The 144,179-nt window shown below is 40.7% G+C and overlaps 9 protein-coding genes across 10 annotated transcripts; 2 read left to right on the top strand and 7 right to left on the bottom strand.

The window, feature by feature from the left end:
* Positions 1 to 1,174: 1,174 nt before the first annotated feature.
* LOC308364888 (desmoglein-2-like protein) lies at positions 1,175 to 9,502 on the top strand (the record flags this gene model as incomplete). Its single annotated transcript, XM_080838167.1, has 14 exons — positions 1,175 to 1,225; positions 1,995 to 2,120; positions 2,687 to 2,839; positions 2,932 to 3,073; positions 3,184 to 3,341; positions 3,567 to 3,701; positions 3,964 to 4,149; positions 4,672 to 4,943; positions 5,177 to 5,319; positions 5,492 to 5,710; positions 6,033 to 6,260; positions 6,681 to 6,808; positions 6,995 to 7,267; positions 8,095 to 9,502. 14 exons carry the CDS (start codon positions 1,175 to 1,177, stop codon positions 9,244 to 9,246), a joined length of 3,366 nt encoding a protein of 1,121 aa, XP_080694293.1. The 3' UTR covers positions 9,247 to 9,502.
* A 15,814-nt stretch (positions 9,503 to 25,316) lies between these two features.
* LOC308364493 (H-2 class II histocompatibility antigen, A-K beta chain-like) lies at positions 25,317 to 26,483 on the bottom strand (the record flags this gene model as incomplete). The annotated part of the gene is made up of 4 exons (XM_080837627.1): positions 25,317 to 25,379; positions 25,587 to 25,700; positions 26,095 to 26,376; positions 26,465 to 26,483. 4 exons carry the CDS (start codon positions 26,481 to 26,483, stop codon positions 25,339 to 25,341), a joined length of 456 nt encoding a protein of 151 aa, XP_080693753.1. The 3' UTR covers positions 25,317 to 25,338.
* A 12,383-nt stretch (positions 26,484 to 38,866) lies between these two features.
* Positions 38,867 to 42,372, bottom strand: LOC308364494 (glycosylated lysosomal membrane protein-like; the record flags this gene model as incomplete). Its single annotated transcript, XM_080837628.1, has 4 exons — positions 38,867 to 39,038; positions 39,539 to 39,794; positions 40,683 to 40,911; positions 42,352 to 42,372. 4 exons carry the CDS (start codon positions 42,370 to 42,372, stop codon positions 38,867 to 38,869), a joined length of 678 nt encoding a protein of 225 aa, XP_080693754.1.
* Positions 42,373 to 44,213: 1,841 nt separating this feature from the next.
* On the bottom strand, positions 44,214 to 62,968 carry LOC308364148 (class I histocompatibility antigen, F10 alpha chain-like). Of its 2 annotated transcripts, none has more exons than XM_080837164.1 (8): positions 62,851 to 62,968; positions 54,764 to 55,024; positions 49,503 to 49,781; positions 48,923 to 49,192; positions 47,543 to 47,638; positions 47,425 to 47,442; positions 47,060 to 47,094; positions 44,214 to 45,342 (listed from the first exon to the last, which is right to left on the bottom strand). In XM_080837164.1, the coding sequence occupies exons 1-8, from the start codon at positions 62,915 to 62,917 to the stop codon at positions 45,316 to 45,318; spliced, it is 1,053 nt and encodes a 350-aa protein (XP_080693290.1). In that variant the 5' UTR covers positions 62,918 to 62,968; the 3' UTR covers positions 44,214 to 45,315. The 2 variants fall into 2 exon arrangements, with proteins under 2 accessions (XP_080693290.1, XP_080693291.1); XM_080837165.1 differs by lacking the exon at positions 62,851 to 62,968 and adding an exon at positions 58,380 to 58,515.
* A 12,586-nt stretch (positions 62,969 to 75,554) lies between these two features.
* On the bottom strand, positions 75,555 to 77,924 carry LOC308364495 (boLa class II histocompatibility antigen, DQB*0101 beta chain-like; the record flags this gene model as incomplete). The annotated part of the gene is made up of 4 exons (XM_080837629.1): positions 75,555 to 75,595; positions 75,802 to 75,915; positions 76,307 to 76,588; positions 77,852 to 77,924. 4 exons carry the CDS (start codon positions 77,922 to 77,924, stop codon positions 75,555 to 75,557), a joined length of 510 nt encoding a protein of 169 aa, XP_080693755.1.
* An 8,632-nt stretch (positions 77,925 to 86,556) lies between these two features.
* Positions 86,557 to 90,050, bottom strand: LOC308364496 (glycosylated lysosomal membrane protein-like; the record flags this gene model as incomplete). The annotated part of the gene is made up of 4 exons (XM_080837630.1): positions 86,557 to 86,728; positions 87,228 to 87,483; positions 88,361 to 88,589; positions 90,030 to 90,050. The coding sequence occupies 4 exons, from the start codon at positions 90,048 to 90,050 to the stop codon at positions 86,557 to 86,559; spliced, it is 678 nt and encodes a 225-aa protein (XP_080693756.1).
* A 1,839-nt stretch (positions 90,051 to 91,889) lies between these two features.
* On the bottom strand, positions 91,890 to 107,643 carry LOC308364147 (class I histocompatibility antigen, F10 alpha chain-like). The gene is made up of 8 exons (XM_080837163.1): positions 107,506 to 107,643; positions 101,172 to 101,432; positions 97,179 to 97,457; positions 96,599 to 96,868; positions 95,219 to 95,314; positions 95,095 to 95,112; positions 94,729 to 94,763; positions 91,890 to 93,019 (listed from the first exon to the last, which is right to left on the bottom strand). The coding sequence occupies exons 1-8, from the start codon at positions 107,570 to 107,572 to the stop codon at positions 92,993 to 92,995; spliced, it is 1,053 nt and encodes a 350-aa protein (XP_080693289.1). The 5' UTR covers positions 107,573 to 107,643; the 3' UTR covers positions 91,890 to 92,992.
* Positions 107,644 to 122,206: 14,563 nt separating this feature from the next.
* Positions 122,207 to 126,021, bottom strand: LOC308363956 (rano class II histocompatibility antigen, A beta chain-like; the record flags this gene model as incomplete). The annotated part of the gene is made up of 5 exons (XM_080836879.1): positions 122,207 to 122,278; positions 122,485 to 122,598; positions 122,932 to 123,213; positions 125,326 to 125,598; positions 125,955 to 126,021. The coding sequence occupies 5 exons, from the start codon at positions 126,019 to 126,021 to the stop codon at positions 122,238 to 122,240; spliced, it is 777 nt and encodes a 258-aa protein (XP_080693005.1). The 3' UTR covers positions 122,207 to 122,237.
* Positions 126,022 to 126,435: 414 nt separating this feature from the next.
* On the top strand, positions 126,436 to 134,806 carry LOC308364497 (H-2 class II histocompatibility antigen, A-R alpha chain-like; the record flags this gene model as incomplete). The annotated part of the gene is made up of 5 exons (XM_080837631.1): positions 126,436 to 126,439; positions 127,528 to 127,788; positions 127,993 to 128,274; positions 128,638 to 128,757; positions 134,607 to 134,806. 5 exons carry the CDS (start codon positions 126,436 to 126,438, stop codon positions 134,804 to 134,806), a joined length of 867 nt encoding a protein of 288 aa, XP_080693757.1.
* Positions 134,807 to 144,179: the final 9,373 nt, after the last annotated feature.

The raw sequence follows: 144,179 nt of genomic DNA on the forward strand, positions 1-144,179 counted from the left end.
TAAGTTACTATCTCTATAGATATGTCATTCTGAGCGACATTTAAAAATGTGGTTGATACGGAACATAAGGTATGTGTCCTTAGGTGGGCGTGTCCATTCTCTCGTGCGCCCCCTGAAGTGGGGTAGGCTCAAAGCACTTTTTTGTCAATAGTCTGACAACCATATAGCCAAATCTTACTAAATGTGTATGGCAAGTTGGCCTCCAGGAGGCGCATGACCCTTGCTAACCATGGCTCATTTGTGGAGTAGTATTGCCAATTACAAAGAAGCTCATACTGTTCCTTATGTATGTGTAAATTTAACAAAATGCTCACTTTTAAATAGAATAGAATATATCTGTTATTAATTCACACTCATATCTCATATTCACCAAAGAGGTTGCAAAAAGTAACTCATAGGTACATCTCCATCAGTACACAATATCCACAAACTATAGTTCCTTAGGTCCTCACTCTTAATAACTTTTTTTTGTGAGGTTTTGGGGTCTTGGCTGTCCCCTGAATAGTTGGAAAACTTGCACACCCAAATAAAAAGCTCCAGTTTGAATGTGTATATACAGCCGCGGAAACATTTAGAGACCACTTTAAAATTATCGGTTTCTCTGGTATTACTATTTATTGGAATGTGTTAAAGTAAAATGAACATTTTTGTTTCATTCTATAACCTACTGACAACATTCCTACCAAATAAAACAAAATATTTATTGTCATTTAGAGCATTTATTTGCAGAAGAATGACAATTGGTAAAAACAGCAAAAAATAGGCAGTTTTTTCAGATCTTGAATAATGCAAATAAAACAAGTTCTTATTCATTTTTAAACAACGCTATACTAATGTTTTAAAGTTTTTTGTTTTAACCTAGGAAGAGTTCAGAAATCAATATTTGGTGGAATAACCTTGATTTACAATCACAGCTTTCATGTGTCTTGGCATGCCCTCCAACAGATTTTTTTTTTAATTCTCTCGCTTGGTGCCAAGTTATGTGGGATTTTTGTCATTGAAGAACTACCGGGGTGTGGCAAGGCTTACTTATCACTATCTTCCACAGAAACGGGCTGCGTCATACAAGCAGTGCAGCCCCTGTCTGTGTTGTATATTAAGGTATTCCACATACAACTTTGTCTGAGATCAGTGACATTAACGCCCATTGAAAGGATACTTTTCGACAACTCAAATGGCTCACGCAGCATCAGCTATCAAAATAATTGTGCCGATTCTAATACTGGTAAGTAAAGAACAATTTAGTTACTATAAAAATGTGTCTATACATTCAGGAACAGTGAATAACGGAATGTTGTGAGTGTAATCTTACACGTAGCCTTGAAATCCTTGAAAGACTTGTGGTGAAATGTCGACACCTTCTCAAGCGTAACTTATTCAAGTGATTACACAGTGGCCAGTCCAGTACAATTTGGACTTGGACTGGACTGAACGAAAGTTTCTCTGAGCGAGGGTATCGAGGCTATTTCACGAACTCTGTCTGTAACTTAGAGTGGGAGGTTTAAATGGGAAATATTTATTTTAAAAAGACATTGAAGAAATTTGAAATGTAACTATCAGCGATATCTTTTACGGCATCCCTACATCACAAGGTTAAAAAGTAACGCAAGACATTATGTTATTACTCTGTATTGGTTTTTATATAGCCATTGATGGAATGGTGCTCTACAAATAAAGATAATTATAATTATAGTATGACTATGTCAGTGTTCAACTGTGTACCTACAATAGAATGCCATTGTGTACTCTAATTAATAAAGTTGAGCAAAAATGGTAGGTAATATACCATCATGGTTACTGTTGTGTTGTGTTAATTGCTAATAAATATAGATCTGTTATGTAGGACAAGGTGTTAATATCCCTTTTTGCATGCTCGAGACTCTGCGGGTTGGTCGAATGATTGATGGCACCCTATGGGTTATCAAGTGGGCGCCCTCCTTTTTCGATGCATATACTGTATTCATATTGATTTTGATTGTTTGTCTCGTTTATAGATTATACAAGTCCAGGGATATGGCAGAGGACTACAGAAACTTCACAGGCAGAAGAGAAAAATGTTCCTTCCTCCCACAAAACTAATGGAAAATATAGACTACACTAAGGAGGATAAAATAACATATGTATGAATATTTTCATTATCAGACTTCATTCTTGGATGTAATTGATATAACCCAGGCAACTGACACATAACCACACGGATAACAAGGAATTGGGACTGCTCTCCTTTATTTCTCCATGTTTATTTTAAGTCTATTCAAATGTAAATTAGTTGCACTGACGCTCCTAATTTAATATGTAGCATATACTCATCAGACTCTCTTTTGTGGCCGCATTTCATTTTCCATTGACAGCTAAATCCATGTCAGTTTGCTAAACAGGATGCATTCGCAGCCATAAAAGTCTATGTATCTATTAAATAAGCTGTCATTGATTGTAACTGTCATACAATGGTTTAAAATGTACATAAATGTGGTGTATCATGTCTTCACTGTTTACATTCAGTGAAGACATGTTACACCACATTATGCTCATGCTTTATTGTAGATCAGATCTGATACTACAGTGGATCACCAACGTTCCTCTCCCTGTCCTTTGTTATGTTTGGAAGCACTAGATTGCATTATCACTGTCTACATAAGTAATTAGACAAGAAGGCGTCACCTGATCTTCATGTCTTTTCCAACAGATACTCAGTTCTGAAGAGAATGTAGGCCTAGAGTACTCTCTCAAGGGCAAAGGAGCATCTGAAGCGCCATTCAACCTTTTCACAGTGGATGAACAGACTGGCTATGTCAGGATCCATGGCATTCTTGACAGGGAGGAGACACCTGCTTACAACGTGAGTTTATTTTTCCCGCTGGCTGAGAAATGGACTTTTGCCACAAGGCTGAGGTTGTTAGTCAAGCTGATTGATTTTGTGTTTCTTCTCAGTTGAAGGGAGTGGCAAAGTTCCTAAATGAGAGCCGTGCAGAGTTCGACATTGACCTGGTGATAATAGTCGAAGACCAAAATGATTGTCCACCTGTGTTCTCTTTCGAAATGACTGGGGAAGTCAGTGAAGCAAGTGCAACAGGTATGCTTTTTACCTTTCAGATATCAGAAATGGTATCACAGTTTAATTACAATATCACTTTGCATCATAATTAATATGATTAAGATATTGATTACTTTGTCGTGTTTCAGGTACCTATGTGATGAAAGTCAATGCCACAGATGCAGACCAGGCCGGGACGTCTTACTCACAGATAGCCTACAGCATTGTTGCAGGGAGCAGTAGCATGTTCTACATCAACCGGGAAACAGGAGAGATCAATGTCAATCAGCAATCTCTGGACAGAGAGGTGAGTGTCTGACTATAGGGTGATGGTTGAGCAATTTTTTAACCACACTGAAAAGTAAAAACATGAGTAAGAATATGTTATGATGGTAAATGAGAATAAGGACATGCGCAATCCAAGGATCCCACCTTCATTTCATAACTTGCATAGCACAAATTGTATTAGTATGACTCTGGCATGTTGTATGTCTTTCTGATAAGTGTTTTCTCTGGTTTCTAATGTTTGCAGACCCTTGACAGCTACACTCTAACAATCAAAGGAACTGATATGGATGGAAGACCTGGAGGGCTCTCGGGAACTGGAAAATTTGTTGTCAAGATTCTGGATGTAAATGACAACATTCCGACCCTGGAAAATACCATTGTGAGAAATGAAGCCTTTTCACATTTCAGTGACTTAACAGTAGCTTTTAGATATTTCCCTTCATCATTATGAGTTGGTTGAGTTTAGTTACTTAAAAACTAACCAGTCCATGACAGAAACAGAAATGTTTTTGACATTACGTGACAGGAAATATTTGTTTAGGAACAAATGCTCAGGGATATTTTGCGCTTTCTATATTTACAGATGAATTAGTTCTCTAAATGCAAGTCAATTGCTGAGATCTGTATTATTTCATTCACAGTATGAGGTCAAAGTAATGGAGAACACATTCAACATGGAGGTGTTGAGGATCAAGGCACTGGACGCTGATTTAATCTACTCTGAAAACTGGCTGGCTGTCTTCACCATTGTGTCTGGAAATGAAGCAGGATACTTTAGCATCAGCACAGACAGCAAGACAAACGAGGGCATTCTGGTGCTGAACAAGGTGTGGCATTAAGACATTCTGGCATTTACCCCGAACCACACAGGCTGCAGGCGGATAAGCTTTTTTGTTTAGGAATGTTTCCAACTGAGTGAAATTGGCAGCCATGATAAGAGCTGGTTGAATTCTTTAAATGCTATGGAAATATCCTCCAATGCTTCCTTTCTAATCCCCCTGGCATAAGGGACACTGGACCATCATTTATGAATATGATAATGCTGTTCCTTAATTCCTCTTTTGATTCCCCCTCTACTGCTCCCTTCTCTTCCCAGCAAATCATCTGTGTTTCTGTGTTTGACTGACATTGTAGAAGCTCAGTTCCTTTTCTCGCCTTCCTCTTGGTTTTTGATTGGTCAAAGATGAAAGGTCAAAGGGTTGAAAGTGAAATGCTCACCATGTAACTGAGAGGGATAGAGAGGAATGTCAGCAATCCACGTCAGGCAAATATTTGGAGCACATTTCAGGGGAAAAAAACACATGAGTTATTGTATATACTAATCTAAGCATTTCTGATGTCCTTGGAAGGCCTTCGACTACGAGTTACTGAAAGAGCTCAACCTGCGGGTGGCTGTTTCCAACAAGGCAGAGTACCACTCCTCCATCATCACCTCCAGCACCAAGACCAAGACTTATCCCATCAGGATTCATGTCCAAAATGAACCAGAGGGCCCTCGCTTCCAGCCTCTAGTCAAAGTGGTGCGTGTCTCAGAGGATCACACCACCATTAACCTAAAACAGGTTATTACTACCTACACGGCCATTGATAGTGACACGCTGAAGATTGCCACCAATGTCATGTGAGAGCCCATTTTATTTTGTCTGTTTTTTGCATTTTATTCCAATGCTTCCATACATTGGCATTACTCTACACTTGATATATCATATGCATTCACTGTTATTTTATTGTGTTTGTCAATCATTCGTTTTTCGTAACGTATGCTGTTCAATCTTAAATCAATACTTTTGTCCTTGGCATTTCATCTTCATATTTGCTGTTGTGTTCATGTCTTTCCTTTTACCTCTTTTTCAGATATGCCAAAGGAGAAGATAAGCATAACTGGATAACGATAGATCAGAACACTGCTGAAATCAGACTGAATAAACTCCCAGACAGAGAATCCCTCCACTTGGTTAATGGGACCTACTATGCCAAAATAATTAGTATCACAACAGGTTTGTCCCTTTGGTCCCTTTTGCCATGTGTTGAAATTACATTGATATGTGTTAGAGCTGGATTACTGGTAGAAAGAGCATGTTGCAATGTATATGAGGATCATTCATTTAACAGTTTATGTTGATGGAAGATGTAAGGTATTTATTAACAATTCTCAATATTTAATCTTAGGTTTTCCAAGAAAAACAGCCACAGGAACCATCGCTATTCAAGTTGAGGACTTCAATGACAATTGCCCGACCCTTACCAGCACGGCCCAGACTGTGTGCTTTCAGGATAATGTGGTGTACGTCACAGCTGTGGATGGGGATGCCTATCCAAATGGGGCACCATTTGAATTTAAAGTTGTGTCCAACACAAAAGAAGAGTGGTCTGTAGAGCGCCTGAATGGTGAGTATTTGCAGAGAGTCACAGACAGATAATTTATTATCCTGGGAATGAACTCTCAAACATGTTTGAGAGAAAACAAACACTCCTCTGCCTTATTTGAAAGGCCTTTAAATTGACATATTTCTTAGCCTGGATGCCAGCCCGAACTTAGCCCCGAAGCCGAAGCGGATTTAGCCAATCAAATTGTCAGGGCGGGCTTTATACTATGATGGACAGATGGCTTGAGTTGAATTAGTAGTAGTTTCTGACAATGACACTGAAATTACTTCCATGTATTGCTGTGTGTGTTTATTACCCCTCTGACCTTTTTTTTTACTTTCAGACAGCACAGCCATCTTACGACCCATAGAGAGTCTGTGGCCAGGCTGGCACAAGGTTTCTATGGTGATCCAGGACCAGCAGGGAAAAGCCTGTGGTGACCAGGTGTTAAATTTGGAGGTGTGCAGTTGTACAACGGACAAGATATGTAAACGGTCGGATAAGGGACCTAGTGCCACCCTGGGACCTGCAGCCATCCTCCTGCTGCTCCTGGGATTCCTACTGCTTTTCTGTGAGTAAACTCACAGGATCACAAATGCACAGTGAATAAGTGTTTCATGGCAGTGGTACAGGAGGTAAAGAAGTCGTTTACTAATCACAAGGTTGCTAGTTTGATACCCTGTCGAAGTGTCCTTGAGCAAGACACTGAACCCCTAATTGCTCCGGATGTGCAGTGTGCCATCAGTGTATTTTTATGTAAAATTGTGTATACATCCTTGTAAGTCGCTTTGGATAAAAGCGTCTGCTAAATGACTAGATGTATATGTAAATGAGCTGCTTCGTTAATACAAAAATAAAAAACTGGTTAGACTAGCTCTACAGAATACAACTGTCAACAGCACACAGGGTAGATAAGGATTGTTGTGTCTATGCAAGGAATGCTAGTTTTTGATGATCCGATTAAACCTGTACATTTCACTTGTGCTTGCAGTGCTGCCTCTACTGCTGCTGTTCTGCCTGTGTGGTGGTGCTGAAGACTTGGTTAAATTTAAGCCCATGCCCGAGCAAGCCAAACAGCACTTGGTGGATTATAACTGTGAGGGCCAAGGGGAAGATAAGGTAATAATAATAATAATAATTAATTTTATTTTTAAAGCACTTTTCATTCAAAAGTATCAGTTGTGCGCAGTCTCACAGCCAGGCTACTGCTTTACTGTGTTTTTAATCATAGTATACTGCAGCCAGGCAGGATTCAATAAAACAAAGGAAATGAATCTCCTCAACTGAAACATTTTGACTTCACAGGACGTGCCCATGGTCTTCTTTCAAAAAAAAGTGGACGGTGGCTTAGTCACAATAGAGAAGGTGGACCTCACAGACGCTGCTGGTTCACATTTGACTCAAAGTAACATTAATAATGGACACTACCACTGGTCTAACCAATTTAACACGGATCATGGAACATGGAATGGGCAACATGGACAAGGATTTGGGGATCATCAAGGATCATCAGTCCAGAAGAATGCATTTGAAGGCATTGCTCTGTCTGGGGAGTTCCTTAGAAACTTTTATTTAAATGTGAGTGTTTGTTTATTTATTTGTTGTTATTGTATCACTTTCATAACTGAACGTTAGCAACTTACATGGTTCCAACCATGCAGTTGCGATGCAAGTCTTTCCCAAAACCATAGTTCGACCTACCGAACTAACTATGTTGGTAACTTACATCGTCTGAACCATCATTAAGCGCCACAGGGGTTCACAAAAACATAGTTTAACTGAAAGTTTGCAAGCACTGTCGTTAGGTTGTGTAGTGCAAACAACAGCTCTCAACCTAAAGAAGGAATACGGTGTATGCTTTACATAGAACTAGTAACAGAGGTTTAGAATGAAAATTATTCAGATTAAAGAACTCATTCAGCCTAGATGTGAATTCATTGCCTCCAAGGTGCAGCCTTTGGCTGTAGCCAACAGCAAATGCTGTGTTTATTTTGAAAAAACACAATAGAAGCCTATACAAGTAAACTGAATACAGACAGCAATTTTACAAAATAATCCTATATGTTCAAATTAATATCGTAGATGACCGAGGAATTTGGGGAAATATTATTCATAGGAAAAATTGAAGTACCCCAAGTGATTTGCCCCTCATTAAATATGCAGGTGTGCCAGTCCATGTGCTACACTGCGTCATTTACCAAATTAGTTGAAATACTAACTAACCAGGTTCAAACTGACATAGAACTATGTTGGTTTCCGAAAACTGTAACTTAGGTGTTAGTTAGTTTAACGACACATCGTACCATGTTAGATTAATGCTAACTGCCGCCATTGAACGGGATACACCCGTAATAGTTTTTTCCCAATGGCATGTCAGTAACTCTCAATTTTCTCCTTGACTTTAGAAAGCCAGCTGCGTGGAGGGGCTTCATTCTCCAGACGAAAGCCTGCTCATCTTTGAGTATGAGGGCCAGGAGTCTCCGGTGGGCTCTGTGGGCTGCTGCAGTCTCCTTGAGGAAGACCGCGACCTGGAGTTCCTCAATGATCTAGGGCCTACATTTAAGACTCTGGCCAGCATCTGTGGTGGTGCAGCCTTTGAATTTGAATCTAGTAAGGTGATGGTCACAGCTCCTCAGCCTTCTGCGTCACATGTGACAAACATTTGCTCCAGTGGGGAGATCTCACAGAGCCTCAGCGCTGCCAAAGCCGATGCCAGAAGCTTGGCCACTTCCTCCACCATGGTCCAGGAAAGCGTTTCCTCTACAACCTGCCATGCAGCCACCAACATGCATCTTCAAGAGAATATAGTGGTCCCAACCCAGACACTTCTTATGCAGCAGCCATCTCTCTACTATGCTGCTGCCCCACCTCTGTGTGGAGTGGACCCACATCCCCATTCCACCCTGCTTGTAGGTCCTCCAGTCAATATGGCTGAAAACTTGGTCATGGTAGAGAGACAGGCCACTACGGGTGGCTCTATCCAGCTACAGGGGATAAGGCAGGGTGTGGTTGGGCTGGAGAACCTCCAGGGAGCCCACAGCTTGGTTCTGGTGGAAGGGAGGGCATCTGCTGCTGGTGACACTCAGGTCATGGTAGAGAGACAGGCCACTACGGGTGGCTCTATCCAGCTACAGGGGATAAGGCAGGGTGTGGTTGGGCTGGAGAACCTCCAGGGAGCCCACAGCATGGTTCTGGTGGAAGGGAGGGCCTCTGCTGCTTGTGACCCTCACCAGATTATTGGCACGTTAGGTAAAAGGCAAGTGGTTGAGATGCAACAAGGAATGGGCAGCAGCTCTGTGAACCAAATGGGCTATGGTGTGACCTTTGGTAATATCTCACTGTCAGAGACAGCAGTAACCGCTGGAAGTGGAAGGCTACAGCATGAAGGCAGTGGCCGTTTCATTCAGGTTATCCCATCCCAAAGCCATATGAGTCAGAGTGTAGAAGTGAGAGGCCAAAGTGCGTCTTTGAATGTTCCTCTTGAGTCAAACAAAGTGTTAGTTCAGGAGAGGGTGTCGTTCACTGAGAGGAATATGCAATCCAGTAGTATAGCATAAAATGCTAACACTTAAACACACTTTTTTCGTTTAATGCATTAGGTAGCCTACTGTGGCTAAGAACTGAACCAAAAGATACATTTCTGGTGGTAACACTTGCTTTTATTGTTGACGTTGCCTGTATTCCTGGGTGGAAGGCATATCGAGATACAGTACATGTTTGTTTTATAGATGTGTTCTCCACTCTTGTTGAGGGACAATTTGAAAAACACTCCAGAGCAACTAGGGAGACGAGTACCTACTACCACAACCTACTTCTGATGAAAAGTGAAAGTCAAAGTATTTACAAAACACTGGTACAAAACCATGAATGTAAAATGAAGATATAGTGTTACTAGGATTTAGTGTTTATTTTATCAGCCGAAAAAGGTCGCCAAAAAGAAGTCTTTAGTTTTATTTTGGCTTCGGTAGAGGATTTGTATTTTAAGATGATGACACATTTTAAATTATCTATCATTATTTAATATAAAACTTTACTAAACTGTACCCAGCACTGTATTTTGTTTCTTTGCACGCCCCCTATATTGGAGATCATGAATTAAGTGTCATTTATTATAATAATGTAATGTTTTTATATTTTGGGGGGAATGCTTGTTTTTTTCAAACAAGTATTTTTTTATTTGTTTTTTAAACGTGGATAAACGGTACATAAACGGGGAATGGGAATGTGTTTGGCTTAGGTTTTCTCTGCCTATTATACACTGCTTATTATTACTTCTAGATGGTACTACTGTTCTTCATACAGTCTCCCACATCTTACTAGTGATATGCATTTATGTATAATTGTGTAATGTTACAAGCAAAGGAAAAAATCACTTGAACCACAGAATGATTTTTTTTAATGTGTTTTTTTCCCCTTGTGTTTGGCCTTGCTTTTTGTTACAGTTGGCTAGGGTACAGGAATGCAATGGCTATTGAATTATGTTTTATTGCCACATTTTAAGTAATTTTTTTTACACAGCTTGATCCAGCAGATGTATCGTATGCCTAAATGCACTGAAATAAATAGATTTCAAATTCAAACATTCTTGTTTTATTTTATTTTTCACATTGTTTTGGAAGTGAATCTTCACAATTTTCATTTACCTTAAATACAACACTGCTGCACATACTGTAAGTCGTCTGAAAGGATGCATCATACAAAAACCAATGTACATGTAGGGTTAGTGTTGAAGGAACTATTTGCATGGCAAATAGGCTTGTTATAGCTCATAAAACAATCCCCCAACATTGAGCAAGAAAGATATATGACAAAAACTCTGGTTAGTTTACCACAGTGCACTCAATTTATGTAAAGAAAATACTTGTCAATCAGTGTTGATGACCTATTTCTTTTCTTTTTTTATAAGTCTGTTTATTGAGCATCAGCGATACAAATTGAAGACATAAAAGAGATACTAATCAATGCTCACATTTTTCCCAATTTTACAATTTACAGTACCCCCCACCCCCCCTCCCACACACCCACCCACACCTCATACCCCTGTAGAGGTCCCACCCCTACCTGTCTCTAGGTGAAGTGAAAAAAAAATTGAAAAGAGAGGGAAAGAGAGAGAAAAAAAAGATATAATAAAACACAGATTGAGTAAACTAAAGAAAAAAATGAAGTTTCAGTGAAGAGCAGAACTCAGACATCAGACTCCTCAGGTGTTATGTCTAATGAGTCTATGATAAACAACAAGGGGTTCCAGATTTGATCAAATTTCCTCAGAGAGCCCTTGAGGGAAAACCTTAGTCTCTCCAATTTTAAGTTGTGCAGAACCTCTTTAACCCATCGAGTGTAGGATGGGGGCAAGTTGTGCTTCCAGTTCAACAAAATTAAGCGCCTAGCCAACAAAGTGCAAAAGGCCATAGAATGTCGTGCCTCAGCAGTCAGCATGTTGGTGTGTGGGATACCAAAGAGGGCAGGGAGGGGATGAGGGTCAGCCACAAAATGGTAAGCAGTTTGAAGGGTATCAAATATTTTGGACCAGAAGTCTGAAAGCTTTGGACATGACCAAAACATGTGTATGAGATCGGCGGGGGACTGGTTGCATCTATTGCAAGTGTCAGCTACATTGGGATAGAATTTAGACAGTCTATGATTGGTGTAGTAAGTCCTGTGTATAAGTTTACATCAGCCCATGTCGGGCACAGACAGAAGATTTGTGGACCAACTCAAGGATATTTTCCCACTGATCTTCTTCAAAATTGAGCCCTAGATCCTGTTCCCACAGATGTTTTGTGTGTTGTGGGAAAACTGAAGTGATGGCGTCTATTGCATTAAATATATGGGAGATATTCCCTTTCAGATTGGGGTTTATCCTGAGAAGGGTGTCTAACAGAGTCTGAGGGGGGGTGTTAGGGAAATCTGGGTAGTTTTTCTGGGCAAAATGTCTAATTTGAAAAAAACGGAAAAGATGAGATGAGGGGAGATTAAATGTAGACGATAGGTCACCGAAGGACATGAAAGTACCATTGTCGTAGAGGTCATTGATAGATGCTACACCTCTCTCCACCCACAACTGAAATGCAGAATCCATAATGGAAGGTTTAAAACTGTGATTATGGGAAACTGGGGCATAAATAGAGGAACTTTTCAAGCCAAAATGCTTCCTGAATTGCAACCATATTTTAAATTACTGCCTAACTACCGGGTTATCGCTGGCTTCAGTGGCTGACACAGGAAGAGGGGAACACAGCCATGACCGCAGTGAGACCTGGGATGATGACATCTCAATATGGACCCAGGCAGGCTGGTCGGTGGTAGGTTTGTCAGTCCAGTACAAAAGCTTGTGAATATTAGCTGCGCAATAGTAATATAAAAAAATGGGGAGAGCAAGGCCCACTGTGCTCTTAGGAAGCTGCAATAGCCTTTTCTGCATACGCACAGGTTTACCTGCCCAGAGAAATTTTGATATTGCCTTATCCAGTTTAGCAAAAAACTTTTTTGAAGTAAGTACAGGAATATGCTGGAAAAGGTAAAGGAATTTTGGTAGAACTGACATTTTGATGAGGTTCACCCTACCGGCCAATGATAGAGGCAAGGTGGCGGCTCGTCCATAAGGGCGATTGGGGCGACGCACTGCCTATGGGAAAAGGAAGAAAATAAAAAAATAAAAAATGATAATTCCTGATGTATAAATTCAATTGCACGACTACATGTAAATGTAAATTTCATATTTTTTTTCTGTCGGATTCTACCACTAGACCGTCTGATATGCCTCTGTATGTCTTTGTCGAATCAGGTAACAGTCATTCAGTCAGCCTAGAGTCGTGATTCAAATGGCCCCGCCCCTTCAGGGCGATCTTGGACGAAATGAAAATCGCCCCAGACCTCCAACCATAGATATCTATAATAAAGGCTAGATATCCTGCCTGCGTTTCTGGCCGACGGAGCCGAATGTCCGCACATTTCGGCCATTTTGAGGACAGTATAGCTCACTCCCCCTTAACATTGTGTTGGAAGTGGTACTTTTTAAGTAACCAGAACTTCCTTAATTTTCAACCGATTTTCAAACGGGTTGGTTTGTTATAAACGTAAGATATTTCTTATGGCACTACATACTTAAGAAGAATTATAAACATGGGTTTTCATATGAAAATAACATTGACAGGTCTCTGACAGGTCTCGTTTCAAGGGAGTGTTCAATAGAGCAGGTTGCACAAAATTCTGGCATCTTCATTGGCAATAAAGTCCGCAATTTCCTGTCGAAATCATAATGTAAGATGTTTAACAAACCAACCCGATTGGAAATCATGTGCAACTTCAGTTTTATTATGTGCAACTTAAGTTATATTGAAAAGAAAGAACAATTATGCCTCGCCAATTGATGTAAAATGACTGATACACAATAGCCGTGATACACAATTAAGCTGCACATTTCAACATGTTCAAGCATCCAGAATTATTACCAAGGTAATGACGATTGTAAATCAAGTCATTTGTAAATCCGTCAAAAATGTCCGCGAGATAAGAGTGTAAACGATTGTGAAGATCACTGACGTTACCTAACGTACCACTGATCCCTACCGGAAGTATACTGTCCTCAAAATGGCCTCCTGTGCGGACGTTCAAGAGACTGCCGTTGCACCCCCTTGGCTACAACCTCTCCCATGCCAAATGTGAGGACCCTGCCTGATGTGAGTCCGCCGCTGCCTGATGCGAGTCCGCATGCGCAAACACAAAGGGTTTACGGCAGAAGGCTCAGGAGCAAACTATCCAAGACGTGCATTCTCATACATGGTTTAATATCAACGTATCTGGCTTCTCTTAACGCATAATGTAGGTTTATTTAACGTAGTGTTTTATAATTTTGTCAACGGTTTACAGCATAAGGCTCAGTGTCAACATATGGGGCTATGTTGTATTACTGTTAGTAGGCTAATGAATGCACTGCTTAACTAATAATTCAATAAACATGAAGCTTAACATCATAAACCTTGGTGGATTTCAAACGTAAACAAATGCGCTTGTCATTCCACTTCATGCTGTAGCCTACACCAGCATTACCTGGCTCGTTGTACTACAATAGTGTCGCAAAGTTTGTGCATGCGGACTCACATCAGGCAGGTCCTCACATTTGGCAGCTACAACTCCCATGTTAAATGCGTTTTTTTCACAAAACAGAGCTCTCTATGGCTTCCGGGAGGGCTCGCCCCTCCAAGTCTAGTCATAAGTAAGCGACGCAAAAGCCTATGGTAAAATGCAATGAGGACGTCACACAGCTTCGACAAAGGCATGTCAAGATGGCACCTGTTCAGCACAACAACTCATCCGCTCTTTGACAGAAACTTCTTTTTAGTCAGCGTAATATTGAAGATAAATTGACCAAAAAACCCTAGACCAAAAGTATCCATTCAACAGTTTTCTACAAAGGGAGGGAAATTGGAACAAAAGAAAATCGCGGTCGTGAAGTGGCTAACGCGGTCTGTATACCACTGTCACTTTTCATAGGTTTCACAGTGTGAACTAACTTTAAATAATGTTTTATGTGATGACTTATTTTGCTTTTGTAAGCCAATACTTTCAAGATCAGTCAATAAATATCGTTGGTTTTGACGTAAGTTGCCCCCTTCTTTATGTTGTTAGTGGACATATCATGTGTCCTGTTCAGCTAGGTTACATCATACAACATTTGAGACGTGTGGGTAATGAAAAAGTGGGATCATTTAATGTGGAGCCACATCATGTTTGCTTATGAAGGCTCCTGAATGTAACCTTCTTCCATAGCGTTCCACTTGTATCTTGCTACTCTAGCTATGTAGAAAGAGGGGAGATATTACTGTTGGTTGCTGCCAATAGTGGACAAAAAGGTTTTGCTGTATGAGTAAATCGGATAACTTAATGTACCTACTGAATAGGTCGCCTTAATCATTATCAAAAAAATTGCCCCCCCCTGAGAATTTTTTCAGGAGCCGCCACTGAGGTAGACCATCTATGAAAGTCCTCCTCAACTCTGCCAAGCAAGGGGGCAAAATTTGTATTGAAAGTATCTGTTAGAGACTTGTTATCAGAATACCCAAATATTTAAAACAGTTATCTGCTCTTTTAAAAGGAACAATGTTTTCTGGCAAGTCACCAACTAAGTTATTAATTGCAAATAACTCACTCTTTCCGAAGTTGAGTTTGTAGCCAGAGAGTTGGCCAAATTGCTTTAGGACGTCCAGAACTATCGGGAGAGATGTGGATGGATTTGATACATAGAGAAGTAAATCATCTGCGTACAGTGATAACTTGTGTTCTGATCCTTGGCGGGAGATGCCTTCAAAACCACTCTCAGATCTCAGCCAGATGGCCAGGGGCTCAATGGCTATGGCAAATAATAAAGGGGATAGTGGACACCCTTGCCTTGTGCCGCGATGGAGCTCGAAGGGGGGTGACACTATATTGTTTGTTTGCACAGAAGCTACTGATGTGGAGTATGGCAATTTCACCCATGAAATAAAACCTGAACCCAGGCCAAACTTCTCCATCACCTCAAATAGAAAGTCCCACTCCACCCTCTCAAAAGCTTTTTCAGCATCCAAGGACACCACTACCTCTGGGATGCAAGAACTGGGCATGTTCAGTATGTAAAACAGTCTTCTCGTGTTGTGGAATGAGTGCCTCCACAGCATGAAGCCAGTTTGGTCTGTTGAGATGATCTGTGGAAGAACCCCCTGAAGACGGAGGGCTAAAATCTTAGCAAGAATTTTGTAATCTACATTTAACAGAGATATAGGTCTAAAACTACTACAAAGTAAGGGATCTTTATCTTTTTTTAAGAGAAGAGTAATTGTGGCATTAGTCAGAGTTGGAGGAAGCTGATGACCTATTTCTGAAAACAATCTATTTGATAGGCATTATTTTATAATTACTAAACAAGATGAGTAATGTCTTTAATTACAAGTGGTATGAGTTTGAGTTTGAATGTCAAACTCTGCATTTTCCTATTTACAGTTTTACCCCCCTATTTGGCTTACTTGTGTTGATACAACATAGAGTTCCACATAGAATGAGAGGAAACATGTAGGCTTACCATGGATCTTTCATGGCTTTGCTCAGCTAATGGACCTGGAAAACATCTACTGCTTAAAGAGAAAATCTCTTGACCATGTCACTGACTTTTTTAAATCTGTGTGCAAATCACAATGAGAGAATTTCCTGATTGCCATGTATGTCACTATGGAAATTGCTAATGTAAGGAGTCCCTTTCCAGACCAATGGTGGAACTGGGAGTGGGTGAATTTAATGACATATAATAGTTTATTAAAGGTCCCTATCTTGGTAAACCTCCCTTATTAACTGGTTTCTTTTAGGAATAGTGTCGTTCAGAATATTGCCACGGCCGTTTTCTAAATTCAGGCGTATGCCACGAAAAAACACAGATTGCTGTACTTCCACTTTTGTTAGGCCTAGCTGGTTTAGGGACTGAGTGCTCAGTATAACCATTTGGTCCAGTGCTGACGCTGGAAGGCAATCCACCACGGTGTAATACAATGTATTGAACAGCAGTTCTGCTACAGGGTGTCTAACCCAGGTGATAAGCTACCATGTGTTCTGGTAAGACTGTAAGTAATAGTCATTTCAGCAGGGGCAACAGTGGAGCAGAGCAGGTTATTTGTGGGTACAAGTCACTAATTCAGTTACACATTCATGGGATCACACAAGGAGGATTCATACATGGAGGACTCTAAGTTATTTATAAATAGGCTTTAATTGCAGCCTATAGGGATCAGAATTCCCATGTTTCTGCAGGACTGGGATCACTTTACCATTCAAACTGAGACCATTCAAGTGAAACCAGATATGAGCAAGAAAACATCTTGCAATGCCATACAACACTTAGTACCTTTCATTTTATTTCATGCCCTTAGTGTAACCCTTGTGTGGAGAAGCACAGGTAGATAAACAGAGACAGAGGGGAGAGATAGAGAGAGCATCAGGAGGTGTGAGAAAAGTCAATTTAGTGGAACAATGCAATCCTAGAATGTTCTTAGAGACATTTTCTGTAAACAACTGATTACTGCAGTGTAATTCGAACTAGTTTTAAGATCCCAATGTCATCGTCCCGCAACTTGCATACAGGGTGGGTCACCTCAAGCCGTGCACACTGCGTTTTAATTAAAATAATCATACAGACACCACAACGTGAAAAACAAACTGACTCAATTGGAACATTTTCAGCTTGCAGGTTTCTTGAGAATCGCCTCAAAACATTTTCACCCAACACACCTTAGAAGTGTATTTTCTCATAATGGCAACAAAACTACTACTTCTACCACTAGTACTAGTACTACTACTACTACCACTTCTACTTCTACTACTGATAATAATTTGGATATAAATAAAATTCAAATTACTTGTGACTGGTTTTTCACATGTGGCCTCCACCCCACTTATCAGGAAGCTGTGTCAGCACATCAGCTTGATGAACAACCCTTGCCCCACCTTTGACTGACACCTGGGTTTGGTTTCTTTGTTTTTACCTGGCATTGGCACAGGTCTGACAGATATCATCATCGTCATGATTTGATTGCAACACCAAAGGCATGTAGCCATTTCGAAGTAGCCAGGCATGTTCATGTCCTCCAAGTGTTTTTATGTTTCTTGTAGTATTTTAGACTTAGTCTTAGACTTAGTATTTTTAGACTACTTCATTTTAGACTTAGTATTCTTTAGGTTAAACTTTATTTCTTAATTTTAAGACTTGATTGAATGTACTGTACAGTATATGTAACTTGTGCGTGACACAATAAATGGTTCAATTCTTACCCACTGTGCCCTCTTAATTTAGAAATTCTTTACTAGAGAAGTATTCTTAGGTTCCGGTGTTTCCGCAGATGACTGGCTAGAGGTGGCTTCAGACCCACAGTGGCAACAAGCATAAACCTGTGAGGCAACTGGCTATCCTCAACTGGGCTAGACATGCTATAGTGAACTGTTAATTGTATTAGTGGTGGCTTGCCAACCAGCCTCTGCTCTGGATCGAATGGTTATACGGGATCGTACTACAGCCTGGCACCCGTCCCTGAACCAAGTCGACTTTCAAGCTGCAAGGTCCCGTAACAGCACTGTAAGACCTCTGAGTTAGACCCAGAATAGTTACAGCCTGTGTCATGGGTATCAGCTGTGGCATTATCCTAAGTGACACTATTCCAAGACAAAACCGGTTATTAAAAAGTAAGGGAGGATTTCATAATACAGACGATAGGTGTACAAAAGAATGAGTTGGAGATCAGCCTACAAAACCCGGTACTAATATGCAGTAAAGTGTGGAGCTAAGGCTGAGTTCCTCAGAGAGTGGAGTCAGACAAGAAAATGGAATCGGATTAAATATGATTGAGATAAGAATGGTGCTTTAATAACTGTCACGTTTTCAGCAAAGCGAGGAGTGAGACGCATCCACCCAAACCTTCCAAGACACCTATTCCTTTATTGGTATAGAAAATTACGTCTTTGCAATACCATTCAATGAAAAAACAAAACATGAATAACAAAAATAAAAAAACACAATTCAAGTACATCTTAATTATCATTGATAAATATTGTATGAGGGGCTGAAATGGAAGGCACCCAATGCATTCGCTATAATCAAGTCAAACTAGCATTCACTAGCATTAACTGATTATAAACAACAACATTATTTAGGGACTGATGTTATCTTTCTGAAATACTAGAGATATATTAATGCAAAAAATAGAGAGATGTCGATAGTTATTTCTTGTATTTCTAATTGGCCTTTTCACACTCTTGCTTACTGGAAACAGTTTCTAACGAAATAGCTAGCTAGCTTAGTGTTTACATAGCCCACTACAATATTACCTTTTATTTATCTCAAGTTAACCTAAATGTAAGCAAGTAACAATCGTTAACAACTACAGAGAGCCACATTCTGTTACCACTTGTACTTACTATTTCACTCCTTGCATCATTGCCGTTGAAGAGACGTTACCTGGCAGAGAGAGAAAGCTAGCGCAGCAGTGTCCGCAAGATCCCCGGGGTTAATTTTGTTAAGTATGATGATAGGCTAGTGGATTGTAATTTGAAGGAGCACAAAACATACAAACCAGAACGCACTCACATATGTAGCATGTTAGAGTTATAAATAACTTGTCCATGTGAGAAAGAATAGTTTAATTTAATGTTATCACCAAAATACTAATTATAAAAATGTAGGGGGGCTGAAGAACATATTAGGGGCCTAACGACACCCCTGCTCCGAGACCCACAATTTAACCTCATGGTGTAGGCAATAATGCATGAGACACATCTAAGCCTTAACTTCATATTGGGTACTGCAAAGTTAAGTATGGTTGTCAAAATAGTTTTATTAAAACAGACTGGTGGAGAATATAAGGTTTAATCTTGTGTTTGTGATATTATTTATTGATTGAATCCTGATAGTCTACAGTGTAGACTCTACATCAAACCAGCTGACGCAAACAAATCTTTTCTTTCTTCGTAGGACTGCCAAGAGAGTTAAAGACTGAGGCTGAACCAACATCAGAGTTGGAGGAGTGCACCACTGCCAAGATTGCACACTATAATCGAAGGAAATGAATGCAGGTTTTACAAACCCAACATAGAAAAGTGGTTCATGCTACGTGTGGACATACAACAAGTGGAAATGATGAAGCAGCCACACAGCCATAGCGCTTCAATCCCATCACCACAACCAAAAGCAGCTGAATGTATTGTGGTTCCCATCAGTGTTAAACCAGAGCCAGATTTAGATCCATATTTTCTCTCACTTGAGTTGCCCTATAGAGAATCTGAAATCAGTCGAGATGATCAGAAGATGAAGTTTGATCTTTTGAACCTCAAATTGGAGATGAAGTCTGAACCTGAGGAACCTATTTCTTTTGATGTTGCTGAGATGATTGTGGACCCGTTCAAAGACTGTTTGGTCAAACCTGAGAATGAGCAAGTACACAACCATGATATTCCAGACCACTCAGAAGAAAGTCTGGGTGCATTCTCAGAAGAAAGTCTGCTATATCCAACACCACAAGCAAAAGATGATCACAACATTTCTGAGGTGTTGGTGCTTAATGAGCCTGAAGGATTAAATCAGGAAGGCCGCGTTTGCCATCTTCTGAGTGCGGAAAGCCAAGTGCAAAAGAAACAACACAGTGAGAAAGAAACTTGTAAAGGCAGAAAAAATAAAACCAGTGAAGCAAAGACCAAAAAAAAAAGCTCGACCCCGCAGGCCTGCTTGCTTTGTGGTAATATCTACGCGAACTCCTACAGTTTGAAGGTTCACATGCGGATACACAACGGGGAGAAGCCGTACGTCTGCCCCACCTGTGGGAAAGCGTTTCCTCAGGCAGGCGGGCTAAAAGTCCACACAAGGGTCCACACTGGTCAAAAAACCGAGGCAGAAATGCAGACATTCCCCTGCTCGGTTTGTGGTAATATCTATGCTAACTCCTGCAGTTTGCGGATTCACAAGCTGAAACACACCGGGGTGAAGCCGTTTATCTGCCCCACCTGTGGGAAAGCGTTTTTTCTTTCCTACAAGCTAAAAGAGCACACAAGGATCCACACAGGTCAAAAAAAGCCGGCCAAAATGCAGACATTCCCCTGCAGCATTTGTGACAAGACCTTTTCAAACGCCAGTGGCCTTCGATGCCACATGCGCCGCCACACACAGGAAAGGCCGTATGCTTGCCCCCTGTGTGAGAAATGCTTCTTCACTATCCATGACATGAACAAACACATTCAGCTCCACTCTAACATCAAGCCTTTTGTTTGCACTGAGTGTGGAAACAGCTTCCACCGCCGGTGTACATTAGAGCAGCACCAGCGTATCCACACAGGCGAGCGGCCATACAACTGTCCAGAGTGTGGGAAGGCCTTACGGTATAGATACTCTTTAGCCATGCACATGAAGACCCATAGAAATTGATGAACTCTACACAGGGATGGAAGAAGAATGGACAGGAAGATATGATTTTCTTCGTCAATCATGTTTTTATTTCTTCACATCTGGACTACTGATGCTCTGTTTACTTGGTTAAATCAGCATTGCTTTGCTCAACCTTAGGTGGTGGAGAATACAGCAGCCAGGCTTTTAACAAGAACTCACAGGCATATTCATCCAATGCTAGTGTCTCTCAAAAAGCTTCTAGTATGTTTTTGCATGAATGTCAAGGTCTTGGGGGATTATGTTTTAAGCACTCTTTGGCGTGGCATCAAATTTTATATCAGAGCTTCTACTCCCCTATACTCCTGTGAGGGCAATCATCATGATCTGCAGGCTGTTCCAGAGTTCAGACTAAAAGCAACGGGTGATTTCTCCTTTGCCATTTTGGACCCTAAAATCTAGAACAGCCTTCCCTGTATTGTCAGATCTGCTTAAAACTATTTTCCAGATTCCCGTGTAACTGGTGTTTTATTGGTCATGGGGTTACATTAAGGGTATGTATTTTGTTATTTAATTCTAATGAAATAAAGATTTGTACTTGTGTATCCATTATATTTTCAGGTTTATCTGACCAAACTAATTTGTACTACTTATATCAGTGTGATCTGATAAGCTGAAAACATACTTCATGTATCTCTCTTTTGCACAGAGAACGAAGGTTATAAGAAAAATAATGGCATTAAACTCTCTAACATTGTCTGCATTTCTTAATAAGGTGTTTTCATTTATTGATCTGAATGATGGATGAGCTTGTGATCCTGACCTGAATATTTCATTATCAGATTTTAGAATCGTGATGTGTGTTATTGCATTCAATTAATTAATTAATTAATTAATTAATTAATGAATGATCACCTATCCAGGCTTATGACCTTAAGTCTACAGATGAAACGAAGAAGGATCTGGGTGTTTCAAGACTCATCAACACAATTACTGTTTAGCAGTTGTTTCTCACTCTTTCTCACTTCCTACAAGAGAAGGCAGATGTTTTGCTCCACCGTTCTGTATGTGCAAAACACAGAAGCAAAAAGGCAACTTAATAAAAATGGAGAGAAAGGAAGACATTTCTTGAAATGTTTATGGGTTGCATTGAAGTTAAGAAAAACATGCAAACAGCTAGCAAATGTCTGGATACAGCCACTCCACTGTTGAAGTCCAATTGCAAGCTTGTTACACACTCTGGCCACACAATGGAGCCAAAGGGCAAGGCAATGCTGAAGTGCTACCATAGGGACAAGGAATATCAGTTTGAATTCCATACCATAGGGACAAGGAATATCAGTTTGAATTCCATACCATAGGGACAAGGAATATCAGTTTGAATTCCATACCATAGGGACAAGGAATATCAGTTTGAATTCCATACCATAGGGACAAGGAATATCAGTTTGAATTCCATACCATAGGGACAAGGAATATCAGTTTGAATTCCAAGTTGGGGAGGGCCTCTCACCTGCAATAATACATTCATGCAACCGTAACCAAGAAAGTACCAGTTAAGTAATACAAGATTTGCCCCCTCTTTATCGTAGCACATCATTTAAAATATTTGCTTGTGATGCTGCAATAAACAGAGCTGAGGTATTTGAATACCTATTGTCTCTCACTGGAGGGGCAATCCATGTCCAAGTATCCAGGTATATTTTTCTGACTCAGGTTCTTTTATCAAAGTTAATGTGTCAAGGCATGGGCAAGGTTTGTCAATATAAAGATTAATCTCAATTTATTTATGAGTAATCCATAATACAACCATATGGATCTGATGGAATGTTCTGATTCCAAGTGATATTTAATACAGTAACATAAGTCCCATCACCTGTGCAATGTCATCCAAATTAGCCTCGCTATGAGAGTCTTACTGGTATGGTACTGCTCTGGTGTGGCCAAACAGTTGTCTGGGAATTCCCTGCCCCTTCACTGCATTCCATTTGTTCAGTTGGTCTGGCCAACTCTCAACGGCGCTCCACTTCAGCCACCTGATTGGACAGTCCTTTAACCAATCAGACCAACGATACTATACAACGATACAACGATCGGTAATAAAGCAAACACATATTTTTTCTGTATGAATTGTTCCAGGGCAAGTTTCTGTTCTGTTTTCAAAGAAAACTTGCCTTATCGAAGTTTTGCGGTGCTTCGACGGCCACCATGTCCAATGTTTAAAAACTCTCCGCGCAGTAGATTTTGTAACGTAGCCGTGGTAAGTTTAAATCCGCCAATGGCGCGCCAGGTAGCCAAAAGCCAGTTTGTGATTGGCTCCAAGGATTCTGGAAATCTTGAAATGAACGGCTATCCGAAGTTGACCAGACCCACTGCAGAGGCAAAATCAATTTGGCCGGAAGAAGTGGGGCGGGACTTCCCAGACTAATTCAATACAGTAACATAAGTCCCATCACCTGTGCAATGTCATCCAAATGAACCTCTCTATGAGAGTCTTACTGGTATGGTACTGCTCTGGTGTGGCCAAACAGGTGAATAATGATCAAATGAACACTACTAGTCCTTTTAACTTGAGGAGACTGAAGTGGATGTTTGATTTATGTGGACTTCATTGAAATGGTATACATTTCCAAATGATACGAATTGACGCACATACTTAAATTACTTTATATTAAACAAGGTTATTCATTCCAGACATCCACAGGGTCATGCCCTTAAGCTCATATGTTTGAACATGGTCAGCATCAAAACCGATGTGTGACTATCACAAGACATCTGGGTCATATATAGCATCTGACAAAATGAGACAGCATTTCTGGAGCAAGTTGGGTCAGGTTAGTATAAACCCCATGTTTTTCTGTTCACAGGGGCGTATCCCCCCCCCCCCCAAAAAAATAATTGTATAGGCTATTTTTTTTTATTCTGAGATCGTCAAAGTCACAACAACCGATTTAGTGAACGTATTTCAACAGGACCCTCGGACAGTACATAGTGAGCTATGAATTATATTTAGCAGTACCCTGCAGTATTTAGCAGTACCCTTTAGGCTGATTTAAGGCCCCTGCTTGCTTCTGCATTGGTGTTACGTTGTTGCGCAAAATTTACTCATAGCAATTCATGCTCCCTGAATGGTTGCGGGTGTTGCCAAGCAATTCACACCCAGAAAAATAGGCTTACGTAAAAAATGGCGCAAGTCTAGAAAAAGGGGCCGACGCAGAAGTCGCGCAAGGGCCTCTTGCGCTTGCGCTTACGTCTCTGAGCATAAATCAGCCTTAAAACAGAGCATATATTACCCTTTTGGTGTTGCATGCAGGCTGAGAACAGTGAACTTGCCAACCAGCGCATCGGGAGCGGTTGGGGGTTCAGTGTGGAGTCGTCGGGATCGAACTAGCAACCTACCTTCTGATTGCTAAACGACTCCTCTACCTCTTGAACCAGTGTCACACACTAACACATAGTTAACACACACTACTTTCTCTCTTGCCTGGGCATCTCAAATCACCCTCCTCATCAATAAAACAATCTTGCAGGAATATGTAGCCCAGTTTCAATGGCTGTGTGCTTCCAAAGTATCTTTTCTTGTATCTGGTAGACTGGTACACACACTGGACGGGTGCCATGCTACTTGCTGGGAGGAATGAATGCTGAAGCCCAATGCATGTTTAGGCTCTGGGCTTGGTTAAGCGCCTAGAGTCAATTGTATTGTTATGGCGCTATACAAATAAAATTGAATTGAATTGAATGCTGGCTCTTTTAGAAAGTCCAGATTAAGTCATTGGCTGACAGTGAAATTAAAAAATATATATATATATTTCCGTGTTTGTCCGTGCAAGGGGACATTTGTAGGAAGGTGTTTATTTTGATCAATTCCTAACTTCGACATAACTCATCAATCATTCGTTGCAGACACGGTCCTTCTGATTTCAGGTCAGAACAGATCTGTGAACAGGAAGTCAGGAGGTCCCCACTGTGTCAGGATACGTTGAGTATAAACTATAAACCTGTTTTAGTTTTTTTAAGGAGTCTATTTCAAATCCAGTACCCACTGATGACAAATTAAGGGATGTTGCATTCCCTACAGAGAACTGATCTAGAATATTTTGAAATGAACTCTGTGTATGCTTTAGTGTTTATTAAAGGGTGTGTGGTGTAGATCTGTGTGTAGATCCAAGTATGTTGAAGGGGTCAACTACCACATTTCATCAACTGAATCCTCAATCAACCTAAATATGAGGATGTCAGAAACTGATTCCTGTGAGATGATCTTGTGATGGTTAGACGCACAATGAGAACCAGTGCTGACAGCATGTCTGAGGGCTGACACAGTCTTTTAAGAGAACACAATACTCAAACACAAGTTCATTGATGTTCTTTTCTTTATTCACGCTTTTACCAAGATGTTTTTGAAAATGTTCGCCTGTCTGAATGTTAGCCTTAATAAAAATGATAGTGCCACGACAAAATTGGCAATTTCTTGACAGGTTTCTCTACTGGATGTAAGCACTACCTTGACCTGAGGCATAAGGATGTAAACTTAACAAAGAATGTAACCTATTTGAAAACTGCAGGAAATTAAACACACAAGAAAGATACATCAAACCTTGGGAACTGTTAGATCAGTGCTTACTCAGACTTCCACTCCAGTGTTGGTATCCATGGAAGAAACTGAATTCAATTTTCACTTCAGTCATAATGTCTGATTGGCAATGATGGCACATGTAAAGGAAGTACTGGAGGATGAGAAGGAACATGAATTATGCCGTCAATGGGTAGGGGTTGATCTTTGAGGAGCCAAGATCCACCCTGTGCATGAAAACATATATTTAGAATCACAGTAGACTGTTTCTTTCTCATTATTTCTACTTTGGTTCATCTTGTGGTTGTTTTGAGTTTGTCTAGGATGTGTTCATAATGAAACACTGTAATATACTCATACATTTTCCATATTACAGTAAGTAACGCTAAAGTAATCCAATGTGTCATGTTTGTTCTAACTCTCAACTGCCTAACCTCTTGATGTCTTCCTGTAGTAGAGCAGTCCAGCAGCACAGACCACCAGTCCCAGCAGCAGGCCAGCAGCCCCAATGGCAATCTTATTCCTCTCAGCCTTGGGCATGGAGGAGTCTGTCAGTATAGAGGGGACACACAGTTGTAATGCTGAAGAGAAGGATTTCAGATACAGCTTGAACATTGATTAGATGATAAGAAATCGAACACCACATATTTTGACATCCTCCTCGTCTTTGGTTAATTTAGTTTTCTGTAATTTGCTAATCTCAAGCACAGAGAAGTAGTCAGCACGATTTAAGTGTGTATCGATTATGATACAACTGGCTATGGGATTACTTTTTTTTCCAAAACTAAACACAGAAATGACAAAACAGCATGTACAAAACTAACTACAGCAGATGCCGCGTGAGGAAGCAGCTGAAACAGACATAACTGTTAATATATAAATATAATTAATTATATTTATATAATTATATATTATATAATATATAAACATAACAGTCCTCACCCCAGACAAACTCCCTGGGCTCCTTGAGGCTGGCGTGCTCCACCACACAGGAGATCTTCTCTCCAGCTTTGGGGGTGAACTCCAGGTGGGAGTGGATCTGGTAGTACCAGTCTCCATCCGCCAGCTCCTCCGTGGCTGAGACATCACTGGTCACCTTCTGGCCGTCTCTGTACCAGGTCACACGGATCATTCGTGGGTAGAAGTTGTAGGCACTACACATCAGCATGGCGAGATGATGGCTACTGAATGGCCTCACCAAATCCAGATTCACGCTGGGCTCAACTGTAAAAGTGCAGTTTTTTCAGAGTGATGAATGGTGGCGATCATTTTGAAACACTGGTAATGACTTAAGGACAAAGTAAGGACTTACCAGCTATGGGCACTTGCATTTTTTTCAGCTTCATACAGAATGCCCTCCTCTCGTAATGTTTGAAGGCTTCCTGTTGGGAAGTGTGAGTTAAGGGAGAAGGGATGAAAATAAATACTTCACAATATTACAAAAGAGCATGTTGTAGGCTGCAATGAAACTAAAGCTTTAGCAAAGGTTCACCTTTCAACAGTAGAATGAACTTGTAATTTGATTATGCACGTATGTGCCTCACCTTTGACGTCCATGGCAATGAGACGAGGGGTGTAGGTGACCTGTCCCCCGAGGGTGACCCCCTCTCTGAACATGACATCACTCTGCAGCTCCTCGGGAGACCCATCTGAGTCATAACAGAGAGATGCTTCCTGCCATAAAGTATGAGGCAAAAAGCAGATAAATAGTTAGAAGAAGGGGAGAGAATTGGAGAGAAAAGCATAAAGAATACCCTTAATCATTGTTTTAAGGCAGTGTAGGCTTGGTACTTTTACAGAACATTGCAGGGTACTAAATATTCATTCTGCCTGGGCGATATAGCCTAAAAAATTTAATCTTTTATGTATTTTGTATTTAAGATTCTTCAAGGGAGCCACCTTTTGCTTTGATGATAGCTTTGCACAATCTTGGCATTCTCTCAATCATTTTCATGAGGTAGTCAACTGGATTAGTTTTCTATTACCAGGTGTGCCTTGTCAAGAGTTCATTTCTGGCATTTTCTTGCCTTCTTCATGTGTTCGGGACCATCAGATGGGATGTGCAGAGGTAGGGTTGGTATACAGTGAATAGCCCTATCACTACTTCTACTGTACTAATCCCTATAATGGCATGAACCACTCCACTAAGTAAAGAGAAACGACAGTCCATCATAAGACAGGGAGGTCAGTCAATCTGAAAAAATTCAAGAACTTTGAATGCATCCTCAAGTGCAGTCGTGAAAATGATTAAACGCTTCGGCGAAACTGGCTCTCATGAAGACCGGCCTCATTACAGTTACAAGCCTCAAAAACTGCCAATTTAGCCCTACATCACCTCAGATTAGATCCCACATAGACGACACATCTATAGGACCTATGTAAAAATGCTCTTCATAGACTACAGCTCAGCGTTCAATACCATCATCAAAGACATACATACTAATCAGGCACTAACTGCACTAGGCCTCTTCCCCTCCATCTTCACCTGGATAAAAGACTTCCTCACTAACCGCCCACAAACTGTGAAACTCGGCCCCCCCCCTCTCCTTCACCATCATGCTCAACACTGGCTCTCCAGATGACTGTGTGCTGAGCTCACTACTCTACTCTACTCCTTGTACACACATGACTGTACTGACCCTTGACCCTTCCCACCAATATCATCATCAAATTTGCTGACACCACTGTGATCGAACTCATCTCAGGAGACGACGAATCATACAGAGATGAGGTACAGAAACTGGCCGTGTGGTGCTCAGAAATACATCTGTCACTGAACACCACACATATACAAAATAACACCACATAAACAAAATAACACATTTTTTGACTACAGGAGGCAAGGTGCAGATCCGTCTCCACTCCACATCAACGGGGACTGTGTGGAGAAGGTCCACACCCTAAAGTTCCTAGGAGCCCACTCATCCGATGACCTCTCATGGTCTCACAACACCTCAGCGATAGTTGAGAAGGCACAGCAGCGATTACACTTCCTGAGAGTACTCTGGAAAAACAACCCAGAGTGTAATCTGATGGTGGCCTTCTACCGCACCACTCTCAAAAGTGTACTGACTTACTGCATGTCGGCTTGGTACTCCTGTTGCAGTGTTTACCCCGATGGCCAACAGAACATTAAACACAGACATGCACTAAACGTGGAATTTCATTGTGCAATATTAATACACTAATCTTTTTATTCGACTGCAAGTCACTTATGGCATCTCGGTCACTCAGTGTATGTAACTGTTTAGATTTTGTTTTGTTTATTTTTGTCTTAGTTTTTGCTTGTGGTGATTATTTTCGTTTGATAAGTTTGTTTTACCTTTTGTCTGTCTCATGATTGGGTTTAGTTTATAGGAGGTGAGGTCATGGGGGTCAGGGGTCACACACACACCCTTATTATGTTAGCGTTCATTGTACCTGACTAGGAGACCTAAGACGCTGGCTTGCGGTCGTGGTAGTATACCGCTGAGTCCAAGCTGATGAATGTGATTGCGTTTACCTTGCTTCATTTCCCCTCTCAATTGTTATGCAGCCAACGAGGTATGTTTGTCTATTTATGATGCTTTATTTCTTTGATTTCTTTGGGTTTGATTGTTTGGTTTGATTGTCTGTTGATTGTGTTTTTACTGCTTTTAACCAGTTCGACGTTGGATTTCAAATGAATTAAAGAGAGAAATAAATCCATCAGTAAATGAAGAACTTTGGCCTAGCGTGTTTCCTGGAGAGGAGTGGAGGGGAGTGATAGTCGAACTCGAGGCGACCTCGGAGCAGAAATCTGCATCGGCTCACGGGTTATCTATCCTCAACGTGAAGATTCGTCAGTTTGCCTGGGATTAATGCAAGTTTCTCAGATTAAAGCCACGTTTTCGTTGTCTGGGAATTCCCCGCCCCTTCACTGCATTTCATTTGCCAAAAGCCAGTTTGTGATTGGTCCCAGAGATCCTGAGAATGCTGTAATGAACGGCTGTGCAATCTTTGCCAGACCCTTTTCAGAGGCAAAATCAAATTGGCCGGAGAAGAGGGGCGGGACTTCCCAGACTAACGTTTTCGCTGAAGAAGCAAGCAAATTGGACTTCGCGCATGAACTGTGTTTTGGATTTACAACGTGCTTTTCAGCGAGTGAAGACGCGTGGAGGAACGGCATGAAACAGATAAGCAGTATTTAGCATTCATGTTTTCTTTTAGACGGTTTGAAGCTTTAATCAATGAACAATGAAAAATGGGTTGTCTTTATTAGCCTAATGGCCACATTTTAAGGACATTTAAAACTGATATTGGGGGCTTTGACCGAATTGAAAGTGTTTGCACGTGTACCACCAGGTTGCTGAATTCAATTGTATGTTGATGTACGTTTGTATTGTTATTGCCGACTATGTTCAATTGTAGCTGAAACTGTCATCAAGTTGCTTTATGAACCCTTCAAGTTAAGTAGCTAGTAATTGTTTGAAGACGGCGACTCAGTGTAACAGTTAATAGGCAATATACAATCCACTATGTCTCAGATTGGTAGAGATGAAGGCCTGCCTTTAGTTGAGTCTCGGCATCCAGAAAATTCAGCAGAGCTTCAAAAGGCCAATGAGTCTGATGTTGTTGAACAACAGCCTTTAGGCGCATTGGAACTACAGAATGAGCCTCGTAGAAGTTACCGATCACGCACATTGACAGAAGGGCAAAACCCTACACATGGACCAGTTCAACTTATTGCTGCTTCGTTTAAACAATGTCTATGAATATTGGAAAGTCAGGACTAAAGTGGCTAAAAGATCTTTGCAGCAAAACCTTCCAAGTGTCATTCTTCAAGAACTTGAAACCCGCATTGAAAAGGAATTAACTGAACTTAATGATATTTACGATGCCTATAGAAAACTTGACGTTCCAACTCAAGACATGCGCCGCAAATTCGTCAAAAGCGCCTCTATTACTAAGGTTATGAGGAAGAATGTTAAGTCTCGGATTCAAGGAGCCGAGGAAGAAGCTGCAGTGGAGGGAGAAGCTCCAGTGCAGGAAGAAGAAGCTGCAGTGGAGGGAGAAGCTCCAGTGCAGGAAGAAGAAGCTACAGTGGTAGAAGAAGCTCCAGTGCAGGAAGAAGAAGCTGCAGTGGAAGGAGAAGCTCCAGTGCAGGAAGAAGCTCCAGTGCAGGGAGAAGAAGTGCAGGAAGAAGAAGCTCCAGTGCAGGAAGAAGCTCCAGTGCAGGGAGAAGAAGCTCCAGTGCAGGGAGAAGAAGTGCAGGAAGAAGAAGCTCCAGTGCAGGAAGAAGCTCCAGTGCAGGGAGAAGAAGTGCAGGAAGAAGAAGCTCCAGTGCAGGAAGAAGCTCCAGTGCAGGGAGAAGAAGCTCCAGTGCAGGAAGAAGAAGCTGCAGTGGTAGAAGAAGCTCCAGTGCAGGAAGAAGCTCCAGTGCAGGAAGAAGAAGCTGCAGTGGTAGAAGAAGCTCCAGTGCAGGAAGAGGCTCCGGTAGAGGAAGCGGCTCCGGTAGAGGAAGAGGGTCCTGTGGAAGAAGAAGCTTCTTTAGAAGAAGAAGCAGCAGTTTCGGAAACCGTAGAGGGTGAAGAGGCACCCACAGAAGGTGAGGCCGATCCTGCTGCTCCAGAGGAAGCTTCTGCTCCACCACCATCAGAAGACGTAGAGGGTGAAGAGACACCCACAGAAAGTGAAGCTGCATCTGATGCTGATACTCCAGCGGCTACTCCTGCACCGGCAGAAGAGGAGCCCCGAGTGGAAGGTGGATCTGACATAGACACGGAGAATGATGCTGCAGTAGTGTCACAAGAGGAAGCGGCGCCTGTAGGAGATGACAAGGTGGGAGAAGTCACTGAGGATGATCCAGAACGTAAAGCTGTCCATGAGTTTAGGACCAAAGCAATTGAAAATGGGACATTGTTAGGTCGTCTGACCCAGTTCTCTGATTGGAAAAGAGTTGTCAAGGCTGTCGCATGTCTTAAGCGTCATGCTAAACGTTTCAGTGGCTGTAAGTCAAACCCAAGTTGTGCCACAAGTATTGAAGAAAGACTAGAAGCAGAGGTATCTATTATTAAAATAGCTCAAATGGAAGCATTCAGCGTTGAAATTGAAAGTTTAAAAAGGAACCATGAAGTACAACCAAGAAGTGTGCCATCAAGGGGTGGTTTCTCAAATGACACTCAAGATCTTGTCAAGGCCTTGGCTGAGGCCATAGCAGCAAATAGGCTGCCGGTTCCAGAACCAACCATCTTCTGTGGCGACCCACTGCAGTTCAATCACTGGAAGTTATCCTTTCAAATTTTAATTGAGAGGAAGAATATCCCTGAATTTTGGTCAAGATGGAGAAAGGAATATCTCCTCAATCTTCAACAAAGACAGAGGTGGCAAAAGGATAAGCCTAATACAAGAGTCAATGATAGTCATCCTCCTAGAAGATGATTCACCTCGAAATCAATGGAGATTGGTAAGGGTGGCTGAAGTTTATCCAAGCTCTGATGGAAGGGTTCGAAAAGTTAAGCTATTGATGAGCGATTCAACTTTGGATCATTTAGGAAGGCGCACTTCTAAACCCGTGTATCTTCACAGACCGGTTCAAAGGATTGTCGTGCTGCTTGAGGCTCAATAATGCTGTACTTTGCACAGTTTGCCATATAGGGTTATAATAGTTTGAACCATTTATGATTTTTTTTGAGTGAAATCAGTTATGATTTGGTGGGAGTGTAACTGTTTAGATTTTGTTTTGTTTATTTTTGTCTTAGTTTTTGCTTGTGGTGATTATTTTCGTTTGATAAGTTTGTTTTACCTTTTGTCTGTCTCATGATTGGGTTTAGTTTATAGGAGGTGAGGTCATGGGGGTCAGGGGTCACACACACACCCTTATTATGGTAGCGTTCATTGTACCTGACTAGGAGACCTAAGACGCTGGCTCGCGGTCGTGGTAGTATACCGCTGAGTCCAAGCTGATGAATGTGATTGCGTTTACCTTGCTTCATTTCCCCTCTCAATTGTTATGCAGCCAACGAGGTATGTTTGTCTATTTATGATGCTTTATTTCTTTGATTTCTTTGGGTTTGATTGTTTGGTTTGATTGTCTGTTGATTGTGTTTTTACTGCTTTTAACCAGTTCGACTTTGGATTTCAAATGAATTAAAGAGAGAAATAAATCCATCAGTAAATGAAGAACTTTGGCCTAGCGTGTTTCCTGGAGAGGAGTGGAGGGGAGTGATGGTGTATAAACAAAATGTTACTGTTTTTATTGTGATGCGCCTCAGGCAAGTACTTGTACTCTATACCACCACACTTTGTTGAACTCTTAATATTTATTTTTTAGCTTTTTGTAGCTTTTTTTTAGCTAGTTGTACTATTGTTGTGTTATATGTTGTCCCTCGTCGGAACAACAGTGTCCCACTACACTGTTAACAATTGCTGCAATTCAGTCTGTTCCATACCAGCTTGACACTGAGATACGCTCCAAAATATTAAGGGTTCTTCCTGCCCATGCCACACTTTTCGATGTAAATCAGGCTGGTGGGTAATCACTGCAAACCGCAAGGTGGCATTCTACTAGGGTGCAAAATGTCTTAAATATAGGGCACTCTAATGCAATGTGTGTCCAGAACCGTTGACTCAACAATGTTCAAATTGTGTGATCTGATATTGTTTACATTTCTAATCTTATTTATCTTTTCTTCGTAAATGTGTGAAGTTTTAAATATAAAATGCACAATTTAAGGTTGATGCAAATGCAATTTTGTTGTGCTTACCCAATGACTATGAAGCTCTTGACTAGTCAGAAATTTAAGTTACAGTGACAGGCATCTTTAGCTACAGTTAGCCAGGTGGATAACAAGGCAACGTTTAACCATCCTACAGGCTTTGTCGACAAACATTTACTGTTCCAAGCAACAGTCAATTAATTCACAGAAGTTAAAGTAAGCTAACCTACCGATCGCTATACCATTTACACTAGTACAGAAAACTTAAATTAACGCCCAACCAGATCGTATGGGCATAATGGCCAAGATAGCAATAAATACCATAACGTTACCTGTAAATTCCACCAGTGGGTCCCGACAAAGTTTGAATAATGTCCGAGCTGCAGCGTTATCACTTCTCTACAGAAGCCGCTCATTATGGTCCAGCTAAAGTTCTATTTCTTAACACGTAGCCTACATGAAATGATATACTGGTATCTGTCAAGTACACCACGATTTTGCGTGGAGTAGCACCGACATTTTCAATATGGCCGCTATTTTCCCTTTTTCTGTAGGTTTGAATTTTGGGCATATCGAGCCTTCTGCCGTAAACCGTTTGTGTTTGCGCATGCGGACTCACATCAGGCAGCGGCGGACTCTAGACATCCTATTGGCGGACTCACATCAGGCAGGGTCCTCACATTTGGCAGCTACAATATCAATAAAAAAATAATTATTCGTTTCCGTTTCAGAAGATAGCCTTTGCGTGCTTATTCTTGAGCAAAAGGGTAACGAGCAAATAGACGAAATAAAAAAACCCGAGTGTCTAAAATTACTGTTAAAAAAGGTTTTGCTTCGTAAACTACTTATTGTATTAATTAAGCATATGTCCGTTGACGGGATGCGGTTGGACTTTGATCAACGATGTCATATTATTTCCGAAGTCTTTATTGAATTATCAAAATAATACGGGGCACTTTTTAAATAAAATTATTTTGAGATCCGGGGCTTGATATAAAATAACCGGGGCTTTAGCCCCAGAGCCTACAGTGGAATGGAACATTTCAAAGGAAAATCAAGAACTGAATTTTGTGACTTTCTCATAGTATCAAGAAGAGAATGAAAGAACTGAGATTAATCTGAGATACTTCCTCCGTAGAAGAAATAAATATCCAAATGTGTCTAAACTTTGCTTTTTATTGTCACGTTTCTACCTGCAGGAGGGCACATTTGGGTCAGGTGTAACGTCATAATGTGCATTGCTACGTCACGCTCAGTAGCTATAAAATCGGATGGTCAAACTTGATTGTCAGTTTTTGCGACAAGACAATTAAGTGGCTTATTATTTACACATACTGGAACAAGAAAACACAGACTACATACGGCAGTGAAACAAGGTGAGTCTCCTTTAGGTAGATCAAACATGGTCTGAATGGGACCATCATACCTATCAGAGTATAATGAATGGTAAACTGTTATTGGTTACCAAGGGTCTTACATTAAAGTGTTCTCAGAGATTCTAGTTAGCCAGCTCATGTCACAGCCAATTCTTTAGTCTTCGCTGAGGGTGAACATTATATTTGATGTACAATGTTTTGCTTTTCAATGTTTAGATGGACGAGTTTAGTGCAAGCTTTCACACTCAGTTGACTGAGCCTATGAGAAAGGAGTTAGGAAGTGTTCTCGCAGACCAGGATGAAGTGGCGAAAATTGCCTTGAACATACTGCTATCTGATATTGAGGCTATGGAGGGAGATAGGAGGTTGGAGCAACAGCAGTGGCAGATGGAGAAAGAAAAATTGAAGTTGGAGATAATAGCTGCTCGCAAGGAGGAGCAAATAAAATGTCAGGCTGCCGTTGAAGGAATGGCAGAAAGGATCAAGAAAGAAACCATGGAGAGGCTGGAAGAGAGGGAACAAATGGAGGCTGAACACAAGAGCCTCATTGCACAGATGAAAAGGGATGAAGAAGAGAAAGACACATCCAGCAAGAAGGTGACAGAGGATTTAATAAAGGAGTTGGAAACTCTGGTGGCCTCCAGGGACCAGCAGCTTAAAGCAATGGAGGAACATTACCAGGGTGCCACATCTGACTTGAATCTAATGCTGAGGGTGAAACATGAGATAATCTTATCTCTTGAAAAGGAACGGGATGAATTTAAAGTGAGCGTGCTGCAGGCCTCAAAGATCTTGCAAATGAGGTCCAAGCAAATGGAAGACCTTGTCTTGTCTGAAGCCTTGAACACTGCTGTTATCAAACAGAGGCTGATGACAGAATTGAGGACTCAGGCTGAGACATGGATGTTTGGAAATGTAATTCACTCTTCTTTTTTACATGAAATTAATTAATCTCCTTTACCGTGAAATTCTATTGTTTGAGTACAGCACTGCCTTGACAGGGCTTAACTTCATATTTGGATTCCTTTGTCTCTTTTCATTCCTCAGGCTTCAGAAAATTCCACAGATGGCCATATGAAGAGCATGCCAAATGTTTTCCTGAAGTGGAGGATTCGTAATGAATGGAGGAAACTACAGGGGAATCAGGCCTTCTTCAATGCTGATCTTCAGGTACTATATGCATGTTTGTTCCTTCTAAAACTGCCTTTTCTTATCTGCTATGCTTTAAAGTCTTCAAAATGTAACTGTGTTTCTGTCTCAACATTCAGAATTGCTGCCTTAGCAAAGACTTTGAGACATTGATACTTTCAATGAATGCAGCTCAGGATAAAATTAACCTGAAGTATAAGAAAACGATTGACAAGATCAGAAATGAGGCCAAGGAGAAGGAGGCCAAACTAGTTCAGGCTGAATTAAAAGAGACATCAAAGCTGGACAAAAAGAAAAGAGAGAAAATGGAAAAGATTCAACAGGCTGAGCTGAAGGAAGAGAAGAAAAGGCAAATTAAATTGAAAAAGCAGAGAGAGCAAATGCAAATAAAGGAAAAGAAAGAGCAGGAAAAGGCAGAAGCAAAAGAACAGCGCGAGGCAAAACGGGCCGAAACAGAGAGCAGAGGTCAGAATGAATCCCAGACCGGCAGGAGGAGATTCTTCAGGGCATGCTTCTAGGTCAACTTAAGGTCAACCGCTGGCGAAAGCAAGGAGGAACACTTTGCCCCAAACCCTCACCTAAATAATCAAAACAGAACACTAGAGAAGAGGGAGTCTGCCCCTTGCTACAGCCCTGTATCAATTTAGACATAAAATGCCGTATCACCAGGCACGTGCACAGATAGACCCCTAGTGGTGCTCAAGCACCTGCCCTTTTGCTCGGGTTGAGAAAAGTGCCCTTTCCGCTGGAGCCCAATTTTTTCATCAGTAATCAATATTTCAGAATCAAAATTACTCTCTCTGTCATCAATTCTTCCAAAATGTGTTTTGATATCTGACCGGGCATTTTTTTGAGTTATTGTGAAAATTTCGACATTCCGACATTCTCCGCAGCGCTCACAAGCCCCCGCCGCGCCCCTCCACCTCCTAGTGCTCCTGCAGTGTTGAGCATGGTGTTGGAGTTGAGCGCTAGGCCAAACGGCTGCATACTACTTCTTCTCTGACCCGCAGCATCAGACAAACAGGTAATGACAGTGTTTGTGCAATCCCCCGACGTTGTTTGGTTATAAATTAACCACAACATTAGCGCTGCAGAAAACATTACGTCGCAACTGGTCCGACGGTTCATATAAAATAAACAAACAAAATAAACTCAAGAAAAGAGAGACTCCAAAAGCAGAAGGACAGGGAACTGCAGCAAGCAGCTCAGCTTTTATCTTGGATCAGGCCATCAACTAGTAAAACAAATGTGTTTTTTATATATTTACTTATTATTATTATTATTATTATTTTTAATTTTATAAATAGTTTTGGCGATGGGTGCCCTTTTTTTTGGTTTGAGCACCTGCCCCCCAAAATGTCTGTGCACGTGCCTATCTCACTATAACCGAGCCTGCCCTCGTGTTTGATCCTAGATTTAAATCTCTTTATCCTTAGACCTCTCTCCCCCCTCTCTCTCCTGCCCACACTTAACCACCTCTGGGGCTCTGGTATGAGCTTTGGCCCCCTTCATCCCTACCAGGATCATAGAACCTCTGATCTGGAAATAAAGATGCTATTAAGTACATTTCTGATTCAGGTGCTCTTTTTGTACGTTGAGAAGTCTGAGAGGGGTGTGAATGCATTATTGAAACTGAGATAAGATTGTGGGTTGTTGTGACTTGTCACTTGTTGTGACAGCAGTAATCATTGTGAAGGCATGTCACACATGCCTATCCACCATACATCTTCTATAGGTCAGCCTGCATACATTGAGTGAGCCAAACGGTCAAATCAGTGCATATCAAGATTAAAGTGTCCAAGGCAGGCCGCTGCCACGCCTGTCCCCTGGACGCACATTTTGCCTATATAATTTTAAACTCTCACTAACCGTCGCCGTCATGTCCCTGTCCCCTGGACGCTTACAGGCATACATGAAGTTCTGCAGCCGTAATACTATTTTAAAATATATGTTTCCTTTGGAGGGGCAACACATACATGATCAAAACTGTTACTCTGTGACACTCGTTTTCAGTATCAGCATTCTTTTTGTGAAGAGCTCAATTTGATTAAGTGTATCCTCTAGAAATTGAGGTTACAAACAAGGTGTCCAGCTCTTCTGGACCCAGAGGTAGAGTGTGTAAATGGTAGGTGAGAGAAAGGTAAAAACAGTAAAACAGATAATCGCATGATGAAAACAGATGCCCTCTGTAATGTCTGAAACTACACCGTCAGACACCATTACAACAATGTTGGAAACAGGAACCTATTGATGAAAAAAGGTTTTTATTTCAAGATTTTGTGCATGACTAAGGATGTTTTGACCACGGACACCTGCACTCAAAATTATTCAAGCAAAGAAAGTTTGAGGTACACAATTGAGTTTAGAATGAAAAATAATTGAACCCCTATTAGAACTGTACCACTGAGGTACATGGATGTTTCATGAGTTTAACACACAGCTGTGCATTATGTTGAATTGCTGTGTAAAACACGAATGAGTTCAGCTGATTCACTGCTAAGCTGGAAGCTTTTACACATCAGGAGTGGGCTGAAATACCACCAGGGAGGTTTCACCAAGGGAGCACCTTCGAAAAATGTTTCTAGAAGGTTTTCAAGTGCAAAAATGTATCAATGTAATACTGGTCAGGGGGTTGAATCATTTTTTAACACAGACATCTTTCATGTGAAAAAAAAACCCAATCCTTTCTGATTAGGTTTAATATATATGATATATTTTTAGACTGACTGCAAATCACCATGTCCTCATGATTAAGGGGGTTGAATAATGTTGAGTTCAGATGTACATCCCAGGTCATTCATCTTGCATGACGTGACACATTCAAAATGGCCAATCATCAGTTGCAAATTCAAGATATGTACAGCTACTGTGGTCCTCCCCTGTACGTGTTTGCGTGCCTGGTGTCACTAGCATGTCTCGTATAGTGCAAGGCACACATTTACACACAGCTCAGGTTTCTACCTGCTCAGTGAGACACACTCTAAACCCCAATCCCAACCCAGAAAACATAATCAGTGTAACCTGTTCCGCACTGGACTTTGACATAAGTCAAATTAAAGCAAACAACTGGTGTTAGCATTCACTAACACTTCTCTGTTAAAGTGGCCAGGAAGGAAGCTTACCTGGTAGCTTCCATTCCACCTGCTCAAAATGGTTTTGACTTTGACACCACACAGGAGTCTGCACGTTGTGCATTGATTTGTGCATTGATTTGAAAAATCGAATAACCAGAGATTCTGCCTGAATGAGCAGAAATTGCGTAGATCTTGTATAATCAGGCAGTATATGTGGAATAATGCTCCTCACACAGAAATCAAATTAAGGCTAAACTTGCTTGCCAGAAAAAAAGGATATCCTCACACATTAACCAAGCAGAATAAAGCTTCTATGCAAAGATATGACCTATAAATTTCAACTGAAATGCCCAACATCCCAATTTTGGGGTGTGTGTGTGTGTGTGCACGTGTGTGTGTGTGTTTGCAAGTGAAGATGCATGTCTTCAAGTGAATAGTCTTAGTTGATTGGCTCATAGCCCTGTGGATGCTGGCCTTTCTTGAAGATGCAGGCCCCAGCCCCCCCAAAGAGGATGAGGGCCAGGGGAGTCCCCAGCCCCACGGCCATGATGCTCAACACCAGTGGAGAGAAAGAGTCTAGCGGGGGAGGACCAAACCCCACCAACATAGACCTGAGGGAGATATGGAGGAAGAGGGGAGACAGATGGGGAGAGAGAGATGACAAAAAGATGCTTAAAACATGTGAAAACATAATTCTTTCAAGCTCCAATTGAAAAAGTATGGCTAATTAAAGTGACTATGGCAGTGGTGGTGTAAACACACACACTCTGAATTCAACTTCTGCATTTGACCCATCCAGGGAAGTGACACACACAGCACCCAGTGAACACACACACACAGTGAAAGCAGTGAGCTGCCTGTGGCGGGGCCCGGGGAGCAGTGGTAAGGTGCCTTGCTCAATGGGCACTTCAGCCGTGGATGTGGGCATGGGAGAGCAGTGGTCTACCACTTCCCCTGCTCACATTTTTCCTACTGGTCGGGGATCGAACCGGCCACCCTACGGTTTCCAGCCTGAAAATCTTACTAGTAGGCCACGGATGCCCGCAGTAAAAGTAATGACAGTAAAAGAGAGATAAAGCGGTATCCAAGGGGACTCCGGTGTATGACCCACCAGCTGAGGTAGTTGGTGACGTTGTAAAAGGGATCTCCTGCGATGCTGAAAGTGATGTTAAGAGCAGAGGTCTGCTGCCCATCTCTGAAGAACGCTCGGACCCACCCGGAGGGAGGCAACTGAGAGACAAGGATAGGGTTGGAATGCCGGCAGGGAGTGGCATCCTCAAATTTGGGCTGCGCTGTCCGATAGGCCACCAGCTTCCACTGGGTGTACCCCAGAACTGTGGAGGAGGCGTTGCTGGGAGATGAGACACCTGAGATAAAAGGAACATGGCCGAGCATTAGTGACCAGCACACACACATTCATCTTATAGCACTTCAAGCTCTTGTCTGTAAAAGGAAGGCCACCACTAGAGCTCAACTTGAGGTACTTTCCTTCCGGAAGGAGGATGCGGTCCATCAGGACAAAAACCTCACGCCACAAAAACCAGCTTCTTCCCAGCTGCAGTTGGCCTTATCAACAAGGCCCGGGACCCCCACCTGACAGGACTCCTCTCCCGCCCCCCCACCTCAAGTCTGTGCTACTCTAACACTCACCACACTGCACATTGCACATCCACATTGCACTCCTGCTTTGCATTTTGCACTCCACTTTCACTTTACTTCCTTATATACTTTGTTTATATATTGTATTGTATATATTGTGTTTTTTTGTTCTTATGTGTACTACTTATTGTGTTTCTATGTTATGTGTAGTACTTATTGTGTTTGTTTGTATATTTAATGTTTACTGTATGCACCAACTCACCAGATCCAATTCCAGGTAGGTGTAAACCTACTTGGCAATAAACACAATTCTGATTCTGATTCTTATTCTGATTCTGAAATCAGTATCCTTCATCATCTTAACATATAAAACCCGGGGCAGGCCAGGACATTTCAAACTTAATTGGAATATTATGATTTTATTTACATTAACATATGAATTTTGCCATACAGATTGTCTTGATGTCTTGATGTTGTAGCCTAATTTAGATGGATTGTGTAATGGAGCCCTGTTGACTAGATCGCAAACTACACAAACTGTGATTTACAGGCAGCGCATATGAACGGTATACAGTGACAGAATCTAAATCCTGACAGATTTTCAGCAAACCTATGTTGGAATGGTCAGAGTTAGCACTGCATTGACAGTCTGGAGTGAGGCCTGACCTTGAATATGGAGGGTGTGTATTCATCATCAATAGACATGAGCACATCCACCTGGCCCCGCTGCACCGCACTGCTCACAGACTGGAGCTCCAGAGCGAAGCGAGACTGGTTAGACCTTGGGGTCACATTATCCAGCCATATACGCAGCTGGGAGGAGTTGGCATTGTGTAGGAGGCCTGGCCACACACTGCCTCGTCCTGCAGACCCAAATACAGAGAACTGTGGAGACAGCAGATGTAGAATAATGACTAATAGTATCTTGACCATGACATAAATAACCCAAGTTCTCAAGTCCACAAGAACAAAGCTAAAGCAGATTTGGAAAATGTGTTATAAAGAGACCATAACACAGTTTTCCATTCATCCTCCATTTTCTATCCATCCTCCACCTTGCGTCTTTTCTTTTTCTGAAAAGCTTTCTTAGAATAAACAGCGCTCACTAACTGGTTACCATCATTTATTTCCTTTTACTGGTCAGTGTCTGCTTTCGCTTTCTTCTTTCTTTGCTAGTTAGAGCCAGTTTACACTGTCTTAAAGGAAACACCTGGGTTCATCTTCAGATACTTGCCAGATTCTTGCATGGAATGGCCATGGGTTTTCTAATGATAATTCAGGTTTAGCCAACAAAATGTATTAGAACACTGGAATGATGGTTACAGAAATTGGGAAAAATAAGCAGTTTCAAGCTATGCCAATTATTTTTACAATGTCTATTCTGTTTTTGTGATCAATTTAGGTTATTATGACGGTCATATAGCTGTAGTCGTTATTTTTTCATTGTAGTCGTGATTTTATTTTCCTGCTTTTTCCACCGGCCGATTTTCTGTCAACGATTCCCGAGACACTGAAACACCGGGGTGCACGAAATTTGGTGGGCATGTAGCCCCACTAGATTAGCGTGGAATCATTGATTTTCGTTTTGATCCGTTGCACCCCCGTTGGACTGGACCCCTTTTAAAGAGGTTGGGCGATTCAGTTTTCTGTGAATATCTCGAAAACCGAAGGGCTTAGGAGGACCACATTTTGTTTGTATGTTGGTTTTAAGAGACCACGTCAACTATTCCACTACCACTTATTTCATGTATAGAGCCACTTAGTTACAAATGAAAAAGCAAAAATGGAACTTTTAATTGTAAGTTGACAAGGTCAAAACTGCACGAAATCGGAGGTGTGGGATCATTATGACACCTTCTGTCTGCACGTTAAGTTTCGTGGAATTCCGTTCACGGGGGGGCATGCAATAAATTGATTTATATGATTATACACCAACTGGCCTGCAGGTGGCGCGACACAGTTTTCTTCGAATATCCCGAGAACCGTAGGGCCTTGGAGGGCCAAATTGTTCTTGTATGTTTGTGTCAAGGGGCCATGTCAACCCATACCATAACCAGTCATTACATGTATAGCGCCACCTAGTAAAAAATTAAAAAGCAAAAATGAGGTGTTTTAATCGAATATGTCAAAGTGCTCAAAAAATTACCAAATTTGCCGGGGACATCAAGCCTGTAACCGTCCATCTTCGGTAGAGTTTTTGTCCATGGATGGAGCAAAATGGGTCTGTAGCGCCCCCTAGAACATCGCTAAAACCCCTGCGCATTGGGGTTATTTTGGCGTAGCTTGACGGAATTCGGTACACGTCTTCATCATGCTTGGACGCACCAAAAAGTATCTCGCCGCCATGGTGGCAGGTCCACAGGAAGTCGGGCATATTGAGTGGAAGATGCGTTTTGACGGTGTTTGCACACCTCGCATCTGATCGAACTCCTCCAACGGCTTTAATGGTAACGCCTTGAAATGTGGTCCGGCTACTCTTCAGCCATGGGCGACTAAAACTTATATTGGATTTTCTCATTAGTCGGAAGGTGTGGGCGTGGCAGACCCTCAAACTTTGCCAACTTGTTAGTGCTTGCCACAAAACACGAAGTCTCTTATAACTGTTGCGTACATTGTTTGATCCAGAGACAATGTCTTAGGGTGGACGCTGGTCCGGCCCGAACGCGTAAATTTGCCTGACTGATATCACCTATAGCGCCACCTGTTGGTGGTTGGAAACTTCACTTTGGTTCCACACCTCGCATGTGATTGAACTCCTCCTACAGATTTAATGGACAGAGGAGGCTCTTCCATTGAGGAAACGGAGGAAGAACCTTCTCAAACTTTTTGAGAATGTATTTTTGTAATTGAACTGACTAAACTCCTTTAAAAATGCAGTTTGATATCAGTTTTTAATACTATGAATATTATAATTTGTTTCCCTGAGTTAAAATAACATTAGCACCCCCTATCGTAACAAGAAATTACTGCACGGAGGACGTCCTCCCCTTGGCTCCCATTGATATCAATGGGATCTGTCTCTGATACTGGCGGCTCGTGGGGCTCATTCACTTACATTTCCCAGGGGAGGAAAGACCTCCCTAGAGTCTGAGTTTGCGCCAATATTGCTTAACCAATAACCAACGGATTTGGCGTTGAAGGGAGGGGATTAGACATTAATACCGAACGAAGTTTCCCTCTTCAACCATTCTGCAGAAGGATATCGACACCCTTAAAGATTGTTGTAGAAAGATTGCAAATAAAGAGGATGTGCAATGGAGAACGAAGATATTGTTAATGTTTTATTTTATAATGTTTTACATTGAGCTACAGAGAGAAGGTTAGTATCAAAACAACAGGGAAACCTGACCGTGGTAAAGTTGGTTGGAAGTTGGATATTCAACAGACATTCGGACACCCGTCTGTTTAGGGACCATCAACAAATTACACATTTAAAATTTCAAAAGTCAATAGCTTTTCAACAACATGAACTAAAAACATAAAAATTATGTTGAACTGTTCAAAATGTATGCATACACATTGCACAGCCTTTAGTTTTTTCATTTTCACTTCACACTATTTTCAGTAAATTTATGAAAGTCTGAAACTTCAATAGCTTTTTGGTCATGTGACTTATCATCATCAAATTAGTAATTCACTGAAAATAGTGTGAAGTGAAAATGAAAAAACTAAAGGCTGTGCAACATGTATACATAGTCAATGAACACTCTGAAACTAGTTTAATTTTGAATTAAAACATTTTGTTACAACCTGATATGAAAATAAACAAAATAAAGGCTGTGCAATATGTATTCATACATTTTGAACAGTTCAACATATTTTTTATGTTTTTAGTTCATGTTATATGTTAAGCAGATGGTATTGTATATTTATTATATGTGTAATTTATGTTCAGAGTACTTAAATGTTATGTTATGCTATGGTGGGTTGTTGTGCAGTGTCTTGTCCTAAGAATTTCAATGCCCAGTCTGACTCTATTTTTCTGTGTATCTGACAAATAAATACTTGAACTTGAAGATGTCTACATGTACAAATCACTTATTAGAGGTTCAGTATTATTTGTGCACTAAATACAACCATACAACCAAACTGCTCATTCTAAGATGGAAACTCTATTTGTCCAGACTACCATGGAGGTGCTGTTAATATTCTTTTCACTACATTCAACATAGACAAGACAAGAGGTCTTCCAATTTTGTAGACTTTATTTATTTTTGAACAGTCCATTACAATCAATTACAGTGTCCACCACTTCAACTTTGTACGCAATGTTAAATGTATTAACCTTTTCTGTGAATTTAGTCTTATCTGTAATTATCTGTTTATTGACTAATATTAAGATGATCAAAGGAAAAAGAAAATACTTTATATTTTTGTATGGTGGATCACTGTTCCTTTCTACAGTAAAGTATCTATAATTGCCCACTTCCCACCACCAACTAAAGGCAAGGCAAGACAAAATTATTTATATAGCACATTTCGTACATTATGCAATTCAATGTGCTTTACAGAAACAAACAGTAATAGAATTTAAATTAAAACACACAAAAAATACGGAAAAAATCGGGGTTGAGACGTTATGAAAAAAAAATTAAAGATAAAAACAAACACAGTTACTAACAATAAATCAAAATAAACCGAGTTGATTCGTAATTAACTGAATCAATGACTGATTAAGAATAAAAACATTCACAGAAGTGCGGGCCATCACACCGAGGCAGCCATACCAGGCGCCATCACCATGACAACCTTTAGTATGATAGCAACCTTAATAGTTGTTAACCTAACGTTAATTATGTCCCTCTCGTGTTGCACAAGTTTGTTTTTCGAACGATGTTCTGTTCTAAACATTTTTGCTTCAATTCGTATTAACCTAAAATAATACAATTTTAATCTAACAAAGTTTTTTGGTATGGGGCTCACTGTCAAACTGTTGGCATAACTAAAGAGGTTAACCAACTGCAAACAAACTCAATACAATTAAAGAAAGCACAACAACTTTTATCATTATATTTCAATCAGTGGCTCGATGTGATATTTCATTTGATTTCTGGTATAAGAATCTTTGCAGATTTTGTATATTGAAACAGATTTTAACAGCCACTAAACATGTTCTACAATCTATACAGCAGATTTGAAAAGGATGAGTTATTGCTGAATACCGGAATAAACAAAATAAATCTGAATGTTATGGATAAATCACACGTTGCAAATAAGCTGTTGTATATACAGAGAAAAACATCAATCTGTTGATTTGCATGATTCTTTATCGTTCCTCAATCTTCATGCTCAGCAGTCAACACGCTTAGCTCCTTCCTGGAGGGAATTGACACAACAGATATCAGATTAACAAACTTAATCAGCACAAAATGATGACCCTCAGTACACAACTGATGACACAGAGGGAACACAAACACTCGTATCTGCTTGTCTTGTAGCGAACTGAGTCAGAACATTTAAGACTATATGGTCTAAACCAGTGGTTCATGCAAGTGGGGCGTGGGGCCACGGACCTCTCACTCACAAAATGCAAGGGACCTGGATTACAGTTGCACCAACAAATCACACCTTTGTCTTCAGCCTGGCTAATGAAAACTGAAAGTTATGATATACATTATATATATACATGTACGTATATTCCAAACATAACCAAAGCCTTACAACACTACTATTGCAATACCCTTTAAGCAGCCTTTAAAAAGGCTTTTTTCATCCTATCGTTTCTGCGGTAGCTTAGTCTACATCTTTACCTCCCATCATTCCCATCTTTTCTCTTCCATTCTTGAGATCCCCAATACTGGTTTCGTATTTGCAATAAAAATAAAATGTGAATTCAACTCTGGGTTGTTATCTAATTGTTATCTCCGTTAATCCACCAGCTCTGGGTTGTGCCCCGCATTGCCATTAAGATGTTAGCATTGCAATCGCCCTTAGCTTACTGGGCACTAGCCTCTTGCCCTTATTATATATTTATTCATATCACATTCTTACAAAAGCACAACACCAACACATACACTCATAACAGATCATCCAAAATCATTACTGTCGATTTGGGAAGCATAGGCTTGTACACGTTGTGGTATCATGAGAGGCTTTACCACTGAGCGGGGTGTAGGGCAGTGAGTAATCAACTGGACAGAGCAAGCAAAAATGATCTGAGTTTGTGCCACCCACGATGTCGTCCGTTTTTTGTGTGTCCCCACTCTCAACTCTCTTACAGCTCTCTCACATTGTTGCGTTGGAATGCGTTGGAATGCGTTGATGCGTCAGGGTTGACGCATCCCCACTCACTTTGAATGGGGTGACGTCATCCTTTGCCGAACTGAATTGTGGCTGTGTTTGGTTCGCGTGCGTTGCGTTTCATGCTTTGCTTGCGGCAAGAGTTGAAGAAGGTTGAACTTTTCGAGAGGCAATGCATGAGTCAGCCAATCATATTGCCTTTCATGCATAAACCAAACTCCGTAGATGGTCGTATTTGTACCTACAAGTTGGTTGTTTGACTTTTTTTTGGTTAGATTTTTTAAAAGTTACCGAGAAATAGACACTGTACAATGTAAAAACCCCTTTATTGTAACTGAAAAGGAACTGAATAGGATTTGCGGGGTCTCTGAGCACCCTGTCTAATGATAGCATGCTATTACTCACAGGGTAAAAGCTGGCTATTGACGTGATTGGTTTGATGACCTGTCAATCTCACTATAACGTCTCCGGTATCAACAGAACCCCATGCGCCAGACTCCTCCTCCGCCTTCCGTTGGATCAACGCATTCCAACGCAACAATGTGAGAGGGGCGTTAACAAACTCGTTCCTGCTCAGGTGCCAAACTACTCTAACCATTTGCACCTGAGCTTGCAATTAGTGGATGGCCTGACCTTCCTAGTCCCCAGAGCACCTCCCCAGGGTCTTAGAGCCTGCCCCGTATAGGCCTGCTGAGGTCATTCACTCCCATTTCAACCTAGCGGAACCCCAAGAACAGCTTGGGGTACCACAACATTTGCGAACCCTTTGTCTAAATTGAAGTATGAACCGTACCTTGGGGTCAGAGGTATCAGAACCGGAATCAGACTCTGTAAAAAAGGTCAAGGCACATATAAAACAAAGACATGAATCACAATATTAACTATAACACTTGTATTTAACAACAACATTTAAAGCTTGTATATTGTTTTGTATGTCATTTTAATTTGGGTTAGAAATTGATAATGTACTTTCAGTATGCCTTGCCATCAAGTAAATGCAGGTTAGTGGTTTGACAAGATTACAAAGACACAAATGTATAATGGATGATAAAAGATTGATGACACAGATACGTAAAATATCAAATAATTCAGTCATCTAGTACAGTGTGAATATTTCAAGTTAACTTTATCAGGTGTATAGCTGCAAGAGGTACTCACGCTCGGCCTTCTTGTACTCTGTAAAGATACAAGAGAATGTTTATCATGCATCATCAAGGCTGAAAACAGTTTTACTTTATCAAAAACACTGAAATTGCATTAAAGAGGTTACTCTCACCTTCCTTCTTTTTCACCATGAAAAAGACAACCGCTCCAACCACACAAATCAAGACAAGAGCAGCGATGACACAGCCAATGATGATGCCATGGTTGCCTACAGAAGAAAAGGTCTCCGTTAATCGCCTCCGCAACAGCATTAAATGCACACATGACCCTGATCATCCTACAGTGGGTCTGGGATGGTGCACAGACCTGTTAAATGAAACTAGTCAAGCAGTATTTCTCCCTTTTCCGTACATAACACTGAATCCACCATGAAGACCTCAAAGTAAAAAAACACTGATTTTAGAGCACTACAAGATTTATTTGATCATATAGCCTACACACGAGTCAAAAGTGTAAATAAATTGTTATGCTGAATCACATTGTGTAATTTTGTACACGCCATTTTGCAGGAAGTTATTCTGAAACTTGGCCTAATGTGTAATCAGTGTAACTGACAGAAGGGTTCAGTGCCTCCTTATCATGGAGAATGTTTCCCCAATGTGTTGCTTTATAACAACTGCCAATGATTTTGTGTTTCTGGAAGCGTCGCTCCAAGTTAGGGTTGGATCTACAGCTCATTGCAGTAGGTGGAAGAATAGTTGCTTGGTAGTTTCTATCATCGATATAATTTATTCTCTGTGTTTACTTACATTATCTATCTCCTCTATAGCTCCTCTATTTGGTGTATAAAGTACAGTGGTGAAGATTTGCACCCTTTCCACTACAGTGACAGACAGAGCAATGAGTGGGTGAACAGGAGCAGATCACTCATCACGGCTCATTGGTTGTATATAATGTGCATTATAAAACAATTGGGTTCTATCGCGTTATTTAGCTGTTTCTGATTGGACAAGAGACGTTCCATGAGTTGGATTATCCATCAACATACCAACAGTTTGGGACTTTTCACAGCTAATAATAAATCACTACGCGATGAAATACTGCGCATTGATGATAACCGTTCATTCAAAGTTCTTAAAATTCCAAACCAAGACGTTGACAATGGAATTATTTTTTTGATGCGGAGAAACAATGCCGAAATAAACCAATTTTAATCAATAACTCCGTGTTGAAATGTTAATTTGTTGACTGTAGAATTGTTTTATAAAAGCAATATAGCAGTCGTGGGTGGCTACGGCCGAACACCACCCGTGGAATTATCCCTTACCTACCCCACTCCCACTCGTGCTATATTTCTTAATTATACATGAATATGAAACACACAGATATCTGTAGAATTAAACAGCAAATGTCCAATAGTAAAAAAGCATATAATGTTACAGTCTTTACTGACAATCTACTTCAGGTTTTTGGTGGGTTCACTAATACCACATTAACATGTAACAAGGCAATAGTCCATCTCCATAGTGGTGTTTGAGTTGTTGGTTCTTACCATCTTCCACAAACACAACCAGGGTCTTTCCGCTCTTGTGGGTCACCTCACAGGTGAAATTTCCCTTCTTCCTCTCCTCAGGTGACACTTTCAGCTCGGCTCTCTTCTGGAAGGTTCCATCCTCATTGGGCAGCGTCTCCCCTATATCCACGTCCTCATGCATGTCCACTCCATCCCTATTCCAGGTGATCATCACTCCGTCAGGATAGAAACCAGTGCAATGGCACACCACTCTCGAGTCCTTTTGGAGGAGGGTGACCTCAGGGCGGACTGGAAGGGCAGGGTAGTGAGAGGAGGGGATAGAAACAATGAAAAAGAAACAGTACAGTAACAATGAACATGACAGCAATACAGGAAAGCAAAGGCACAGAATGGTATAATGTAAGTCTCCATGGAATAACTTTCTGAACATAGAGTACATTACACTGTACTACATTGATGTACATTAATACATTGAATATATTTGATTAGAGATTGAAAAGATGATATCTCTTGGTGGAGGACATGAGTTTCAACATAATGACTGGAATCCTGCCCACTGTAGAGCGAATGGAATTATCAGTGGTGTGTGCTGCTGTACCTGTCCTCCCCAGAGTGCTGCTCCCATACTTCACATACTTCTTCAGCCACTCAATGCAGGTCTGGGTGTAGTACTGCTTGTGACCCGCAAGCAGAGCCCTGTCATTGTCCCACTTGTTTTTTGTGATGACAGCCTGTGGATTTGATGCGATGTATCTCAGGTTCTTCAGATCCAGTGAGACAAAGTCTTCTCCATCATAACCAAACTGACGATATCCATCAACAGCTTCATTCTCATCATCCCACTGACAGCCATACATCCACTGGACCGTGTGCACACCTGAGGGTAGGATGGGGAGAAAGATTTCAGAATCATCAGAATCACACCTCTGATTCCTCACTACCTTCATCATCTGTATCATTCTAATATTCATTCAACTGTCACCCAGAGGTTGTGCAACCATCAGCACGAGCTTTTATCTGCTTTCATGAGTGTGAAAGAGTCTGTCACTTTGATCCAAGTTCAGGTTTGCAGATATTCAGGAAAACTCGGGAAAGTGTCCAATAGTAGAAATACGTTTATTCCAGCGTCACAGGACAATCCGAACGCATGTTGCACGAACGGTTCTTTCAACATACTAACAGGAGTTCACTTCTTTTATACAGTATAAGTTACAGGTAGTGGGTGTGTCTAGAGGTTGGTACTAGTTGAGTGGATGATTGCTAATTAGGACTTTGACCTTGATTTAATCTCACTGAATGAATACCTTGATTAAATCCCATTGATTACAAAAGGGTCAGGAGGCCAGCTTGATCACGTTAAATAGACTGATATCTAACAAGTGCATGATGAGTGCATGACCTTCTCACATGAGTGACTAGTCATTCGTATGTGTGTGCATGTGTGTGCACAGGAGACAGAAAAACAAAAAGCAGTGCATGCAGATGGAATTACATTCACTTCATGTCTTGCTTCTGTTCTGTTATGATGTTAAATTCCTGGTTTTATTCCTTATTCATGTTGCCTTTACATGATGTAGGGGAGAGGGGGGTAAGTTGTCAGACTGGGGCACAATCTCAGAGCTGGTCTAAGAGCAAACACAGTCCAGCAGCAGCAGCAGCAGCACACACATCAGGAGACTGCAGCCACGTAGAGACCCATCTCTCTCTCCCTCTCTGTGAGTGTGTGTGTACATGTGTGTCTGTGTATGCACCTCTCCTCTCTTTCTCTCTGTCTGTAGGTGTGTGTGTACCTCTCCTCTCTACCTCTCAAAGCACCAGCTATTCATCTCTTGCCCTTGTGTGATTCCCTGTGAGGTTCTGAGCTTCTTCTGTGTGCATGTGTGTCACGTTATGTGAATGTCCATGTTTGTGTGGGAATCTGAAAGTGTATGCATGCATGTGTGACACCCCCTCCTGAGTTCCCTCCTCATTCAACACCTGGGGCAGCAGCCTCACACTGACCTAAGTGAGGGGGAGCACAGCTGTAGGTTGACTATGTAAGTGTGTGTTTGAGAGGGAAACAGACAGATTCTCTTATTCTCCATGATGGTGTTTTTATCAGAGTAGGAGAGGGAGAGAGAGTCACTGAAAGAAACTCTAAGCCAAGACCTGTATGTGTGAAAGGCTATGTCCTAGCCGTCTGTGCAAAAAGCTCTAAACTGACCAGTTTTGAATTGTGTATTTCTACGTGCGAGAGAGACTTTGTGATAACCTTGTGTGTGCGAAAACCAGACTTGACTTCAAACTTCATGTTTTATTGTCTGTGAAGATGTACTGGCCTTTAGTGTGTTTGCCTCTCCACTTTCCTCTCTAATGAGACTAGTGCTGTCGATGATGTCGACGCGTCGCCAAATACAAGTGGTTGACCCAAACAGAAACGAACATTGCGCAAGGACTGAGAGAGCAGAAACCCAGGGAATTGCTTGGCGCCATTAGTTGACATTGGCGATCTAACGTAGTGAATCATGATACATACTATAAGCTGGCCAACACCATGAGTTAGCTCTCTGTGCCGTTTGTTTGTGCTTGGTTGCCGTGTTCTGCAGCCGAAAGTTAACGTTAACTAAACTGACACACTAGTAGCTAGCTAGCGAGATACAGGGGGAGCAAGAGGGAAGCTCACCACTACATCTGTGTGTAGGAGGCTGTTTCCTGTCCCAGTGTGTTAGGAACTCTCCACTGGACCCTTGTGTGTTAAGAGTGTGAGTGCATCTGTGTGTGGATATGGATCCAAATCAAATAATTTAAAAAGATGTGTAAGAGACTGCTCTAATCCTAAGAGTGGGTGAGATATCTGACGCTTCTCTGTGTGTGAAATGTTCCCTTCTGTTTTGGGTTGTGTTTTATGTGTGTGTTTGTTGGTATGCAACACCATTAACTGGTCTAATGACATACGGTATGTTATTTACATCCGTTCCATAAAGTTAAGACAACATTTATAGATTTAAAGACATAAAAACAGAACATTATTTTACCAATGTCAGCTCAACTGTATCCTACTGCTCCAAACTTACAAAAAGGAACGATATTAATTGTTAGCTGCTCTCATCCTTCATATCATTATATAATTAGGGAGCCATTGATATTACTAGCTGATTATTCGATATTTGCGTTATGCTGGATGGTGTGTTTGGTGTTACAGTGGTGCGCAGTGGTGCTAGTGAAACTGATTCTCATACTGGGTGTTCTGGTCTCATGGTCTGTTTTATCCCCTTATTGCTGTGATCAGCAGTTTTCACAACAGCTGTAGACTTCACTGCTCCTGTGATAAGAATCTACCCAGCCTCTCCGCTGTAGGATCTTATATCAGTCTAACTTAATCTCACTGTCTAATTATTGTCAATATTTTGGATTTCCCCCCGTTTTTACAATTAATATATCTTATACAGCAACGTTTTAAGGTTATGTTAAGTTTAAGTATTTACAGTTTATTTTCTTTCCCAGGCCATGTTCACGGGCAGACCTGGAAAAGTGCTGGATGTTCTTGTTGGTGAGGATCATAGTTTGGTCCTGAGTCTGTGCACACAAACTACAAAATCTTCTATTCTATCTGATCTCTGTTTGAATTGGGATTTGAATGATTTATGGATACTTATTCACAGTGTCTCAACTCAGTTTCAGATTCAATAACTGAACTAATCTGAGGCTTGATCCTGCTGAATAGCTTATGGTTCAGAACTGTTTGTGTCTCATAGACAGAGAAAGTCCATGGATAGTGTTTTTTGTGTTTGCTTTCTACATCCATTTCCTTCTGATTACTCACAGAGCTGCAATGATCCTTCCAAAAAAAAATGCTGTGTTTTTTAGGATCAGATCTTAACAGTGATCATAAAATAACCACCACAATCATCAATTACAATTTGTTTGCTAAGAACTGTTTATAAACAATTTCCTGATAATTCATTATAAGTGTTGTGGTTGGTATTGTGGGCCTGTGGGTCAGGCAGGGTAACAGACATGATCTCTAATGTAATGGAGCTCTGTCCCAGTGTCAGAGTAACGGTCACAGTGCACTATGAGACTCTAACTCTTCATCTGGCCTCATCAGGCTCACAGGTTCCCAGAGTAGGTGAAGTGAGTGATAACTGTGGTCCACATGCTGTGTGCTGCAGCTCTCTTCACTGAGACGCCAGCTCTGTTTGGTGTTAGACCTTCCTCAGTAGACACAAGCACTTCCCATAGGGAAGACAGGGAACGTTATTTCTAACACATTCCAGATCACTATTTCAGCTATTTTTCTCATGGTATTTTATACTGTAGTGCAAAAAGTAATTTATGTTGATATCTATAGAGACATTCTCCACTTTCATTTTTACTTACTGCTTACTTACTTATTTGTCCTAAAACTATCGTAGTTTTTGTTTTTCCTTCCTCATCCAAGACATAATTCTTAAATCATGAATCACTGTGAATGAACTGAAGTTCCAGTGTATTTGCCTGATGCATTTGTTGAAACTACGTTCTAATGTGAGATATAGGAAGAATGAAATGAAGTATATACTGATTATTATCATATGTTTACTTTAGTTCCAGACACCTAGCAGATGGCAGGTCTGGTCTAGCTGTATGTTTTGTGGTTAAGAGCTGTGACACACAGGGTCCTGCCTAACTGTTTGGTTCTGTGCCATCACTCTGCCCAGGGTAATGCTATGGAGGGCAGGTGAGGAGTCCTTAGTTACAGCTGGACATTCAGGAGCTTCACATGCTGAGGCTCCATCCCTCCCTTTGCTGTTGATCTACATTTCTGGAGATGTTCTGTCCTTCTTCAGAGCCCTCTTGGCTCTTAAAATATTGAAATACATAACAATGTGTATATTTCACTGCTGCAAAAATATAAAAAGTAGCAGATGTTATGGTGTATGGTTACCATTGTCTTTTGTATCACTGTTTTTTGTGTGTGTGAAATGACTGTTTATTGTCAATTGCACTGTTCAAGGTTATGTTTCTCAATGCACATATTTGAACCCAACTATAAAAAACAGACGTCACGGTGTCACATTATTTCATTTTTTAGGCTATTTGCAGATTGTTTTCCAATTTTCTCAATGATGGCTCAATGATGGTCAATAATAAGTAGTTAAAGAAACACTATTTCGATAGAGTTTAGATTTCTTCTCAGTATTTCCAAAGTGCACGAGCTGTGGGAGCTGTGGGAGTCACAAGAAAAGTGAGTGTCTAGCAGCGATTATCATAAACATATGCACATGTTTATACGTCTATGGCCATTATAGCCTTACTATCGAGATACAAAATAACATGGAGACAAAACTTTTCGGGGGAACTTGACGTCGATCATAAACCCTTAAATATAAAGATGACTCAGTGAACTCGGTAGAGAAATGTTAACGCTATAGTGCTCCACCGTTCTCACTTTAGTTTACAAGTCAGGTGGTCCCCGACCAACAATGGCGGCGACGTTTAGCGTCTCGGCAACGGGCTGACACAGTGAAAAGGGCGTCTATTCATTCATGTCTTTGCCCTCTCCCACCTTCTACCTGTAACACACCCCCATGTTGACCTCTGACCCCACAGTATCCTCGCCTGGCTTACTTGTACTTAAACTGTAACACTGTAATGATCTTTCAGTCTTTTCCCTCTCTCTACCTTGATGTGGAATTGACTCCCTGCAGGAGTACGCTGGAATAAATCAACACTCTGGTCCTTTGCCTAAAGTTTGTCGTCTGCTAAAGATTCTATCAACTGCATGTTGTAGCTCTCTTGGCCAAACGCTGGCTGACTCTGAACTCTCTTTTGACTCAATTATATTTGAAAGACGGGAAAGGTGGGAGAGCAGAGCAAAATAATGTAATGAAAACGTACCTTCGGTCTGGTTGAAGCGGGATGAGACAGTACCTATGCTGACTTTGAATACTGCCTCAGCTCCAGCTAAGTTTCCGTTTTGTCTGTCCCAGTAATCAGAGTCTACTGCAGCAGTCATCCACTCTGCTTTTTGGACTGCTTTCTTTGTGAAGCTGTCATAGTGGATGATCTGTTGGCCATCCACAATACCAACAGCTATAAACTCTGCAAAGTTTGGGATCCCAGACGTGCCAGTATAGAAATACTGCAGATTGTGTATCACTGAAAGAGAAAAGGGGTCTATTGTGAGACAATTTACTTGTGAAACCTTTGAAATCATACTGATTCATTATCTACCATTTGCTACCATATTACATGCCTTGCGAAAGTATTCGACCCTCCTGAAAGTCGTAATCATGACAATTACAAAAGATACTTATACACATTTTTTTAATCAGTATTTTTATTGCAAACATTTCAAACATGCTGTAGTATTTTTCCAAAGACAAAATAAGTTATTTGTCTAGGAAATAATAAACTACTTGAATTAGTATTCAAACCCCTGTGCTTTTGAGTTCCAGATTTTGTTCCAGATGGCAAATTATTCAAAAATGATACAGAGGTGCCACTTAACTGATCATAATTATGTAACTATGAGTGGTTTAAGTAGAGATCACTTTCTGGAGATAAATCATTAGGAAGGTTGTGAGGAAAAGACTCCAAGAAAATATAGATGTCCAATTGAGCACTCCTGGATCCATAAGAAGAGAGTTATATCACACCCCTTACACTTTGTAGAAAAGGCTGACCCCCCAATTGAAGCCAAGTCCAGTCGTCAACCCGAAAAAGAAGAGCATCACTCTATGGGAGAGTGGCAAAATAAGTCATTGTTTAGGACGATCCACAAAAAAGCATTTATGGGAGTTGCTTAAGATGTGAGAAAAGGTTTTATGTCCAGCTGATACCAAAATAGAGCATTTTGGCCAAAACTGTCAAAGCGCTAGATGCTGCGTTATTCCAACACTGTCAATGCCACTGTTACACCAGCGATGAGTCCTGCTCCTGCCACGCCCCCTCCTGGTTCAACTCACCTGCCTCAGTCACCTTCCCAGTTCCCTGATTACCTGCACCTGTCACTCTCTCCACTATATAAACTCCTCACTTCCCTGTCTGGCCATGTTTCAGATGGACCAGTTCCAGACGTTCCATGGACTATTCCACTTCCTGTGTTCATCCCTGTCTCCTTTCCCAATTTACAGGTCACTCTATCTCTCCAATTCGCTCTTGTTTTCCTAGTTCATGTGATTACTAATTATGTCTGCTCAAATACTCCTGAGCATTGTGTTATGTTGGACAGTGAGCTTCTGAGCTTTGCACTAGTGGAAAATATCTTCTGAGCGCTAATTACTAGTTTACTTTTGTGTTCTCCCTGTTATTTCCCCTGTTCCCTGCTGTCCTGGCTGTATCTAATAAACTCTGTCCACTCACGTCTCTGTGTTCCCTGAAGTCCGTGACGGCCTTTAGCAACAGCATCCCTATACTGAAATATGGCAGTAGTAATGCCATGGTGTGGAGACATTTCTCATGTGTTGGAACTGGGAAACTCGAAGGAAAAATGTATATGAAATATGAAACTTCTTTACTTGGAATCACAAGAGGACATGTTGTAGTCTGTTGGAAGGCTTTGTTTGGAAAAAGTTGCTGGTTTCAAGTAGTTGCATTTCTGAATTGAGTCTGAGCCGACCTTAAAGCAACACTGGAGTGAATCTAAACCAGTAACATGAATGTTCTAGAATGGCTCAGTCAAAGCCCTGATCAGAATCCTAGTGAGAATCTGTGGCACTATAGTCCAGGAGCCCCATCCCACCTATTCTACTTCAAAAGCAGCAAAGGCATTCTCTACCCAGGGTTAGTGTATAGGGGTTGAATACATTTGCAAGCAAAACATTTTAGTTTTTAATTTGCTGATATTTCATTTTAGTTTAAAATGACTTATTTAGATAAAGAGGTTAAGCGTTCACAATGAAAATTGTTAACTAGAAAATGGTGATGACTTTCAATAGTGTTGAATACTTTTGCAAGGCACTATATATTCAGGTTTAAATACAATTTCATTTCAAAATCTTCACAAAAAATGACAATACAATTTGCTTAAAAACACAACATCTATAAATTGTAATGCACACTACAATTTAGCAATTTGTAGCAAAATTAGCAAATGTGTTTTCCTTTTTCCACAGTGAATCATAAATTAAATGTTTCTAGGTAGGCTATCACTGACACCCACAGTTGCTGAGAATTATTCCTATTCTCTTCAAATGAATTTACTTCATGTCTGGGTTGAATGACCACATTATAATACTAAAATGTTGAGGCCTCGTTATCTCTCTAGTGCACTGGTGGCCTGAAGAATGAGACGAGTGAGCTCAGAGAATGCAACTTTCCCTAACCTGTTGGTGCACACTACAACCCAGGCACATTCAGAACAAACAATCCATCACTTCTACTGTTCAATATGTGCACAACAACAGAAAACATCAGGTCTACAATTAGCTAATTTGATATCTCATATTGTGATGTATTAGCTCAATCTGTCGATTATGCTTTCAATTAACCATTAGTTGTATGGTTTGGAAAAAAAATCCAATATAATTTATATATTTTTAAAGATTTAACATTTATGTATTAAATATAATCTGGAGTGCTCATTTGCACACTCAAACACCATTAAGCGAACCTGTGATACTGAATACTCCAACAGTGAATGCAAACCAATGAATTAACTGATGTATGAAATGTTCTAGGCTATATGCAAACTGTGGTCAGTGCTATCAATGCAATCATTCTCTGGATTTCCAAGTTGAATATAATAGATACAAGACAAAGTATGGACTTTACATGTCTGGAATTGGGCTTGCCCCGCAGTCACATTTCTGGGTAAAATACTTTATAAATAATTATTCTTGTTTTGGTTGTTGCTATAATTGTTATTGTTAATGTTTATATCTGGAAACACTACGCTATTCATTTCTCCAAAGAGACACACCTCCTAGGCCCATGGTCATCAGTCTCTAGGTAGAACTTCTGTAATAGGTTTGTAAAATAAAACGAAACTGCAGGGTATCTTTCACTTTGACACAATGTGAAACTAATTATGGCAATCAAACGGTATAGAAAAGTATAAATGGGTAAGGTTACAGGTTAGCACGATGACAATTACGATAATGGCACAGCTCTTTACTCACAACAAACTTATCCTTAACCTTAACTGCAGTAGCAGGGATTTAAGCTATAATAACGCGTGAAATTCCAGCATAACCAACACATTGCCATGCGGTAGGCCAAATCCCTGGTGTGTCAAATACTCTAAAGAGTTACAAGATGTGCAAACACCAGAACGCTTAACAGCCTACCGATACGTCGCATTAAACCAACAGAATAACATCTGCACCTATCAAACTCTTCATGCAGTTTACACGGGTGACTTTCAAGTCAAGCAAGCTTCAATCTTCACACAGTTTTTTCTTATCTTCCAAAAGACTGAGTATGAACCTTCTGCCAAATCTCCACGGCACAAAGGGACAGCAAACAAAAACCCAGTGAGATCTTTATACGAAAATAAAAACAACAAACTAACCTCCTGAAGCAACATGGAGACAGCAAAGGACTACCAGAAGCGCTGTGGTCGTCATATTTGTCTTCATCAGATGTAAACAACTCAGAGTGATAATGTATTGTATTTCCCTCCTGACTACACAGTACTGCTCTATCAAACTCCCTTTGCAACTGACATACAACGACGGCACTCAGAATGAATAAGTAATAGTAGGCTGACATGCCACCAATTAGAATGTCTGGAAAGGAGACGGGCACCCAATGTCATTTTAAAACAGTGCAGACATCATCTGTTCAGTGGCAGAAGTTGTTCTGTAAGGTTAGCTTTGGAAACCGAAAGTATAATCTGCAGCAAAAGATATGTTAAGTACAACCATAGTGGGGGTAATTTGCTGTCTAGATGGGTGAAGAATTACTGGAACCATCTTTGCTTCATCTTAAATACGATAGTGTGATTTATTAATTGTTTTGTAAGTCCTGTAACCCAGATGTTATGTTTTGTTTTGAAGGAGGATTTTTTCCCAATATACCAAACCAAAAACTGCACAGTGAAAAATACCTCACATTGTTGAAATTTCAAGTTTTTTTCAATTAATGTCATGGTTTTGACAAAGACGTATTTTGAATGAGGTAAAATATTGACACCTGAACATGATTTTAGATTAATTCAAATCATGTCAATGGACAAAAACATGTCTTGTGAAGAACTCCTGCAGCTCAACTGGTAGTAGAAATCATAAGAAAAGCAATGACATAGGTTTGATACCCAAGGATCACAAATACTTATGAATTATGTACACTGTATAAGTAAGTTCAGATGAGTTTCTGCTCAATAAAAAACATACTGGACTATAGGAAGACAAGAATCTTAATATCACTGGCAAGGTCAACATAATTCTGAGTAAGTGAACATGCCCTTTTTGTATTTCTTATTGCAAACCTTTTGGATCGCAGTCTTACATTAATTAAATGGACATTGGTGTAATGCTTTGAGAAACACTTCTGTCGAGGTCTTGCAAATTAAAAACTGCAAAAACTTTTAACTTAATGGCTTAATGCATTAAAGCTTTTACTGTAATGACAGGCGGTTGAGGTTTAAATGGATCACTTTTGTACATCTGTACATTTTGATGAAGCCTTGTTCCAAGCGGTAATCTGATGACCAAAGCTGCATTCTGCTGAGTTATGTTTGTAACTATCATATTGCAGCGCTAATGTGTTCCATTATGAAGAAAGCCATCTAATCACAAAAGCATGAATTCAAACCATTATATGCTGGACAACGTGGAATGAAACCAAATGTTTGGCCACATTTACAACAAAAATGTTTTAGAGACTTAGTTATAGTTAAGTTATTAGTTATTGACCATAGTTAAGGCTGTAACGTATTAAACACTCTAAGGTCCAAGGCCTTTTAAACTTTTCTAAGTTGTCTGACATGCCTTGATGTTTTTGTACATTTTGCTTAACTAAAAACATTGATGCACAAATGGAATATATGATTCTATTCTAGAAGACCTCAGCAATAATATTAGAAAAGGGTTCAATGTTTCCATGGTTGTTCTTTTTATGTCTCTAAGACGAAAACTCAAAAATAAAATTATCCTGGACGAGGGATATAGACCTTTAGCATTAAACCATCAGTCTGTTAGTTAGTAGAGAATCGCGAAGAAGCTTCCACCACTTACTGCAAACTTAAACTGGAAAACATCTAGTTCATTTTGACCATTTATGCACTCATTGGTGGATGTTATATGTCAGGATCCTGGTGCAAAATCAGGGAGTATGTTGAGTGATCAGTGCTCTACCTGGAGCTGGAGATGAGCCAGAGAGACGTGTTCTATTGTGTTCTATGTAGGCTGATGGCTACGACAGGAAAGGGTTGCATACACCCACACATACACAGAAACATACATCATCACCTAATCTATCCAAAGGTATGATTTGAACACCAATGAAAAACATAAACTGCCTTTGACCTGACCACTACTTCAGATCACAATGTGACCAGTGGCTCCATACGGTACGGTAAACAATTTCAATGAGTCAGATCATGGAAAGCCCCTGAAACAAGGCCTTGCTGTTTTTAGCCTTACAGCTCCACCTTCAGGTGATCAACTACATGAACAGTTTAGAGATAGTGAAATAAACATCTCACTGCAAGGGATACAAACGTATTTGTATCTAGCATAAAAGGACATTCTCAGAGATGAGTTTGTCCACTTGACAACCCCAGTGAAGAGCCCACAAAGGCATCTCTGTTGTTGCTGTTGTTTAGTATCAGTATCCTGGTTGTGGAGTACCCTGATGTATAACATAGTCTAATAGTCCATGGGCCAGACCAGATGTCGGTACCACTCAAGGGGGCAAAGGTTACTTATAATTTTTGAAAACATCCATGTCTGTTGATGATATTTTAGTATGATAACCCTTCCTGAGTCACAGCTAAATTAGAGTTATCAGCTGTTGAAGTTAACGTCCCCCTTGGAAAAAATGCATTTTAGACGCTGGTACATATCTTGGTTTAGATTCAAGTTCAGGATATTTGTCAGTGCTTAAATAATTATTCTTGTTTTGGTTGTTGCTATAATTGTTATTGTTAATGTTTATATCTGGAAACACTACGCTATTCATTTCTCCAAAGAGACACACCTCCTAGGCCCATGGTCATCAGTCTCTAGGTAGAACTTCTGTAATAGGTTTGTAAAATAAAACGAAACTGCAGGGTATCTTTCACTTTGACACAATGTGAAACTAATTATGGCAATCAAATGGTATAGAAAAGTATAAATGGGTAAGGTTACAGGTTAGCACCATGACAATTACGATAATGGCACAGCTCTTTACTCTGTCAAATTGTCTCACAACAAACTTATCCTTAACCTTAACTGCAGTAGCATAACCTCAGGGATTTAAGCGATCATAACGCGTAAAATTCCAGCATAACCAACACATTGCCATGTGGTAGATCAAATCCCTGGTGTGTCAAATACTCTAAAGAGTTACAAGATGTGCAAACACCAGAACGCTTAACAGCCTACCGATACGTCGCATTAAACCAACAGAATAACATCTGCACCTATCAAACTCTTCATGGAGTTTACACGGTAGACTTTCAAGTCAAGCAAGCTTCAATTATCACACAGTTTTTTCTTATCTTCCAAAAGACTGAGTATGAACCTTCTGCCAAATCTCCACGGCACAAAGGGACAGCAAACAAAAAACCAGCGAGATCTTTATACGAAAATAAAAACAACAAACTAACCTCCTGAAGCAACATGGAGACAGCAAAGGACTACCAGAAGCGCTGTGGTCGTCATATTTGTCTTCATCAGATGTAAACAACTCAGAGTGATAATGTATTGTATTTCCCTCCTGACTACACAGTACTGCTCTATCAAACTCCCTTTGCAACTGACATACAACGACGGCACTCAGAATGAATAAGTAATAGTAGGCTGACATGCCACCAATTAGAATTTCTGGAAAGGAGACTGGCGCCCAATGTCATTTTAAAACAGTGCAGACGTCATCTGTTCAGTGGCAGAAGTTGTTCTGTAAGGTTAGCTTTGGAAACCGAAAGTATAATCGGCAGCAAAAGATATGTTAAGTACGACCATAGTGGGGGTAATTTGCTGTCTAGATGGGTGAAGAATTCCTGGAACCATCTTTGCTTCATCTTAAATATGATAGTGTGATTTATTAATTGTTTTGTAAGTCCTGTAACCCAGATGTTATGTTTTGTTTTGAAGGAGGATATTTTTTCCCAATATACCAAACCAAAAACTGCACAGTGAAAAATACCTCACATTGTTGAAATTTCAAGTTTTTTTCAATTAATGTCATGGTTTTGACAAAGACGTATTTTGAATGAGGTAAAATATTGACTCCTGAACATGATTTTAGATTCATTCACATCATGTCAATGGACAAAAACATGTCTTGTGAAGAACTCCTGCAGCTCAACTGGTAGTAGAAATCATAAGAAAAGCAATGACATAGGTTTGATACCCAAGGATCACAAATACTTATGAATTATGTACACTATATAAGTCAATTCACATGGGTTTCTGCTCAATAAGAAACATACTGGACTATAGGAAGACAAGAATCTTACTATCACTGGCAAGGTCAACATTCTGAGTAAGTGAACATGCCATTTTTGTATTTCTTATTGCAAACCTTTTGGATCGCAGCCTTATATCAATGAAATTAACATTGGTGTAATGCTTTGAGAAACACTTCTGTCGAGGTCTTGAAAATTAAAAACTGCAAAAATGTTTAACTTAATGGCTTAATGCATTAAAGCTTTTACTGTAATGACAGGCGGTTGAGGTTTAAATGGACCACTTTTGTACATCTGTACGTTTTGATGAAGCCTTGTTCCAAGCGGTAATCTGCTGACCAAAGCTGCATTATGCTGAGTTATGTTTGTAACTATCATATTGCAGCGCTAATGTGTTCCAATACGAAAATAAAAACAACAAACTAACCTCCTGAAGCAACATGGAAACAGCAAAGGACTACCAGAAGCGCCGTGGTCGTCATATTTGTCTTCATCAGATGTAAACAACTCAGAGTGATAATGTATTTTATTTCCCTCCTGACTGCTCGGTATCAAACTCCCTTTGCAACTGAACGACGGCACTCAGAATGAATAAGTAATAGGCTGACATGCCACCAATTAGAATTTCTGGAAAGGAGACTGGCACCCAATGTCATTTTAAAACAGTGCAGGCGTCATCTGTTCTGTGGCAGAAGTTGTTCTGTAAGGTTAGCTTTGGAAACCGAAAGTATAATCGGCAGCAAAAGATATGTTATGTACGACCATAGTGGGGGTAATTTGCTGTCTAGATGGGTGAAGAATTACTGGAACCATCTTTGCTTCATCTTAAATATGATAGTGTAATTTATTAATTGTTTTGTAAGTCCTGTAACCCAGATGTTATGTTTTGTTTTGAAGGAGGATTTTTGCCCAATATACCAAACCAAAAACTGCACAGTGAAAAACACCTCACATTGTTGAAATTTCAAGTTTTTTCAATTAATGTAATGGTTTTGACAAAGACGTATTTTGAATGAGGTAAAATATTGACTCCTGAACATGATTTTAGATTTCATTCAAATCATGTCAATGGACTGATAGGTGAAAATTCACCCTAGTTACCTCAGGACTCCGGAGCTGCATGAAAGTATATTTATTAGACAAACAAACAAAGAAAATTGCAATTGGGCTCCCCTACCAGCACAAGGCTGACAGTGAAGGCAATGATAAACCCTTCGCACAATGTTTCTATAGTCGGAAGTTTGGTTTTCAGAAGGAATAACCACGTGGTGGTTTTCTCACGTCCGAGGCTCCCTGTCTTGAAAGGATGGCAGTTTTGCACAAGGTCGGAAGAAGCACAGTTCCTTTCTTATCTCCTCTGGTCTAAACATGCTCTTGCAGACTTAGTGGCACCTAATATTCTAGTTACACACACAGAGAGAAAAGCCATGCTCCTGCTTTCATAAGCACATGATTCATACAAGGAATATATTAATACAAGGCACTTGATTATTATATTCTTTAACAGTGTTTGTGAATAATCTCTATCATGGACAAAAACATGTCTTGTGAAAAAACTCCTGCAGCTCAACTGGTAGTAGAAATCATAAGAAAAGCAATGACATATGTTTGATACCCAAGGATCACAAATACTTATGAATTATGTACACTGTATAATTAAATTCAGATGAGTTTCTGCTCAATAAAAAACATACTGGACTATAGGAAGACAAGAATCTTAATATCACTGGCAAGGTCAACATAATTCTGAGTAAGTGAACATGCCCTTTTTCTTATTGCAAACCTTTTGGATCGCAGCCTTACATTAATGAAATGGACATTGGTGTAATGCTTTGAGAAACACTTCTGTCGAGGTCTTGAAAATTAAAAACTGCAAAAACGTAATGGCTTAATGCATTAAAGCTTTTACTGTAATGACAGGCGGTTGAGGTTTAAATGGATCACTTTTGTACATCTGTACGTTTTGATGAAGCCTTGTTCCAAGCGGTAATCTGCTGACCAAAGCTGCATTATGCTGAGTTATGTTTGTCACTATCATATTGCAGCGCTAATGTGTTCCAACATGAAGAAAGCCATCTAATCACAAAAGCATGAATTCAAACCATTATATGCTGGACAACGTGGAATGAAAACAAATGTTTGGCGACATTTACAACAAAAATGTTTTAGAGACTTAGTTATAGTTTAGTTTAGTTATTAGTTATTGACCATAGTTAAGGCTGTAACGTATTAATAACCACAGTTAGCATTAAACCATCAGTCTGTTAGTTAGTAGAGAATCGCGAAGAAGCTTCCACCACTTACTGCAAACTTAAACTGGAAAACATCTAGTTCATTTTGACCATTTATGCACTCATTGGTGGATGTTATATGTCAGGATCCTGGTGCAAAATCAGGGAGTATGTTGAGTGATCAGCGCTCTACCTGGAGCTGGAGATGAGTCAGAGAGACGTGTTCTATTGCATGTAGGCTGATGGCTACGACAGAAAAGGGTTGCATACACCCACACATACACAGAAACATACATCATCACCTAATCTATCCAAAGGTATGATTTGAAAACCAATGAAAAACATAAACTGCCTTTGACCTGACCACTACTTCAGATCACCATGTGACCAGTGGCCCCATACGGTACGGTAATCAATTTCAATGAGTCAGATCATGGAAAGCCCCTGAAACAAGGCCTTGTTGTTTTTAGCCTTACAGCTCCACCTTCAGGTGATCAACTACATGAACAGTTTATAGATAGTGAAATAAACATCTCACTGCAAGGGATACAAACGTATTTGTATCTAGCATAAAAGGACATTTTCAGAGATGAGTTTGTCCACTTGACAACCCCAGTGAAGAGCCCACAAAGGCATCTCTGTTGTTGCTGTTGTTTAGTATCAGTATCCTGGTTGTGGAGTACCCTGATGTATAACATAGTCTAAGTTGTTTTGGTATGATTACACTGTAAACCCAAACTGTTCTACTAACTTATTAGCATTGTGTATTCAGTACTTAAAACCTGGTATTTAGTTGACCCAACTTTAAATGTATACGTTTTCTGAGCAAGTGAAGACGTTTTAATTGGATTGGAATGTATTTGTTTGAGTAAACATTGCCTGATAACTCATCTTTTTTTAGTATCTGACGTCATCAACGTCTTTGAGAACACCATTGCAAAGTTCTTGTGATGAGACAGACAGAGACAGCAGACTTAAGGGAGAGGAGTCGTGTATAAGCAGTGGCGGTTTTAGGCACGGGCGACCCGGGCAGCCGCCCGGGGCGGCACTTTTTCATGACACGTGAGGGGCGGCACGAGAATTTAAAAAAATAGTAATAATAATCTGGGCCGCGAAGCGCTTTTCTATTTCTATATATCATATCACTGCGTGAGGAATTAGCAAATTGGCGCCCCCTGCAGCTGCAGGCGCACCTGCTCGCTAAAAAGGTGCAGCGCAATCCTGGGTGAAAGGGGGAAAGAGAGAAAGAGAGAGGGGGCGGCGGGCAGTTCAGCTCTGGGTCTCCCAATAAACATTATAATTACCCTATACTTTTTGTTTTTCTGAATTGTGTGAAATGGCTTATAAAAATAGGTAATACAGAACGATTATGTGGTCACCAAGGGCAAGGTTAATTGGTGGAAGGAGACCACTAACTGCATCAATTTATCCAACTGGTGAAGGTAATAGTGAGCAGAGTATAGATAGATAGATAGTCAGATAGATACTTTATTCATCCCGAGGGAAATGTAATACATCTTTAACAGAGTAGTCTATTACATTATCGATAAAGCTATTGAAGGATGCTCGAGTGGACAAGGTAAAAATGTGTTTTATTTTATCAAGTGTAGCTTAACTAATACTCTATTACTGTAAGGCAACCAGCTAATGTTGAGCACCAACTGAGTTGTTTGCTAGCTAGCGTTAGCTAGCTGATTTGACCATAGGGTATGAACATGTTCATTCATCTGACACTAGGCTAAAGTGTTAGCGAAATCCCGCTAGCCACAACTACATAATGTAACAGCATACAGAGTACTAGTATAATCTTAATAATTAGCAGGTCGATAGCTAGCTGGTTAGACCACAGATTTCCTTTTGACACCACTAGACTAGCAAGCGTTAGCGAAATCCCATTAGCCACTATTAGCAAACTCAACTAACTATAATGCATGTTGAGTGCTTGCACAACATAACTTGCAAAGAGCTGGTGTTAGCTAACATTAATGCACATGATGTGTGCATTGATTATCTAAAGTGTGTTATTTAAATGCTCTATTGAAAGAGTTGTGCAATTGAAAAGCATACAGAGTACTAGTATAATCTTAATAATTAACAGGTCGATAGCTAGCTGGTTAGACCATAGATTTCCTTTTGACACCACTAGACTAGCAAGCGTTGCACTTGCACAACATAACTTGCAGATGGCTGGTTAGCTAACATTAATGAAAATTATGTGTGCAATAATTATCTTAAGTAAGTTATTCAAATGTTCTATTGAAGGATTTGTGCAATTGATACATTTCATTTTTTCTTTCACTTATATTGTTATAATTGGAAAACGTAAGATTTTTTTTTCGGGTGGGGGGGGGGGGGGGGGGGGGGGGGGGGGGGGGGCGCTCGGAGGGGATATCGCCCGGGGCGTAATTCCATGCAGAACCGCCACTGTGTATAAGTGTGAATCCCCAAACTGCTCCTGATCTATAAATGCAAAATTCCTTGTAAATCGCTTTGGATAAAAGCGTCTACTAAATCACAGATGTAAATGTAAATGTACATCTGGCAACACTGGGAAGGCAGTTGACCAATGACAGTTCTCTCTACAGAAAGAGCTTGCGCAAGAAGTTGGAAAAACTTGTAAGGGCGTAATAACTTGTTTGTGAAAGACCAAGAGAAACCAAACATCCGACACGGCAAAATCCTGGTAGATTTTGGAATAATATGAGTTCAGAGAACTTTAAAATTACGAAAATGATAACAAAAATAGCCGAGTTAAGTTTACTTAAAAATATATATATGTTCTCAAATTTTATTATGTAATCGGTTACATCAAAAGTTTTAAGTACTCTGAACTTGTTAAGGTTTACAGTGTACTTGCATGTAACATTGAGAGGTTTGGCTGCTGTGGGAAGTCCCCAGCCAATAGCACAAGGAATGTAGCATCTTGCCAGCCATAACTGAATATATAGAAATTCAAAATGTATAATTTCCTTGGCTTGACAGAGCAATATGTATCTTTAACAGTTTATAATGTATAATATTGCAGGGTTAACCAGTACATTTAACATTGGATTTATGCTGATTTTGCATGACCACTATGCTATAAAACCAGTTATTTCAGTAAAATGTACATCCAGTTGATGTCTATTGTACATCAAATCCCCTTCAATTTCACTGAGAAATACCAAGCAAACAACATTACTGAACTGCTTAAGTCTCTTTATAACACTATTATTCAACTGTTTTTTTCATGCAGATCCCCTAAAAAAGTTCTTTGTAAAATAACATATTCTAATGTATTAATAACAGTTGGGTACTGGTCCTTAACTGAAGGGTGCAGCAGGTGAGGTTAAACTTGGGCTCGCAGTTCTTGGGGGCCCATAGACATGTTATGTCTAAATTGATGCCATCACCCTCTTATACTGCGTCTGACAGAAGTCTATGACTCCAGTTTCTGCAGCATAAATACAGAGAAGAACTGGTAATGCATTTCAGAGAGTGAGTAATGCTAGCTAGAGACTTGAAAAGGTAAACGTAGGTAGATCTCCATCATGGAATGTATTATTTGTGGTAAAAATAGTAGCAATCTATAACAAAATGATATGCTTATCTTACATACTCTATAGAAACTATAAAAATATTAAAGATTTGCAATGATTTCTGGGTAATATGTATGTTGTTGTCCTATGACGAGCAATACGATATAGCTAGTTTAGGCGCAAAATCTGAACGTCAAGACTAACATTTTGACTGTACACAGCCGGCCTGCAAGCCAAAACGATGCCTTTCAAACACAAAAGTGGTGATGCATGATTGCTTTTTCAATGGGTAGGATAGCCAGACCATTCAGCTTCTCCTGCTCCTCAGGTAGGTCTTAATGAGTTTCAATTTGGAAAATTGAATTGGAGCATGCAGGGACGTAAATCACAACTACTTCTCACATTTTATTTAATGTTTGGATGGCCTGAACATATTCCACCCCACTTTTATTGAGACACACTCTGAAGTCACCAGAATCATTGCTGCTTAACATTTTTTACCCTTTCTTTACAGTGTTCTGAACATGTTCAACCAACTTTAATGAAGACAATCCTTGTGGTGTGTTTTACTGTGTCTTACTACAATATTTGCAAAATTGCCTATTTAGTCAGTGTTCCCTATATTTAAACATGAAAATCATACTTTTTTTAACATCAGTGAATCGTTTTTAACCCATTTTGATGTTTCTATGAAATTAATATTTCTGACAGTTTATGAAACACGGGGCTATTAAGGGACTTTTATTTTGAAAAAGCGTAACCAAAAGTTGCTCGAGCTGATTTGACTTGTCGTTCACTGAACACTGCCGGATGGGAGTACCTCGAAACTTTAAACCAATGTAACGTTGTGAGTTATTGAAGTAAAATGAAAGTTATACATTAGATTGTACTTATTCATCTGTTTATGTTCATACATTTTGTCAAAAAGGTTACACGTAGCGTGCCTGAGCGTGAGTATTCGAAATTACATTGGCCATTAAAAAAGTTGGCTAATAGCAGGTTGATGATCTGCTAAATAGTCTGAAGTTTATATAGTTCTGTTTCAAAACTTGATGAAGACTAATGGACAAATTGCATGTGCATTTAAAAGTGTAACCGTTTTACGAAAACCATAGCGTATAAGACTTGGCTCAGATTTGAAATACACAAAGGCTCTCCGTCTCGTGGATAACGTTGACAACCTACATTTCAGCTTTTACGTTTAGTTTCTGTAACGTTATCTCTGACAAGAATAGCAATAATATTGTGTCACTAAACTCATACATTAACCTCATATGGTGTATCGACACATCTTAGCCTTAAGCTATTGGATCAAAGTTAAGTGTGGTTGTCAAAATAGCTTTAATAAATTAAGCTGGGGGGAGAACACAAGGTTCAATATTGTGTTTGTGACATTATTTATTAATTGAATCTTGATATTCTCTAGTGCAGACTAAAGCAAACAAATGTCTTTCTCCATAGGACTGCCCAGAGAGCCAAACACTGAGGCTGAACCATCATCAGGGTGTGGAGGAGTGCACCACTGCCAAGATTGCAAACTATAATCGAAGGAAATGAATACAGGTGTTACAAACCCAACATAGAAAAGTGGTTCATGCTACGTGTGGACATACAACAAGTGGAAATGATGAAGCAGCCACACAGCCATAGCGCCTCAATCCCATCGCCACAACCAAAACCTGAGTGTGAAAGTGAATGTAACATCACAGGATGTTCTGATCCTAAGGCAGCTAATTGTGTGGTTCCCATCAGTGTTAAACCAGAGCCAGATTTAGATCCATATTTTCTCTCACTTGAGTTGCCCTCGAGAGAAACTGAAATCAGTCGAGATGATCAGAAGATGAAGTTGGATCTTTTGAACCTCAAATTGGAGATTAAGTCTGAACCTGAGGAACATATTTCTTTTGATGTTGCTGAGATGATTGTGGACCCGTTCAAAGACTGTTTGGTCAAACCTGAGAATGAGCAAGTACACAACCATGATATTCCAGACCACTCAGAAGAAAGTCTGGGTGCATTCTCAGAAGAAAGTCTGCTGTATCCAACACCACAAGCAGAAGAAGATCACAACAATTCTGAGGTGTTGGTGCTTAATGAACCTGAAGGGTTAAATCAGGAAGGCAGCGTTTGCCATCTACTGAGGTATAGAAGCCAAGTGCAAAAGAAACAACAACAACACAGTGAGAAAGAAACTTGTAAAGGCAGAAAAAATAAAACCAGTGAAGCAAAGACCAAACCAAAAAGCTCGACCCCGCATGTCTGCTCGCTTTGTGGTAATATCTATGCTAACTCCAGCAGTTTGCGGATTCACAAGCCGGGGAAAAGCCTCACGTCTGCCCAACCTGTGGGAAAGCGTTTTTTCTTTCCTACAAGCTAAAAGAGCACACAAGGATCCACACAGGTCAAAAAAAGCTGGCCAAAATGCAGACATTCCCCTGCAGCATGTGTGACAAGACCTTTTCAAACACTAAAGGCCTTCGATGCCACATTGGCCGGCACACACAGGAAAGGCCGTATGCTCGCCCCCTGTGTGAGAAATGCTTCGTCACTATCCATGCAATGAACAAGCACATTCAGCTCCACTCTAACATCAAGCCTTTTGTTTGTACTGAGTGTGGAATCAGCTTCCACCGCCGGTGTACATTAGAGAAACACCAGTGAATCCACACAGGCGAGCGGCCATACAACTGTCCAGAGTGTGGGAAGGCCTTACGGTATAAATACTCTTTAGCCATGCACATGAAGACCCATAGAAAATGATGAACTCTACACAGGGATGGAAGAAGAATGGACAGGAAGATATGATTTTTTTTTTTTGTCAATCATGTTTTTATTTCTACACATCTGGACTACCGTCATGCTCTGCTTACTTGGTTAAATCAGCATTGCTTTGCCCAACTTCAGGTGTTGGAGAATTCAGCAGCCAGGCTTTTAACAAGAACTCACAGGTCTTAGCATATTCATCCGATGGGGTAGTGTCTCTCCAAAAGCTTCTAGTATGTTTTTGCATGAATTTCAAGGTCTTGGGGGATTATGTTTTAAGCACTCTTTGGCGTGGCATCAAATTTTATATCAGAGCTTCTACTCCCCTATACTCCTGTGAGGGCAATCATCACTCATCATGATCTGCAGGCTGGTCCAGAGTTCAGACTAAAAGCAACGGGTGATTTCTCCTTTGCCATTCTGGACCCTAAAATCTAGAACAGCCTTCCCTGTATTGTCAGATCTGCTTAAAACTATTTTCCAGATTCCCGTGTAACTGGTGTTTTATTGGTCATGGGGTTACTTTAAGGGTATGTATTTTGTTATTTAATTCTAATGAAATAAAGATTTGTACATGTGTATCCATTATATTTTCAGGTTTATCTGACCAAACTAATTTGTACTACTTATATCAGTGTGATCTGATAAGCTGAAAACATACTTCATGTATCTCTCTTTTGCACAGAGAACGAAGGTTATAGCAAAAATAATGGCATTAAACTCTCTAACATTGTCTGCATTTCTTAATAAGGTGTTTTCATTTATTGATCTGAATGATTGATGAGCTTGTGATCCTGACCTGAATATTTCATTATCAGATTTTAGAATCGTGATGTGTGTTATTGCATTCAATTCATTAATTAATGAATGAATGATCACCTATCCAGGCTTATGACCTTAAGTCTACAGATGAAACGAAGAAGGATCTGGGTGTTTCAAGACTCATCAACACAATTACTGTTTAGCAGTTGTTTCTCACTCTTTCTCACTTCCTGCAAGAGAAGGCAGTTGTTTCTCACTCTTTCTCACTTCCTGCAAGAGAAGGCAGTTGTTTCTCACTCTTTCTCACTTCCTGCAAGAGAAGGCAGTTGTTTCCCACTCTTCCTCACTTCCTGCAAGAGAAGGCAGTTGTTTCTCACTCTTTCTCACTTCCTGCAAGAGAAGGCAGATGTTTCTCACTCTTTCTCACTTCCTGCAAGAGAAGGCAGATGTTTGGCTCCACCGTTCTGTATGTGCAAAACACAGAAGCAAAAAGGCAACTTAATAAAAACGGAGAGAAAGGAAGACATTTCTTGAAATGTTTATGGGTTGCATTGAAGTTAAGAAAAACATGCAAACAGCTAGCAAATGTCTGGATGCAGCCACTCCACTGTTGAAGTCCAATTGCAAGCTTGTTACACACTCTGGCCACACAATGGAGCCAAAGGGCAAGGCAATGCTGAAGTGCTACCATAGGGACAAGGAATATCAGTTTGAATTCCATACCATAGGGACAAGGAATATCAGTTTGAATTCCATACCATAGGGACAAGGAATATCAGTTTGAATTCCATACCATAGGGACAAGGAATATCAGTTTGAATTCCATACCATAGGGACAAGGAATATCAGTTTGAATTCCAAGTTGGGGAGGGCCTCTCACCTGCAATAATACATTCATGCAACCGTAACCAAGAAAGTACCAGTTAAGTAATACAAGATTTGCCCCCTCTTTATCGTAGCACATCATTTAAAATATTTGCTTGTGATGCTGCAATAAACAGAGCTGAGGTATTTGAATACCTATTGTCTCTCACTGGAGGCAATCCATTTCCAAGTTTCCAGGTATATTTTTTTGACTCGGGTTCTTTTATCAAAGTTAATGTGTCAAAAAATGTGTCATGGGCAAGGTTTGTCAATATAAAGATTAATCTCAATATATTTATGAGTAGTCCATAATACAACCATATGGATCTGATGGAATATTCTGATTCCAAGTGATATTCAATACAGTAACATAAGTCCCATCACCTGTGCAATGTCATCCAACACATCCAGCACATACTTAAATTACTTTATATTAAATAAGGTTATTCATTCCAGACATCCACAGTGTCATGCCTATAAGCTCATATGTTTGAACATGGTCAGCACCAAAACAGATGTGTGACTATCACAAGACATCTGGGTCATAGCATCTGACAAAATGAGACAGCATTTCTGGAGCAAGTTGGGGCAGGTTAGTATAAACCCCACGTAAAACCCCCCAAAAATTGTATAGGCTATTTTTATTTATTCTGAGATCGTCAAAGTCACAACAACCGATTTAGTGAACGTATTTCAACAGGACCCTCGAACAGTACATTATTGACGATACAGTACTGCCTCTCGTACCTTATTGCTTAAATGAAACATTTTGTTCGTGTTCATTGTCTTCACAGCTATTACTCTAGTTATTCTTTGATGTAGGCCTATTTATTTTTTTATGAGTATTGTCATACACACCCTTAGGAGGGGCACGTGGACAGGTCTGGGTGGGTCTTATCAAGTCAGATGTCAAGTGGTGCACATTTGCACCTTCATCACAGGCTTGATCTTAAAATTGTAATCTAAAAGGTCAGGTCAAAAAGGTCACACGGACAGATTGGTAAAAGTGGTGGGATTAGTGGAACACACAGTTGAAGACGGAAAAAAATGTGATTCCATTTTACCCTCATGTTTAAAGATTATAGAGTGTGGATCTTACCTTGTGTCTGTTATTAAACTATTTTAGAACACAGTATGTTACAATAATGTTGTAAGGTTAAATAAATAAACTACAGACCCTTTTAACTGCATTTTGTATTCTTCATTGCATAGAGTTTTGCCACCATCTACTGGTAGTCATGGTGAACTATGAATTCTATTTAGCAGTACCCTGCAGTATTTAGCGGTACCCTTTGGTGTAGCATGCAGGCTGAGAACAGTGAACTTGCCAACCAGCGCATCGGAAGCTGTCGGGGGTTCAGTGTGGAGTCGGGATCAAACTAGCAACCTACCTTCTGATTGCTAAACGACTCCTCTCAAGTCAAGTCTTTTATTGTCAGATATACAGAACAACAGAGTTAGACTGGGCACTGAAATTCTTATGACAGGACACCATACCACACTACCATAACATAACAAGATATAACATATAAACATATAAACATACAAGTACTCCAACATGATATACCATAACATAACTTAACAATAAGTACTGAACATTAGATAAACATATGAAAGACAGAGTAGTAGACCTACTAGATAACAATAAATATACAATATAGATACTAAACATAAATACACATACTAAACAGATAAACATACCACATCCTCTACCTCCTGAACCAGTGTGACACACTAACACATAGTTAACACATATTACCTTCTCTCTTGCCTGGGCATCTCAAATCACCCTCCTCCTCATCAATAAAACAATCTTGCAGGAATATGTAGCCCAGTTTCAATGGCTGTGAGCTTCCAAAGTATCTTTTCTTGTATCTGGCTCTGGTAGAATGGTACACACACTGGACGGGTGTCATGCTACTTGCTGAGAGGAAAGCATGCTGGCTCTTTTAGAAAGTCCAGATTAAGTCATTGGCTGACAGTGAAAAAAAAAAAATATGTATATATATTTCCGTGTTTGTCAGTGCAAGGGGACATATGTAGGAAGGTGTTTATTTTGATCAATTCCTAACTTCGACATAACTCATCAATCATGCGTTGCAGACACGGTCCTTCTGATTTCAGGTCAGAACAGATCTGTGAACAGGAAGTCAGGAGGTCCCTACTCTGTCAGGATACGTTGAGTATAAACTATAAACCTGTTTTAGTCTTTTTAAGGAGTCTATTTCAAATCCAGTACCCACTGATGACAAATTAAGGGATGTTGCACATTCCCTACAGAGAACTGATCTAGAATATTTTTTCTCCAAAGAATTTGAGGATTAGCATTAAAATGAACTCTGTGTATCTTTAGTGTTTATTAAAGGGTGTGTGGTGTAGATCTGTGTGTAGATCCAAGTATGTTGAAGGAGTCAACTAGCACATTTCATCAACTGAATCCTCAATCAACCTAAACATGAGGATGTCAGAAACTGATTCCTGTGAGATGATCTTGTGATGGTTAGACGCACAATGAGAACCAGTGCTGACAGCATGTCTGAGGGCTGATACAGTCTTTTAAGAGAACACAATACTCAAACACAAGTTCATTGATGTTCTTTTCTTTATTCACGCTTTTACCAAGATGTTTTTGAAAATGTTCGCCTGTCTGAATGTTAGCCTAAATAACAATGATAGTGCCACGACAAAATTGGCAATTTCTTGACAGGTTTCTCTACTGGATGTAAGCACTATCTTGACCTGAGGCATATACAGTAGATGTAAACTTTATAAAGAATGTAACCTAATTGAAAACTGCAGGAAATTAAACACACAAGAAAGATAAATTAAACCTTGGGAACTGTTAGATCGGTGCTTACTCAGACTTCCACTCCAGAGTTGGTATCCATGGGAGAAACTGAATTCAATTTTCACTTCAGTCATAATGTCTGATTGCCAATGATGGCACATGTAAAGGAAGCACTGGAGGATGAGAAGGTACATGAATTATGCCGTCAATGGGTAGGGGTTGATCTTTGAGGAGCCAAGATCCACCCTGTGCATGAAAACATATATTTAGAAACCCAGTAGACTGTTTCTTTCTCATTATTTCTACTTTGGTTCATCTTGTGGTTGTTTTGAGTTTGTCTAGGATGTGTTTATAATGAAACACTGTAATATACTCATACATTTTCCATATTACAGTAAGTAACGCTAAAGTAATCCAATGTGTCATGTTTGTTCTAACTCTCAACTGCTAACCTCTTGATGTCTTCCTGTAGTAGAGCAGTCCAGCAGCACAGACCACTAGTCCCAGCAGCAGGCCAGCAGCCCCAATGGCAATCTTATTCCTCTCAGCCTTGGGCATGGAGGAGTCTGTCAGTATAGAGGGTACACACACAGTTGTAATGCTGAAGAGAAGGATTTCAGATACAGCTTGAACATTAGACGATAAGAAATCGAACACCACATATTTTGACATCCTCCTCGTCTTTGGTTAATTTAGTTTTCTGTAATTTGCTAATCTCATGCACAGAGAAGTAGTCAGCACGATTTATGTGTGTATCGATTATGATACAACTGGCTATGGGATTACTTTTTTTTCAAAACTCAACACAGAAATGACAAAACAGCATGTACAAAACTAACTACAGCAGATGCCGCGTGAGGAGGCAGCTGAAACAGACATAACTGTTAATATATAAATATAATTAATTATATTTATATAATTATATATTATATAATATATAAACATAACAGTCCTCACCCCAGACAAACTCCCTGGGCTCCTTGAGGCTGGCGTGCTCCACCACACAGGAGATCTTCTCTCCAGCTGTGGGGGTGAACTCCAGGTGGGAGTGGATCTGGTAGTACCAGTCTCCATCCGCCAGCTCCTCCGTGGCTGAGACATCACTGGTCACCTTCTGTTCATCTCTGTACCAGGTCACACGGATCATTCGTGGGTAGAAGTTGTAGGCACTACACATCAGCATGGCGAGATGATGGCTACTGAATGGCCTCACCAAATCCAGATTCACGCTGGGCTCAACTGTAAAAGTGCAGTTTTTTCAGAGTGATGAATGGTGGCGATCATTTTGAAACACTGTTAATGACTTAAGGACAAAGTAAGGACTTACCAGCTATGGGCACTTGCATTTTTTTCAGCTTCATACAGAATGCCCTCCTCTCGTAATGTTTGAAGGCTTCCTGTTGGGAAGTGTGAGTTAAGGGAGAAGGGATGAAAATAAATACTTCACAACAGCGGCGCCGGAGTGATTTCAGTGGTGGGGGGGCCAAATGCACGTGCATGTGTCACTCTCCTTAATTTTTGCTATATCAATCGCGCGCATGCAGGCAACCAGGCGCTAAGCAGTTTGACAACATTTTCATGAACGCAACCTACATTTACTCAACTCTGCTACTCATCCTATAAATACATGTTCCTTATGCAGCACAAATTAAAACAGGCTTTCCAATGGTCCAGAGGCATTGATACAAAAAGAAACAATCTACCAAACACACATGTCCTTACTTTTTGTCCGATGTTTATCTATACCGCGAAATAGGCTAGTCTTTGTATTGTAAGGCACTCGCTAAAGTCCAAATCTCTCGCCATCTTAAGAGAGCATTCAGTCTCCCTCTCCTGAATATGGGAACAGTCAGGTCCCCCTGTTTAGCGGTCTTCGCCATAGACATGATTAGATCTATGGTCTTCGCTGCCGCTTCTATTCTACGTCTATGGTCTTGCCGATCGCGCCGCGTCTTCGAACTTGAGTTGTTGTGGGACCGCAGTGCAGTGTGGGAGCCGGAGCCCTACACTGCGACGGTTAGCTTAAATTCTAAGAATATGTGTGTTGTATTCATCAAAAATATGTGGTTTGTGTGCAAGCCTTACTGTTATTATGTCAATGTGTTCCAATTCATGTAGTTTAAAGTGCGTACCATGACATTTCGAAGACCGACGGGCCCCTGATTGGCCCGGGCCGTACGCGCCCGCATACCCTGCCTACCAATAGTTACGCCACTGGCACTTCTAATGGCCCCCCCCCCCCCCACTATGAGTATCTTCAGGTTAGCAGAAATGTAATGTCAATGAATGGCTTAGGAATGACGTCTGCAACCAATACAGAAAAAAAAATCCCGAAAAGTGGGGGGGCCATTGGCCCCGCGGCCTCTATGGTTCCGGCACCAATGCTTCACAATATTACAAAAGAGCATGTTGTAGGCTGCAATGAAACTAAAGCTTGAGCAAAGGTTCACCTTTCAACAGTAGAATGAACTTGTAATTTGATCATGCTCGTATGTGCCTCACCTTTGACGTCCATGGCAATGAGACGAGGGGTGTAGGTGACCTGTCCCCCGGGGGTGACCCCCTCTCTGAACATGACATCACTCTGCAGCTCCTCGGGAGACCCATCTGAGTCATAACAGAGAGATGCTTCCTGCCATGAAGTATGAGGCAAAAAGCAGATAAATAGTTAGAAGAAGGGGAGAGAATTGGAGAGAAAAGCATAAAGAATACCCTTAATCATTGTTTTAAGGCAGTGTGGGCTTGGTACTTTTACAGAACATTGCAGGGTACTAAATATTCATTCTGCCTGGGCGATATAGCCTAAAAAATGTAATCTTTAATGTATTTTGTATTTAAGATTCTTCAAGGGAGCCACCTTTTGCTTTGATGATACCTTTGCATACTTGGCATTCTCTCAATCATTTTCATGAGGTAGGCCTAGTCAACTGGATTAGTTTTCTATTACCAGGTGTGCCTTATCAAGAGTTCATTTCTGGCATTTCTTGCCTTCTTCATGTGTTTGGGACCATCAGATGGGACGTGCAGAGGTAGGGTTGGTATACAGTGAATAGCCCTATCACTATTTCTACTGTACTAATCCATATAATGGCAGGAACCACTCCACTAAGTAAAGAGAAACGACAGTCCATCATAAGACAGGGAGGTCAGTCAAGAAGTCAAGAACTTTGAATGCATCCTCAAGTGCAGTCGTGAAAATGATTATACGCTTCGGCGAAACTGGCTCTCATGAAGACCGGCCTCATTACAGTTACAAGCCTCAAAAACTGCCAATTTACATCACCTCAGATTAGATCCCACATAGACGACACATCTATTGGACCTATGTAAAAACGCTCTTCATAGACTACAGCTCAGCGTTCAATACCATCATCAAAGACATACATACTAATCAGGCAGACTAACTGCACTAGGCCTCTCCCCCTCCATCTTCACCTGGATAAAAGACTTCCTCACTAACCGCCCACAAACTGTGAAACTCGGCCCCCACCTCTCCTTCACCATCATGCTCAACACTGGCTCTCCAGATGACTGTGTGCTGAGCTCACTACTCTACTCTACTCTACTCCTTGTTCCTAGGAGCCCACTCATCCGATGACCTCTCATGGTCTGCCAACACCTCAGCGATAGTTGAGAAGGCACAGCAGCGATTACACTTCCTGAGAGTACTCTGGAAAAACAACCTAGAGTGTAATCTGATGGTGGCCTTCTACCACACCACTCTCAAAAGTGTACTGACTTACTGCATGTCGGCTTGGTACTCCTGTTGCAGTGTTTACCCCGATGGCCAACAGAACATTAAACACAGACATGCACTAAACGTGGAATTTCATTGTGCAATATTAATACACTAATCTTTTTATTCGACTGCAAGTCACTTATGGCATCTCGGTCACTCAGTGTATGTAACTGTTTAGATTTTGTTTTGTTTATTTTTGTCTTAGTTTTTGCTTGTGGTGATTATTTTCGTTTGATAAGTTTGTTTTACCTTTTGTCTGTCTCATGATTGGGTTAAGTTTATAGGAGGTGAGGTCATGGGGGTCAGGGGTCACACACACACCCTTATTATGGTAGCGTTCATTGTACCTGACTAGGAGACCTAAGACGCTGGCTCGCGGTCGTGGTAGTATACCGCTGAGTCCAAGCTGATGAATGTGATTGCGTTTACCTTGCCTCATTTCCCCTCTCAATTGTTATGCAGCCAACGAGGTATGTTTGTCTATTTATGATGCTTTATTTCTTTGATTTCTTTGGGTTTGATTGTTTGGTTTGATTGTCTGTTGATTGTGTTTTTACTGCTTTTAACCAGTTCGACGTTGGATTTCAAATGAATTAAAGAGAGAAATAAATCCATCAGTAAATGAAGAACTTTGGCCTAGCGTGTTTCCTGGAGAGGAGTGGAGGGGAGTGATGGTGTATAAACAAAATGTTACTGTTTTTATTGTGATGCGCCTCAGGCAAGTACTCGTACTCTATACCACCACACTTTGTTGAACTCTTAATATTTATTTTTTAGCTTTTTGTAGCTTTTTTTTAGCTAGTTTTTTAAGCTATATTGTTGTGTTATATGTTGTCCCTCGTCGGACCAACAGTGTCCCACTACACTGTTAACAATTGCTGCAATTCAGTCTGTTCATACCAGCTTGACACTGAGATACGCTCCAAAATCTTAAGGGTTCTTCCTGCCCATGCCACACTTTTCGATGTAAATCAGGCTGGTGGGTAATCACTGCAAACCGCAAGGTGGCATTCTACTAGGGTGCAAAATGTCTTAAATATAGGGCACTCTAATGCAATGTGTGTCCAGAACCGTTGACTCAACAATGTTCAAATTGTGTGATCTGATATTGTTTACATTTCTAATCTTATTTATCTTTTCCTCGTAAATGTGTGAAGTTTTAAATATAAAATGCACAATTTAAGGTTGATGCAAATGCAATTTTGTTGTGCTTACCCAATGACTATGAAGCTCTTGACTAGTCAGAAATTTAAGTTACAGTGACAGGCATCTTTAGCTACAGTTAGCCAGGTGGATAACAAGGCAACGTTTAACCATCCTACAGGCTTTGTCGACAAACATTTACTGTTCCAAGCAACAGTCAATTAATTCACAGAAGTTAAAGTAAGCTAACCTACCGATCGCTATACCATTTACACTAGTACAGAAAACTTAAATTAACGCCCAACCAGATCGTATGGGCATAATGGCCAAGATAGCAATAAATACCATAACGTTACCTGTAAATTCCACCAGTGGGTCCCGACAAAGTTTGAATAATGTCCGAGCTGCAGCGTTATCACTTCTCTACAGAAGCCGCTCATTATGGTCCAGCTAAAGTTCTATTTCTTAACACGTAGCCTACATGAAATGATATACTGGTATCTGTCAAGTACACCACGATTTTGCGTGGAGTAGCACCGACATTTTCAATATGGCCGCTATTTTGCCTTTTTCTGTAGGTTTGAATTTTGGGCATATCAATAAAAAAATTAATTATTCGTTTCCGTTTCAGAAGATAGCCTTTGTGTGCTTATTCTTGAGCAAAAGGGTAACGAGCAAATAGACGAAATAAAAAAACATGGTAGGCTACTCTTCTTCACCTGAGTGTCTAAAATTACTGTTAAAAAAGGTTTTGCTTCGTAAACTACTTATTGTATTAATTAAGCATATGTCCGTTGACGGGATGCGGTTGGACTTTGATCAACGATGTCATATTATTTCCGAAGTCTTTATTGAATTATCAAAATAATACGGGGCACTTTTTAAATAAAATTATTTTGAGATCCGGGGCTTGATATAAAATAACCGAGGCTTTAGCCCCAGAGACCCATGCCTACAGTGGAATGGAACATTTCAAAGGAAAATCAAGAACTGAATTTTTTCAGTATCAAGTAGTATCAAGAAGAGAATGAAAGAACTGAGATTAATCTGAAATACTTCCTCCGTAGAAGAAATAAATATCCAAATGTGTCTAAACTTTGCTTTTTATTGTCACGTTTCTACCTGCAGGGGGCACATTTGGGTCAGGTGTAACGTCATAATGTGCATTGCCACGTCATTTGACTGGCATTGCTACGTCACGCTCAGTAGCTATAAAATCGGATGGTCAAACTTGATTGTCAGTTTTTGCAACAAGACAATTAAGTGGCTTATTATTTACACATACTGGAACAAGAAAACACAGACAGCAGTGAAACAAGGTGAGTTTCCTTTAGGTAGATCAAACAAGGTCTGAATGGAAAACATATGGGACCATCATACCTATCAGAGTATAATGAATGGTAAACTGTTATTGGTTACCAAGGGTCTGACATTAAAGTGTTCTCAGAGATTCTAGACAGCCATTTTCCAGATCATGTCACAGCCAATTCTTTAGTCTTCGCTGAGGGAGAACATTATATTTAATGTACTTACAATGTTTTGCTTTTCAATGTTTAGATGGACGAGTTTAGTGCAAACTTTAACACTCACTTGACTGAGCCTATGAGAAAGGAGTTAGGAAGTGTTCTCGCACACCAGGATGAAGTGGCGAAAATTGCCTTGAACATACTGCTCTCTGATATCGAGGCTATGGAGGGAGATAGGAGGTTGGAGCAACAGCAGTGGCAGATGGAGAAAGAAAAATTGAAGTTGGAGATGGAAGCTGCTCGCAAGGAGGAGCAAATAAAATGTCAGGGGGCCGTTGAAGGAATGGCAGAAAGGATCAGGAAAGAAACCATCGAGGCTTTGGAGGGAGATAGGAGGTTGGAGCAACAGCAGTGGCAGATGGAGAAAGAAAAATTGAAGTTGGAGATGGAAGCTGCTCGCAAGGAGGAGCAAATAAAATGTCAGGCTGCCGTTGAAGGAATGGCAGAAAGGATCAAGAAAGAAACCATGGAGAGGCTGGAAGAGAGGGAGCAAATGGAGGCTGAACACAAGAGCCTCATTGCACAGATGAAACGGGATGAAGAAGAGAAAGACACATCCAGCAAGAAGGTGACAGAGGATTTAATAAAGGAGTTGGAAACTCTGGTGGCCTCCAGGGACCAGCAGCTTAAAGCAATGGAGGAACATTACCAGGGTGCCACATCTGACTTGAATCTAATGCTGAGGGTGAAACATGAGATAATCTTATCCCTTGAAAAGAAAAGGGATGAATTTAAAGTGAGCGTGCTGCAGGCCTCAAAGATCTTGCAAATGAGGTCCAAGCAAATGGAAGACCTTGTCTTGTCTGAAGCCTTGAACACTGCTGTTATCAAACAGAGGCTGATGACAGAATTGAGGACTCAGGCTGAGACATGGATGTTTGGAAATGTAATTCACTCTTCTTTTTTACATGAAATGAATTAATCTCCTTTACCGTGAAATTCTATTGTTTGAGTACAGCACTGCCTTGACAGGGCTTAACTTCATCTTTGGATTCCTTTGTCTCTTTTCATTCCTCAGGCTTCAGAAAATTCCACAGATGGCCATATGAAGAGCATGCCAAATGTTTTCCTGAAGTGGAGGATTCGTAATGAATGGAGGAAACTACAGGGGAATCAGGCCTTCTTCAATGCTGATCTTCAGGTACTATATGCATGTTTGTTCCTTCTAAAACTGCCTTTTCTTATCTGCTATGCTTTAAAGTCTTCAAAATGTAACTGTGTTTCTGTCTCAACATTCAGAATTGCTGCCTTAGCAAAGACTTTGAGACATTGATACTATCAATGAATGCAGCTCAGGATGAAATTAACCTGAAGTATAAGAAAACGATTGACAAGATCAGAAATGAGGCCAAGGAGAAGGAGGCCAAACTAGTTCAGGCTGAATTAAAAGAGACATCAAAGCTGGAGAAAAAGAAAAGAGAGAGAATGGAAAAGATTCAACAGGCTGAGCTGAAGGAAGAGAAGAAAAGGCAAATTCAATTGAAAAAGCAGAGAGAGCAAATGCAAATAAAGGAAAAGAAAGAGCAGGAAAAGGCAGAAGCAAAAGAACAGCGCGAGGCAAAACGGGCCGAAACAGAGAGCAGAGGTCAGAATGAATCCCAGACCGGCAGGAGGAGATTCTTCAGGGCATGCTTCTAGGTCAACTTAAGGTCAACCGCTGGCGAGAGCAAGGAGGAACACTTTGCCCCAAACCCTCACCTAAATAATCAAAATAGAACACTAGAGAAGAGGGAGTCTGCCCCTTGCTACAGCCCTGTATCAATTTAGACATAAAATGCCGTATCATCAGGCACGTGCACAGATAGACCCCTAGTGGTGCTCAAGCACCTGCCCTTTTGCCCGGGTTGAGAAAAGTGCCCTTTCCGCTGGAGCCCAATTTTTTCTTCAGTAATCAATATTTCAGAATCAAAATTACTCTCTCTGTCATCAATTCTTCCAAAATGTGTTTTGATATCTGACCGGGCATTTTTTTGAGTTATTGTGAAAATTTCGACATTCCGACATTCTCCGCAGCGCTCACAAGCCCCCGCCGCGCCCCTCCACCTCCTAGTGCTCCTGCATTGTTGAGCATGGTGTTGGAGTTGAGCGCCAGGCCAAACGGCTGCATACTACTTCTTCTCTGACCCGCAGCATCAGACAAACAGGTAATGACAGTGTTTGTGCAATCCCCCGACGTTGTTTGGTTATAAATTAACCACAACATTAGCGCTGCAGAAACAAAATAAACTCAAGAAAAGAGAGACTCCAAAAGCAGAAGGACAGGGAACTGCAGCAAGCAGCTCAGCTTTTATCTTGGATCAGGCCATCAACTAGTAAAACAAATGTGTTTTTTATATATTTACTTATTATTATTATTATTATTTTTAATTTTATAAATAGTTTTGGCGATGGGTGCCCTTTTTTTTGGTTTGAGCACCTGCCCCCCAAAATGTCTGTGCACGTGCCTATCTTACTATAACTATTATCTCACTATAACCGAGCCTGCCCTCGTGTTTGATCCTAGATTTAAATCTCTTTATCCTTAGACCTCTCTCTCCCCTCTCTCTCCTGCCCACACTTAACCACCTCTGGGGCTCTGGTATGAGCTTTGGCCCCCTTCATCCCTACCAGTATCATAGAACCTCTGATCTGGAAATAAAGATGCTATTAAGTACATTTCTGATTCAGGTGCTCTTTTTTGTACGTTGAGAAGTCTGAGAGGGGTGTGAATGCATTATTGAAACTGAGATAAGATTGTGGGTTGTTGTGACTTGTCACTTGTTGTGACAGCAGTAATCATTGTGAAGGCATGTCACACATGCCTATCCACCATACATCTTCTATAGGTCAGCCTGCATACATTGAGTGAGCCAAACGGTCAAATCAGTGCATATCAAGATTAAAGTGTCCAAGGCAGGCCGCTGCCACGCCTGTCCCCTGGACGCACATTTTGCCTATATCATTTTAAACTCTCACTAACCGTCGCCGTCATGTCCCTGTCCCCTGGACGCTTACAGGCATACATGAAGTTCTGCAGTCGTAATACTATTTTAAAATATATGTTTCCTTTGGAGGGGCAACACATACATGATCAAAACTGTTACTCTGTGACACTCGTTTTCAGTATCAGCATTCTTTTTGTGAAGAGCTCAATTTGATTAAGTGTATCCTCTAGAAATTGAGGTTACAAACAAGGTGTCCAGCTCTTCTGGACCCAGAGGTAGAGTGTGTAAATGGTAGGTGAGAGAAAGGTAAAAACAGTAAAACAGATAATCGCATGATGAAAACAGATGCCCTCTGTGATGTCTGAAACTAAACCGTCAGACACCATTACAACAATGTTGGAAACAGGAACCTATTGTTGGAAAAAGGTTTTTATTTCAAGATTTTGTGCATGACTAAGGATGTTTTGACCACGGACACCTGCACTCAAAATTATTCAAGCAAAGAAAGTTTGAGGTACACAATTGAGTTTAGAATGAAAAATAATTGAACCCCTATTAGAACTGTACCACTGAGGTACATGGATGTTTCATGAGTTTAACACACAGCTGTGCATTAGGTTGAATTGCTGTGTAAAACAAGAATGAGTTCAGCTGATTCACTGCTAAGCTGGAAGCTTTTACACATCAGGAGTGGGCTGAAATACCACCAGGGAGGTTTCACCAAGGGAGCACCTTCGAAAAATGTTTCTAGAAGGTTTTCAAGTGCAAAAATGTATCAATGTAATACTGGTCAGGGGGTTGAATCATTTTTTAACACAGACATCTTTCATGTGAAAAACAAACCCAATCCTTTCTGATTAGGTTTAATATATATGATATATTTTTAGACTGACTGCAAATCACCATGTCCTCATGATTAAGGGCGTTGAATAATGTTGAGTTCAGATGTACATCCCAGGTCATTCATCTTGCATGACGTGACACATTCAAAATGGCCAATCATCAGTTGCAAATTCAAGATATGTACAGCTACTGTGGTCCTCCCCTGTACGTGTTTGCGTGCCTGGTGTCACTAGCATGTCACGTATAGTGCAAGGCACACATTTACACACAGCTCAGATTTCTACCTGCTCAGTGAGACACACTCTAAACCCCAATCCCAACCCAGAAAACATAATCAGTGTAACCTGTTCCGCACTGACATAAGTCAAATTAAAGCAAACCCCTGGTGTTAGCATTCACTAACACTTCTCTGTTAAAGTGGCCAGGAAGGAAGCTTACCTGGTAGCTTCCATTCCACCTGCTCATAATGGTTTTGACTTGCACGTATCTCAGACATTCTATCCTGCTATGCTCATCAAGCTAATGCATTGATTTGAAAAATCGAATAACCAGAGATTCTTCCTGAATGAGCAGAAATTGCGTAGATCTTGTATAATCAGGCAGTATATGTAAGTAAGTAAGTAAGTAAGTAAAATGTATTTATAAAGCACATTTCACACAGCTTTCACTGACCAAAGTGCTGTACATAAAAATAGTGATATAAATAAAATAAAGTAAAAAATAAGTAAACAAATAATTACAATATGAGACGAGCAACAGTAGACAGACAGATCAACAGAAACAATGACAACAGGAACAGAGACGGAATAATGCTCCTCACACAGAAATCAAATTAAGGCTTAACTTGCTTGCCAGAACAAAAAGGATATCCTCACACATTAACCAAGCAGAATAAAGCTTCTATGCAAAGATATGACCTATAAATTTCAACTGAAATGCCCAACATCCCAATTTTGGGGTGTGTGTGTGTGTGTGTGCACGTGTGTGTGTGTGTGTGTGCAAGTGAAGATGCATGTCTTCAAGTGAATAGTCTTAGTTGATTGGCTCATAGCCCTGTGGATGCTGGCCTTTCTTGAAGATGCAGGCCCCAGCCCCCCCGAAGAGGATGAGGGCCAGGGGAGTCCCCAGCCCCACGGCCATGATGCTCAACACCAGTGGAGAGAAAGAGTCTAGCGGGGGAGGACCAAACCCCACCAACACAGACCTGAGGGAGAGATGGAGGAAGAGGGGAGACAGATGGGGAGAGAGAGATGACAAAAAGATGCTTAAAACATGTGAAAACATAATTCTTTCAAGCTCCAATTGAAAAAGTATGGCTAATTAAAGTGACTATGGCAGTGGTGGTGTAAACACACACACTCTGAATTCAACTTCTGCATTTGACCCATCCAGGGAAGTGACACACACAGCACCCAGTGAACACACACACACAGTGAAAGCAGTGAGCTGCCTGTGGCGGGGCCCGGGGAGCAGTGGTAAGGTGCCTTGCTCAAGGGCACTTCAGCCGTGGATGTGGGCATGGGAGAGCAGTGGTCTACCACTTCCCCTGCTCACATTTTTCCTACTGGTCGGGGATCGAACCGGCCACCCTACGGTTTCCAGCCTGAAAATCTTACTAGTAGGCCACGGATGCCCGCAGTAAAAGTAATGACAGTAAAAGAGAGATAAAGCGGTATCCAAGGGGACTCCGGTGTATGACCCACCAGCTGAGGTAGTTGGTGACGTTGTAAAAGGGATCTCCTGCGATGCTGAAAGTGATGTTAAGAGCAGAGGTCTGCTGCCCATCTCTGAAGAACGCTCGGACCCACCCGGAGGGAGGCAACTGAGAGACAAGGATAGGGTTGGAATGCCGGCAGGGAGTGGCATCCTCAAATTTGGGCTGCGCTGTCCGATAGGCCACCAGCTTCCACTGGGTGTACCCCAGAACTGTGGAGGAGGCGTTGCTGGGAGATGAGACACCTGAGATAAAAGGAACATGGCCGAGCATTAGTGACCAGCACACACACATTCATCTTATAGCACTTCAAGCTCTTGTCTGTAAAAGGAAGGCCACCACTAGAGCTCAACTTGAGGTACTTTCCTTCCGGAAGGAGGATGCGGTCCATCAGGACAAAAACCTCACGCCACAAAAACCAGCTTCTTCCCAGCTGCAGTTGGCCTTATCAACAAGGCCCGGGACCCCCACCTGACAAGGACTCCTCTCCCGCCCCCCCACCTCAAGTCTGTGCTACTCTAACACTCACCACACTGCACATTGCACATCCACATTGCACTCCTGCTTTGCATTTTGCACTCCACTTTCACTTTCACTTTACTTCCTTATATACTTTGTTTATATATTGTATTGTATATATTGTGTTTTTTTGTTCTTATGTGTACTACTTATTGTGTTTCTATGTTATGTGTAGTACTTATTGTGTTTGTTTGTATATTTAATGTTTACTGTATGCACCAACTCACCAGATCCAATTCCAGGTAGGTGTAAACCTACTTGGCAATAAACACAATTCTGATTCTGAAATCAGTATCCTTCATCATCTTAACATATAAAACCCGGGGCAGGCCAGGACATTTCAAACTTAATTGGAATATTATGATTTTATTTACATTAACATATGAATTTTGCCATACAGATTGTCTTGATGTCTTGATGTTGTAGCCTAATTTAGATGGATTGTGTAATGGAGCCCTGTTGACTAGATCGCAAACTACACAAACTGTGATTTACAGGCAGCGCATATGAACGGTATACAGTGACAGAATCTAAATCCTGACAGATTTTCAGCAAACCTATGTTGGAATGGTCAGAGTTAGCACTGCATTGACAGTCTGGAGTGAGGCCTGACCTTGAATATGGAGGGTGTGTATTCATCATCAATAGACATGAGCACATCCACCTGGCCCCGCTGCACCGCACTGCTCACAGACTGGAGCTCCAGAGCGAAGCGAGACTGGTTAGACCTTGGGGTCACATTATCCAGCCATATACGCAGCTGGGAGGAGTTGGCATTGTGTAGGAGGCCTGGCCACACACTGCCTCGTCCTGCAGACCCAAATGCAGAGAACTGTGGAGACAGCAGATGTAGAATAATGACTAATAGTATCTTGACCATGACATAAATAACCCAAGTTCTCAAGTCCACAAGAACAAAGCTAAAGCAGATTTGGAAAATGTGTTATAAAGAGACCATAACACAGTTTTCCATTCATCCTCCATTTTCTATCCATCCTCCACCTTGCGTCTTTTCTTTTTCTGAAAAGCTTTCTTAGAATAAACAGCGCTCACTAACTGGTTACCATCATTTATTTCCTTTTACTGGTCAGTGTCTGCTTTCGCTTTCTTCTTTCTTTGCTAGTTAGAGCCAGTTTACACTGTCTTAAAGGAAACACCTGGGTTCATCTTCAGATACTTGCCAGATTCTTGCATGGAATGGCCATGGGTTTTCTAATGATAATTCAGGTTTAGCCAACAAAATGTATTAGAACACTGGAATGATGGTTACAGAAATTGGGAAAAATAAGCAGTTTCAAGCTATGCCAATTATTTTTACAATGTCTATTCTGTTTTTGTGATCAATTTAGGTTATTATGACGGTCATATAGCTGTAGTCGTTATTTTTTCATTGTAGTCGTGATTTTATTTTCCTGCTTTTTCCACCGGCCGATTTTCTGTCAACGATTCCCGAGACACTGAAACACCGGGGTGCACGAAATTTGGTGGGCATGTAGCCCCACTAGATTAGCGTGGAATCATTGATTTTCGTTTTGATCCGTTGCACCCCCGTTGGACTGGACCCCTTTTAAAGAGGTTGGGCGATTCAGTTTTCTGTGAATATCTCGAAAACCGAAGGGCTTAGGAGGACCACATTTTGTTTGTATGTTGGTTTTAAGAGACCACGTCAACTATTCCACTACCACTTATTTCATGTATAGAGCCACTTAGTTACAAATGAAAAAGCAAAAATGGAACTTTTAATTGTAAGTTGACAAGGTCAAAACTGCACGAAATCGGAGGTGTGGGATCATTATGACACCTTCTGTCTGCACGTTAAGTTTCGTGGAATTCCGTTCACGGGGGGGCATGCAATAAATTGATTTATATGATTATACACCAACTGGCCTGCAGGTGGCGCGACACAGTTTTCTTCGAATATCCCGAGAACCGTAGGGCCTTGGAGGGCCAAATTGTTCTTGTATGTTTGTGTCAAGGGGCCATGTCAACCCATACCATAACCAGTCATTACATGTATAGCGCCACCTAGTAAAAAATTAAAAAGCAAAAATGAGGTGTTTTAATCGAATATGTCAAAGTGCTCAAAAAATTACCAAATTTGCCGGGGACATCAAGCCTGTAACCGTCCATCTTCGGTAGAGTTTTTGTCCATGGATGGAGCAAAATGGGTCTGTAGCGCCCCCTAGAACATCGCTAAAACCCCTGCGCATTGGGGTTATTTTGGCGTAGCTTGACGGAATTCGGTACACGTCTTCATCATGCTTGGACGCACCAAAAAGTATCTCGCCGCCATGGTGGCAGGTCCACAGGAAGTCGGGCATATTGAGTGGAAGATGCGTTTTGACGGTGTTTGCACACCTCGCATCTGATCGAACTCCTCCAACGGCTTTAATGGTAACGCCTTGAAATGTGGTCCGGCTACTCTTCAGCCATGGGCGACTAAAACTTATATTGGATTTTCTCATTAGTCGGAAGGTGTGGGCGTGGCAGACCCTCAAACTTTGCCAACTTGTTAGTGCTTGCCACAAAACACGAAGTCTCTTATAACTGTTGCGTACATTGTTTGATCCAGAGACAATGTCTTAGGGTGGACGCTGGTCCGGCCCGAACGCGTAAATTTGCCTGACTGATATCACCTATAGCGCCACCTGTTGGTGGTTGGAAACTTCACTTTGGTTCCACACCTCGCATGTGATTGAACTCCTCCTACAGATTTAATGGACAGAGGAGGCTCTTCCATTGAGGAAACGGAGGAAGAACCTTCTCAAACTTTTTGAGAATGTATTTTTGTAATTGAACTGACTAAACTCCTTTAAAAATGCAGTTTGATATCAGTTTTTAATACTATGAATATTATAATTTGTTTCCCTGAGTTAAAATAACATTAGCACCCCCTATCGTAACAAGAAATTACTGCACGGAGGACGTCCTCCCCTTGGCTCCCATTGATATCAATGGGATCTGTCTCTGATACTGGCGGCTCGTGGGGCTCATTCACTTACATTTCCCAGGGGAGGAAAGACCTCCCTAGAGTCTGAGTTTGCGCCAATATTGCTTAACCAATAACCAACGGATTTGGCGTTGAAGGGAGGGGATTAGACATTAATACCGAACGAAGTTTCCCTCTTCAACCATTCTGCAGAAGGATATCGACACCCTTAAAGATTGTTGTAGAAAGATTGCAAATAAAGAGGATGTGCAATGGAGAACGAAGATATTGTTAATGTTTTATTTTATAATGTTTTACATTGAGCTACAGAGAGAAGGTTAGTATCAAAACAACAGGGAAACCTGACCGTGGTAAAGTTGGTTGGAAGTTGGATATTCAACAGACATTCGGACACCCGTCTGTTTAGGGACCATCAACAAATTACACATTTAAAATTTCAAAAGTCAATAGCTTTTCAACAACATGAACTAAAAACATAAAAATTATGTTGAACTGTTCAAAATGTATGCATACACATTGCACAGCCTTTAGTTTTTTCATTTTCACTTCACACTATTTTCAGTAAATTTATGAAAGTCTGAAACTTCAATAGCTTTTTGGTCATGTGACTTATCATCATCAAATTAGTAATTCACTGAAAATAGTGTGAAGTGAAAATGAAAAAACTAAAGGCTGTGCAACATGTATACATAGTCAATGAACACTCTGAAACTAGTTTCATTTTGAATTAAAACATTTTGTTACAACCTGATATGAAAATAAACAAAATAAAGGCTGTGCAATATGTATTCATACATTTTGAACAGTTCAACATAATTTTTATGTTTTTAGTTCATGTTATATGTTTAGCAGATGGTATTGTATATTTATTATATGTGTAATTTATGTTCAGAGTACTTAAATGTTATGTTATGCTATGGTGGGTTGTTGTGCAGTGTCTTGTCCTAAGAATTTCAATGCCCAGTCTGACTCTATTTTTCTGTGTATCTGACAAATAAATACTTGAACTTGAAGATGTCTACATGTACAAATCACTTATTAGAGGTTCAGTATTATTTGTGCACTAAATACAACCATACAACCAAACTGCTCATTCTAAGATGGAAACTCTATTTGTCCAGACTACCATGGAGGTGCTGTTAATATTCTTTTCACTACATTCAACATAGACAAGACAAGAGGTCTTCCAATTTTGTAGACTTTATTTATTTTTGAACAGTCCATTACAATCAATTACAGTGTCCACCACTTCAACTTTGTACGCAATGTTTAATGTATTAACCTTTTCTGTGAATTTAGTCTTATCTGTAATTATCTGTTTATTGACTAATATTAAGATGATCAAAGGAAAAAGAAAATACTTTATATTTTTGTATGGTGGATCACTGTTCCTTTCTACAGTAAAGTATCAATAATTGCCCACTTCCCACCACCAACTAAAGGCAAGGCAAGACAAAATTATTTATATAGCACATTTCGTACATTATGCAATTCAATGTGCTTTACAGAAACAAACAGTAATAGAATTTAAATTAAAACACACAAAAAATACGGAAAAAATCGGGGTTGAGACGTTATGAAAAAAAAATTAAAGATAAAAACAAACACAGTTACTAACAATAAATCAAAATAAACCGAGTTGATTCGTAATTAACTGAATCAATGACTGATTAAGAATAAAAACATTCACAGAAGTGCGGGCCATCACACCGAGGCAGCCATACCAGGCGCCATCACCATGACAACCTTTAGTATGATAGCAACCTTAATAGTTGTTAACCTAACGTTAATTATGTCCCTCTCGTGTTGCACAAGTTTGTTTTTCGAACGATGTTCTGTTCTAAACATTTTTGCTTCAATTCGTATTAACCTAAAATAATACAATTTTTATCTAACAAAGTTTTTTGGTATGGGGCTCACTGTCAAACTGTTGGCATAACTAAAGAGGTTAACCAACTGCAAACAAACACAATACAATTAAAGAAAGCACAACAACTTTTATCATTATATTTCAATCAGTGGCTCGATGTGATATTTCATTTGATTTCTGGTATAAGAATCTTTGCAGATTTTGTATATTGAAACAGATTTTAACAGCCACTAAACATGTTCTACAATCTATACAGCAGATTTGAAAAGGATGAGTTATTGCTGAATACCGGAATAAACAAAATAAATCTGAATGTTATGGATAAATCACACGTTGCAAATAAGATGTTGCATATACAGAGAAAAAATTTATCTGCTGATTTGCATGATTCTTTATCGTTCCTCAATCTTCATGCTCAGCAGTCAACACGCTTAGCTCCTTCCTGGAGGGAATTGACACAACAGATATCAAATTAACAAACTTAATCAGCACAAAATGATGACCATCAGTACACAACTGATGACACAGAGGGAACACAAACACTCGTATCTGCTTGTCTTGTAGCGAACTGAGTCAGAACATTTAAGACTATATGGTCTAAACCAGTGGTTCATGCAAGTGGGGCGTGGGGCCACGGACCTCTCACTCACAAAATGCAAGGGACCTGGATTACAGTTGCACCAACAAATCACACCTTTGTCTTCAGCCTGGCTAATGAAAACTGAAAGTTATGATATACATTATATATATACATGTACGTATATTCCAAACATAACCAAAGCCTTCCAACACTACTATTGCAATACCCTTTAAGCAGCCTTTAAAAAGGCTTTTTTCATCCTATCGTTTCTGCGGTAGCTTAGTCTACATCTTTACCTCCCATCATTCCAGCTCTTTTCTCTTCCAGCCTTGAGATCCCCAATACTGGTTTCGTATTTGCAATAAAAATAAAATGTGAATTCAACTCTGGGTTGTTATCTAATTGTTATCTCCGTTAATCCACCAGCTCTGGGTTGTGCCCCGCATTGCCATTAAGATGTTAGCATTGCAATCGCCCTTAGCTTACTGGGCACTAGCCTCTTGCCCTTATTATATATTTATTCATATCACATTCTTACAAAAGCACAACACCAACACATACACTCATAACAGATCATCCAAAATCATTACTGTCGATTTGGGAAGCATAGGCTTGTACACGTTGTGGTATCATGAGAGGCTTTACCACTGAGCGGGGTGTAGGGCAGTGAGTAATCAACTGGACAGAGCAAGCAAAAATGATCTGAGTTTGTGCCACCCACGATGTCGTCAGTTTTTTGTGTGTCCCCACTCTCAACTCTCTTACAGCTCTCTCACATTGTTGCGTTGGAATGCGTTGATGCGTCAGGGTTGACGCATCCCCACTCACTTTGAATGGGGTGACGTCATCCTTTGCCGAACTGAATTGTGGCTCCGTTTGGTTCGCGTGCGTTGCGTTTCATGCTTTGCTTGCGGCAAGAGTTGAAGAAGGTTGAACTTTTCGAGAGGCAATGCATGAGTCAGCCAATCATATTGCCTTTCATGCATAAACCAAACTCCGTAGATGGTCGTATTTGTACCTACAAGTTGGTTGTTTGACTTTTTTTTGGTTAGATTTTTTAAAAGTTACCGAGAAATAGACACTGTACAATGTAAAAACCCCTTTATTGTAACTGAAAAGGAACTGAATAGGATTTGCGGGGTCTCTGAGCACCCTGTCTAATGATAGCATGCTATTACTCACAGGGTAAAAGCTTGCTATTGACGTGATTGGTTTGATGACCTGTCAATCTCACTATAACGTCTCCGGTATCAACAGAACCCCATGCGCCAGACTCCTCCTCCGCCTTCCGTTGGATCAACGCATTCCAACGCAACAATGTGGGAGGGGCGTTAACAAACTCGTTCCTGCTCAGGTGCCAAACTACTCTAACCATTTGCACCTGAGCTTGCAATTAGTGGATGGCCTGACCTTCCTAGTCCCCAGAGCACCTCCCCAGGGTCTTAGAGCATTGCCCCGTATAGGCCTGCTGGGGTCATTCACTCCCATTTCAACCTAGCGGAACCCCAAGAACAGCTTGGGGTACCACAATGTTTGCGAACCCTTTGTCTAAATTGAAGTATGAACCGTACCTTGGGGTCAGAGGTATCAGAACCGGAATCAGACTCTGTGAGAGGGTCAAAGCACACATAAAACAAAAACATGAATCACAATATTAACCATAACACTTGTATTTAACAACAACATTTAAAGCTTGTATATTGTTTTGTATGTCATTTTAATTTGGGTTAGAAATTGATAATGTACTTTCAGTATGCCTTGCCATCAAGTAAATGCAGGTTAGTGGTTTGACAAGATTACAAAGACACAAATGTATAATGGATGATAAAAGATTGATGACACAGATACCAGTAAAATATCAAATAATTCAGTCATCTAGTACAGTGTGAATATTTCAAGTTAACTTTATCAGGTGTATAGCTGCAAGAGGTACTCACGCTCGGCCTTCTTGTACTCTGTAAAGATACAAGAGAATGTTTAGTATGCTGATGCATCATCAAGGCTGAAAACAGTTTTACTTTATCAAAATCACTGAAATTGCATTAAAGAGGTTACTCTCACCTTCCTTCTTCTTCACCATGAAAAAGACAACCGCTCCAACCACACAAATCAAGACAAGAGCAGCGATGACACAGCCAATGATGATGCCATGGTTGCCTACAGAAGAAAAGGTCTCCGTTAATCGCCTCCGCAACAGCATTAAATGCACACATGACCCTGATCATCCTACAGTGGGTCTGGGATGGTGCACAGACCTGTTAAATGAAACTAGTCAAGCAGTATTTCTCCCTTTTCCGTACATAACACTGAATCCACCATGAAGACCTCAAAGTAAAAAAACACTGATTTTAGAGCACTACAAGATTTATTTGATCATATAGCCTACACACGAGTCAAAAGTGTAAATAAATTGTTATGCTGAATCACATTGTGTAATTTTGTACACGCCATTTTGCAGGAAGTTATTCTGAAACTTGGCCTAATGTGTAATCAGTGTAACTGACAGAAGGGTTCAGTGCCTCCTTATCATGGAGAATGTTTCCCCAATGTGTTGCTTTATAACAACTGCCAATGATTTTGTGTTTCTGGAAGCGTCGCTCCAAGTTAGGGTTGGATCTACAGCTCATTACAGCAGGTGGAAGAATAGTTGCTTGGTAGTTTCTATCATCGATATAATTTATTCTCTGTGTTTACTTACATTATCTATCTCCTCTATAGCTCCTCTATTTGGTGTATAAAGTACAGTGGTGAAGATTTGCACCCTTTCCACTACAGTGACAGACAGAGCAATGAGTGGGTGAACAGGAGCAGATCACTCATCACGGCTCATTGGTTGTATATAATGTGCATTATAAAACAATTGGGTTCTATCGCGTTATTTAGCTGTTTCTGATTGGACAAGAGACGTTCCATGAGTTGGATTATCCATCAACATACCAACAGTTTGGGACTTTTCACAGCTAATAATAAATCACTACGCGATGAAATATTGCGCATTGATGATAACCGTTCATTCAAAGTTCTTAAAATTCCAAACCAAGACGTTGACAATGGAATTATTTTTTTGATGCGGAGAAACAATGCCGAAATAAACCAATTTTAATCAATAACTCTGTGTTGAAATGTTAATTTGTTGACTGTAGAATTGTTTTATAAAAGCAATATAGCAGTCGTGGGTGGCTACGGCCGAACACCACCCGTGGAATTATCCCTTACCTACCCCACTCCCACTTGTGCTATATTTCTTAATTATACATGAATATGAAACACACAGATATCTGTAGAATTAAACAGCAAATGTCCAATAGTAAAAAAGCATATAATGTTACAGTCTTTACTGACAATCTACTTCAGGTTTTTGGTGGGTTCACTAATACCACATTAACATGTAACAAGGCAATAGTCCATCTCCATAGTGGTGTTTGAGTTGTTGGTTCTTACCATCTTCCACAAACACAACCAGGGTCTTTCCGCTCTTGTGGGCCACCTCACAGGTGAAATTTCCCTTCTTCCTCTCCTCAGGTGACACTTTCAGCTCGGCTCTCTTCTGGAAGGTTCCATCCTCATTGGGCAGCGTCTCCCCTATATCCACGTCCTCATGCATGTCCACTCCATCCCTATTCCAGGTGATCATCACTCCGTCAGGATAGAAACCAGTGCAATGGCACACCACTCTCGAGTCCTTTTGGAGGAGGGTGACCTCAGGGCGGACTGGAAGGGAAAGGAAGTAAGAGAAGGGGATAGAAACAATGAAAAAGAAACAGTACAGTAACAATGAACATGACAGCAATACAGGAAAGCAAAGGCACAGAATGGTATAATGTTAGTCTCCATGGAATAACTTTCTGAACATAGAGTACATTACACTGTACTACATTGATGTACATTACTAAAGTGAATATATTTGATTAGAGATTGAAAAGATGATATCTCTTGGTGGAGGACATGAGTTTCAACATAATGACTGGAATCGTGCCCAATGTGGAGCAAATGCAGTTATCAGTGGTGTGTGCTGCTGTACCTGTCCTCCCCAGAGTGCTGCTCCCATACTTCACATACTTCTTCAGCCACTCAATGCAGGTCTGGGTGTAGTACTGCTTGTGACCCGCAAGCAGAGCCCTGTCATTGTCCCACTTGTTTTTTGAGATGACAGCCTGTGGCTTTGATGCGATGTATCTCAGGTTCTTCAGATCCAGTGAGACAAAGTCTTCTCCATCATAACCATGCTGATGATATCCATCAACAGCTCCACTCTCATCATCCCACTGACAGCCATACATCATCTGGACCGTGTGCACACCTGAGGGTAGGATGGGGAGAAAGATTTTAGACTCATCAGAATCACACCTCTGATTCCTCACTACCTTCATCATCTGCATCATTCTAATATTCATTCAACTGTCACCCAGAGGTTGTGCAACCATCAGCATGAGCTTGTATCTGCTTTCATGAGTGCATGACCTTCTCACATGAGTGACAAGTCATTCGTATGTGTGTGCATGTGTGTGCACAGGAGAGACAGGAAAACAAAAAGCAGTGCATGCAGATGGAATTACATTCACTTCATGTCTTGCTTCTGTTCTGTTATGATGTTAAATTCCTGGTTTTATTCCTTATTCATGTTGCCTTTACATGATGTAGGGGAGAGGGGGGTAAGTTGTCACACTGGGGCACAATCTCAGAGCTGGGCTAAGAGCAAACACAGTCCAGCAGCAGCAGCAGCACACACACATCAGGAGACTGCAGCCACGTAGAGACCCATCTCTCTCTCCCTCTCTGTGAGTGTGTGTGTACATGTGTGTCTGTGTATGCACCTCTCCTCTCGTCCTCTCTGTCTGTAGGTGTGTGTGTACCTCTCCTCTCTTCCTCTCAAAGCACCAGCTATTCATCTCTTGCCCTTGTGTGATTCCCTGTGAGGTCTGAGCTTCTTCTGTGTGCATGTGTGTCACGTTATGTGAATGTCCAAGTTTGTTTGTGAATCTGAAAGTGTATGCATGTGTGACACCCCCTCCTGAGTTCCCTCCTCATTCAACACCTGGGGCAGCAGCCTAACACTGACCTAAGTGAGGGGGAGCACAGCTGTAGGTTGACTATGTAAGTGTGTGTTTGAGAGGGAAACAGACAGATTCTCTTATTCTCCATGATGGTGTTTTTATCAGAGTAGGAGAGGGAGAGTGAGTCACTGAAAGAAACTCTAAGCCAACACCTGTATGTGTGAAAGGCTATGTCCTAGCCGTCTGTGCAAAAAGCTCTAAACTGACCAGTTTTGAATTGTGTATTTCTACGTGCGAGAGAGACCTTGTGATAACCTTGTGTGTGCGAAAACCAGACTTGACTTCAAACTTCATGTTTTAGTGTCTGTGAAGCTGTACTGGCCTTTAGTGTGTTTGCCTCTCCACTTTCCTCTCTAATGAGACCCCTCTCTATGTGACACTACAACACTCTGCACTGGCACTGTGTGTGGAATGGGGGTTGGGCTTGTCTGCTCTTCATTCTGTGCCGAACCCTCATCAGCCCATTAAATCTCAGAACCCCATCCTCTCATCTCACTGCACTAGCCTGTGATTACTAGTGATGTAGTGGGGGCATGCAGTGTTGTGCTGGGGTAACAGTGTTGTGCTGGGGGTAACAGTGTTGTGCTGGGGGTAACAGTGTTGTGCTGGGGGTAACAGTGTTGTGCTGGGGGTAACAGTGTTGTGCTGGGGTAACAGTGTTGTGCTGGGGGTAACAGTGTTGTGCTGGGGTAACAGTGTTGTGTTGGGGGTAACAGTGTTGAGTTGTGTGGGTTGGCCATGGTGTGTGTGGGTATGTGGGTGTGTGAGTGTGCGTGTGAGTGTGCGTGTTTGCGTGTGTGTTTGCGTGTGTGTGTGTGTGCGTGTGTGAGTGTTTGAATATATGTGTATGTATGTACTGTATGTAAATATGTGATGGCTTAGACAGTGATAGAGAAGGAACAAACCGTATGAATGGGATGTGGACAGAAGGCTGTGCAAAAAGCTCTAAACTGACCAGTTTTGAATTGTGTATTTCTACGTGCGAGAGAGACCTTGTGATAACCTTGTGTGTGCGAAAACCAGACTTGACTTCAAACTTCATGATTTAGTGTCTGTGAAGCTGTACTGGCCTTTAGTGTGTTTGCCTCTCCACTTTCCTTTCTAATGAGACCCCTCTCTATGTGACACTACAACACTCTGCACTGGCACTGTGTGTGGAATGGGGGTTGGGCTTGTCTGCTCTTCATTCTGTGCCGAACCCTCATCAGCCCATTAAATCTCAGAACCCCATCCTCTCATCTCACTGCACTAGCCTGTGATTACTAGTGATGTAGTGGGGGCATGCAGTGTTGTGCTGGGGTAACAGTGTTGTGCTGGGGGTAACAGTGTTGTGCTGGGGGTAACAGTGTTGTGCTGGGGGTAACAGTGTTGTGCTGGGCTAACAGTGTTGTGTTGGGGGTAACAGTGTTGAGTTGTGTGGGTTGGCCATGGTGTGTGTGGGTATGTGGGTGTGTGAGTGTGCGTGTGAGTGTGCGTGTTTGCGTGTGTGTTTGCGTGTGTGTGTGTGTGCGTGTGTGAGTGTTTGAATATATGTGTATGTATGTACTGTATGTAAATATGTGATGGCTTAGACAGTGATAGAGAAGGAACAAACCGTATGAATGGGATGTGGACAGAAGGTGGAGGAAAGAGAGGAAAAGTAAAAGAGAAGGAGACATGTTCTGGCCTCTACCGTGTGAATATTAAGTGTTTGGTTTAAAATGTGGTCATCAAGCAGACAAATATACAGATAAATACGGATGTTGCACTTAAAAGCCTGTACACAGACATGGAGCAAACTGATGAGTTTCTTTTTGTGAGAAGGGGTGGCTCGAAAGTTAGAATTATTTGATAAAGTATCAAATTTCACTAGAGCCTAGATTTTCGTTTACCCGTCATACGTCTGTCATTCTTCCGAGTCCATCTGAGCCAAACAAATTTAGTTTGATCCAATCTGATCAAAGAATGTGCTCCCAATATTCATCAGGCTTCTTTCCATGTTCTTTAGCAAAGTTAAATCTGGCAGTGTTGTGCCAAAGAGCTGTTAGGCTCAGATGGGGTCCATATGTTTGGTGTGAACCTGAACAGGGCTTCCACAGTGAATACATAGTCCCGACAGTGAACCACTTTGGGGTGCTACAGGGTGCCTAGAATTTGTATCGCAGCTTTTACGTCCTGCACTCTATTCTGGGTTTGTATTTCTGGAGGGCTTTCCCACCACAACCTCCTCACTTAACATAAAATGGGTTTCAAGCACACACCCCTTACCCCAGGTAGCCTGAAGATAACCTGTGTGAAATGCAGTGCAAATGAAAGGATGCTGGAGGAGTGCTTCCTGTAAGGTAATGGTCAAACATTTGTGCAGGAATAATGTGGTCCAGACTGTATGTTACTATTTCATACCCTCCTCTATACTACACTTATGGTGCAAATGTCATCATACAGCTACAAATCTAACAGAAGGTAATTTCTAATCTTGGTAGAATTAATTTTATGAGGAAACAGTACTGTCTGTGAAAAAATTAATTTGATTAAGTCTGTTAAACCTGAAATGTGATGAATATAACAATTTAAAAATACTAATGGTATTGTTAATGTATTTAAAAATATGTATGATCAATTTAATGCAGCAATGGTAAATTAAAGTGCCATTTTTCTATGAAAAATATTCCTGTGAAGGTGCTTTCCTTGTGTTTGTAAATTATAAATATTTGCCTTTTAAATCTATGAAAGCTCACATCATTGTGTTTGTGTCTTTGCTTGCTCTGTGCATGTCTGTGTTTTTATGGTATTTTCGTACGACCCCAAGAGTAAATCTTACATATTTACATCAATTGAATACTGAGTGAAAAACATTTGTGCGCACTGAATGTTGTAGTGCACCTCACTTGGTCACATTCTTAACTCACTGTTGACTCAATTATCTTTTAAAGACTGGAAAGACGGGAGAGCAGAGCAGCAATAATGTAATGAAAACTTACCTTCAGTCTGGTTGAAGCGGGATTTGGCAACAGCTATGTTGTTAGTAAATACTGGCTCTTGTCCAACTAAGCCTTGGGTGTTTCTGTTCCAGAAATCAATGTCTACTGCAGCAGCGACCCACTCTGCTTTTGGTACCAGTCTCTTAGTGAAGCTGTCATAGTGGCTAATCTGTTGCCCATCCACATCAGCAGCAACTATAAACTGTGGGAAATTTGGGATGCCAGACGTGCAAGTATAGAAATACTGATGAGTGTGGATCACTGAAAGAGAAAAATGGCGTATCGTGAGACAATTTACCTGAGAAATACCTGCAAAATCATATTCCTACATTATCTACCATTTGCTGCCACACAAAATCCATTAATTGTAATGTACACTACAAATTTGCAATTTGTGGCAAATTGAGCAAATTTGTTAGTCTTTGTTGACACTCCTTTTTCCACCATGAATCATACATATGAAATCCTTCTGGGTAGGCTGTCGCTGACCTGGGCCTCGTTTCCCGATAACGTCGTATCTTAACGTTCTACGTGGATTTTCGCGACATAGTAGACTCAGTAACACTTTCTATTTACGAGTGTTTCCCAACCATCAACTTAAAGTCAGGTGCACGAGCGCAACGTGCACGAGTTCTTAGGTATCTCTTAGGAGCTGTTTACGTCACGTTAACCTGTTTACGTTAATTGCTGTGAAATTAGCTAGCCTATGCGTGCATCGAACGTGCACTGTGCACTGAATTCGGGGCGGGGATAGTAACGCCATCTCCAGCAGAGTATTTAAACTATGTTCCCATTGTAAGGACATTTATTACGATCTGTCTGAGAGTGGGCTGTCAAAGCTAGCATCATCAAAGTCATACAGTACAGTAGGCTACATACATTCAATAAAATTAACCTACATTTGAGTCCAACTGCATGACCATTCTTACCCTACACTTACCCTTACAATAAAGAAGTGATCCTATTTCAACCATAACTTCATTTTAAATAATTTCTTTCTTTATGACATTTAGTTTATAGTTTAGACAGCAACGTTGACATATTCAACTGCATCCACTACATAATCTCAAACTTTATTTGTTGGTAACTCTCCAAAAAGGCTACCATTAACACATGTCTTAATGAAAAGGAAACATGCATCACAATAATACTTCAGTGTAACCTGTACCTATGTGGAGTGCAAATATGTCTTGCCATTACACTACCCAACAGCTCTACGTCTGCTAACACTACAGAATGCATAATTCCTACGGGCACTGCACTAGTTTTGTATAGCCTAATCTTTATTTTCAAATCCAGCAGCAGTAGCAGAACACACATCAGGAGACTGCAGCCACGTAGAGACCCATCTCTCTCTCCCTCTCTGTGAGTGTGTGTGTATATGTGTGTCTGTGTATGCACCTCTCCTCTCTTCCTCTCTGTCTGTAGGTGTGTGTGTACCTCTCCTCTCTTCCTCTCAAAGCACCAGCTATTCATCTCTTGCCCTTGTGTGATTCCCTGTGAGGTCTGAGCTTCTTCTGTGTGCATGTGTGTCACGTTATGTGAATGTCCATGTTTGTGTGTGAATCTGAAAGTGTGTGCATGCATGTGTGACACCCCCTCCTGAGTTCCCTCCTCATTCAACACCTGGGGCAGCAGCCTCACACTGAACTTAAGTGTTGTTTACATGGACCCTAGTTTGTCAATCTGATACTGATAGCTAATACAGATAGCCCTATCATTTATACGAGCACTCTTTATCCGCACTCTCGATCCGCAACGATCGAAGTCTGGGGTAGAAAGTGAGTAGATTTGAATCGGTACGGGGGCTGGTGTTCGTCTGCACGGATTCACGCAACCTGATGACGTCATTGCCCCACGTGATCGCCTCGCGATCTCCAACCAATATATATATCACTTGTTCTCCCTCAACATGTCACTCGTGTGATGTAATTCTTTTTATTCAGACCTTACATAACTTTCATGACCACAAATATAAATTTGCGATTTTAATTTGCGATTTAATTTGCTTTTTTATTCATAAATGTATGTAAAATGGTCGGAGCAATGCCTCATGGGAAATGGGATTACAGACATGTCATGTTGTACTGTTCCAAACTCTTTATTATCAGTAGAAAATAGAATTAATTTTTGTATAACCTTTAGTCTGACCACTGATTTTATTAACCACCATAATGTAATGTTGCTAATTGGAGCTTGAATGTTTTGTGTAATGTGTTTATCCGTGTGCTATGCTGCTTTACCGTGTGCTGTGTAATCCTTCCTGTACGTTTTTCACGTTTTTTTCAGTTGTATGTAGCAGCGCTACAGCGCCACCCACAGGCGTGGGGTATGTACTACAGCCCGTTCAACATAATCTGGTGGCTCCGTTTTTACGCAAATCTCTCATTACCAGGCTCTGTCTTTACGAAATTAAAAGATTCGATAGGTGTGAAAAATCAGATTCAGTGAATCTAGGGCCCGTGTAAATTCAGCAAGTGAGGGGGAGCACAGCTGTAGGTTGACTATGTTAGTGTGTGTTTGAGAGGGAGACAGACAGATTCTCTTATTCTCCATGATGGTTTTTTTTATCAGAGTAGGAGAGGGAGAGAGAGTCACTGAAAGAAACTCTAAGCCAACACCTGTATGTGTGAAAGGCTATGTCCTAGCCTTCTGTGCAAGAAGCTCTGAACTGACCGGTTTTGTATTGTGTATTTCTACGTGCGAGAGAGACTTTGTGATAACCTTGTGTGTGCGAAAACCAGACTTGACTCCAAACTTCATGTTTTAGTGTCTGTGAAGCTGTACTGGCCTTTAGTGTGTTTGCCTCTCCACTTTCCTTTCTAATGAGACCCCTCTCTATGTGACACTACAACACTCTGCACTGGCACTGTGAGTGGAATGGGGGTCTGTATGTGTGCCTGTGTATCTGTGTGAGTGTGTATCTCTGTGTGTGTATGTTTCTCTGTATGAGTGTATATCTGTGTATCTGTGTGAGTGTGTATCTGTGTGTGAGTGTGTGTATCTGTGTGAGTGTGTGTATGAGTGTGTATCTGTGTGAGTGTGTATCTGTGTGTGGGTGTACGTGGCAAAAAAGGAAAAAGTTCATTGGCAGGAGTTGGAGTCAACACCCTAAAGAGCAACACTCTATGGGAGGGTGGCAAAATAAGTCATTGTTTCGGAAGATCCACATAAAAGCATGTATGGGAGTTGCTTAAGATGTGTGAAAAGGTTTTATGTCCAGCTGATACCAAACTAGAGCATTTTGGCCAAACTGTCAAAGCGCTAGATGCTGCGTTAATCCAACACTGTCAATGCCACTGTTACACCAGCGATGACAGCTCACTCACATTGTTGCGTTGGAATGCGTTGATGGGTCAGCGTTAACGCATCCCCATCCACTTTGCCGAACTGAATTGTGGCTCCGGTTCGCGTGCTATCATTAGACAGGGTGCTCAGACACCTCGCAAATCCTATGATACGTATTTTTCAATTTTACAAGTTGGTTGTTTGACTTTTTTTTGGTTAGATTTTTTTAAAGTTAGCGAGAAATAGACACTGTACAATGTAAAAACCCCTTTATTGTAACTGAAAAATACGTATCATAGGATTTGCGAGGTGTTTGAGCACCCTGTCTAATGATGGCATGCTATTACTCACAGGGTAAAAGCTTGCTAGTGACGTGATTGGTTTGTTGACCTGTCAATCTCACTATAACGTCTCCGGTATCAACAGAACCCCACGCGCCAGACTCCTCCTCCGCCTTCCGTTGAAACAACGCATTCCAACGCAACAATGTGAGAGAGCTGTAGGTGTCCTGCTCCTGCCACGCCCCCTCCTGGTTCAACTCACCTGCCTCAGTCACCTTCCCAGTTCCCTGATTACCTGATTACCTGCACCTGTCACTCTCTCCACTATATAAACTCATCACTTCCTTGTCTGGCCATGTTTCAGATGGACCAGTTCCAGAAGTTCCATGGACTATTCCACTTCCTGTGTTCATCCCCGTCTCCTTTCCCGATTTACAGGTCACTCTATCTCTCCACGTTCGCTCTTGTTTTCCTAGTTCATGTGATTACTAATTATGTCTGCTCAAAAACTCCTGAGCATTGTGTTATGTTGGACAGTGAGCTTCTGAGCTTTGCACTAGTGGAAAATATCTTCTGAGCGTTAATTACCAGTTTACTTTTGTGTTCTCCCTGTTATTTCCCCTGTTCCCCGCTGTCCTGGCTGTATCTAATAAACTCTGTCCACTCACGTCTCTGTGTTCTCTGAAGTCCGTGACGGCCTATAGCAACAGCATCCCTATACTGAAATATGGCAGTAGTAATGCCATGGTGTGGGGATATTTCTCATGTGTTGGAACTGGGAAACTTGAAGGAAAAATGAATATGAAATATGAAACTTCTTTACTTGAAATCACAAGAGGACATGTTGTAGTCTGTTGGAAGGCTTTGTTGAAAAAATGTGCTGGTTTCAAGTAGTTGCATTTCTGAATTGAGTCTGAGCCGACCTTATATTGCTCCTGCTGCTTGCTTTTATTGATTTTATGTAAAGCACTTTGAATTGCAACTCTTGTATGAAATGTGCTTTATAAATAAAGTCTTACTTACTTACTTACTTAAAGCAACACTGGAGTGAATCTAAACCAGTAACATGAATGTTCTAGAATGTCTCTGATCAGAATCCTAGTGAGAATCTGTGGCACTATAGTCCAGGAGCCCCGTCCCACCTATTCTACTTCAAAAGCAGCAAAGCCATTCTCTACCCAGGGTTAGTGTATAGGGGTTGAACACTTTTGCAAGCAAAATATTTTAGTTTTTAATTTGCTAATATTTCATTTTAGTTTAAAATGACTAGATAAAGAGGTTAAGCGTTCACAATGAAAATTGTTAACTAGAAAATGGTGATGACTTTCAATAGTGTTGAATACTTTTGCAAGGCACTATATATTCAGGTTTAAATACAATTTCATTTCAAAATATTCACAAAAAATGACAATACAATTTGCTTAAAAACACAACATCTATAAATTGTAATGTACACTACAATTAGCAATTTGTAGCAAAATTAGCAAATGTGTTTTCCTTTTTCCACAGTGAATCATAAATTAAATATTTCTAGGTAGGCTATCACTGACACCCACAGTTGCTGAGAATTATTCCTATTCTCTTCAAATTAATTTACTATATGTCTGGGTTGAATGACCACATTATAATACTAAAATGTTGAGGCCTCGTTATCTCTCTAGTGCACTGGTGGCCTGAAGAATAAGACGAGTGAGCTCAGAGAATGCAACTTTCCCTAACCTGTTGGTGCACACTACAACCCAGGCATATTCAGAAGAAGAAAAACCATCACTTCTACTTTTCAATATGTGCACAACACATAGGGCAACAGAAAACATCAGGTCTACAATTAGCTATTTTGATATCTCATATTGTGATGTATTAGCTCAATCTATCGATTATGCTTTCAATTAACCATTAGTTGTATGGTTTGGGAAAAAAATAATCCAATAAGTGCTATCAATGCAATCATTCTCTGGATTTCCAAGTTAAATATAATAGACACAAGACAAAGTATGCTCTTAACATATCTGGAATTGGGCTTGCCCGACACTCACATTTCTGGGTAAAATACTTTATAAATAATTATTCTTGTTTTGGTTGTTGCTATAATTGTTATTGTTAATGTTTATATCTGGAAACACTACGCTATTCATTTCTCCAAAGAGACACACCTCCTAGGCCCATGGTCATCAGTCTCTAGGTAGAACTTCTGTAATAGGTTTGTAAAATAAAACGAAACTGCCGGGTATCTTTCACTTTGACACAATGTGAAACTAATTATGGCAATCAAACGGTATAGAAAAGTATAAATGGGTAAGGCTACAGGTTAGCACGATGACCATTACGATAATGGCACAGCTCTTTAATCTGTCAAATTGTCACAACAAACTTATCCTTAACCTTAACTGCAGTAGCATAACCTCAGGGATTTAAGCGATCATAACGCGTAAAATTCCAGCATAACCAACACATTGCCATGTGGTAGATCAAATCCCTTGTGTGTAAAATACTCTAAAGAGTTACAAGATGTGCAAACACCAGAACGCTTAACAGCCTACCGATACGTCGCGTTAAACCAAACAGAATAACATCTGCACCTATCAAACTCTTCATGCAGTTTACACGGTAGACTTTCAAGTCAAGCAAGCTTCAATCTTCACACAGTTTTTTCTTATCTTCCAAAAGACTGAGTATGAACCTTCTGCCAAATCTCCACGGCACAAAGGGACAGCAAACAAAAACCCAGCGAGATCTTTATACGAAAATAAAAACAACAAACTAACCTCCTGAAGCAACATGGAAACAGCAAAGGACTACCAGAAGCGCTGTGGTCGTCATATTTGTCTTCATCAGATGTAAACAACTCAGAGTGATAATGTATTTTATTTCCCTCCTGACTACGCGGTACTACTCTATCAAACTCCCTTCGCAACTGACATACAACGACGGCACTCAGAATGAATAAGTAATAGTAGGCTGACATGCCACCAATTCGAATTTCTGGAAAGGAGACTGGCAACCAATGTCATTTTAAAACAGTGCAGACGTCATCTGTTCAGTGGCAGAAGTTGTTCTGTAAGGTTAGCTTTGGAAACCGAAAGTATAATCTGCAACAAAAGATATGTTAAGTGCGACCATAGTGGGGGTAATTTGCTGTCTAGATGGATGAAGAATTACTGGAACCATCTTTGCTTCATCTTAAATATGATAGTGTAATGTATTAATTGTTTTGAAATTAAGTCCTGTAACCCAGATGTTATGTTTTGTTTTGAAGGAGGATTTTTGCGCAATATACCAAACCAAAAACTGCATAGTGAAAAATACCTCACATTGTTGAAATTTCAAGTTTTTTCAATTAATGTCATGGTTTTGACAAAGACGTATTTTGAATGAGGTAAAATATTGACTCCTGAACATGATTTTAGATTCATTCAAATCATGTCAATGGACAAAAACATGTCTTGTGAAGAACTCCTGCAGCTCAACTGGTAGTAGAAATTATAAGAAAAGCAATGTCATAGGTTTGATACCCAAGGATCACAAATACGTATGAATTATGTACACTGTTTAAGTCAATTCAGATGAGTATCTGCCCAATAAAAAACATACTGGACTATAGGAAGACAAGAATCTTAATATCACTGGCAAGGTCAACATAATTCTGAGTAAGTGAACATGCCCTTTTTGTATTTCTTATTGCAAACCTTTTGGATCGCAGCCTTACATTAATGAAATGGACATTGGTGTAATGCTTTGAGAAACACTTCTGTCGAGGTCTTGAAAAATAAAAACTGCAAAAATGTTTAACTTAATGGCTTAATGCATTAAAGCTTTTACTGTAATGACAGGCGGTTGAGGTTTAAATTGATCACTTTTGTACATCTGTACATTTTGATGAAGCCTTGTTCCAAGCGGTAATCTGCTGACCAAAGCTGCATTATGCTGAGCTATGTTTGTCACTATCATATTGCAGCGCTAATGTGTTCCAACATGAAGAAAGCCATCTAATCACAAAAGCATGAATTCAAACCATTATATGCTGGACAACGTGGAATGAAACCAAATGTTTGGCCACATTTACAACAAAAATGTTTTAGAGACTTAGTTATAGTTTAGTTTAGTTATTATTTATTGACCATAGTTAAGGCTGTAACGTATTAATAACCACAGTTAGCATTAAACCATCAGTCTGTTAGTAAGTAGAGAATCGCGAAGAAGCTTCCACCACTTACTGCAAACTTAAACGGGAAAGCATCTTGTTCATTTTGACCATTTATGCACTCATTGGTGGATGTTATATGTCAGGATCCTGGTGCAAAATCAGGGAGTATGTTGAGTGATCAGTGATCTACCTGGAGCTGGAGATGAGTCAGAGAGACGTGTTCTATTGCATGTAGGCTGATGGCTACGACAGAAAAGGGTTGCATACACCCACACATACACAGAAACATACATCATCACCTAATCTATCCAAAGGTATGAACACCAATGAAAAACATAAACTGCCTTTGACCTTTGACCTGACCACTACTTCAGATCACAATATGACCAGTGGCCCCATACGCTACGGTAATCAATTTCAATGAGTCAGATCATGGAAAGCCCCTGAAACAAGGCCTTGTTGTTTTTAGCCTTACAGCTCCACCTTCAGGTGATCTACTACATGGACAGTTTATAGAGAGTGAAATAAACATCTCACTGCAAGGGATACAAACGTTTTTGTATCTAGCATAAAAGGACATTCTCAGAGATGAGTTTGTCCACTTGACAACCCCAGTGAAGAGCCCACAAAGGCATCTCTGTTGTTGCTGTTGTTTAGTATCAGTATCCTGGTTGTGGAGTACCCTGATGTATAACATAGTCTAATAGTCCATGGGCCAGACCAGATGTTGGTACCACTCAAGGGGGCAAAGGTTACTTATCATTTTTGAAAACATCCATGTCTGTTGATGATATTTTAGTATGATAACCATTCCTGAGTCACAGCTAAATTAGAGTTATCAGCTGTTGAAGTTAACGCCCCCCTTGGAAAAAATGCATTTTAGACGCTGGTACATATCTTGGTTTAGATTCAAGTTCAGGATATTTGTCAGTGCTTAAATAATTATTCTTGTTTTGGTTGTTGCTATAATTGTTATTGTTAATGTTTATATCTGGAAACACTACGCTATTCATTTCTCCAAAGAGACACACCTCCTAGGCCCATGGTCATCAGTCTCTAGGTAGAACTTCTGTAATAGGTTTGTAAAATAAAACGAAACTGCAGGGTATCTTTCACTTTGACACAATGTCAAACTAATTATGGCAATCAAACGGTATAGAAAAGTATAAATGGGTAAGGTTACAGATTAGCACGATGACAATTACGATAATGGCACAGCTCTTTACTCTGTCAAATTGTCTCACAACAAACGTATCCTTAACCTTAACTGCAGTAGCATAACCTCAGGGATTTAAGCGATCATAACGCGTAAAATTCCAGCATAACCCACACATTGCCATGCGGTAGATCAAATCCCTGGTGTGTAAAATACTCTAAAGAGGTACAAGATTTGCAAACACCAGAACGCTTAACAGCCTACCGATACGTCGCATTAAACCAACAGAATAACATCTGCACCTATCAAACTCTTCATGGAGTTTACACGGTAGACTTTCAAGTCAAGCAAGCTTCAATCTTCACACAGTTTTTTCTTATCTTCCAAAAGAGTATGAACCTTCTGCCAAATCTCCACGGCACAAAGGGACAGCAAACAAAAACCCAGCGAGATCTAAAATAAAAACAACAAACTAACCTCCTGAAGCAACATGGAAACAGCAAAGGACTACCAGAAGCGCTGTGGTCGTCATATTTGTCTTCATCAGATGTAAACAACTCAGAGTAATAATGTATTTTATTTCCCTCCTGACTGCACGGTACTGCTCTATCAAACTCCCTTTGCAACTGACATACAACGACGGCACTCAGAATGAATAAGTAATAGTAGGCTGACATGCCACCAATTAGAATTTCTGGAAAGGAGACTGGCACCCAATGTCATTTTAAAACAGTGCAGACGTCATCTGTTCAGTGGCAGAAGTTGTTCTGTAAGGTTAGCTTTGGAAACCGAAAGTATAATCTGCAGCAAAAGATATGTTAAGTACGACCATAGTGGGGGTAATTTGCTGTCTAGATGGGTGAAAAATTACTGGAACCATCTTTGATTCTTCTTAAATATGATAGTGTAATGTATTAATTGTTTTGTAAGTCCTGTAACCCAGATGTTATGTTTTGTTTTGAAGGAGGATTTTTGCCCAATATACCAAACCAAAAACTGCACAGTGAAAAATACCTCACATTGTTGAAATTCCAAGTTTTTTCACTTAATGTCATTGTTTTGACAAAGACGTATTTTGAATGATGTAAAATATTGACTCCTGAACATGATTTTAGATTCATTCAAATCATGTCAATGGACAAAAACATGTCTTGTGAAGAACTCCTGCAGCTCAACTGGTAGTAGAAATCATAAGAAAAGCAATGGCATAGGTTTGATACCCAAGGATCACAAATACTTATGAATTATGTACACTGTATAAGTCAATTCAGATGAGTTTCTGCTCAATATAAAACATACTGGACTATGGGAAGACAAGAATCTTAATATCACTGGCAAGGTCAACATAATTCTGAGTAAGTGAACATGCCATTTTTGTATTTCTTATTGCAAACCTTTTGCCTCCTTACATTAATGAAATGGACATTGGTGTAATGCTTTGAGAAACACTTCTGTCGAGGTCTTGCAAATTAAAAACTGCAAAAACTTTTAACTTAATGGCTTAATGCATTAAAGCTTTTACTGAAATGACAGGCGGTTGAGGTTTAAATTGATCACTTTACTACGTCTGTACATTTTGATGAAGCCTTGTTCCAAGCGGTAATCTGCTGACCATAGCTGCATTATGCTGAGCTATGTTTGTCACGATCATATTGCAGCACTAATGTGTTCCAACATGAAGAAAGCCATCTATTCACAAAAGCATGAATTCAAACCATTATATGCTGGACAACGTGGAATGAAACCAAATGTTTGGCCACATTTACAACAAAAATGTTTTAGAGACTTAGTTATAGTTTAGTTTAGTTATTAGTTATTGACCATAGTTAAGGCTGTAACGTATTAACAACCACAGTTAGCATTAAACCATCAGTCTGTTAGTTAGTAGAGAATCGCGAAGAAGCTTCAACCACTTACTGCAAACTTAAACTGGAAAACATCTTGTTCATTTTGACCATTTATGCACTCATTGGTGGATGTTATATGTCAGGATCCTGGTGCAAAATCAGGGAGTATGTTGAGTGATCAGCGCTCTACCTGGAGCTGGAGATGAGTCAGAGAGACGTGTTCTATTGCATGTAGGCTGATGGCTACGACAGAAAAGGGTTGCATACACCCACACATACACAGAAACATACATCATCACCTAATCTATCCAAAGGTATGAACACCAATGAAAAACATAAACTGCCTTTGACCTGACCACTACTTCAGATCACAATATGACCAGTGGCCCCATACGCTACGGTAATCAATTTCAATGAGTCAGATCATGGAAAGCCCCTGAAACAAGGCCTTGTTGTTTTTAGCCTTACAGCTCCACCTTCAGGTGATCAACTACATGAACAGTTTATAGATAGTGAAATAAACATCTCACTGCAAGGGATACAAACGTATTTGTATCTAGCATAAAAGGACATTCTCAGAGATGAGTTTGTCCACTTGACAACCCCAGTGAAGAGCCCACAAAGGCATCTCTGTTGTTGCTGTTGTTTAGTATCAGTATCCTGGTTGTGGAGTACCCTGATGTATAACATAGTCTAAGTTGTTTTGGTATGATTACACTGTAAACCCAAACTGTTCTACTAACTTATTAGCATTGTGTATTCAGTACTTAAAACCTGGTAATTAGTTGACCCAACTTTAAATGTATACGTTTTCTGAGCAAGTGAAGACGTTTTAATTGTATTGGAATGTATTTGTTTGAGTAAACATTGCCTGATAACTGGTAGATTTTGGAATAATATGAGTTCAGAGAACTTTAAAATTATGAAAATGATAACAAAAATACCCGAGTTAAGTTAAAAAAATATATATGTTCTCAAATTTTATTATGTAATCGGTTACATCAAAAGTTTTAAGTACTCTGAACTTGTTCAGGTTTACAGTGTACTTGCATGTAACATTGAGAGGTTTGGCTGCTGTGGGAAGTCCCCAGCCAATAGCAAAAGGAATGTAGCATCTTGCCAGCCATAACTGAATATATAGAAATTCAAAATGTATAATTTCCTTGGCTTGACAGAGCAATATGTATCTTTAACAGTTTATAATGTATAATATTGCAGGGTTAACCAGTACATTTAACATTGGATTTATGCTGATTTTGCATGACCACTATGCTATAAAACCAGTTATTTCAGTAAAATGTACATCCAGTTGATGTCTATTGTACATCAAATTCAATTTCACTGAGAAATACCAAGCAAACAACATTATTTAACTGCTTAAGTCTCTTTATAACACTATTATTCAACTGTTTTTTCATGCAGATCCCCTAAAAAAGTTCTTTGTAAAATAACATATTCTAATGTAGGCCTATTAATAACAGTTGGGTACTGGTCCTTAACTGAAGGGTGCAGCAGGTGTGGTTAAACCTGGGCCCGCAGTTCTTGGGGGCCCATAGACATGTTATGTCTAAATTGATGCCATCACCCTCTTATACTGCGTCTGACAGAAGTCTATGACTCCAGTTTCTGCAGCATAAATACAGAGAAGAACTGGTAATGCATTTCAGAGAGTGAGTAATGCTAGCTAGAGACTTAAAAAGGTAAACGTAGGTAGATCTCCATCATGGAATGTATTATTTGTGGTAAAAATAGTAGCAATCTATAACAAAATGATATGCTTATCTTACATACTCTATAGAAACTATAAAAATATTAAAGATTTGCAATGATTTCTGGGTAATATGTATGTTGTTGTCCTATGACGAGCAATACGATATAGCTAGTTTAGGCGCAAAATCTGAACGTCAAACCCCCCCTGGCTACGGGCCTGTGTTGTGTGAAATGTAGCCAAGAATACCATGCCAATGTAGAAGTATGGATACCTGTTGATATTTCACATGAAATAACGAATTATAAATGTGTCTAATAAGCAATCAATCATTAAAAAAAAAAAAAAATTGGAGTGATCACTGAGTCTCAGTAGAGGGGGCGGGGATGTAGCCTAGAGGGGGCTCCGCCCCCTTTCGCCCCCCCGTGGCGCCGGGCCTGACGTCAAGACTAACATTTTGACTGTACACATCCGGCCTGCAAGCCAAAACGATGCCTTTCAAACACAAAAGTGGTGATGCATGATTGCTTTTTCAATGGGTAGGATAGCCAGACCATTCAGCTTCTCCTGCTCCTCAGGTAGGTCTTAATGAGTTTCAATTTGGAAAATTGAATTGGAGCATTCAGGGACGTAAATCACAACTACTTCTCACATTTTATTTAATTTAAATAATCCTGAACATATTCCACCCCACTTTTATTGAGACACAATCTGAAGTCACCAGAATCATTGCTGCTTAACATTTTTTACCCTTTCTTTACAGTGTTCTGAACATGTTCAACCAACTTTAATGAAGACAATCCTTGTGGTGTGTTTTACTGTGTCTTACTACAATATTTGCAAAATTGCCTATTTAGTCATTTAGTGTTCCCTATATTTAAACATGAAAATCATACTCTTTTTAACATCAGTGAATCGTTTTTAACCCATTTTGATGTTTCTATGAAATTAATATTTCTGACAGTTTATGAAACACGGGGCTATTAAAGGACTTTTATTTTGAAAGATTGTAACCGAAAGTTGCTCGAGCTGATTTGACTTGTCGTTCACTGAACACTGCCGGATGGGAGTACCTCGAAACTTTAAACCAATGTAACGTTGTAAGTTATTGAAGTAAAATGAAAGTTATACATTAGATTGTACTTATTCATCTGTTTATGTTCATACATTTTGTCAAAAAGGTTACACGTAGCGTGCCTGAGCGTGAGTATTCGAAATTACATTGGCCATTTAAAAAGTTGGCTAATAGCAGGTTGATGATCTGCTAAATAGTCTGAAGTTTATATAGTTCTGTTTCAAAACTTGATGAAGACTAATGGACAAATTGCATGTGCAAGTGTAACCGTTTTACGAAAACCATAGCGTATAAGACTTGGCTCAGATTTGAAATACACAAAGTCTCTCCGTCACGTGGATAACGTTGACAACCTACATTTCAGCTTTTACGTTTAGTTTCTGTAACGTTATCTCTGACAAGAATAGCAATCATATTGTGTTATTAAACTCATACATTAACCTCATATGGTGTATAGGATAATGCATGAGACACATTTTAGCCTTAAGCCAGTGGATCAAATTTAAGTGTGGTTGTCAAAATAGCTTTAATAAATTAAGCTGGGGGAGAACACAAGGTTCAATATTGTGTTTGTGACATTATTTATTAATTGAATCTTGATATTCTCTAGTGCAGACTAAAGCAAACAAATTTTTTCTTTCTCCATAGGACTGCCCAGAGAGCCAAACACTGAGGCTGAACCATCATCAGGGTGTGGAGGAGTGCACCACTGCCAAGATTGCTCACTATAATTGAAGGAAATGAATACAGGTGTTACAAACCCAACATAGAAAAGTGGTTCATGCTACGTGTGGACATACAACAAGTGGAAATGATGAAGCAGCCACACAGCCACAGGGCCTCAATCCCATCACCACAACCAAAAACAGCTGAATGTATTGTGGTTCCCATCAGTGTTAAACCAGAGCCAGATTTAGATCCATATTTTCTCTCACTTGAGGTGCCCTTGAGAGAAACTGAAATCAGTCGAGATGATCAGAAGATGAAGTTGGATCTTTTGAACCTCAAATTGGAGATGAAGTCTGAACCTGAGGAACCTATTTCTTTTGATGTTGCTGAGATGATTGTGGACCCGTTCAAAGACTGTTTGGTCAAACCTGAGAATGAGCAAGTACACAACCATGATATTCCAGAACCCTCAGAAGAAAGTCTGGGTGAATTCTCAGAAGAAAGTCTGCTGTATCCAACACCACAAGCAGAAGAAGATCACAACAATTCTGAGGTGTTGGTGCTTAATGAACCTGAAGGGTTAAATCAGGAAGGCCGCGTTTGCCATCTACTGAGGTATAGAAGCCAAGTGCAAAAGAAACAACAACAACACAGTGAGAAAGAAACTTGTAAAGGCAGAAAAAATAAAACCTGTGAAGCAAAGACCAAACCAAAAAGCTTGACCCCGCATGTCTGCTCGCTTTGTGGTAATATCTTTGCTTACCCCCGCGGTTTGCAGGTTCACATGCGGATACACACTGGGGAAAAGCCTCACGTCTGCCCAACCTGTGGGAAAGCGTTTGCTCAGGCAGGCGGGCTAAAAGTCCACACAAGGGTCCACACTGGTCAAAAAACGCAGGCAAAAATGCAGACATTCCCCTGCTCGGTTTGTGGTAATATCTATGCTAACTCCAGCAGTTTGCGGATTCACAAGCTGAAACACACCGGGGTGAAGCCGTTTATCTGTCCCACCTGTGGGAAAGCGTTTTTTCTTTCCTACAAGCTAAAAGACCACACAAGGATCCACACAGGTCAAAAAAAGCCGGCCAGAAAGCCAGCCAAAATGCAGACATTCCCCTGCAGCATTTGTGACAAGACCTTTTCAAACGCTAAAAGCCTTGGATGCCACATTGGCCGGCACACCCAGGAAAGGCCGTATGCTTGCCCCCTGTGTGACAAATGCTTCGTCACTATCCATGAAATGAACAAGCACATTCAGCTCCACTCTAACATCAAGCCTTTTGTTTGCACTGAGTGTGGAAACAGCTTCCACCGCCGGTGTACATTAGAGAAACACCAGCGAATCCACACAGGTGAGCGGCCATACAACTGTCCAGAGTGTGGGAAGGCCTTACGGTATAAATACTCTTTAGCCATGCACATGAAGACCCATAGAAAATGATGAACTCTACACAGGGATGGAAGAAGAATGGACAGGAAGATACGATTTTTTTCGTGAATCATGTTTTTATTTCTACACTATCTATCTCTATCTGGACTACTGATGCTCTGTTTACTTGGTTAAATCAGCATTGCTTCGCTCAACTTCAGGTGGTGGAGAATACAGCAGCCAGGCTTTTAACAAGAACTCACAGGCATATTCATCCAATGCTAGTGTCTCTCAAAAAGCTTCTAGTATGTTTTTGCATGAATGTCAAGGTCTTGGGGGATTATGTTTTAAGCACTCTTTGGCGTGGCATCAAATTTTATATCAGAGCTTCTACCCCCCTATACTCCTGTGAGGGCAATCATCACTCATCATGATCTGCAGGCTGTTCCAGAGTTTAGACTTAAAGCAACGGGTGATTTCTCCTTTGCCATTTTGGACCCTAAAATCTAGAACAGCCTTCCCTGTATTGTCAGATCTGCTTAAAACTATTTTCCAGATTCCCGTGTAACTGGTGTTTTATTGGTCATGGGGTTACTTTAAGGGTATGTATTTTGTTATTTAATTCTAATGAAATAAAGATTTGTACATGTGTATCCATTATATTTTCAGGTTTATCTGACCAAACTAATTTGTACTACTTATATCAGTGTGATCTGATAAGCTGAAAACATACTTCATGTATCTCTCTTTTGCACAGAGAACCAAGGTTATAGCAAAAATAATGGCATTAAACTCTCTAACATTGTCTGCATTTCTTAATAAGGTGTTTTCATTTATTGATCTGAATGATTGATGAGCTTGTGATCCTGACCTGAATATTTCATTATCAGATTTTAGAATCGTGATGTGTGTTATTGCATTCAATTAATGAATGAATGAATGAATGATCACCTATCCAGGCTTATGACCTTAAGTCTACAGATGAAACGAAGAAGGATCTGGGTGTTTCAAGACTCATCAACACAATTACTGTTTAGCAGTTGTTTCTCACTCTCTCAAGACTCATCAACACAATTACTGTTTAGCAGTTGTTTCTCACTCTTTCAAGACTCATCAACACAATTACTGTTTAGCAGTTGTTTCTCACTCTTTCTCACTTCCTGCAAGAGAAGGCAGTTGTTTCTCACTCTTTCTCACTTCCTGCAAGAGAAGGCAGTTGTTTCTCACTCTTTCTCACTTCCTGCAAGAGAAGGCAGATGTTTTGCTCCACCATTCTGTATGTGCAAAACACAGAAGCAAAAAGGCAACTTAATAAAAATGGAGAGAAAGGAAGACATTTCTTGAGATGTTTATGGGTTGCATTGAAGTTAAGAAAAACATGCAAACAGCTAGCAAATGTCTGGATACAGCCACTCCACTGTTGAAGTCCAATTGCAAGCTTGTTACACACTCTGGCCACACAATGGAGCCAAAGGGCAAGGCAATGCTGAAGTGCTACCATAGGGACAAGGAATATCAGTTTGAATTCCATACCATAGGGACAAGGAATATCAGTTTGAATTCCATACCATAGGGACAAGGAATATCAGTTTGAATTCCATACCATAGGGACAAGGAATATCAGTTTGAATTCCATACCATAGGGACAAGGAATATCAGTTTGAATTCCATACCATAGGGACAAGGAATATCAGTTTGAATTCCATACCATAGGGACAAGGAATATCAGTTTGAATTCCAAGTTGGGGAGGGCATCTCACCTGCAATAATACATTCATGCAACCGTAACCAAGAAAGTACCAGTTAAGTAATACAAGATTTGCCCCCTCTTTATCGTAGCACATCATTTAAAATGTTTGCTTGTGATGCTGTCAAGCTAAAAAGGCACCGGATGCCTAAAAGAGCCCGGGTGATGTAATGTTGACTTTCGAACGACTCTTGAGTGACAGTTGCTATGCCAACGCCAATACGTCACCCAGGCTCTTTATCGCTCATAACGCGATTTACTTCAGAGCATTGAACTTCGCTACCTGAGACCGGCTTGCTTGTATTTGACCTACAATAAACCAACCAAAACAACCATGTACTTGATGTTTGACTTTGGTAGGAAAGTTGTTGATTCGCTAGTTTATATAAATCAAATGTATGTATCAAAGTAAGCACATTCCATCAGCTAGCTAGCTCGTGCTAGTGTAACGAGCTATCTTGTTAGCTTGAAGCTATTCATCTGTTGTTGTGCTTAAATTAAGAAACTCCTTAATGTGTTGTGATTTATAGACATATCTGACGGCACCATCAGCCATCAGCTACTTTTTAGTCGCTTAATATTGTCGCACAAAAGGAGGAATTACTATTAGCAATATAGATGCCGGGTTACGTAATGCTAACGTTGGCATAGAAACTGTCACTCACGCGTCAACATTACGTCACCCGGGCTCTTTTAGGCATCCGGTGCCTTCTTAGCTTGACAGCTGCAATACACAGAACTGGGGTATTTGAATACCTATTGTCTCTCACTGGAGGTAATCCATGTCCAAGTTTCCAGGTATATTTTTTTGACTCAGGTTCTTTTATCAAAGTTAATGTGTCAAGGCATGGGCAAGGTTTGTCAATATAAAGATTAATCTCAATATATTTATGAGTAATCCATAATACAACCATATGGATCTGATGGAATATTCTGATTCCAAGTGATATTCAATACAGTAACATAAGTCCCATCACCTGTGCAATGTCATCCAAATTAACCTCGCTATGAGAGTCTTACTGGTATGGTACTGCTCTGGTGTGGCCAAACAGGTGAATAATCATCAAATGAACTACTACTAGTCCTTTTAACTTGAGGAGACTGAAGTGGATGTTTGATTTATGTGGACTTCATTGAAATGGTATACATTTCCAAATGATACGAATTGACGCACATACTTAAATTACTTTATATTAAATAAGGTTATTCATTCCAGATATCCACAGGGTCATGCCTATAAGCTCATATGTTTGAACATGGTCAGCACCAAAACAGATGTGTGACTATCACAAGACATCTGGGTCATAGCATCTGACAAAATGAGCAAGTTGGGGCAGGTTAGTATAAACCCCACGTACCCCCCCCCCCCCGCCCCCCCCCCCCCCCCCCCAAAAAAAAAATTGTATAGGCTATTTTTATTTATTCTGAGATCGTCAAAGTCACAACAACCGATTTAGTGAACGTATTTCAACAGGACCCTCAAACAGTACATTATTGACGATACAGTACTGCCTCTCGTACCTTATTGCTTAAATGAAACATCTTGTTCGTGTTCATTGTCTTCACAGCTATTACTCTAGTTATTCTTTGATGTAGGCCTATTTAGTTTTTCATGAGTATTGTCATACACACCCTTAGGAGGGGCACGTGGACAGGTCTGGGTGGGTCTTATCAAGTCAGATGTCAAGTGGTGCACATTTGCACCTTCATCACAGGCTTAATCTTAAAATTGAAATCTAAAATTGGGCTGAGGTCAGGTCAAAAAGGTCACACGGACAGATTGGTAAAAGTGGTGGGATTAGTGGAACACACAGTTGAAGACGGAAAAAAATGTGATTCCATTTTACCCTCATGTTTAAAGATTATAGAGTGTGGATCTTACCTTGTGTCTGTTATTAAACCATTTTAGAACACAGTATGTTACAATAATGTTGTAAGGTTAAATAAATAAACTACAGACCCTTTTAACTGCATTTTGTATTCTTCATTGCATAGAGTTTGGCCACCATCTACTGGTAGTCATGGTGAACTATGAATTCTATTTAGCAGTACCCTGCAGTATTTAGCGGTACCCTTTGGTGTAGCATGCAGGCTGAGAACAGTGAACTTGCCAACCAGCGCATCGGAAGCTGTCGGGGGTTCAGTGTGGAGTCGGGATCAAACTAGCAACCTACCTTCTGATTGCTAAACGACTCCTCTCAAGTCAAGTCTTTTATTGTCAGATACACAGAACAACAGAGTTAGACTGGGCACTGAAATTCTTATGACAGGACACCATACCACACTACCATAACATAACAAGATATAACATATAAACATATAAACATACAAGTACTCCAACATGATATACCATAACATAACTTAACAATAAGTACTGAACATTAGATAAACATATGAAAGACAGAGTAGTAGACCTACTAGATAACAATAAATATACAATATAGATACTAAACATAAATACACATACTAAACATAAATACACATAAACAGATAAACATACCACATCCTCTACCTCCTGAACCAGTGTGACACACTAACACATAGTTAACACACATTACCTTCTCTCTTGCCTGGGCATCTCAAATCACCCTCCTCCTCATCAATAAAACAATCTTGCAGGAATATGTAGCCCAGTTTCAATGGCTGTGAGCTTCCAAAGTATCTTTTCTTGTATCTGGCTCTGGTAGACTGGTACACACACTGGACGGGTGCCATGCTACTTGCTGAGAGGAAAGCATGCTGGCTCTTTTAGAAAGTCCAGATTAAGTCATTGGCTGACAGTGAAAAAAAAAAATATATATATTTCCGTGTTTGTCAGTGCAAGGGGACATATGTAGGAAGGTGTTTATTTTGATCAATTCCTAACTTCGACATAATTCATCAATCATGCGTTGCAGACACGGTCCTTCTGATTTCAGGTCAGAACAGATCTGTGAACAGGAAGTCAGGAGGTCCCTACTCTGTCAGGATACGTTGAGTATAAACTATAAACCTGTTTTAGTCTTTTTAAGGAGTCTATTTCAAATCCAGTACCCACTAATGACAAATTAAGGGATGTTGCACATTCCCTACAGAGAACTGATCTAGAATATTTTTTCTCCAAAGAATTTGAGGATTAGCATTGAAATGAACTCTGTGTATCTTTAGAGTTTATTAAAGGGTGTGTGGTGTAGATCTGTGTGTAGATCCAAGTATGTTGAAGGGGTCAACTACCACATTTCATCAACTGAATCCTCAATCAACCGAAATATGAGGATGTCAGAAACTGATTCCTGTGAGATGATCTTGTGATGGTTAGACGTACAATGAGAACCAGTGTTGACAGCATGTCCGAGGGCTGATACAGTCTTTTAAGAGAACACAATACTCAAACACAAGTTCATTGATGTTCTTTTCTTTATTCACGCTTTTACCTAGATGTTTTTGAAAATGTTTGCCTGTCTGAATGTTAGCCTTAATAAAAATGATAGTGCCACGACAAAATTGGCAATTTCTTGACAGGTTTCTCTACTGGATGTAAGCACTACCTTGACCTGAGGCATAAGGATGTAAACTTAACAAAGAATGTAACCTATTTGAAAACTGCAGGAAATTAAACACACAAGAAAGATAAATTAAACCTTGGGAACTGTTAGATCGGTGCTTACTCAGACTTCCACTCCAGTGTTGGCATCCATGGAAGAAACTGAATTCAATTTTCACTTCAGTCATAATGTCTGATTGGCAAGGATGGCACATGTAAAGGAAGCACTGGAGGATGAGAAGGAACATGAATTATGCCGTCAATGGGTAGGGGTTGATCTCTGAGGAGCCAAGATCCACCCTGTGCATGAAAACATATATTTAGAAACCCAGTAGACTGTTTCTTTCTCATTATTTCTACTTTGGTTCATCTTGTGGTTGTTTTGAGTTTGTCTAGGATGTGTTTATAATGAAACACTGTAATATACTCATACATTTTCCATATTACAGTAAGTAACGCTAAAGTAATCCAATGTGTCATGTTTGTTCTAACTCTCAACTGCTAACCTCTTGATGTCTTCCTGTAGTAGAGCAGTCCAGCAGCACAGACCACTAGTCCCAGCAGCAGGCCAGCAGCCCCAATGGCAATCTTATTCCTCTCAGCCTTGGGCATGGAGGAGTCTGTCAGTATAGAGGGTACACACACAGTTGTAATGCTGAAGAGAAGGATTTCAGATACAGCTTGAACATTAGACGATAAGAAATCGAACACCACATATTTTGACATCCTCCTCGTCTTTGGTTAATTTAGTTTTCTGTAATTTGCTAATCTCATGCACAGAGAAGTAGTCAGCACGATTTAAGTGTGTATCGATTATGATACAACTGGCTATTGGATTACTTTTTTTTCAAAACTCAACACAGAAATGACAAAACAGCATATACAAAACTAACTACAGCAGATGCCGCGTGAGGAAGCAGCTGAAACAGACATAACTGCAAGCCAGTCCTCACCCCAGACAAACTCCCTGGGCTCCTTGAGGCTGGCGTGCTCCACCACACAGGAGATCTTCTCTCCAGCTTTGGGGGTGAACTCCAGGTGGGAGTGGATCTGGTAGTACCAGTCTCCATCCGCCAGCTCCTCCGTGGCTGAGACATCACTGGTCACCTTCTGGCCGTCTCTGTACCAGGTCACACGGATCATTCGTGGGTAGAAGTTGTAGGCACTACACATCAGCATGGCGCGATGATGGCTACTGAATGGCCTCACCAAATCCAGATTCACGCTGGGCTCAACTGTAAAAGTGCAGTTTTTTCAGAGTGATGAATGGTGGCGATCATTTTACAACACTGTAAATGACACAAGGATATATTAATCAAGTGCCTTTTATTAATAATTACCTTGTATGAATCATGGTTTTATGTAAGCAGGAACATGGCTTTTCTGTGTCTCTCTGTGTGTGTAACTTAGATTATTAGGTGACACTTAGGGCCCTATTTAGACGATCAGAAACGCAAGTAGGACGGCGCCAAACACAAGTAGCTGTGTGGGCGGCTCTATGGCGCATTTGCTATTATAACGGCGGAAAAAACACACTTGCGCACAGCCAGGAGATAGATATATATGGGGATGTGAGAAACCCTCCAAAAGTTAGCAAAGTCAAGCAAGCATGGGAAGATATTGCCCTGATTGTTTCTGCTACGGGGCACCAGAAAACGTCTGCACAATGCCGAAAACGCTATAATGACGTCCGGAGACGTGGGAAATCCAAGCTGGCAGGTAACACACGTTCTCATGGCCTCACGGGAGGTGGATCTACCTCGAACCAGGACCTGACGGCAGCACAGGACATCGCCACGTCTACCCTCACGCCTGAAAGCGTGCAGGGATTTGGGGGCATGGAAATCGGCACCCAACCCAGTGCACCAGCTGACTAAACCCAAGGTACATAAATAAAGTCCACATACACAGAGATGAGTTTACAAGATTTATAATAATACTGGCATGAAATAAATGCAACAAAGCCATACAATAAATCAAATGTCACGCAGGTTGTGACCTTCCATCAGTCCTCTCATTGTATGCTGAGCGTAGCTTAAATCGCGCAAAGAACATTATCAGAGGCTCCTCCCATCCAAGCCATGACTTTTTTGAACTTCTACCTTCTGGTAGACGCTACAGGTCCATGAGCTGGAACGACACGCTTCAACAACAGCTTCTTCCCCTCTGCTGTCAGACTCCTGAACTCTCAATGCTGACCTGGAGTATTTTTTTATTTTTGTTTTCCCTACCCCCTTCTCTCCCCTCCTACTGGCCTGAGCTACCTATGACAAAGAATACCACCAACATTGTTGTGTGGCAATAAAGTTTTATCTTTATCTTATTATCTTATGCTTCAACTCTTTCAGAAAACAGTAAAAACCAATGTGTGTGTACTGTGTTGTCAGCGCCATAGAGATTATGTAAGTCACTCTTGAATATTATGCACAACATTGAATTATCTCATTTACAAAATGTCAAACATTATTTTGGCGATGGGTGCACTTTTTTTTGGTTTGAGCACCTGGCCCCCAGAATGTCTGTGCACGTGCCTGACTTAAACTGTTCCTTTTTATTATGTTCACTTTATGCAACTTTTGTCTACTCCATGTTCCCTTTTCTACACCATGTTCCCTTTTTCTGTGTCACATGGCAGACATAGCTTTTCATGTGGTTACACTTTTTCAACCCCTAACTACACAATAGTATGATAACTCTAAAATACTATCTTTGTTTGGCTTATGGCTTTTGTAGTAACAGTAACGGCACACACACAAATACAGCACTGAGTTGAACTTTGTTCCAAAATCCTATTTGCCAAAGAGATGCACAGATTAAATGCACCTTTCACATTTCCAGTGCTACAATGTACGATATGCCCTTTGCTGAATGTAAGACGTATACAACTAAATGAAACGCTTTGTACATTTACTCTTTGCATAAAATAAGACTGTGTGCAATTGGTGCAAGAATGCAACTCCTTGCAACCAATACCCTCCTTTCATACTGGTACACTCTGTGTGCGTATCATTTTAAAGGGCAGTGCATTGAAAAGGCACTAAGATTATCCATCTCTGAATGTTGTGTCTTCAATCGGGGGTTTTATTTTTTGTAAAAAGAGTTAAAAACAAAGTGTTTGGCATAGAATTAGGTTTAGCACAGGTTTCAGAAACCGTGCCACATGTAAAACATCTTGAAACTGGAAAAAGACTTGATACATTATATATATGATATATACAGTATATAATATATATATATATGATATAAACAGTATATAATATTAATGACATATTTAACTCCATTCCATTCAAATTTCAGTCACTCATGACTGGTCACGTATTTGGTTACATTCAACTTCCTATACTCACTTGTTTTGTCCATTCCATGGCTTTTGTAGACATGAGCATTGACTTTGCATAGTCTGTCTACAGAGCCCCGCTCATAAGGCAGAAGGTGTTCATCTTCATTCTTTCCACGTGCTAGAGCAATTCCAAAATCTGAATAGCCGACATACCAGCCGACGGTGCTGTTAAATACTAAGAATTCCATTTTATTATAAAAGTACGACTCTACAAACACCATTTCCGACAAATTCATTGAATTAGAGTAGCAACGAATCCATCTGTACTGGCAATATCCATCTAAAAACAAAACAAAAATCAAACACATTACAGGCTATTTATATTAGGATATTATGAATAGCTTAAAATGTCCAAAGTTGAGACTTCTGTTAACTGCATAACTCCTCTTTAATTACTCTTTATTTCTGTTACTGTACTGCATGTACATTATTATATTTATTATTATATTTATATTACATTATATTTATTTATTTGATCCTAAACTGTTGTGATATATTGCACATTTTCAGTTAAAGTACATTGAGAGCAACTAAACACCACAACAAATTCCTTGTATATGAAAATATACTTGGCCAATAAACATGATTCTGATTCTGATTCTGATTCTGATTCTGATGTACAAGTTTTTCACCTACCTACTCCAAGGAGAAGATGTACCAATGGCAGGAGGACAGAAGCACAAATCAGTGTTGACCTGGACATGGTCTCCCTCAGTGAGGAGAAAGCAGTGTGTGAAGGTTGGTATCACTCAGTGCAACCGACCAATCAAGAAAATAAGAAGATACAGTGTCATATGTTTCCAGGCAAACTGCTATATCAAATAAGTTAAATGGCAGAGCAATGTACCAATCACAAGTGCTGTCTTCAGTTGATGAACAAAGATAAGGCAGCACTAGAAAACACAGTGTCTTTACAAGTTCATGACATCAAATACAATTCATTAAATATACTCAAATCCAACCTGTTGTCCCTAGATATGCCTCTGGATCTTACCCAGATACTAATGACTGTTAATGAACCTGGCCTTCCTATTGGATATTTCTGTTCAGCCATAACTTATTGAAAGAGGTGGAAAACATTTCTGCGCTGCAGTTGGTTTTCCTGTAGTCCGAGTACATGGGTCAGCACACATTGGTATATCAATCAGCGCATTTGAAATATGAAGATTGCTGTCATCTGTTTTTGGATAACATGTGTCAAGGGCACAGGAATTCAATGTAAGTAGTGACACCCTTAAAACATTACCCTAAAAGTTATTGTTGACATGATAAGGCAATGTGTAGTCCGGCAGTCATTATTACATTTTTTTTTTTTAAAACATTCATTGGAACATTCTGAGGAGCCGTAAAATAAACACAATTATTATATATGTTACAAAACAATGTCTGGACTTTACATTATCCCTTACATAATTGTCACATCAAAACATCTTCTGAAGTTCGCGTGCAATGAGGATCTGAAGAGAGAAGTTGTTTTTCATTCTGTTTGATTGTTTTTGATAAACCATTATTCTGGGTAATTCTGGTCAAATCTGAACTATCCACCAAACTGGGTTCTTATAGAGGTCCAGCAGATGAATTGACCATTAAATTAATAGCAATAAACAGTTTTTACAATAGCCTATTCCCACAATCATGGAATGAGTTTAAAGGCTCAGTATATTACCATTAGTTGTTATTAAACCACAAAGTATTTTTGATGATTAAATTAAAGTGAACAAAAGGCAGAAAGGAATACAACATGGACTCCTTTAAGAATATGACGTGGTTTTACACATTCTGAGATGTAGAACTACTGACGGAGTAGGCCATTTGAACTGAGGCCTAAAGAGGCCTATTGTATTTCGATAGGCAAATACTTAAACCTGAAACCGGCATTTAAAGGTAATGCCATGGCCTATGCTTTCAATTCAATTCAATTTTATTTGTATAGCGCCATAACAATACAATTGCCTCTCGGCGCTTAACAGAGCCCAGAGCCTGAACCCCCTTAGTGCATGCACAACGGCAACAGGGGCAAGGAAAAACTCCCTGTTGGGCAGGAAGAAACCTTAAGCAGAACCACGGCACATAAGGGGGGACCCATCTGCTTGAGGTCGGCCGGGTGGAGACAGGAAGGTGGGACGGGGGGAAGGGGGGAAATACTGTAGCTCTATAGCCCGCATGCACACAGATAATGTATACACTGTGTTTTTCTTTTGTGCTCCAGTTGTGTATCAAGATGCCGTCAACGACATATACTGTGACAAAAACCAGGAATACTTTTCAGCAGATCTTGATGGGAATCAGGTATTGTATGTGGACTTTGAGAACAAGACAGTCGTCATCACAATACCAAGTGTTGTAGACCCCATATCCTGGGATAAATTATATGGACTGATATATTCATACGCTTACAATGAAATGAAGGAATTTCAGGATGCCATGGAATACATTGCAGGACAACTTGGTTATCCTCCAGAGGCAAAAGGTAAAATGCAGCTTTTTAAAAATAAGTTTTACTTTGAATTGAAAAGTTAGTACTCTTAACACTGCAGTGAGTATCGTTAACTTTTGACATGTTTCTAATGCCGATTGATATTGTTTTTTTTTAATTATTTTTTTAACAAGGCCAAAGTGAATGTTAAATTGTGTTATTTTTTAAGAATAAAGTGAAATAACTGTTTAATTGCAGAACCCCCGGTAAGTGTCATGTATGTCCGTGATGAGGTGCGTTTGGGTTCTGAGAACACCCTCATCTGCTACGTCACTGGGTTCTACCCTCCTCGACTCACGGTGAAGTGGACCAGGAACAACAACAACGTGACACAGGAAGTGAGCTCAAGCCAAATCCACATAAACAACGATGGCACATTCAACCAGTTCTCCACCCTGAAGTTCACCCCTCAGGAGGGGGATATCTACACCTGCACTGTGGAGCACTCGGCACTGGAGGGGCCCTTGACAAGATACTGGGGTGAGACGCTACAGCAAATAAACTGTGTGACTCATTCCCCATTAACCTGGATATATTATATACAACAAAAGGCTTTGCAATCAGTTATGAGCCTCTCAGTTCTAAAAGTGCTTAAACAATTAATCTAGGACAAGTAGTCAAGTATTGAAGGTCTTAAAATCTGCAATACCGGTGTAACCATCATACACATATCGTGGCATCATGTAACATGCGTGTGTGTGTGTGTGTGTGTGTGTGTGTGTGTGTGTGTGTGTGTGTGTGTGTGTTTGTGTGTGTGTGTTTGTGTGTGTGTGTGTTTGTGTGTGTGTGTGTGTGTGTGTGTGTGTGTGTGTGTGTGTGTGTGTGTGTGTGTGTCTTCCTCAGATGTTGAGGTGTCAGAGCCCAGTCTTGGTCCCTCAGTGTTCTGTGGAGTGGGTCTGACTCTGGGAATACTGGGAGCGGCTACCGGAATGTTCTTCTTCGTCAAGGGAAAAGAGAATGCAGGTTTAAGAACAGAGCAGATATTACATGACAGTTCATTTATTTGCGGTTGTATAAATTAAACCAGCGATTTTGTTTTGTCCCAGAAATGTTTTTTTTTTTTAACCTGGCATACTTTAAAGAAATTCTGACCATGGAATTACATTTAAATATATAAATATTTATATAAAATTCATATTTTTAAACCAGAGATTTTCATTTAGGAGCATGCATCCTCCAACATGGGCACTGTTCATGATTGTGCATGATTGTTTTTTTTAATACGTTATACGTATTATGTTAAAGCAGCACAACGGAACAATAGCTATTCGCGAACGGCATGCTAGCAGCTTAAACTAACGAAATCTCTGGAAATGTGCTGACTTTGACATTATGACAAACTAGTTACTCAACGACTGTCCTTACACAATCAAGCATCAAGCAAGTGCAATACAAGACAAAGCAAGACGGCAAATAAGCTACTTACTAGATCGGCAGAAGGTAATCAAAGTCAGGTCGGCAGGCATCGGCAGGCAAAACTACAGAATGCAGTTATATGCCTAAGGACCCTTGTATCGCAATGGCACGGAGGCGATTCTCCATATTAAAAGGCATTGTAGCGACCCAATTTTTTTTAAGCTGTTATTTTAAGGTTAAACTGCTTATCCTAACCCTAATCCTGAAGTATAATTGTTGCATATTGTGCCTTTGAGTTGTTCCATTCAAGCCTGCTACAGTGTGTAGTTTTTAGTGGTGTTTAGTAGTAGAATAATTATGTTTTGTAATAACTTCCTGTAACTATGAATTGTTGTGTTTTCGTTAGAACGAGCCCTTCAGTCTACATAGGGAGTAGGTCCTCTCCCACGGAGTCCACCATGTTGCATCGCCATCTTTCTACAGTAGCCCAGAACGGACAAACCAAGACACTGGCTTTAAATGAAATTAAAGTTCCTTTTTAACGTTGAGTTTCCCATTGCTATTTTCTTGTTTTGTGTTCCCTTTTTCACTTGTTTCCAAATTGTACACCAGATTTGGTATCAATATTTATAGCTTTAATGGATACTGTTCCCTTGTCCCTGTACCTGTACCCTATTTTATAGCAATGCTTCTCTCCAAGAGTGAAGCAATAATATCAGATGAAGTTGTTTGGAAAGACAAATAAAGCTACTGAGCGTTCATCCATCAGAGTAGAAACAGAGACAGCTGTCTTCACTTTAGCTGACATTGAAAGAGTTGAATCTTAGCCCTTTCTGTGAACCAGTGCAACCAGTTCTTCAAATAAAAACAAGCGTCACTTTTGAAACTTAAAGGGTTAGTGGAATCTTTCACAGTACACAGTTCAACACTTTTCTTCAGTCTAAACCAATTAAAAAGGAGTAGGTTTTGAGGTGTTTTGACTTGCTACTGCAATGAGCTTACTACCCATTTATCAGTAATCCTATCCAGTGTGAATGCAATTTATGGATGAAGTAAAACTCCTAACACTTCACCAGCCATAGCAGCGTCTAGTGGAAACAGCATGGCATGAAAAATACAAAGAACAACCCAGTAATGTTCCATGGTTTAATCATCGTTCTTCTGAACAGTCACATGCAAAGCCACTTGCTTCCTCGTAACATCACAGTTCCTCTTCTGACTGACATGGTGCTGGATCAGATACTATTGATGTTAACCTAGCCAAAAACACCAGACTCACCGGTTTATAAGCCCACTATGAGTTCACTGATGGGTTATTTGACACTGACCAAAATACTTGTGGAGGAAAGAGAAGCGGGAGACCATTACTGATACTGGCTATCAACTTTAATTCTGTGCTTCATAGTAGTGTCCGTCTGTCTCAGTCAGAGCTCACAGTCCTCTGATACCCCTTTTCCACCAGAAGGGAACGGGTTTAGTTCTGCTTTGTGTCTTCACAAAGATGCTCTCTGCTAACTGGCTATGAACAGTTCCTTGAAGTATTATTGCTTACAGTAGTAACCTAGTATTTTTTATTATTCTTTTTTTTATGCTTTTATTTCCAACTTTTACTGTTTTTATGCCTTACTGTTCTCATGCTTTTATTTCCTATAATGTACTGTTTTTATGACTATGTACTGACCTTTTGCTTTTATTTATGTGAAGCACATTGAATTACGACGGAGTATGAATTGTGCTATACTCAAGGCGCAAACACAGACAGAACATGTATGTATGAACATAACAAAATAATCTGAGGTTCTTTTCTTAATTGAGACATTAAACTGCGGTATGTGCACTGCTGCCCCTGTCTTACCCGTACCTGGATCTTTTGACCCATCTGTAAATACTTGAATTGATCCGTTATACCTGGTACTAATATACTCTTGTATCATATAATTCATCCCATCAAATTCAATACCTTTCTTTGCCTTCTTTGTCATTTCAATGTCCACAGTAGGCATGGGGAAAAGCCAAGGAGGGGTTGCTGGTAGTGGTACTGAACAACTGTGTGTCAAATTGGATAACCCTAGCTTCCTGGCAGAGCCATCTCCTACCCATCCAAAACTATTGACCTTTGTGCGCCCATGTTCCCAGCATGACTTTAAAACTGATTTGGTTAGGTGAGCCTGTGTGTGGCGGCCTTGCAGATTAGTCCAGTATACCATAGATAACTGCAAACGTCTCAAGGACAATGGCATCTCTCCTACCTCCACCTGAAGAGCTGAAACTGGTGAGGTCTTAAAAGCCCTGCAACACAGCCGGATAGCCTGTGCCTGTATTATATCGTACTTGGACAGTTGTGACTTGGCAGCTGAACTATACGCGATACATGCATAGTCTAAAGTTGCTCTTACTATGGCAGTGTAAATTTGCATAAGGGAATTCATACTGGCTCCCCAGCTACTCCCAGCTAAGCACCTCATAATATTTATTGCCTTTTTGCATTTCATCACACCTCTCTGGATATGTTCACCGAAGGTCATTTTACTATCCATCCAGACTCCCAGAAACCGAATAACTTGGACTTGCTTTACCCTTTGTCCATAGAGTGCAATTTGTATGTCTGGATTTTTCCGCTTCTTAGTAAAACATATCACTCTTCATATTTTTGGACCACCATGTTCTTAAGAGCCCGCCTGGATGGCAGAGTGTAGGTTGGATCCAGCAAAGCCACAAGGTTCTTAAAGCCACTGTCATCCGCAATGGAAAAAGGCTGCAGGTCTTTCACCACCATATTAACCAGAGCCTCATCCAATTCTTGCTTACGCTCGACTAAAACATATAAATAAAGACACACAAAATAAAGATTTAGGTACAATTACATGCCTAGTCATGGACTTATATAATATAGCAATAGAGTGTGTCCAATAATAAAACATATACCTTACCATGACTTGTGTTCCCCTGATTAACAGAAGCTCTATGCTTTGCTGTAAAATGCCTATTCATGGATGAAGTATTTCCATGGTACTTCAATCCATGCGAAACACCGCACCTGCAGAGATATTTTTAATCAATATTACTTGTAAAGATAAAAAGCATTTAGTCTTCAAAGCTAGCTGAATGACTGCACTTATCATAGGCCTATAATTAGTAAGTTACCGTAAATCCTCCAATTGTGGCCGGGGCTTTTATTTACTAAGGCTGCACAGCGCACCGGCCTTTATTTGGGGCAGGCTTGTATTAGGGGCAGGCCTTTATTTCTTACTTATCTTCTGTTATAGAATTGTATTATTTAAATAATGGGCGTAATTGCAGTAGGCTAATATAATTCATTGCATATGCGTTCAACACTTCCTTCACATCGCGTAGCGCTTAGGTGTGGTGTCAACTGTCAGTCACGGAGAAAAAGATTTCCAAAGCCTCGATTTTAATAATTTTTCTAGACCCTCTATTATACTTATCGCGGACTGAAAAAATGTATTCAACGAGCTGGTTTGATATCCAGCCTAACTTTCTTTCTACCTCCACCTGCTAGTCGTAGCCTATCGCATTCGTCTCGGGTCAATGTCAAACTTCTTTGCTGCTTTTTCTCCCGAATGTTCTTCAGCAATCAGCATACAGCATCTCTTTGAATTTAATATCAAAGTTAAGTAAGTCTACAACTGTTTTATGATCCCTTCTGGAAAAAGTAACCTAGCCAACTAAAACGTTACAGATAAACAACAGTAGGCTATACGATACGTGCATTTAGGCCAAACATTCGCCTAGTAGTCCTACACTGGGACATTTATTTTTTTATTGCAAACAGCCCATGAAATTATCCAAAAATATGATATAATATAATATTAAACAAGAGGAGAACATTTATTTGTGAAATGCATTCAATTAAATTGTGATGCCTACTTGCCGACGGACTGATGCTGCTACAGTAATATAGGCTACTTTATTTTACCCCCGGCTTGTATTCGGGGCCCGGCCCTTATTTGTTCGTATGAACCACTACCCCGGCTACTATCTGAAGCCCAGCTTGTAATTGAATCGCGGCCTTTTTTTGAGGATTTACGGTAGATAGACAGATAGATAGACAGATAGACAGATAGACAGACAGATAGAAAGATAGATAGATACTTTTTAGGACTAGCCTGCTGATACAGTCTACTTTCCCTATAGCCTAAATATTTAACAGCAGGCGCACCTTATCATGATCGATCAGAATAAAGTGTTCCCACATGTCACAACGGCCTCTCATCCTTGGTGCTTCCATAATTATGCTTTATCAACAAGAACGCAATGACTGACACACTATGAGATGGCCACTACGAACCAAACGCAATGTTTTGCGCTGAAGTTTTTATGCTTTGAAGGCGCCTCAATTCAGACTCGAAACGAGGCGGTGGCAGTTTCAGTGGCGGCACCTGACTGGTCCGTGTGATGCGCTATGAACCACTCAGCTGGTTCATTCAGAGAATTAAGCAGTTGGCTCGCACGTCATATGTCACGTGATTTTTCCGTGCCAAAGCAACCTTCGAAGCAGTGGTTTGATGGTTGGTGTAGTTTATGGTTTGAATCACGTACCGGCGCTTCAGTGTCAGACCGCCATCACTAGTGTCCATGCTGATTGAAGCAGAGCTTCATTCATTAAACCTCTATTTGCTAAATGAAATTCTGTCTTTTAACATGAAGATTCTCCCTGGGTGGGAGTGCACCGTTCCTGGAGGTACTGCAATACCAGGTCGATGCGTGGAGTGGACGGAGCAAGCCCCTATTCCATCTCCCAGTTCCAAAAATCAATTTAATATATGGTCCCCGGGTAGGGGACGTATCAGATATTAAACTGATTTTTTTTCTTTTTAAATTGTTTTTATTACAAAATTCCACACTTTACACTTACATCACACTTCACCCACAACCCTTCACCAAAAACTCCAACCAAACCTGCACCATTTTTATGACATACATCATCAAACATGTCCTACATCTAACACCACAGAACAAACCCTTCACAAAGCCCCAATGCCCAAACAAAGTAGGACACAATGATTGAACACTGAGACCCTTCAAGAAAACTAAAACCCCACACAACCCAACAACACTTTTCCAAATCCCCACATGTGCTCTTGCTAGCTGGCTAGTTAGCCAATTCGCCAAACCCATTATCAAACACCCTTCCATCAAAACACAAAAACACCCGTTTTACATTTCATACACTTTATCCCCCACCCTCCACACCAACAGAAACACCCCAACCCCGAACAAACTCACACACAACCAAAAAAAAAAACACATTTCCAAAATCCCCCATGTGCAATTGCTAACTGGCCAATTAGCCAATTAGCACCCCATTACCACACACTTCAGACAAAAAACCCAACATGTGCTTGTGCGGCTAACTAGCCTACGTGCTAGTCAGCCTCACCCACCCTTCACCCAACCCCACACCCTTTATAAACATTTTCCACCCAAAACTTCAGTGGCTGCCCCACATAGGAAATCCAATGTTCACCGTGTTGGGGAGGTGCAGAACCCCACCCGGTGCCTTCGGGTCCTCCCTCAGCTGTATTTACAGGTCCAGAAGCCCCCAACGTCCAGCAGCTCTGTCCCCCCCAGCACCTCCTCACATCTACTCTTCAGGTACCACTCGATGTGTACCCGGTCCAAGAAAGGGTCATAAACTCTCACCACCACCCGAAAAAGGCCTCCTCTTTTAGAGGGGGGTCAGGAGAAGCCCCGGCAGTGCCCCTTCCTCCCTTTTCCTCCTCCACCGCTCGACGAAAACATCCACCAGCGCCTGGCTCCTGAAAGTGACCTCAAAAGCGAGGGGGCTCCCAGTCGATCCCACTGCCAACACTTCCTCCGGTGTCTGCTCCATCACTTCCCTCAAGATCCTTGTCACGAACATGTCCCTGTTAAATCCATCACGTAAATCCTTTTCTGCCTCCTCCTCCACCTCGATCCTCACCGACCATTTCAAGGGCGATGCTCCGGCCGCTGCACGTGCACCTCCCGCCATCGTTTTGGTTGATCCTAGAAAACCCTTGATCTTAGCCAAAAGGCCGAGAAGCGATAACCCACAACTGCACCTGGCACGGGGGGGGGCATTCTGGGCCGCGAGAGGCTCAGCCGCGGTGGCCCTGGAGAGGGGCAACTGGGGAGACTTCAGAGTAACAGACATCAACTAGCCATAGTAACAGGGATCAACCAGCCAGAGTAACAGGGATCAACTAGCCAGAGTAACAGAGATCAACTAGGAGAGATCAACCAGCCATAGTAACAGGGATCAACTAGCCATAGTAACAGGGATCAACCAGCCATAGTAACAGGGATCAACTAGCCAGAGTAACAGGGATCAACTAGCCAGAGTAACAGAGATCAACTAGCCAGAGTAACAGAGATCAACTAGCCAGAGTAACAGGGATCAACTAGCCAGAGTAACAGGGATCAACTAGCCAGAGTAACAGAGATCAACTAGGCAGAGGAACAGGGATCAACCAGCCAGAGTAACAGGGATCAACTAGCCAGAGTAACAGGGATCAACTAGCCAGAGTATCAGAGATCAACTAGGCAGAGGAACAGAGATCAACTAGCCAGAGTATCAGAGATCAACTAGCCAGAGTAACAGAGATCAACTAGGCAGAGTAACAGGGATCAACTAGCCAGAGTAACAGAGATCAACTAGGCAGAGGAACAGAGATCAACCAGGAGAGATCAACTAGAAGAGATCAACTAGCCAGAGGAGCAGAGAGGAGAACAGGGCAGACTACAAACTTGACTTTAGACAGGTAGGTGATGCTCCGCCGAAGCAGAGCTTCCAAAAATACCGTAAACTCGGGCGTGTTCCCCTCCACGGAAATCTTTAGTAAAAGGCGAAAGATTTGTACGAGTTGAAGAGAAACCCGAGCGTGCCTTCCACACGGCCTCTGGCCCGGGGGCTCGTGCGGCGCCGGGCGCGGCCCTCACGGTGTGTCTGTCTGTCACAGGAACAGGTTTTTTTCGTTTGAAAACAAATGTATTGTCACAGTGTTTCAGATCATTTCAGATTTACAAATGGTTTTTCATTTCATTTCATTTACATTGAATACATTCATTTTCTTTTTTTCCACAGTAAGTTGTTTTTCCATTTCATTTTTCAGACGTTTTTCTTTCTTCACACATTATTTCACACCCATTTTTGAAAGTCCTTTTTTTGAAATAAATAAATCATGGGCCGTGCGTGTTGGTGTGTGTGCGAGTCCATTTTTGTGTAATCAGTGAATGTATTAAAAACAAAACCAATAAATAAATACATTAATGAAATAAAACAATTTAAAAGTCTCCTCATGCAGGACCAGGGTGAGCCACCTCCAGGCTCGCTCCACCCCGCCCTCCATCACACAGCAAGGTTGCTGCTTCAGACGGCCCAGCGGAGACCCTCACCCTACGCCCGCTGCTCCATACCTCTTTGGTGCTTTTTCACTTGGCGGGGGGGCGTCGGCGGGAATCAGGGGCCGTGGTGGCTCGGACCCCCCTGCGTGGGACCCCGACCCCCTCCGATTGGCGGTGCGCGGCGCCTCCTCCTGCGCAGATGTCACCAGCCGCTCAAGCGCATGGAGGGGCACCGTCACACGCTTCCCAACCAGCAGGTTTCTGGAGGTCCACAATGCGGCCTTCATCCTGTTTAGGGTGAGCCAGAGCGCAGTAAAGTCCGCGGCTGGGAGACTCTCCATCCTCTGACCCACCCCATGTACCGCTGCCCGGTACTCCAGGGGGCGGACCTCCCCCGCCGGCAGGCTCGGGCTTGTCAGGGGGCCGGTCGCGGCCCACAGGTCCCCTGCCACGCTGCACTCCCAGAACACATGCCTCACGGTCTCCGGTTTGCCGCACCCGGACCGTGGGCAGATGGCGTTCTGCGGCATGCCCCGGGAGTGCATCACGGCCCTGACCGGCAGGATCTCATGGGCCGCCATCCATGACAGATTCTTCTGTTTGTTCTGGAGGGCGGGGTGAGCCACGTTCCTCCAAACCCCTTTGGTCTCATGTTGTGAGGCCAGGAACGGGGCTCACCTTCTCCCGGTCCTGCACAAGAGAGACAAGTGATTTTGCATTAGTTAAAACTGTGACAGTTTGCCCCTCCAGATCATACTGTTTTAAAAACGTTTTGATAAAAAGATACTGGGGGGGGGGGGCAGGTTAAAAGAAACTGGACAACATAAACTTGGCTTGGAGACTTTCAACTTCCTTAGGTACGACCCCATCCAGAATCTGGCTAGGGCCGATGTTTTATTGTCTCTGGATGGGGCCGTTGCGTACTAGATGTGGACGGCGGTGTACATTGCTCCTAAAAACAGGTGGGGGTCTGGGAGTCCCTTCCCGCCGTTCCTGCCGGGACGCTTCATGACAGTATCACGTTTCAGCCTCTCCCACTTGGACCCCCACAGAAAATAAAACACCGCCTCTCCAAACCTAAAAGGAAAAAACGTCAACTGCCGAAGTCCCCAGAACCCAAGTCTTTTTCTAAATGTCCCTAACTTGTCTGTCCAGTTCCCCCGTCCCCCTCCCTCCTCGTCAAATTTGATGCCTAAAATCTTGATGTCTTTAGCTTTAAAATCCAGATTTAGTCCAGTCGGGACCTCACCCCATGGTCCAAAGAGCTGGGCCTCGGACTTGCTCCTGTTGAGCTTGGAGCTTGGACGACGTCCATGTAAAAACACCACTTACCTGGAGACCACCTGGGATCTTGAGGCCCCTGATCCATTGGTCCCTTCTCAAGAGCTGTGCCAGCGGTTCGATGCAAGCAACGAACAGGAGTGGGGATAATGGACACCCCTGGCGGTTGCCACAGCGAATATTAATCGCTTTTGTGAAATGCCCATTAACACGAATTTTGCTATAGATATCTCTATTCAGCAATCCCACCCATTCTACAAACCTCCCTGGAAAACCCATTTTTCGCAGTACCTAAAACAGGCACTGGTGCGAGACCCGATCAAAAGCTTTCTCAAAGTCTAAATTTAGGACTATCTACCGAATGTTTCTGTCTCTCGCAAAAACTGATGGCGTCACGTACCAGCACTAGGCTGTCCGTGATCCTCCTTCCAAGCTCTCTGCACACAGTGGAGACTTTGGGGATAGTCATCCACACCGGTTCCCAGTGGTTGCTCTCTCCTTGGACCCATGAGAACTCTGTAGGAGAAGGTACATCCTGCATTGCCTGTTCAGATGACGTCCAAAGGCCTGCCTGGTACACTGCCTTCCGAACATGTTGCAGAAGTGCTTCCTGAAATTATGTAAAAAGTAAGATTTAGTTTACGGTTATAGCTATTGAGAACAATCGCTATCGATAATGAAGTGATTAACTCCTTCCAGTCTTTTAAAAATTAAAATGCTTGGTTGACTTTACCGATCAACTTCCGTTAACACTGTTTTACCTGCGTCAGAGGAATATGGTCCAAGTCTCTGTTGCGCTTTGAGAACAGCATCATACGCGTCTCATTAACAGAGATCAGGGGACTTGATTGGTCATACCAGTGGCGGCTCCTGAAAAAATTCTTTGATAATGATTAAGGCGACCTATTCAGTACACTAAGTTATTAATATAAAAAATTATTCAAAGTTAGTTCACACTGTGAAACCTATGAAAAGTGACAGTGGTTTATAGATACAGACCGCGTTAGCCACTTCACGACCGCGATTTTCTTTTGTTCCAATTTCCCTCCCTTTGTAGAAAACTATTGAATGGATACTTTTGGTCTAGGAAGTCCTAATTGTTTTTTTGGTCAATTTATCTACATTATTACGCTGACTAAAAAGAAGTTTCTGTCAAAGGGCGGAACAGGTGCCATCTTGACATGCCTTTGTCGAAGCTGTGTGACGTCTCATTGCGTTTTACCATAGGCTTTTGCGTCGCTTAATTATGACTAGACTTGGAGGGGCTCGCCCTCCCGGAAGCCATAGAGAATGCATTGAGAGCTCTGTTTTGTGAAAAAACGCATTTAACATGGGAGTCAATGGGAGAGGTCTGGGGCGATTTTCATTTCGCCCAAGATCGCCCTGAAGGGGCAGGGCCATTTGAACCACGTCTCTAGGGTGACTGAATGACTGTTACCTGATTCGCCAAAGACATACAGAGGCATATCAGACGGTCTAGTGGTAGAATCCGACAGAAAAAAAATATGAAATTTACATTTACATGTAGTCGTGCAATTGTATTCATACATCAGGAATTATAATTTTTTATTCTTTAATTTTTTTATTTTCTTCCTTTTCCCATCGGCAGTGCGTCGCCCCAATCGCCCTTATGGACGAGCCGCCACTGGGTCATACATTATGACCGTGAATCTCTCCAGCATCTGAAATATCTCAGGAAGACACTCAGATGCTGAAAGGGATGAGCTGCAATGTGCTCCAAGGCAGGTGTTACTTGACTTAAATACCATGCTCGCCATGCCCCCGATGCCACAGAACTGCGAAGTACAGTCACACCCAGTGAATGCGTAGAAGACTGGTAGGGCTCGTAACTTTGACTCTCCAAGAGTAAAACAGATTGTGTTAATGTCGATACGTGAATAGTGGCATCCCATGCCAAACGCCACCAAGGCTGGATTAACCATTAGGGCAACTGGGCACTTGTCCAGGGGAACATGACATTTAAGGGGCCCTGGACAACGTCAACTAAAATGTTATATCACGTTATGAACGCAGTCCTTACTCTCCTCAATGTGAGCACTTTATTGCAACTCGTTTGATCAAAATATTATGTTAAATCCAGGGCTGTTTTTGAGGGTAAACGCTCATAAACACCGTTTACGCACCTCTGAATAGCGTTTACGCATCTCAAAGTGGCGTTTTGCATCTCAAAGTTCCCTGCGCCTTGTATTCTGCCGTTGGAATAATAAATAAATTTGGTGTCATTTTAAATCACCTTAGACTAAGTTTCATATTGTTGAACATATAAACCCTGTAGTCTGAATCATTTTTATCTGCACTGTATTATACAAGTTGGGGATTAGCCTGTCTGCCTACCGTTCGGGAGGGATTCATTAGCCATGCATATCAGCCGATTTTTGAAGAGACCATCGAGTGCTTTCACTCACACAGGTGCCCGCAAAAGGCCTCAAGTACAGTTGGACTGAGGAAGATCAACTCACATTTTTAAACGTTGCATTGGTTCGCACAACATCGCATTAAGACAGGGACAAACACTTTTGATAACGTGCTTTCAAATACGATGATGCAGGTAACAAGCCAGCCGTCCCTGTTCCATCTATATAGGCGGGCACAGGGACAGAGATTAAAAAAAAATGCTCGAAATGATTGTAATCATGCAGAAAATACATTTATAGAACAGATCAGTAGAAAAATATTAATATTTTTTTGTTTTTTACTTTGTTGTTTACTTTCATGATGACAGATGAGGTGCTCTTGCATAGAAACGTGAGCGGGGAGCTGTTGCTTCACTGAATAGGCCTATATGCTTAATCAATACGTTATTTGAAGTCGTGAAAGGTAGAGTAGCCTGTAAGCTAAATACACTGGAGACATATATTACTTGAAAACAAGTCAGTTCTCAATGTCGAAAAAAAAACATGCTGTGAAGGCTATTTATGTTGTTATTGTACCACAGGAACGTCGTTCCGCAATCTAGGATGAGCTTAAGCATGGTATTTTTGTCTGTTTATTTTAATTTCGCTACTTTGCTTAAACCAATACATATAAAACCAAAAATAGAAAACACAAACATGCATGAATAACAGTTTTATTACTTATTTGGTGAGCATTTCTAGGCAAAAAAAAACAGTTCCACAGGTAAAGCATATCTTGATATCGGTCAAAACTCCAAATCTTCTTAAAATGAAAAAACAAGCAGTTTCACTTGGACACCCCTTCTAATATCATTTGGTAGGGTAAAAGCTAACTGTGTGCCAAATTTCATGCTTTTATCACCCCGGTCACGATCGCGTTGTTTAGCCTCCTGACTATAATTAGAGAGGTGATCCCTTTGATTGCAGGGAGTTCCAACCTATCAGGAACTCCCTTGTTGCCCCGCCTAGGGAGGTTATAAATACTCCTACTCCTACTTTTCTTTCCCCTTCACTTTTAATTCTCTTCTGAGGAAGTCACAACTTGGTGAAATGTAGGAGCTCCACTTTTAAGGTGTGATCAGTTTGGGCGGCTCTCTGTTATAGGAAGTGTGTGTGTGTGGTGCTTTGCACTTTTGAACGTGTTTGTGCAAGGTTGTAGCTGCTCAAAAAGAGCAGAGTGCCTCCCATTTAGGAGGGTTAAAAAACTTTTAGCACATTTTACAAAAAGGTATTTTGAGGGGTGCTTACAAAAAAAACAAAAAGCCCCCTTACCAAAAAACAGCTATCTTATTGAAGGGTCTGTTCCCTGTAGCTCTCCGCTACCTCTCTTTCTTGTAATAGGGAGCAGTTTAGTCTTCACAGCCCTCCCCATACTGTCGGAGAAAAAAGAAAAGAAAGGAGTGCACCGTTCCAAGTGGCACTGATATACCGGGTTGATGCGTGGAGTGGACAAAGCAAGCCCCTCTTCCGACTCCCGGTTCCAAAAATCCATTTATTATATAGTCCTCGGGCAGTGATGGGCAGTAGCGTCATTACTTGTAGCGACGCTACTAGCTTAACTACATTTGTCAGTAACGTCACTATTTAGTTAGTTTTTGTTTTCCTTCACTTTTAATTCTCTTCTGAGGAAGTCACAACTTGGTGAAACGTTAGGAGCTCCACTTTTAAGGTGTTGATCAGTTTGGGCGGCTCTCTCTTATAGGAAGTGTGTGTGTGGTACTTTGCACTTTTGAACGTGTTTGTGCAAGATTGTAGCTGCTCAAAGAGAGCAGAGTGCCTCCCATTTAGGAGGGTTTAAAACCTTTTTGCACATTTTACAAAAAGGTATCTTAAGGGAGGGGTGCTTATAAAAAACTAAAAGCCCCCTTACCAAAAAACAGCTATCTTATTGAAGGAAGGGCAATTCACCCAACCAATTTACAATATTCCCAACAAAAAAACACGACTTTTGTAGCCAAACAAAGCAAAAAGGTTTGTCGCAGCATTTTCGCTTGTTCCCGATAAGGGACGGTGATTCTCTTTTAATTAGAGAAGTGATCTCTTTGATTGCTAGGTTTTCGATTAGACAGGTGAGTAATTTGATAGCAGGGAGTTCCAACCTATCAGGAACTCCCCTGTTGCCCCGCCTTGGGAGGTTATAAATACTCCTACTTTTGTTTTCCTTCACTTTTAATTCTCTTTTGAGGAAGTCACAACTTGGTGAAACGTTAGGAGCTCCACTTTTAAGGTGTGATCAGTTTGGGCGGCTCTCTCTTATAGGAAGTGTGTGTGTGACGTGTTTGTGCAAGATTGTAGCTGCTCAAAAAGAGCAGAGTGCCTCCCATTTAGGAGGGTTAAACTTTTAGCACATTTTACAAAAAGGTATTTTTAAGGGAGGGGTCCTTATAAAAAACAAAAAGCCCCCTTACCAAAAAACAGCTATCTTATTGAAGGAAGAATTCACCCAACCAACTTACAAACTCCCAACAAAAAAACACAACTTTTTTAGCCAAACAAAACGAAAAGGTTTGTCGCAGCATTTTTGCTTGTTCCCAGGGGCGTATCAAGCTTTCCAAAAGTGGGGGTGTTCTGGAACAGGCGAAGAAATAATCATTCCAAATAGCGATGATCAATTATATGAACTTTTACATACATCTAGGCCTACAAAATGGAAGAAATGCGAGCAGATACACTGTGTGTGTGTGTGTGTGTGTGAGTGTGTGTGTGTGTGTGTGTGTGTATGACTCATTGTGTGTTTGTTTGATACACGCACACACACACACACACACACACACTGTGTGATAAAGCTGAAAGGAGCTTCAGCAGCCTCTGAAGGCTGAAAACATGGATGCGAAGTACAATGACACAAACATGTCTCAACAGTGTAACCGTGTGTTATGTTCAAAAGCACAAGCTGGATCTGTTGGACAGGAAAATGATTGCAGAACAATTAGTTTGTCGTAATGAGCAGAGACAAAACACATTTGTAAAGCGACTTGAGGCTGTTGCATGAATGTTCAATAACTGTAGCTCTAATGACATTTGGCTACAGCATTTGTTACTTGTATGTAGTGATGTTATTATGTAGTGACACACAGAGTGCAGGCTGTCAAACCAGTGGTCAAGTTCAAATGTTCTCCATTTCATGCTGAGACCTATCTATGATCTATGTATAGGCTAATGTTGGGCTTCTGTGTTTATGGTGTGGTCTTACTGATTATACAGTAACTGAAAATAAAACGTGTCTGATATAATTCTAAGTAACAGGATACTGCTCTATGACAGATGTGTCAATATTGCATTCTACAGTGGATATACTGTACAAAAACCTTTAGCCATACAGTGTGCATATCATGTAGTAGGCTATAGCCATGTTAAGCCAGTGCAAGAATTAGTTTGGGCACATTTTCAGATATTATGTTCTACAAAGATCTGAATTATGATGTTTTAGTATTGACATAATCGACAAAACATTATAAAAATAAGACTTGCATTCACATTCATTCAGTGACTGTTGCAGGGCTTCTCACAGACTGATGTCAGTTTGAGAATCTCTGCGGTGACAAACCAGTAGGCCTAAGTTGATTGCTGTGACACATACTTTGTGTATATTTTGAGTGATACACCTTGTAGATTGAAGTGCGTTTTCTCAAGGTTTGAAAATGACGAATCGCACGAGGATCTCTACTCTCCGTAAAGGCTACCTGTAGCCCTAGTCAAACCTGTGCATCCCAACCGCGGTAGCACTCGAAACAGATAGCCTATTGCAACTTGCAAGCACGTCAGTGTCTGCAGAGGGAGAGAAGTCAACTTACTTGTTTTTTCTTGAAAAAGCCGTCTATTGTCCCCTGTCTTTTTCTTTTCGGCATTATTGATTGGCTATATTGCACGAAAAAAGAGAACAGTTTTAAAACTAAAGTAGGCTTAGTTCCAGTCGGAAGAATGAATGGGATTTTATGCTAGGAGGTAACTAGCTCTTGAATAGAGAGCCATGAACCTTGCATCTAT

This window comes from Sprattus sprattus, assembly GCF_963457725.1.
Source record: "Sprattus sprattus genome assembly, chromosome: 4".
NCBI lineage: Eukaryota > Metazoa > Chordata > Actinopteri > Clupeiformes > Clupeidae > Sprattus > Sprattus sprattus.

Coding starts and splice junctions, on each gene's coding strand:
- LOC308364148 (XM_080837164.1), bottom strand. CDS start 62,917: ATGAAGACAAATATGACGACCACGGCGCTTCTGGTAGTCCTTTGCTGT. Junction 55,025..62,850: donor TTTCCATGTTGCTTCAGGAG/GTTAGTTTGTTG, acceptor TTTCTCTTTCAG/TGATACACAATCTGCAGTAT. Junction 47,639..48,922: donor GGTTGTGTTTGTGGAAGATG/GTAAGAACCAAC, acceptor TTTCTTCTGTAG/GCAACCATGGCATCATCATT.
- LOC308364147 (XM_080837163.1), bottom strand. CDS start 107,572: ATGAAGACAAATATGACGACCACAGCGCTTCTGGTAGTCCTTTGCTGT. Junction 101,433..107,505: donor TTTCCATGTTGCTTCAGGAG/GTTAGTTTGTTG, acceptor TTTCTCTTTCAG/TGATCCACACTCATCAGTAT. Junction 95,315..96,598: donor GGTTGTGTTTGTGGAAGATG/GTAAGAACCAAC, acceptor TTTCTTCTGTAG/GCAACCATGGCATCATCATT.